General features: G+C 31.6%; 2 protein-coding genes, 1 long non-coding RNA gene and 1 pseudogene across 3 annotated transcripts; 2 read left to right on the forward strand and 2 right to left on the reverse strand.

Annotated features, from left to right (window-relative positions):
* Positions 1-13,039: 13,039 nt before the first annotated feature.
* LOC127703791 (tubulin alpha chain-like) lies at positions 13,040-13,800 on the reverse strand (annotated as a pseudogene).
* Positions 13,801-21,111: 7,311 nt separating this feature from the next.
* Positions 21,112-27,407, forward strand: LOC127703786 (uncharacterized). The gene is made up of 4 exons (XR_007983043.1): positions 21,112-21,215; positions 25,366-25,500; positions 25,637-25,712; positions 27,278-27,407. It is a non-coding gene; the product is annotated as an uncharacterized LOC127703786 (long non-coding RNA).
* Positions 27,408-28,502: 1,095 nt separating this feature from the next.
* LOC127703758 (sperm-specific protein PHI-2B-like) lies at positions 28,503-29,111 on the reverse strand. Its single transcript, XM_052207839.1, has one exon. It carries the CDS (start codon positions 29,109-29,111, stop codon positions 28,503-28,505), a length of 609 nt encoding a protein of 202 aa, XP_052063799.1.
* A 17,097-nt stretch (positions 29,112-46,208) lies between these two features.
* Positions 46,209-63,287, forward strand: LOC127703783 (uncharacterized). Its single transcript, XM_052207867.1, has 5 exons — positions 46,209-46,291; positions 47,024-47,111; positions 52,219-52,359; positions 53,999-54,040; positions 63,214-63,287. Exons 1-5 carry the CDS (start codon positions 46,241-46,243, stop codon positions 63,252-63,254), a joined length of 363 nt encoding a protein of 120 aa, XP_052063827.1. The 5' UTR covers positions 46,209-46,240; the 3' UTR covers positions 63,255-63,287.
* Positions 63,288-106,350: the final 43,063 nt, after the last annotated feature.

Consider the following 106,350-nt stretch of genomic DNA (forward strand, 5'->3'; position numbering starts at 1 on the left):
GCAGGTAATTTTACCTTGTACTTCATATATTTTATTCTTGTCTGAAATAACCATAAACCTAGAAGTAGGTCTAGATTAATCCTTCCATAAACACAAAAAGATAAGCCATTCAACAAACTAACGTACAATTTCTTTAAGTGTGGTTTTATGCACCTGTCCTTAGTCAGGAGCCTGTTGTTCAGTGGTTGACGTTTGTTGGTGTGGTTCATAAGGGTTTCTCGTTTTTTTTATATAGATTAGACCGTTGCTTTTCATGTTTGAATTGTTTTACACTAGTCTTTTTGGGGCCCTTTATAGCTTGCTGTTCGGTGTGAGCCAAGGCTCCGTGTTGAAGACCACACTTTGATCTTTAATTGTTTATCTCTTACACATTGTGACTTGGATGGATAAATGTCTCATTGGCACTCATACCACATCTTCTTATCTATATTAAATTGTATAGTTTTAAATGATAATTGTTTCATGTTACAAACCGATGTTGCATCTTTTTCATCTTTATCCCCCTGCTTGTGTATGTATGGATGATCCGTAAGTTATTACGAGATATATAATCGAATGCGACACTTATCATTGACTTTACCATGAGCAACACGTCTGGCGAGGCAAAAGATACCAAATTAAAAGGGACATTTAAACTCATAAGTCAAAATAAACTGACAGCGCCATGGCTAAAAAGAAAAAGACAAACAGACAAACAACAGTACACAAAAAAAACATGTAGAAAATGAAGACTGACCAACACAAACGTTATTAGGGGGGGGGGGGGGGGGGGGTGATCTCAGGTGTTCCGGAAGGGTAGCAGATCATGCTCCACATGTGGCACGCGTAGTGTTTCTCATGTAAGTACAAACTAGGTGATAAGTCTAATTCGATAGGGTACTTGCAGTTACTGAGATAGTTCAATGGCAATTTAACGATACACCATGTTTTCTCAATACAAGACTTAAATATCTATATGTAATCATCCAACTGATTTAGTTTTAAAAAATTCAATAAACATTCTGATAAAAGCATGCCTTTTTGAAATGAAACATATACGTATCAACATTATCATAACCTTTAAGAATACATTTATTCAAAGGAACAATAAACTCATCAAATATTCAAGGCTTGCAATAAGATTTCTAGCTGGTCGAGACAAACTTCCAATTCAAAACTATTTATTTATGAAATAATCAAGTAAAAGATTAAAGTAATTGGTGGTAACGAAATCCCTGACTTAATGATTTAACTATTATACCTCGATAACGTTCATTGAAATCTAAAACGTTACTAAAACACTGGCATAGCAAACATGTTTCGAAATATAAAGAGCGTTACACGGAGGCAAAAGATCATCATCGTTCAAAAAAAGTAATTTAACAATAGGGAACGAACAATTGTTTCTTTTTAAAAAAAAATAAAGAGTTCCTGTCGGAAACAGAAATATCAAATCAAGAAAACAACAATATTGCTTTATGTTTTAAATTTATATGAAGTCAGATCCCTTGTGTAAATTTCCGCAGTAAAATGTGAATACGGACAATTTTATTACATCTTTTTTCTATAAAATGGAATTAAGACGAATGTTATTCCATATAATGTGTTCCATAACAATACCGGGAGACATCCCCTATTAAAGGTATACAATCGGGGAAGACCCGCAAGCTGTCCATACACTATATTGCCGAAACGTACATATCGATATTACTCCATGGCTTTGTTCTTCAGTTAATAGTTGGGGCGTTATCGTCAGTTTGCATAGAATTCCACTCAAACCGCTGCTAGGGGTCGTCTTAAACGCGCATCTTACATATATCTCGATGTACCCCGTGTTGTCTAAATGTTTTATTCGTTTTTTGCACGCTTCAGTGTGATTGTCGCGCTAAATTATGACAGTAAGTGTTTGATTTATTTGCCAGATTTATTCTATAGATGTTATTCCGAGGCCTAGTTCTTCAATTCACAGTTGTTGAGTGATCGTCAGTTTGCAAAGAATACCGTTTAAACCAGTGTCTAGGGCCAACTTAAACTTGCAGTGAGGTGAGAGTTTTTGCTTCGTGTTGAAGGCCTAATTGGGACTTTGAGATTAAGAACAGCAATAAAAGTTCTGTTCCTTTGCTTTTTGTGTTTTTGGTGTGCATGTAATGATTTTGTGTCTTTGAGGAATACCCCCATATCATTTCTTTTCTATAATGAATGTTGTCCAGGAGAAACAAAACAGCTTAATCTTATCATAGTTTCAGTAAATTTATATTGCATTTTCCCCTTTTTTTTATAAAAGAAGAAGCAAAAAAAATTTAAAAAGTCATTTGAAGACCATTTGATTATATTAGAAAACTTCGGTTTAATACAATTGTGCGAAAGGGTAATGTAGATAATAGAAAAATAATGGATCTTGGCCGAATTGCAATAGCTGACATGAGCAACACGACGGGTACCACATGTGGAGCAGGATCTGCATACCATTCCGGGGCACCTGAGATCACTCCAGTTTTTTGTGGGGTTCGTATTGCTCATTCTTTGGTTTTCTATGTTGTGTTTTGTGTATTATTGTTTGTCTGTTGGTCTTTTTCTTTTTTAGCCATGGCGTTGTCAGGTTATTTTCGACTTATGAGTTTTGAATGTCCCTTTTGGTACCTTTCGCCTCTCTTTCATTAAAAGTACGTAATTCATCTAAAACATAAAAGGGGTGTTTTAACTCAAAGTTTAATTCATTCCATCATTATCGTAGCAAAAAATGAAAACGACGAAATGACAAACAGCAGTACACAAAACAGAACATCGAAAACTTTAGACTGAGCAACACGAACCCCATCAAAAACCGAGGGTTGATCTCAGGTGCCCCGAAAGTGTAAGCAGATCCTGCTCCCCATGTGATACTCCTATAAAATATATTGATTAGCTATATCAAGTGACAATGCATCACGCAATAGCGGACTGACTCTTATCTAACCCTAAGACATCACCAAATTCATAAACCATAGATAATGTAAATTATCTAACCCTAAAATTTGACTGGATGTGAAAGTTTTTCATGATAAACGATAGACAATATAAAAATAAGGAGATGTGATATGATTGACAATGGGACAATGATCCATCTAAAATTCAAATGAAGTAGATGTAAGCAATTAAAGGCAATCGTACGGCCTTTAACAATGACAAAAACTTTTACCGTATAGTTGGCTAAAAAATGCCCCAACATGAAAATATGAAACAATTCATTTGAGAAAAGACTGTTACCGGTATAAACATCACAGACATCCAAACATAAAAAGCACAAAGAACAACACTAAAAACTTACGTAACAGCAACACGAACCCCTTTTAAACAAAACTAGCAGATTCTGCTCTATATGTTGTACCGGTTGTATTGCTCATGTAAGTACACACCCGGTGATAAGTCTAATTTGAGGGGCCATAATCGTGGACAATTGGAACATATCCGTCGTCATCAGTGAAACAAATATTCCATTTTATTATACTTCACGTTAAAATGCCAGATTTTAATTGGCTACTACAAGGGATATAATTTACTTTATCCCATGGCTCAGCGGGAGACAATTGTTTGATTGACACCCTCTCATGCAGACCAATCAATAATCGATTATCTAAAGGACAATGAATTGAATTTACATCAATAATTCAAAAGACAATACTCAATTTCTACATTGTGGCCTCAGAACTTGTTCATAGACTGCCAAAATAAAAAATACATCTTGCGTCACTTTTGTTGTTTTTGTAATAACTGTGACGTTGTTATATACATGACGTCATAGAAAAGTACTTTCAACTCAAAATTTAAAAGACAATAATGACATAACATTCAGTATAATAAATTAAATAACACATAGCCGAGAGGGTGGTAGAGCAGATTGTCACTCCTTGAACAAAAATTGTCAACTTTGGCTTCGCCTCGGTTGACAAGATTTTCTCGGGGTAACAATCTCCTCTATTACCCTCTCAGTTATGTGTTATTTATATAATGGCCAACCAATTTGTGATAACGTCCGTAAAATCATTGAAAGGATGATTTCAAATTCACTACTCGAAACTCTTTCTTTTAAGTAGCAATCCTCTATCAAGGAAATCATGATAGAAAATGCAAGCTCTGGAATGTCGTACCAACTGGGAAATAAATACTCCATAGGCAGGCGCTACCGGAATGTTGCTAAATAAAAATGGAAAGTTCACAATTAGGAAGCTTAAATCATCTCTCAATCTCGTCGGAAAGTTTTGTTCTCACCCGACCCTCATGTCAATTTCTAGATGTAAGTCAAGATATGAGGCAGACTTTACTGTATCTGTTGTATCCTTTATTTCAAGTTCGATGAGACAGATACGTTCATCATAGTCACCAACTTTGAATTATTTAGTGAGAGGACATCATCCCTATAACGGAACATTAAGCTGAAGGATAATGCTAGCTTCTTTTCATTCTTCATAAGAAGCTCCTGTATAAAGTCAGACTCATATGAAAGGAACAAGTCGACAAGAAAAGGAGCACAGTTGGTTCCATGGGAATGACGATCGTTTGTTTAAAAGCACGTCCTCCAAACGTAACAAATATGTTAAGCTTCTTGATAATGTCAGTTTCAGAGAATTTTTGTTTGAATCAGAGTGATTTTTACAAAGTACGATTTATCCCTCCCTAAGAGAATTTTATCTTGATTTGGGAGTAAAACTTGCAGCTACTTTTTATTAATAAAGCCTGTTTAAAAAAAATTAAACTCCTTACTATCAGAAACTTAACCAATGCATTGTGTAATTTTATAATTACATTCTTACCTGAATGTCATGTTTGATCTCTGTGGCGATAAACGGAGTAAAAGAAGAACATACTCTTATTTCGGAGCTTTTTTTCTATTGTTTTTATATTAGTTGTGTTAGAGTTTCGTACCGATCTTTTGAGTTAAGCCAATTGCAATTGATTTTCAGTTTGTTCTGAAGTTGTTCTGGTACACCACTGTCCAAGGTAAAGGGGAGGTTTGAGCGCCCACAAACATTCTTTATATGCATGTCCCAAGTCAGGAGCATGTTGTTCAGTGGTTGTCGTTGGTTCATGTCTGTCATATTTATTTTTCATAAATTGTTCTGTTATAATTTAGGCTGTTGGTTTTCTTGTTTGAATTGATACACATGTTTCATGTCGGGTCCTTTTATAGCCGACTATGCATTGGCATACATACCACATCTTCTTTTTTATATGTAGTGTGGGTTTTTCTCATGGCTGAAAGCCGGACGGTTGCCTATAATTGCTTACATCACCTTCATTTGAACTCTGGTGGAAAGTTGTCCAATTACCTCTCATACCACATCTCCTTATTTTTATATTAACATTTATTTCATTTAATTTGATTTTATTATAAAATATCTACTATAGGGTTGGTGCGAATCGGACGTAAATACTTAAAAAACAAAAGATACGTTTTAGTAATTACATATAAGGTTCTTTCCACTTGTAGTAGTTCAAAACTGTAAACTTGTCATGCGTTATATAAGCATATTTCTTTCTATGTATTAATAATAATAAGGGCTTGTATTGTCATTGTAAGGTGCAATAAAACTATTAATATGATATTATCTTAATTTGACATTTATGTGCACCAAAACTTTAATTGTGCTCAAACACGATTCAGATTCTCGAGAATTTTATTTTTTACTATTTTTGACAGTTTTTTCCTTCAATTTTAACATACGTGGTTGTTTTATAGTTTAATCCAATTCTGTAATATGTCTTTATAATTGATGCATATGAAAATTTACACATCAGTCTGAAAATCTATTTTAATTTTATAATGTCAGCAGTATCAACTTTCAAAGTTACATAACACAATTTCAAGATAAAGTCAATTCAGATGATCGTCGTAGTTTTAATGTTTACCGCTGTGTGCGTTACAGGTAAGTTCAATATTGTACACACATTTCCTATATTCATTTTGCCTCCATGTTTGCATAGCAAAAATTTTTGTAGATGAGCAATATTGTAATATAATTTTGGGTAGTAATTTTGCTCCATTTATTGTTTATTTTTTTTGGTTTTCTATTTTAAATTCCTTTTATAACTTGCAGATGAAGAATAAGAAAATATATATTGCAAGGTTTCCACCAAAACGCCAAATTTTTAATGCTGTGTCTGAGAGCTTTTGTTTTTATATTAACATTATCGTATATCATCATGATTTATAGGATAAGGTTTCATAATTGCAGGAATATTCCAAAATATTAGGCATAAATAAGCATTTGCTCCTTTAGGCAATAAATACATATCGAAAGCATAACATTTGTCTCGTTTCACTGTTATTCACCTAAAACAATTACTTACTTCTTCAGGCTACGGTTTATGAAGACAGATGTTCCAAGAGGACACCTTGAAATGAAGTCGATTAAAAACTATGATTTCAAATAAAATATTTCAGAAATAATAAATCGTCCGAGTATATGATATAAATATCGACATATTAGAATACAGCATAGATTTAGTTTAAAGATAAGCAATATTTTGCATTCGTTATTGGTTCCACAAGACATTCGCATCGCGCACAACAAACTTTGCATGCTTAACTACCACTGTCAGTTAACAAAATCACAGCGTCGGGAAAAAGTTACCGGAATGTTTATTCAAGTCACTCAATACGAATAAATAAGGAGATCAGAAACCCACGATACAACAAAAAACCCCAAAATATAAGACGGCAACATATTTATGCAACAACAGACAGGTTTCTGTACGATATGTACAGCTTAAGGTAAATAAAATTTTTGATAAACGTTAAAAGAGGCGGAAAATACCTAAGGGTCAATCAAAATTTATCTGTCGAAGAGAAACCTTGAGATCTATTGAAAAAACGAAAAACGACGAAAAGACAAACAACCGTCTACAAAACACACCATAGTATTTAAAGACTGATCAACACGAATCCTATCAAAAACCGGGGTAATCTCAGGTGTTCAAAAGGGTAAACAGATCCAACCAAAACATGTGTCATGGTAAGATAAAAAATCTGTGATAATTCTCATTCGATGATGACAGAATCGTGGAGAAGAAGACGGCATTGTGGCAGCGACAATTCGGTCACAATCGTGGTCATCTGGGGTACAGATGTTCCACACAGTCAACCATATCAGGATGTTGTTACAGAGACTATGAACGATCATCCATCTATACAAAAATATAAAAAAAAACAAAAACAAAAAACAAAAAAACGATTAAATATATCTGCTGACGAGGATCCTGACTTTGGGCACTCACTGGAGTAGTAGATAGGGTTCAACTAGTTTTTGAGATCCATAACCTTCTTTATTTAAATTCGGGTAATCAAAGTGTAATTTCATGGAGTCAACTTTGAGGATCAAGTACCCCTTTAATGTTAAAATGCTAAACATGTAGATACTTTATAGAAAATCACCACCAGGTATTGAAAAACAGAGAATTACTGCATGCAATACTAGCAAAGATTTTCAAAAACAAGCTTTGAAATATAGATATTCAAGTAGACCTTTAGGATGTGCACAACTTAAAGGGCTATCAGCTGTCAAATGTATGTTCATCGATTTGACTAACATTCTCATAGTTAATTTATAACATACTTAAACAAATATCCATATTACAAAAATCCAAAAGAAGCTATTAACAATGAATAGACTGGTTATTCAATTGTCGTAACGACAATCATGTTTTTTCCCCCTCGAAAATGACATCACCGAATGAGATTTATCACCGAATTTTTACTCATATCAATAACACGACGGGTGCCATATGTAGAACCATATCTACTTACCATTCCAGAGCACTTGAGACACTACCGGTGTTTGCTGGGGTTCGTTTTGCTCATTATTAACTCTTCTATGTTGTCAGTTTTTTTTCTTTTTTTTCCATGTACTTGTAAATTTAATTTTTTTTCTACTTATGAGTTTATACTTCTTTACGTGCTACTTATAGTGTTTCAATGTTTGGAAGGAGCATTCCGTATTTGATGCGAACTAGTTCAGAAACATTGTTGTGCACACAAAACTCGAAGCCATAGGATCATTTTAGACTTATACCTCGAATTTGACATAAACGGTCATCTCAGTACCAAAATCTTTGAGAAACTAGACGATTTTAATTTTTAAATTATAAATTTCACCCACCTTAGCAGCAATATACCAACTTCACCTGCATATGGCATATACATTTCCCAACTCATTCGGTATTCAAGAGCTTGCAGCTGCTACTCAGACTTTATAAAACGTCACCAGTGTCTGAGCAGAAAGTTGATGAGCCAAGGTTACGTCAAAGAACGTCGCGTCCTTTTTCTAAAAAAGGTTCATTGGAAGATACCAAGACCTTGTTGATAAATATTCCGTATCAACTTCACAAATAATACATGATAGTCTTGAAGTACAGATTTTAGGTACTGACGTTGTTTATCATCTTAAATATGTATTATAGTGTTCTTTTTATGTGTCATTGTACATTTATAACCTTTACTGTTAAGTCCATTTTTAATATACTTTTGGCGTGGCTCTGTACTTATACATCCCGCCATTGTTTTATTGTGCTATGGTAATGTTTGTATTCTTGTATTTCATGCTGTACCCCAATTTTTGACATGCCTGTACCAAGTCAGGAATATGACCGTTTTTTCCATTCGTTTGATGTGTTTGAGCTTTTGATTATGCGATTTCATACAAGACTTTCCGTTTTGAATTTCCCTTGGAGTTCGGTATTTTTGTTATTTTACTTTTTTCTATAGCTGCCACGATACATTACCTTATTTGGTTGAATAAACGATTTTTGAGTATCTATGATGATTTTACTTATAGTAAATTTTCAGGAAACTTCAAAAGTCAAATTGACATTTCATGAATGAAAGGAGATATGGTGTATACGTCAATGAAACAGCAACCGTACAACAAAATCAACCAAAAGACATATAAATATATATATACAGTCTTCAACATTTGACAGGTGTCTTGTAAGATATGTTGAGTTTTAAATCGTCCAGATTGTATAAAAGTTGTAATAAAATTTAATACAAAATATCAAAGATCTTGAATGACCACCAAATTCTCCAAATAACAAATAAACATTATAATAGCTTACTATACGATGATGGTTTCGCTCATTGATGAAGACTGTACAGTTGTTTATATCCTCATATTTTGGTCTCTTGTCGACAGTTTTCTCATTGACAATCATACCGTATTCCATTAATATAACATATGTCACCACATAGGTTCAAATTGGTTTTGAAAACATCATCACCCTTATTTGAAAATATCGTTTTGGGGACTAACAAAACGTATACACCGGAACAATCAATAAAAATAAACCTGCTTTTAGAATCCTCTGCTTGTCGAGACGAAAATATAACTAGCATGGGATCCTGGCTCACTGCTCGACAGGACAGCCAAGAGTAATACAACGCCATGTATTAGTTTATTGGATGGTAAAATAATGCATCATGTGATAGCATTATTTCTTGACACATGACGGAAATATTTATAACGCCACGAATATATTGAACATTATTTTTGAATACATAAAAAATGCAAATTACTGAAAAATATACTAATGATAATCTTAACATTATTGATTTACATCGTGAATCAGCCGTTAATGAACGATCCGTTCGATACATTCATTGTTTATATAAAACGCACTTGCGCAGAAATGCAGTCCTGTTCAGCGCTAAAAATTGGTCAATTGGATTGTAATACACATGGCCGTCATTTCGCGAAGAGGAGTTTTGGCTAGGATGCTAGGCTAAACCTTCTCATGTTCTAATTATAAGCACACGCGAATGTGAAGTGATAACATGTTTTACACTCTTAAATAAAAATGAGGCAGACGCATCAAGGAGATAATCAAAATTCATAAGTCTAAGAATAGCACACCATGACCAATAGGAAAAACTACGAAAAGACAAACAACAGTTATCGAAAGAAACCAAAAAAATTAAATTTAAAGCCTAAGAAACCCGAACTCTATCAACAACAGGAGGATTCAGGTGCTGCAGAGAATGTGGAGATCCTCCTCCATTAGTGACAAGTTAAATTTGAGATGTAAGTGATAATTCGCATTCGATGAAGCCACAATCGAAGTTAATAGGACGGTATGAGTCCACGACCATTGGAGCAAATCGTTATTATCTGCGAAACAGATATTGCATTATGGTCATATAAATTATGATGGCGTCCAAAAAAAAAATAAAACGGATGAGTTCAACTTTACTATTAGTTTCAATAGCATCCTTGTAAGAAACAAATCTCTCTGAAGAAATCATGATATATAGGACACGCAAGCTCAAGAGTGTCTATTGGTATAATTTCAGAAGTTTATTTTAACAAATTGTCACTTCAATTCTAATCCATATTTTTCATCATTGGAACAGTAAAATTATTATACATTTATCATAATTTTCACCTTGTACTTTTTTCTATTTATCAGATGCATTCGACCTTTGTAGTGAAAGCATGCTGTAAAATAAATGAATTCTTATTAAACATTTAATTGAGTGATAAATAACACACTCTGCATGCGTAACCCAAAGAATATATTTACGTGAACAGTTGAATACTACATCATTTTAATTTTCTAACAAAGTTTTGTTTTTAACAACGTCTACGCTTGTGTTTACCGTGTGCAATTATTACTAAACTGCTATTTTCGAGGTAATTCTATTGATTTTACATTGCAAGCATAGAATGATAAAGTTATAGCTTGTGTAACTTCGTCAGCATCGTAAAAGTATTAATTGAATTTAGAAAAAAAGCAATGACTACGCATTATTTTGATTTTTTAGAAGTTAATAAGACCAAGCACCCTAAACTGTACATTTTCGATTTTAGAGTTAGTTGTGGTGACATATTTCGAAGGCTCTGATCCTCTTAATCTCCATGTTCAGTTCGGTCAGCACTTTATTTTTTTTCTTATTTAATTTTACTATTGAAAAATGTGTGGTACGTTAAATAAATCATAGTGTGCACGTCTCCTAATCTTGACCTCTGCTCCTGATGTTTTATATCGTGAATAGTGAAAACCAAATAACGATGTGTTTGATTATTTTATTATTCACATGACTTCTGTAATTTTTCATTGTAGTGTTTGTGAACAGCTGACTTTTCGTAGTTTTCCGTTTTACCATGGTGTTGTATTTTTTTTTTTGACTTATGGGGTTTGATTGCCCTTGACATGTTCTAACTTTTTTAATATGTGTATGCTACAAATTTTGCTGAATATTCTGTGTTCTTATTTCATTTATTGATTGATTTATTAAATTATATACCGTTGAGTTCCTTTTCATTTCATGTGTTACTTATTTGATTATTTTATTCAATATATATTTACCACCATTGTATGTATCATTAGATTTTATTATGCTAATGGTATCCCCATGTACACTATAAAGTTAAAGAGGTCAATAATAAAAAAGTTTGCACTTTTAGTTAAGACCCTAATAATGTCATGTCAGAACAATATGCTATTGTGTTTAAAATATTTTTATGATTAGACAGTTTAGAAACGATGATTATCTTATACTTTCGTATGTGAATTTCGATATGTTAAAAAAAGCAATGTATTCACACTCAGGAAACAAAAAAGGGCACAAGCAAAAGGCGTAAGTTGGAGAAAATAATAAAGAGTAAACCATAGTACTATAATATAAGCCTTCGTATGTCCTTATCGTATGATTTTATCTACTATCAATGCTGAATCACGTTCAGCGTTGATAGTAAAAACAAATATCCGATAAAAAAGGTTGAAAGCAAATAATATGGACCTATGAGTGCTTATATTATAGGTCTAAGAACGACGAAAAGACAACTACAATCTACATATAAAAACTTCGTAGAAAACTAAAGACTGAGCAACACAAATTCCACCAAGAAAAGATTGATGTTTGGTCTATATTTTAATTATGACCTCGTTCAGCTTTGATAGTAAAAACTAATATCCGATAAAAAATGTTGGAAGCAACCAATATGGACCTATGAAGGCTCATATTGTAGGACTAGGTAAACACTCAAACTTTGAACGACGAAGAGACAACAACTGTCTACATATAAATCCTTCATAGAAAACTAAAAATTGTGCAACACAAATTCCACCAAGATTAGATTGATCTTTTGTCTACATTTTAATCATGCCCTATGACATTGCTTTCAGAAATATTTGAGTAACATCAAGACATTGGCAAAAAAAGACATATTATAATTTAATAACGTTTTTGAAAATGAATTATTACACAGATTATTCACAGATGTCGTATAATTAGCTGTTTAATTTGTATGATTCAAATATAGACACAAATATAAATTTTACATTTCCCCTTCAAAATCACACGATCAAACACATACACAATGTCACACAAAAAAGAACTGGATTTATAAAGTAATACATGTAGTATAATATATTCCAAAAGTTGAGTTAATACATAGGTACATTGTATGATTATAAGAAAGTCATTAATTGCTGGTAAGACAATTACCAATTAGAGATCACTAGGGAAGTATTCATATGATGTTGGTTTGGTGTGCAATATATCTTAATTTACCACATTTCCTCCTAACTTCTCCTTATTCAGTTACTCCATCAAAAGTTTTCCCACTAAATGTGTTCATGTTAAAACAGTTTATGTACAATTGACTTGTAAATCGTTTTGACATTTATTTTCTTCAGTTCATATTTTAAGGTGTCCTTAAATAATATTAACTGTTGTTTAAACTAAAATTACTTTTAACCCTTGCTGAAATATTATCTTGACACCAGACTGATGGAAGATTGAATACTTTCCCTATGAAATAAAGTTATTACAAAATATCAATTTCAAGAAAGTTGCTAATTATTTTAACAAAACTGAAAATATTCACATGATTTAAATGTCCTAAGTATTGCTACATTATCCTCTTAATTTTAACGAATGTACAAATATATAAATATATATATCATTTATGTAAAAACCTTGATTAATGTTGATTCAATATAATAACAACTAATTTGGCCTATTGAGTACTAATCTGACTTCAATTTCATGTATGCATGCACTATAAATTGAAAGCACAAATTCTGTTCATTGTATGCCACATAAAACACCCTCCTCTTCTCCTTCTTGATCAGCAGAATCAACACCAACTACTAGTACTTCATAATCTTTCTCTAGAGCTGCCAAGTCTTCCTTATCCTCTGAAAACTCTCCTTCGTCATGCCCTCACCTACATACCAGTGTACAAAAGCTCTTTTGGCATACATCAAGTCAAATGTGTAATCAAGCTAAGCCCAAGCCTCAACAATTGCAGAGGTGTTGCTCAACATACAGACAGCTCGCTGTACTTTAGCCAAATCACCTCCTGGGACAACAGTTGGTTGTTGATAAATGATTCCCACCTTGAAGCCAGTTGGACACCAGTCAACAAACTAGATAGTTCTCTTGGTCTTTATTGTTGCAATGGCAGCATTGACATCCTTGGGGACTACATCTCCTCTGTACAACATACAGCAAGCCTTATACTTGACATGGCGTTGGTCACATTTTACCACTTGATTGGCTGGTTCAAAGCAAGAATTGGTAAGCATGATAAGGTTTTTCTGCAGATATGACTGGAGCATATGTAGCTAAAGGAAAATGAATGCGTGGATATGGTACCAAGTTGGTCTGACAATCTGACCAATCAGTCTGTTCAAATTTGTGTAAGACGGTCTCTCTATATCTAATATATCTAAATTACGTCTGCATATGTCATAGATAGCCTCATTATCAACCATAAAGGCACAGTCAGAGTGTTCAAGGGTTGTGTGAGTGGTCAAGATGGAGTTGTATGGCTCAACAACAGCAGTTTAAATTTGAGGAGCTGTCAAAAAAGAATAAACGAAGCATTTTCGTTGTATTTAAGAACACTTACCTTGAATTTCGAGAGCAGATATTAAAATGAACCAAAAAACATATCTTAGACATCAGACATACAGATATTTTGCGATTGTGTGAAGTATTTCATTGTATCATTTATAATGCTTTCTAATTTTGAAAAATAATGTGCCGAAACATTTGCTTATTTCCTATTTCTCCTTTTTAAGATTGATAAACAAGAAATTAATTTGCTAAAAGACATGCTTGATTTAAGGATCCATCACTAACATGTGTTTATACGTAAATGTGAATATTTAAGATATGTAGATATGTAACATTAATGGTAAGAAAGGATATTGTGTACAAATGCATGATACAATCACGCTTCCGTTTCAATCTCACAATTAATACATGATGGTCTTGAAGTATAGATTCTAGGTACTGACGTTATATTTTAACCTTTACTACTTAGTCCATTTTTTGTAATATACTTTTGGTGTGGCTCGGTATTTATACATCCCGCCATTGTGTTATTGTTGTATGGTAATTTTTGTATTCTTGTCTTTCATTTTTGCCTAGTATGTTCTTTATCTATGAAGTTTCTATATGCCATTTTATTTTTCTTTGTTAAATAGTTATTTGTTTTTATTGTGATCAAGATTATAACACAATGTTTACTGCTGTATCCCATGTTTTGACATTTTTCCCTATTATATCTGTTTGTTTTGCTCACACATTGTTGTCAATATAATGGAATTCTATATGACTGTCATACAAGTGAGAGGTTAAGCTAGCTAAAAAACCAGGTTTAATCCACCATTTCCTACATAAGGAAATGCCTGTACCAAGTCAGGAATATGACAGTTGTTTTCCATTCGTTTGCGCTTTTGATTTCGCCATTTGATAAAGATCTTTCCGTTTTAAATTTCCTTGCAATTCGCTTATTTTTGTTATTTTAATTTTCACGCACTTGACAAACACAAAAGCAAAGCCACTGCTTTTATATTGCTGTCCTTCATTTTAAAGTCACTGTCAACATTGAGTTATGATAGCTCCCTATTCAATGCAAGTCCGACACGGCTTGTAAAATAGGTTAGTGTGGAATTCGTTTATTTCATTACTGAAACTATAAATGTATTTACATTTTTGGTATTTAGATGAATTTTGTCTCTAAATGACCCTAGATCTGTCTCGAAATAACCTTCTGACGTCAATCATAAATCATTTTTTAGTTATGACGTCAATTTTTTTTCAAAATTGTGATGCAATATTTTGCGGGTACTTGTTTAATTGTAAGTAATGGATTACATCAGATACATTATTATCATGAATGTCACCTTTTAAAATTTTGATTCGAAGCAGACTGATATAGGTAATTTATAGTTAATTTGATCAACTGAAGAAAAAAAAAAGATAGTTCGTTATCACAAGTTTCATTCCGTTTATCCAGAAAAATGATCATAAATGAATAAGTAACTTTGGTCCAGTATTGCGTTTGGATAGTGAAGATCTTGTACCGGATCATAAATGCAATTAATCTTCAAAGTATGTGTAAAAAATCCGTTTTATATATAATCAAAAAGGCTGAAAAAATAAAAAAATGACTCTCAAAATCGTTAAACATTTTGCATTCAACATCTGAGAAAAACGCAATGTTTAAAAGTAACCGTTTTTACAAACTACAAGAGACAAAAAAAATGCTCATCAACATTTCAATGACATAAAAAAAAAAGAGGTCAACAAACATGAACAATTTCCTGATATAAATGACTTAACAACTATTTGCAGGATGGCTGTGACAAATGGCTCTAAAATCATTGTTCAGCAGCTTCATCACAAAGCTTGGAAAAATTGGAAACTATATATAATTTTGATATTTCTGATCTTGAAAGATCGATACTGCTGTTTGATGATAGTGAAAGAGATAGTGAAAGATCAGATGCTGCTTATTCATATTTGCAAAAAATCCTTTCAAATCATTCTGTAATTATATGCTAATTTATAATAGCAATTGGTATTGCTGAAGACTGGACTTGAATAACATACTTTTTTAACGGAATAGAGCTATGATTGTTCAATGTCATTGGAGCTAGTTCTTTACTTAAACGAGGCCGACTAGTCGGTGGTGCCGTATTGTAATCACTGTCTGTCTGTCCGTCCGTCGGCACTTTTATAACGTATGATAGTTCAAAAATGCCTCACCTTATTTCAATCATTAATATGCTATAAAAGTATGGTCCATATCTAAATATATTGTTAAAATTGTAAAAAAAACCTGTGGTAAAAACGAACTTTTTCGGTAAAAAAACTTACAAAATTGAAAAAAAATGTATTTGTTTATTACTTCGATGAAAAATTTAAATTGAGCATTAAATGATATATCAAATTGAATCGGATGGAATTAATGTGCTTGGATTTCAATAGAAAAAAATATATTTAATAGGTACAATATGGAATTCTAAATTGATTCTAAATTTTAATTTTCTGTTAAAATAGATTTTGAAAAAAAACCCTTCTATTCGCGGATGAAACAGAAATAGGTATAATGTGATATTCTATATTGATAAGCAGTGTCCAATTTAGAAGGACATTATTCAATTATGATCTCAAATTTGATGGAGAGTGACCGGTGAATCTACATATGTGTATAACAATAATATTTAGTCTCATCTTAATTTACCGTTTACAAAATCAATATTTATACCGATAAAAACAATAATCAAGGATATAATTACAGTGATGAATTGGTAACCTTTTAGAATAATTTTATTCAATGGATCAATAGGTTTACATGGATCATATCTAAATTTACATTTTCGGTAAACAACATCACCGTAAAAATTAGGATGTGCTATTCCATTAGTAATTAGTTTTCTACAGGTACAGACAAACTTGCAAACCAAATCTTTGTATCTATGGGAGAATTAAGTAAATTTTTTTTAAAAATTAATTTGTGGTAACGAAATCCTTGACTCAATAATATACCAATAACATATAAGTTACGTTCATTGAAATCCAAAACGTCACTACAGTCACGAGCATAGCAAAAGTGTTTGGATATATAAACACCGTAAGATGGTGCAAAAGGAACATCACCGTCCAAAAAAAGGAAAGTTAACATTAGGGAACGAAAAGTTGTCCGTTTTGTTGTAAACTTTTGGGTAGAGTATTTTGATTCCTTTTTTCAAAAAGGTTTTAACCTCTCGGTCTTGAACTATGTTGAGGTCCCACGTGATAACATGGCCATAGGGATCATATCTAAAATTCGTCGATTCACAGTCTCAAGTTGAAGGAGTGTTATTTTCTACTCTTGCGTCCGATGTATACGAAATAATTGGTGGTTCTGTGTTATCATAATAAGGAGGTGCAAAGTTTCGAATGGTAGAGACATTAGATATTCTAGATATACATATTGCCATTTAGACCAAGAGGATATGCATTCTGCAGTCGTTTAGTCCAAGACAGTTCAATAATTTTAAGGGAATCTTCAAATTGTTTATGATATTGCCCTTGTTGTTTCTAGATAGCTTCGAGTGGTTGAAATTTTTGAAATTTGATATAGTGATTACGTTTTCCTAAATGTTGGTAAATCACACTTTTGAATTTCTTTGACTTTCAAGAGTGGTATAGATGTTCCTGTGTTCGCCTGAAAAATTCCTGTCCTGTTTGTCATACAAATTGTATACCACACTTTGGCATGGTTCAAGTAACCAGATAAATGAGGCTTTGAGTTTTCAAGTAATATCACAAGAAATGGATATCGAAAATGCTCTATCGTTCACTGTTGACCTAAGATTATTATTAGAAGATAATCTACAGCAGATTAGTAATTTTCCATCAATGCACGGGAATACTTGTGGATATACACGTGAAATCGGGGACATATTCTACTGCATCATAATATAAGTATATATGTTACAATAAATTTGTATAATCAGGGAAAATGATTAAAAGCTAAATGATTTATTCTATAAAATCATATTAAAACAACCTTATAAACATAAATTGTAAAATGTGAAGCACAATCTATTAAAATGTTAAGCACAATATATTAAAATGATAACCTTAATTTATTAAAATTTTAGGAACGATATTTCAAAATGTTAATCTCAATATATTAAAATGTGAGGCACAATATATCAAAATGTTAACCACAATATATTAAAATAATTATATGATTTACATCTGTTTTTGTCTTGTCATAACTTCCACATTTCAAAAAACATTGTCCTTCACATATCGAATCACATTTTATGACAGGTCAAAGAGAAAAAAAAGTTTTCAGTACAAACATCTGAATATGTAAAAAAAAAAAGGGAATTTGCAGCCTCGAACTGATTCCTTGTGTAAGATCTGAATAGAAATCCATGTTTTATTGCCAGGCTATATCCCTTTTTAGTCTTTTCGTGAACGATGGTCATTATGTTTTTTTTCGGATGGTATGAGAACATTCGACCTCCTTCAAAATTTGGTTCGATCCGTCAATCATTCGTTCTGCCTATTTTTCTATACATTAAAGTGCGTTTGTTCTCTTAGTTTGAATTTCTTTTTCTGTTGAACACCAAAAATGCAAAACAGATGTTCCATAACCTTCTTCACCATTTGTTTTACAACAAATGACATGCATTATGCATTTACACTTAGAACATTTATGTACATTTGATACTGGTTTTTGACAAACAATACATGTAAAGTTATCGCAATCAATGGGAATGTTGATTTTATTGATTTTATTGTCTTCTACGTTATTTCGAAATCCTGTGTTGGTTATATCTTCAATATTATCCCTTGTGTTTAAAAGCGAAATTATTTCATCTGTTCCTGACATTTATGCAATTTTGTTTTTCAATCAAAATGGGGGAGGGGGTTTCCCCCTCAATGCCCCCAACCCGACTGACTTGTTATCAAGCAATAGTATACTAATAAGACGCAAATCGTTGAAATGTGCATATGATAAATGGTACTTTTGTTTCTAGTTTTTACAATTTTTGCTTTTAACAAAAAAAATTTTCGTCAGATATTTTTTTAATTCTTCGTGAAATCATTTTTTTTTTCATTTTACAAAAGCGTTTTTTTTTTTATTTTTAGATCAATGCCAACCAGCCCTCCCCCTATGTTAATGAACAATGCTGTAAAGAGTGTAACATGTATGACATATAAGGGATGGTAGGAGTCTTAAAACTATTTGAACACTTACTTTGTCAGCAGATAATAATAAGTAGGAGTTTTGTCTTCTTTCCTTGGTTCTTTTGTCATCAAAGTAACAATGTCATTGTATTTGTTCCTTGTCCATATCTTGCCTTTTTTGCCTTGCAATTTACGATAACTTTTGATCATACATTTGCTCCAGCCCAAGAAACAGCTGGGCCTGTGCCATATTTATTTGTTTGTGAAATAATGTGGGTCAACAGTTAGATAAAATATCACTGGAAAAACTATTCACTTAAGATTTACCTAGTAGATCAGGAATGAAAACTGTTATTAACCTATATTTTGAAGGAATAAGAAAAACAAATGATAATTTGTATATATCTAATTTTTTTTATCAAATATCAAACAAAGGATCTATGAATTATTGATAATCCATGAAGTCATATTAGGGAATTTGTAAAATAATTATTAAAATGTTCAGTGATTATATAAAATCACTGGTCATTTTTAGTGATTATATATAATCACTAGCGATTTTACTGATTATGTATAATACCTGAAAAATCAAGGATTCTTCATAATCCCTGATTATATAAATTCACTGTAACATATACATGTATATGAGTAAAAGAATTATTCTAAACTCCTGATCATTCAGTCTGGTGACTTTCACGATCATTATAATACGTTTCCTGATCTTTCACGATTAACTTGATTAAAAATAAATATCATATGATTAAAAAATAATCTGAACCTTTTCATGGAAAAATACATAACCTTTTTAACTGATCTATCTGACACACTTAATACAGCGTGACCATTAAAGATTTAAAAGTGGGCTTTTTTTCGTTGATAATTCGCATCGAATTATGTGTCGCCTTCTGTGTTTTAAGAAAAAAAACTTCATTTTTTCTTTACCTAAATTAACCTTCTTTACCTTCTCATATATTTTTAATAAACATATTTTTTCTGATTTTTTTCCACCTTTTGTTAATACTGTGATTGTTTTCACAGATTTATTTGCATTGCATTTAATTGCATTCATGATCCAATAAAAGACATGTCTACGATCCGACAGAAATACATGACTACTATTACTTATTTCTTTCACGATCATTCGGATGCCAGCCGTGAATATATGAACATAATGAAGAAGCATCATACACTTAGACAGACAACTTTTATAAGCCCATATTAGAAAGGACGTATTATGGTATATCGTTCCTCCGTCCTTTGTCCGTGCATATGTCAACACCGTACATGGGGTATATATCTCACACTTAATACACTATATAGCGTATGTTTCATATATGGATAAAGGTGTGCTGCTGGTTAAGTTGAATTTCTCTTAAAGAGTATAAAGGACTCGATCATGAATTGGTTAATAGTTATGAAATATCTGTTTAATAGATGACCATCATTGAAGTGTTCAAATTGTAGTATCCAATCTCCCCATCCTCTTTTCTTCTTCAACTTCGTATTTGATTTGCAATCCCCCCCCCCCCCACTTTTCTGATGAGTCTCATGTAGACCAGTCTGGCGTACCAAATTATCAGCCCAGTATCTGTGATGAGTTTATGACTTAACGAATAGTAACTTTCAATTAATTTTTCTCTCCAAGATCAGTTTCGTATTATGTTTTTTTTGTATATTCCACTTAGTATCTTCTGCCTATTCTGTATTTATAAATTTTGTTCTGGGATAGATAAATCCTGAATCTTTCATGTTTTGTTACCACTGGTAAGGGTTCTAAAGAAAATTGATAACTTATGTGAAATGAAACTAAAACAACTAGTGATAACAATGTGTCGTTATAATGTCCTAAAAACTGTAAACATGTCATACGTTTTAACAAGCATATTTTTTTCTATGTAATACTAATGATAATGGCTTGTATTGCTAATGTAGTGTAAAATAATACCTTTAATATTCTGTTATCTTGATTTGATATTTATATGCATCAAAACTTAAATTGTGTTCAAACACGATTTATATTCTCAACAATTTGATTTTTTTCAAGTTTCAAGAGCTTTGCCCTTCAATTTTCACATATTGCGTGGCTGTTTAATCCAATTTTTTATATATGTCTTTTTAATTCATGCATATAATGAGTGACACATCTGTCTAAAAATCTATTTTCCTTTTATATTTAAAGCAGCATCAACATTCAATGATACGCTATAAACTTTCAAGATGAAGTCAATCCAGATGATCGTCGCAATTTTAGTTTTTACCGCTGTGTGCGTTACAGGTAAGTTCAATATTGTAAACAAATTTCCTTTTTCATTTTGCATCCATGTTGCATGGCAAATCGTTTTGTAGATGAACAAAATTTAATTTTGACGTTTGGTTTGGGTCTATTATTTTGACCCTGCAAAATTTTTTTATTTTGTTACATGTTTATTTAGTTGTTTTGGATTACTATTTTAACATTTATTTATATCTTGCCGATGAAGAAAAACTTAAAATATATTGGATACAGGTGATTACAAAGAAAAAGCCAAATTTAAAATGCAGTGCTTCTGTGTTTATATTAATATTATGGTACATCATCTTGGTCCATCTAATAAGATTTTATAACTTCGAGAATATTCAAAAATGTTAAGGCATAAAAAAGCGATTTCTGAATGTATATAATATCAGTTTCTAGCTTTCTTGATTATGTCTCTTTTGACTTTCAGAGAGTAGCATATCAGTTGGGTTACTATGTAGCGGCAACACTTAAACATTATCTATTTTTAAGATTCTTAACATAACATGAGTTAATTCCTGCAGTTTAAGATTCCCTAGATAGAAATTAAAGGTTTCACTTAATACGAAAGATTGTAGAATGTTGTGGTAAAATAAAGCTACTTCAATTAAATTTTTTTAATCACAAATCTTGTCCCGCAATGGTTTAGTCTGAGCAAATACAGTAATGATTTGGTAATCACAAGTAGCTAATAACCTTAATGGTACCAATTATAAAGCATCAGATGTGTATTTCGAAAAATAAATGTCCCCTTAGTGATACTCGATGCCAAAATATTTGAAAATGCAAAAATTATTCATACCAAAAAAAAGACAAAAAGTGTAGCCAAAGCTGGACAAGGTAACAGATCTTTGCATGATGAGATATAGTTCTTTATTTATAATAATTTCTTAGTTTTGTAACAGCAAAATTTGATAACACAATATTCATATTTTCATGCCAGTATCAAAGTAATAGCTATTGAGCTGATCATACACTCTGGGACTAACAGTCCACAAACATAGGTATAGACCTAGTGGTAGTTAACGGTACAAACTTGACTGCACCATAGCTACGTATCTTTGATTATTTTTTACAGTATGAATGTTACAAAAAGAGAAAAGTTATCAGTTATCATCCGTATATAATCCAATATTAAATCTTGTTATTATCACTATTCAAGGCAACTTGTCTCCACTCACCACTTTCAAAATTTATTTGCTTAATATTTTGTTTCCAAATCATTGTTAGTTTTCTAACACGAGCTTGCAAGAATTTACAAAAAGTAAAAACCGATCAAACAAGTTGAATCATTTTGGCGGTATCCAAACGCTGGTGTGAGTTCTAGATATTGCGTCTAGAATATTTCAAGTAAAAGTTAATATACATTTTTATCAGTTTATAATCATGATAATGTAAAGAGTTGAAGAGTCTTTCTATATATATGTATATTTATTATCCATTTTGTTGAAGCAGGCGGTAAATTGCGATTGCCTATCTGTCTTTTTTTCGTCCGTCAAACCGCTCGTCACTAGCCCGATGTGTATTTGCACACACATAATGAACGACATAACATGATTTTATGAAACTTGAACATAATCTATCTCAGTTGATGTACTTTTGCAACATTTTTCAGCTTTTCGAATAGTTTTGACCTTCCCTTAGCTAATCATGAGTTTTGTCATTGAGATTTCCTTAATTTTGAAGGTTATCATGTTGATTTCACATTGCCTCCTAAATCCCGTATTATCCTTAATTGAAACTCTCTAGGAAAAAATGATGATGATCCCGTAGCATCAAGTACAGTCATGAGAATAGATTTCAATAAGTAACGATTGCATTTTTCTAGTGACTATTTACAGAATATCACACACTTATTTACTGTCTATGAGGACAATAAACTTGATAGTGTCCTCATAACCAGTAAATAAATGATTTATCATATAGAAAGAAACTGGTTGTTTCTGAATGTTTATCGTACAGTATTTCCTCTAAGTCTCCCTCTGAAATAGATTCAATTCGACCTTCTCCCGCTGTGCAGCTGTGTCCATTTCTCGTCTGATAAACAACCCTTCTGGAGTCTCCTGGGACGAGTCAAATTAAACGATAACATTATAGCATTCCGAAAAATCATTTAACGTTAATCATCGATTGAGAACGCAATCTGTATAAAAATGCAGGAAAATGTATGCTGCCAGTAAATACTTGTAAATAGATGTTAAAAGGATCAACCGGTATATAGTATTTTTCAGACAATTTTGTAAAAATGTTTAACATATTCGTACATAATTTTATAAACCAAAATTCTTACTGAGGTATAATAATACAGTGTATTCGTATAGAAAGAAAATCTGAGAAAGTTTGGGGATTGCTTATTGTTCCAACTGAGTAAACAAAATATAAATTCAAATATAAAAATATCAAAAATATCAACCAGCATATTTCCATGAATTTAAATCATTTAACAACCAAAAATAACACTTAGACATGAAAGACACGAAAGACATTAAGCACTATAATTCTACGTCACATTGAAAGTCTCATTTTATTTAAATTTTGGCTGTTCAAATATGGGAGTCGTAATGGTGTGAAACTTATAAAGCATAAAAAAGCACACATGCAAAAAATTCCCATGTAGCGTTTGAAAAATGTAACACTTGGAAATATTTTTTTCTTTACAAGTACTAAAATGTAACGCAGTATCTACCAATGATTCATCTTCATTTGATCATCTTCGGAATTAGTTTGATTTTATAAATTTATCAAAAGGAGTAGTCATATTTTTCTCGTGAACTTTAACATATCCCTTGTGCGTTGATAAATAACATTTCATTTGTTTAATGTTACTATTATGATTTACAGTCAATGTGATTTACATAACGGATAAAAGGATGAAATATGCTGAATTGTTTTGGACGAAGTAATATTATTCTCCTTTCGTTTTCTGCCGAGCAGAAACTTTCTGTCTTTCCAAATCTACTTCATTTTTATGTCACGATTTCAGCCCGTGATGTGTAGGTTATGTTCAATATTCAGCTATATATCTATTTAAGATAGGCATTTCTGTATTACTGAAAAGTTATTACACCAAGGTTTTCGATATAACAAACTTGTCAAAACATTTACTAAATTTTACCATCGGTGCAAGGACATCATTCGTAAATATAAATCAACGTGCAGACATCTTATACGTTCAGGTATTTCACATTCTATCTTTTGTGGTAATATTCTATACAAAGCACAAACATGTCGTCATTCAACTCAAAAGCTAACCAAACCGTTAAACAGACTTATTCAGAAGGGATATAGTTACGATACTGTTGTCAAGTCATTAAAGATGACATTTTTTGAAATTAATATTGATTCGCTCATAGGGTCTTTGCATCGGAAATAAACACATTTATTCTAAGACCAGTTGTTGGCATGACACGGGTTATGTTCTTCTCGTATATTTTATAATGGTATGATACTAAACCCCTAACGGGTGGAAAAAAAGTGAAAAAACTGAGCTCCGAGGAAAATTCAGATCGGATAGTCCGTTTATCAAATGGCAAAATCAAAAGCTCCAACACATCAAACGAATGGAAAACAATGGGATTGTGCTTGATTGTCATATGATTAAGACATAATCTTTCAATCAGTTTAATTGAGATCTGGAGCTGGCATGTCAGTAACTGCTAGTAGTCCTTTGATAAAAGAGAGGCGAAGGATACCAAAGGGACATTCAAACTCATAAGTCGAAAATAAACTGACAACGCCATGGCTGAAAAAGAAAATAATAAACAGACAAACAACAGTACACAAAACAACACAGAAGACCAAAGACTGAGCAACACAAACTCCACTCAAAACTGGGTGTGATCTCATGTGCTCCGGAAGGGTAAGCAGATTCTGCTCCACATGTAGCACCCGTCGTGTTGCTCATGTTAGTACACAACCGGTGATATGTATAATTTGGTAGACCCATTGGAGCTGTTTTCTGCTCGTCGGTTGGGTTGTTGTCTCTTTGCCGCATTCCCCGTTTCCATTCTCAATTTTTTTTTGCTTGACAATTGGCCGTTTTTACTGTGGACATAATGATAAGTATCCGTCTTTTTTTCAATACTTTATTACCTGTTTCCTATATTTATTTTTTTTACCAACAAAATGACAACCTTATTCTATCTTACAGGTTATTACCAAAACCTGATGCCAATATGCTACAATAAAGACGGATATTGCGAAATCGGCCCTGCATGTCGCAAAGGATTCACTTGTGACGTAAATATGCCATATGGATGCAGAGGGGCAAAATGTTGTATTCGTGGTAAGTATTAATATTAAACGTTTGTAAAATCATAATACATCACACAACTTATGTCTTTAAAAGTCGTGTTTTGTAACTACTTCAAAAGAACAATTTGAATTTGGATTTAGATTTAATTTTGATTTTCATCTTGTAGATCAAGTAACATACGAGACGTACGCAGCACCAGTATATAACTCCCGTAGACACTGGAAGAAATAATAAACCACAAGGTAATGAATACAATAGTAGAACTAAATTAAATGTTGAAGTACTTTACGTAACGGATATCTTTAGTCACATATCCCTGGTACACTGGACATGCTTTATAATGTTCCATTTTACGTTGAAGGCGCCGCACTGTTTAAAAGTCTTCTGCTTAAGTTTTCTGGAGAACAATCCAATGTTTTTTAAATTAACTTTGAATGCATTGACAGTGAGTGAATAGACTTTCTAAACTTACAGTTATCTTCATTAACTTAGAAAAAAAACTAAACGAATACACATAGGCATCTTTCTAAACGAATACTAGTATATGCATACATATAGGCATCTTTATAAACGAATACTAGTATATGCATACATATAGGCATCTTTTAAACCTACAGCTGTCTTCATTTACCGTGATAAAAATCTAAACGCAGAAAAAGATAAAATCACAAAAATACTGAACTCCGAGGAAAATTCAAAAAAGGAAAGTCCCCAATCAAATGGCAAAATAAAAAAAAACCAAACACATCAAACGAATGGATAACAACTGTCATATTCCTGACTTGGTACAGGCATTTTCTTATGTAGAAAATGGTGGATTGAACCTGGTTTTATAGCTAGCTAAACATCTCACTTGTATGACAGTCGCATCAAATTCCATTATACATCTTGGGCTCTGACTTGCGATGTTACACGACGGTTGCCACATGTGGAGCAGGATCTGCTTACCTTTTTGCAGCACACCTGAGATCACCCCATGTTTTTGGTGGGGTTCGTGTTGCTCAGTCTTTAGTTTTCTATGTTGTGTTTTGTGTACTATTGTTTGTCTGATGGTATTTTTTTAGCCATAGCGTTGTCAGTTTATTTTCGCCATATGAGTTTGAATGTGCCTTTGGTATCTTTCGTCTCTCTTATATTCCGAACCGCGACGGTCACGATGAAGTACGATGCTTGCATTGTGATGTTAACTTGTTGCTAGCTACGCTGAAATGCAATGAATGACTATATTTTTAATGTTATTCATTTTCTCGTGTCGACGTAGAAATTGAATTGTTTGTTAGACGCAGCTTTTCATGTTTTTAAGTAAACCACCAAGAGTATAACCAGTTTGAATAAAAAATCGTCAGTACATTTTCAGTCATTACTGAAACGGTGATGTTTACTTCGTAAATGTGGCTTATTTAAAAACTGAATCTTGCAGCTTTCACTCCGCAAATTTGACCTTCGGTGAATTTTCAACTCAATGGGACATTATTCACATTGTTGGTGTGAGGCACGATACAGTACGTGATAAATTTTAATAAAGTATCTTATAATCTATAGCATATCTGTATTAAAGATCATAGTTTATGTAAAAGAGTAGCTAAAAGGGAAATCGATAGAATATTGTGATGTCAAATAAAAAAATCTTACTCGTATGAGTCCACAATATTTGTTTTCCATGATAAAATGTAACGCTAATGCCTAGATGAAGAATAATTGTAATCTAATTTCACTTTTTTTAATTCAAGCAAGAAACACATATCGAAAGCATAAACTTTGACCCGTTTTACTGTTATTTACTAAAAACAATTGATTCATTTTTCAGGCTACGGTTATTGAAGACAGGTGTTCTAAGAGGAAACATCAAAAATGAAGTCAATTACAAACTTTGATTTCAAATAAAAGATTTTAGAAATAAAAAATCGTCCGAGTTTATGATGTATATTAAATGTGGCATATAAAACTGCAGAATATATTTTGCTTTCTTTATTGGTTCTACCAAGACACTTGAATCGCGCACAACACTACCACCATGTTTCACTACCACTATCAGTTAACACAATAACAGTTGTAAATGCGTTAGGAAAAGTACCGTAAAGTTAAATCTATTCACTCAATAATTAATGGAGATCAATAACTTACAAAACATAAAACAGCAACAAAAACAAGAAGAGATATGCAGTCACCATACTTCTCCAGCAACTAGTTTTCTGAGATCTCAACCCTACTCTCTTATACACGACCATACTTTTATTAACTTCCGATATATTGATACACCCATCGCTTTCCAAACTTTCGATAATGACTTTTTTTAATGAAACACGTCATGTACTTTAACAGGTTCTTTTAAAAAAATTCATATGTACGCCCGGGCGTTTTGAAGTAAACATATAGTCATGCGCCTGCTTTATATGACATATGCTTTTTTTCTTTAAATATGAGAGTTAAAACCAATATTAATTAAGACCGTTTTTGAAATAATTGAATATCCCTGAAAATGTTTTACGAATTTTAGTAGATTTTTAGTAGTAGCTGTTGAATGAATATAGAGATATAGAGATGCGCGTACTTCAATGAAATAACCAGCGAACGATACAACTATCCCAATCTAGATAGTGGTGGTAAACCTAGAAGAAAGATTGATACTAATTTCGTGATTCGTCAAAATATCATTATCGTGATTCGTCGGAGGTCTCAAATAATTATTTGGAAAGAATTTAACGTGATTCGTCAAAATCAGTCGAATTTTTTTATCGTCATAGAGAAAATGTACATTTTATAGTCATGCACCAAAAATGACCGTTAACGTCATTTTAGAAGATTTTTTTGCCGTTATTGGTGATGAAGGTACTCCAATTATGACCCTCATATACAATATCTTATACACTTGTATGCAAATTTGTCCGCCATTACTTAAAATCACAAAAGTTCCCGAAAAATTTGACATTACAATTTAAAATATTTGACGTCATAATTAAAAAGTGATTGTTGCTTAACATCAGATGGTTATACGGTGACAGATCTAATGTCGTTCGGAGCGAAAAATTCAGCTAAATACAAAAAGTGTAAATACGTTTACTTAAGGGAAAAGGACACAGCTTTGCTGGTTTTTTGGCAGCCTTCTTTTTCTTCGGAGACTTTGGCTTTTTGGCTTTAGACTTCGATGACTTTTTAATTACAGCTTTCGTCTTTCGGGGTGACTTCTTAGCCTTGTCATTGTTTGATGCATTGTTTGATTTCTTCTTTGGTGACTTGGTTTTCTTTGCCTTTTTCTTGGGAGAAGCAAGTGCTTTTCCAACTCGGAAGCTACCAGTTGCACCAGAAGCACAAGAAGCACCAGCGGAAGTTTTGGTCCTGACTAAAACACCACATTTCAATCCATTTGCAAAAGCCAACTTCATTGCAGATCCAAGGTAAGATGTGTTGATTCTTTTGTTGTTAGCCAGGATGTATTTCCTAATGGCTTGGATTGACGACCCTTTTGTGTTCTTCATTGCTTGGATGACAGCAACAATTATGGATAAAGTAGATGGTTTCTTGGCTCGACCCTTTGCTCTTGGTTTCTTTGGAGTCTTTCTTGCCTTCTTTGCTAGACTTCTCTTTGGAGATTTGCTCCTGCTTCTGGACCTAGATCGGGAACGTCTATTTGGGCTTGGCATATTGGTTACTTGCTATTACTACGTCAAAAAACAGTAATGACAACGTCAGCTACAGGTGCTTCATTTATCTTTACAACGCGGACGTGATAGAGAAAACCCATGAAAATTGGATCTGAAAACTGGGGAATATGGCGGACATGAAAATTTGTGCTTTCTCGTTCATTTCAATTGCAGAAAATCGACTGGAAAATGTGTGAAAACGGCAATTTTAAATGTAGAAATAATTGGTAAGATCTATTCTTCAAATTACATTACAAATAACGTGCATTATAAAACATTGTCATCATGAAAGCATACGCCGAACTTGTAGTTGTTGGTTTCTACAATGTTGGCTCAGTCAGAGTGACACTAAAAGGGGAAGAAAACTAGCGTAACAGGGTATGGAATTGGTTTTACATGGCCAATTAATGATGTGTGTACAAAACCTTATTATTTTTAGTGTAACTTATGAATGCAATGTTAAAATATTTAAAGAACCAAAATAGGTTTCCAGATACATCAACACATATCCGCCATTTTTCTTTGGCAATGCATATTTTCAAAAACAAAAATTCCATTCACCATGCTCTCCTGTTTTGCTTCTTCAAATATTTGAACATTGCATTTATTAGCTTTACTAAAAATATTTATATTGTAAATAAAATATCTTCTCTTTTTTTTTTTTATTCTATGAAATGACAATTTCCAAAGATGTCATGAAAGCTAAAAAAGTGCCGAATTTTCAGTACAACCAAGGACTTATATCTAGTAAGACTTTCTATACAAATCCTTGGTACACCTATGCTAAAAAGTGTATTTTTAATAAAAAATGCAGTTGTAAGTTTTTAAATGAAAGTTTGTAGGATTTATCTGTATAATAAAAACGATTTTGATTAATTTTGATGAGATTGAAATATATTTATGCCAGCTTTTGTGTAAAGTGTCAGGGTGGCAAACTCCAAATGATTTGTTCACTTCTGTCTGATTGCCTTGAAAACTGCAAAATGAACTACTTTGAAATGTTTATGTTTATGATAACTCATACGGAAAATTAGAGTTTCTTATATCTTTGTAATATTTTTTCTACAAACTAAATTCAATCAGCCTACGTGAAATGCATGTACATTGTAAAATCTCAAATAAAGGGAAAAGCTAACCAGACTCCCTCGAAGAACAAAAGCTATCATGTTCTCTATAAAGTATTTAGGCATATGATTTATTTAAAGCATTGATCTTGGAAAGAAAACCCTTGGGTAATTTATATTGTTTCATGTCTTTAAAAACTTTGATTCCCCTTTTAGCCCAGAATTCAAATCATAAGTTCTCTGAAATCACTTTTTAACAAATTACATCAGCGCATTATAGATCAAAACCTATAAGTGCAAAATTCTTAACTTTTTGATTCTGAAAAGTTATGATTTACTTTATATCACTTACTGGGAAATCTATAATAGCAAAAATAAGAGTTAGCAGTCATAACGGCGAGATAAAATAACATTGCTAGAAATCAAAAGTATGTATGGAAACCAAAATTGAAGACGAACACCACTGCGTGTGACACTGTCAATACTAAACAGGGAAAGAGAATCCCTTGAGACAAAATATCTAAAATTTATTTAACTTCAAAACTATTAATAATGACAATGCTAAATCTAAATCAATAATGAACCGTCGGTCTTTACATATACTAAAGACGTCTTCTTCTGATATTTCTGAATTGTCTAAAGTTAGAAATGATGTATTAAAAAAATGATTATAACATAACATGCATATAACTTGTATACAACCTGTATATATTATAGCTGCCAATCATATGTTTTATGTATTATTATACAAAGTACTTTAACTTTGTATTGATTCTTTACCAATTGTTCGTGCTAATATTTTATGTTGTTTAGGGAGCAACCATCTAACTTCAAAAATAGGGGGGGAGGGGGTTATGGTTTTTAGTCTGAAAGAGAAAATTGTTTACATTTTTTTTAGTTTTTCGACGCTACCAATCAAATTGATTTTTCAAAATATAACACTATAAGGTATGGAGAAAATCTGGATTCAGAATATTTTTTTTTGTCATCTGCTTGACTACAATATTTTGTTTCATCAAATTGGGGATCAGAATATTTTTGTCAGGAAAAAAACATTGATCAGTGTATACCGGGTGCCTTTTAGAGTGTGACATTGCTAGGCATATGGATGCATTGGATTAATGCATTTCCATGTGTAGAAATGCTTTTGGGTGTGGTATTGATCGGTGTTAAGATTCTTTTGGTTGTGGCATTTATTTGTGTATGGATGCTTTTGATGTGTAGTATCGCTCGGTATATGGATGTCTTTGCTCATTCAGAGAAAGGTATATACCTACGCATTACACAAACAATTCTTCCCAATTAAAATTCATATGTCTACACTGTAATGTGCCAGTTCTAACAAAAATGTGCACGTTTTTAAGACATTTAGAAAAAGATATTTTCATAATTTATATCATGTTACAATTTACGTTGCAATTCAAAATATTGCAAAAAATCAACCTAATATGGTATATTTCAATTCTATTGTATGACATCGCTAATTTATTTATTGTGTGTCTTGCTTGCAAATGTATAATTATGTAATTGTTAATGTAAATTGTTATCCTCTTGTAGCACCATACTTGTGCCTAAGTTGTAATAAATTGTCTTGTCTTGTCTTGTCTTGTCTTGTCTCAATGTATGGATATTGTGGGATGTGACATTGCTCGATATATAGCTGTTTTGCTAAAGATTCTAAATTTATGAAAAATGAAATTTTCATTAAATCGAATTCAAAGCCAGGGATCTACTTCATCCCGTTTATTCCGTCAATGACAAACTTCAATGAAAACACTTTATTAAGAAGGGATCTGTTTGAAATCACCAAGAAATCACTTGTTATTTCATAAAGTTCTGACTTGTAAATTTTAATAATGACTTTGTAAATCTGATGAACCAGTGGGAATGTAAAAAAAAACCGTGTCTGACATAACTATTTTTAACTTCGTACATTAAGAAACTAGTAAGTAATTTTTCACGTTGTTTTGTTTTCTTTTGTATGCTACACATTTAGACCTTATAGTGCCTGAAGTATGTCACTATATATAGAAACACATGTAAGGTGAAGTAAAGTGTGTGTTTAATAAGAACCAAGAATTGAAATATTAACACCAACAACAACAAGCATAAACAAAAATACCTTTCGCTGATGAAAGATCGATTTATCTTAAAGGTTCGAATCTAAAACCCTTGAGTAATTAGAAAAATGAAGAGCAGCAATACACGCGGTATTTGAACATTTTACAGTATAGTTTCATATCGGGCGCATTGCATTTGCGCCAATTTAAAAAAAAAAATGCAATTTTTCATTTGCGACACAATATTCTATTTCATTTGCATCAAAAAACAAATACTGCTTTTGCGCTATTTAACATGTAACATATTACAAAAAATATTAAACACATTGTATCCTGAATACGAGGCTCGTATAAGAAATACTCTTGTATTTATATTTATTAGTTACGCCTGTATTTTTGGCGCAAATGATGTTTTGCCCAAAAAGATATTTCATACACCATGTCCACATTTCAAGATTTTTGAAAAAGATAATTAGTACCAAATATCTTTTAGTGAAAGTGTTTGACTCATATCAAATTAGGAATGTCAAGATTATTAAGTGAGGCTATTTTAGCAGTTTCTGTGTGAAAAGCTTTACGTGTATATAGCTTATATGATATAGCTCCATGGAAATATGCAAGACAGAATTTAAAAATAAATATACCGCTATGACTGACTTATGTCATAACATGTGAAGCCGGACGTTATTTGATAAACTCTTATTATTAATATTATTATTTTTAATTAATAAGACCAAAGAAGTGGCCTTACCATGCAAACTCTCATCTTCCCTTAATTCGTTCGCAGAGATTGCTAAAAACGATAAATATATTTATTCGATGGAGTTGAACATCATTTATCACCTGTAATTTATTATTTATTATAGATAAGTCACTCTTTTGTAGGCGTGCCATATGGTAAAAGACCGATATTTGAAATTTGTTAGTTTAACATTTTCGTTCGGAAATCACGTTCATGGTACGTTATGTATCTAATCCCTTTATGTTCGGAATCTGTATTACACAGGAATGAAAAAATATTATTAGTCGCTACGTACTTATTTTGCTCATATATGATATATTTATTCATTGAACATCAGCCGCTATTGGATGGGGACAGCGGGTCGAGGTTTATATAATACTGTGTATTGATACAAGTGTAGACACAGATCAGTGTGATATTATGTTTGAATGTTTGACAGTGTTGTCTGACGAAAAGAGTTCTTTTATGTTTAACTGTGTCGCACAGTACAGCCAACCTGTACCAAACACTCAAAATTAGCTTTGTCGTTTATTCAATATTTAGTTTTAATGTTCAAGAATGTCATGGAGGAGACACTAATTGCATGGATTACCAAATGATTCTGATAAAATATGTTCCACAACTTTGATTTTGGATAGCAGCAAAAACTCAAAATTATGACAATTACACATTAGATGCATTTCTGCCTGATGGGATTTTAATATACGAGAAGGTATCTGAGAACCTGCATGCATGTACTATTTGTATTGTTCTATTTATGTTCCTTTGTGGTGGTCTTCTTTATTTACAAAGTAAATTCTTTTGTTCTAATATACTGCAGTGATGTCTAAATATCTTAATGTGTCAGGGTATAGCACCAACGGCTTCTTGCAGGAGTGGTTTCTTGACTTTTAGAGAGTTACTGTTCCATTTTTACAACAACAAAAAAAAAAAAAAAAAGGTTCCTGTAATGATATCGATTGGGTTTATATTTAAACAATATGTGGTTGATTTACAAATCACTATTTAATAACGTTAGACAAAATTGAGCGTTCATGAAAGGGAGGCGTTTTGGCTTCATTTGGAACGTCTGAGAGATTGGCCAGGTTTGGGCATTCATAAAAAGGACACGTTTTGGTGTCGACGTCTGACATATGGACAAGTTTGGGGGTGGACATGTTTCCAAGTGTTACATTCATATTACTCCTTACTTGGGAGCACTCAATGTGCACTTTAAAAGTACATGTAGTTTATAAATATTAAATTACGAAGGGAAAAAGCAATACAAAAATTATATGCAACCATATATATGTATTTTAAACAATATATATTCACTGCATGTTTTTCCCAAAGTATTTAAGTATGTAACAGGTTTGTTAAGACCATATTTTCAAGGTGTTGCTTCATGCAGACTTCTAGCTAAATATGGATGATGATGATGTATTGAAAAATTTGCATAGAGTATTAGGGTGCAATGGGCTATTCCAGAAATAGTTGACCCCCTACTTAATAGTTGCTGCTAGAATTCCAGATAGGTTTTATAATCTCAAACTATATAGAAGATGCTGGATTTCCAGGTTTTTTTTCATCTCAGAGACAGAAAATTTGTTAGACAAATATGTGAAAATCCAGGAATTTTGGGAAAATCTGTAAAATAATTCCCAAAATTTGGAATGGTATGAAATGTTCCCACACTTGTTCTGTCTTTGGGTGCTGGTTTGTTTACAAATAATAATGTCACGTGATTATTCAATGATGTCAGATTCTATATTGTTCTAGAACATCGTCTGCCATTTTCTTGCATACAAAATTCCTCATCATAAGCCATTTATCTTGTATAAACTTGAACAAAAACCATGACATGCAAAAAAATATGTGCACGGTTACACATTAAATTCAAAGATATTGTTATTTATACGTCTTTGATGTCAGTGACCCATATCGTCAAGGTTCACATTTTTGTCAATTGTTTACATTTTCTAAGAAATGGAATTGTTATTTACTGTCAGGGAGGTCGACGGAACCCAAATACAATACAAATTAATTATAAAAAAAGCTCACCGAAATTATTAAAAACAAAACGTTTATATTCTCAATCGAAGTAAAAAAAGATCATGAACATGTCATGGATTTTTTTTATGGTGCGATAGATCCTTACTCACTATTGCTTTACATAACAATATTGTACAGAATTTCAGCGTTAATAAATATAAACATACATAAGCATGGCAGAATTTTTATATATACATCTTTGTCAAGGTTTTCTTTGACAAGATTAATAAATTAGTTTCATCAACGGTGTACTTCTCTTAGGATTTGCATTTGAGCGGAGGAAACTTTTTTTGTGAATCTATGTGAATCTTTCAGTTGAACGGCAAACGATTTAATGGCGTCTAAGTTCAAGACATTGGTCACGTGATAAAAGGTCAGAGTTTACCGTTTTCTTGTGAACGTGTACACCTCTTGGTTTTTTACCTCGTATCGTCTAATTGTAACTCGTACATAAATAAAACTTGTAGGGTCCAAATCTTGAGTGAATAAGCTTCATTATTATGTATACTTATTTATGGAAGGTGTTAAAAAAGTATTCTAAAACAACGATGGAAGTTGAAATTTTTTTTGGAAAATTTGCGTAGGTCTACGGAAAATCCCAAATCATTTCTTAAATGGGTTTGGTAACGTATGGAGGGGTATAAAATATGAAGTAAAACCATTTTCTGGATCTTATATATTAATTATAGATCATAAATTCCCCGGATACGCAATTGTGTCAGCTTATTCGTGGCGAAGCGGAGATCAACGGGAGATAACTCCGTACACGCGTCGTAGGAAACTGCAAGTTCACAACAGTAAATTCGAGTAAAATTAATGATTGTAGTTATATTTCGACACTTTTTTGAATAACCATTCAATATTTAATGTTCCTCTACTCTTGTAACATTAAAATAGTCATGGAATGTTTGAATATGGCATTTTTTCAAGTACCCTAAAACAGGTTTTTGAAAACTTCCAAAGAAGAAAATTATAGATAACTGACTTTTCTCTGAAACTTGGACTTATTTGTATATTCTCAAACACCCTTTTGGTAGATGGAATGATACAAGTCTTTGTTTTACTTTCTTTGTATCAATATTCTTAGAAAGGATATGAAAATAAATTCAGTGTTTGTACATGTTGGTTGTTTAGAACAGTTTGTTTAAATATATTAAAATTTCACTCTAAAATTAGACTTGAATTTTTATATTTAAATAAGTATCTAACATAGAAAGTTGTTAATCTGGTGCACTGAAAATGTTCCATCAGAAATGAGATTTAACAAAGTTATTTAGACTGAAGAACTTGTCACTTTTTATGCTGATCATATGGGGAAAAAAGAGTGATATTATAAATTCTAACACAGCATCAATTGTGAAACAATAGTTCTTTCCTACGGACATTTTATTTTTCAAGATGCGAGGCTTGCCGATCAATTTACATATTTAAGATTTCACTGTTAAGAGTGGAAAAATAACTTATTGACAGAGATTCTGTATGGGAATGTTTCTCTTGATATTTTTAAATACATTTATCTTACCAACTACATTGTATCTTTGTTTTTCTACTATGATCTGCAAAGAGATGGGTTCTTTATGTGTGACCTCAATGATCGTCAAGCATGATTATTGGTAGCCTTTATTCCTGATGTAACAATGGAAAATTCTCAGAAAAGCAAGAACTTTTAAGCAGATCCAGGTCTTTTATAAAGAGAGGGTGGATTATTCCTAATTTCCATATACAGAAAAAACATATTTCATTTCATGCCAAATAATTACATACAAGAGGGGTTTATCAGCCATTTGTCAGCAGAACTTGTGTTGTAATAGAATTTAACATTGCATTACATTAAAATACAATATGGAAAAAAAGAAAATGTAGACAATACATGCCCCCCTCCTCTTTGAAAATTGGCTTGATCCACCCCCGAGATAAGAAACTATATAAGATGTACAAGTTCCGTTGCTCGCTCTTACTCAAGAGAAAAAATCTGAACATCCAAAAAGCCAGAAAGGGATTTAAAACCATATAATCAACACAAAGAAAACTGAACAAAAAGCTGTAATACAATCTGATATCATGCAGTTCTCATAATTCCTATTACATGTATTACTTCAAGTTTTGATTTTTTTTCCTTATATTTGAATTCATAAGTCCTACAAACAACTGTTGAGATCCTTTAATTAAATTATTGATTGATAATGAATGATTAGCTAAGCTGGGCTGTAAATAAAGTCTGAAAATGCTTTGTTTAAATAAAAGAGTGTTATTATGTCATAAAATATACAGAATCAACTTCAAATTTAATCCAAATTCATATTTAACTGCTCTAAAATGCATAGTCAATTGAACTACAAAACAAAAACCTGAGACTACTATAACAATTAACATAGAGATTGGTCACTTCTTATGCTATAGTAGTCTCAGACAAAAACAAAGCTGACTTAAATACATGTACAGTATGTTCAGAAATTTTTTGAAGAATGGACAACAATGAGATATTTATTTTTCTGATATCAGAAAAAATCTCATAGTATCAAATCAGAATGAGAGTTCTTTTTATTGAGATAATCAATTTAATCGCATTATTTACTTTAATAAAAACCTCATGATAATATCTGAATTTACAGTCATGACTTAGCTTGTCAACCTCTACACTTAAAAATTTAAGGTTCCTAGGCCTAAATGTGGTTGAAATACAGACAATTTTGGTAACTTTTACAAAAAATCTCTTTTTTATGACATACCTTACAATTTCAGAATAAGCTGCATTAAGTTATATATGTATCACATATAAGAATGCTAGTTTGTATTTTAATATCATGATTATCATGATTATTGCAATAAGTTGTTATTATTCAATTAATTAAAAAAAACATCAATTATTTTTGAATTGATAGATCTGGAACTAGTACATACATTTGTTTTTTCAAACATCTATATACTATTCATTAGGGAACCTATTCAAATATTTTTTGTACAAGACAGTCATGGCAGTTCACAATTACAGTGGTCATCATAAACATAATGACACAATTTATACAACCAAATTTTACTGTTGATATATGTAAACTGAAATCATTGCAGAATTTTTCTTTCAAATGATTTAATGTTTGTTAGTCACTTACTTTAAATACTTAACCTGTACTAAAATAAAGAGATGTGGTATGATTGCCAATGAGATAACAGTATAGAAACTATCCACCAGAGTCCAAATGTCTGTTAGCAGTTAAATTATAAGTCACTTTACAGACATCAACAATGAATACATTTCATTGTTATCAGGCAGATGAGGAAAAAGAGTAATGATAGCTTTTTAGCTTACTACATGTACAAGAGAATATAAGAAATATAATAATATAAATAAGGAAACAATAGAGACAAAAAAGACAGGACTTAGCCACTGGACTATATGTAAAGTGTTCCCTTACTATCCTTAAAGGAGCTGCTGTATACTTAGAAAAAAGGATGTTGAGGACTTGGCCACATCAATCAGCATTTTTAGACACTACATTATGGTCAATTGTAATCTGCCCTATTTGCTCCAACCTCTAATGAGTATTAACATTAATGCCTAGGGTGGGAATTAAACCCATGTATGTTCATTTACTCTATTGTTCTCTATGTACATACATGTACATGTATATGAAATATATCAAATGCAAAAAAATGCTGGAATGCAAATATGGTAATTTACATCATGTACATTATTACAGCCTCTTTTTTAAAGGACCTAGTAAAGGAGGTTCCTGGACCTAGCTAGACATATTTCTTAGGCAAGGTGTATTATATAACTCTTGAAAGTAGTAAATGCAATTGTAAATTTAATTTTATCTGCTGTTAAACAATAATAACACGATAATGGTTATTTCTAAGTATTTAGTAACAACAGCGTGCAATTTAGGTAAACAAACATCAATAATCTACCACGTGTTTGTCTGCTGTGCTTGAATATTCAAAACGACCCATCGGGTTTATTTACACGAATTTTTGCTAAAGCAGACAGTTAAACATGTCTGTTTACCTAATAAGTTCTATAAAAAATGCATTTGCTGTTATGACTTGTGTATGCATGGAAATATAATGAACATAACATTGATTATTTACCGTAAATATTGAATACACATCATTCCTGAGCTATACACACAAAACACATGGCACTTTTGTAACGATGGATGGTAACGTATAGCCACTTTATAACAGTAAATCCCATTGGATAAGCTACCCTACACAGTACATAATATGCAAATTAATGATTGGATACGAATTTGTGTCAACTCTCAAATCGATGGAAAAATGTAAACATTGGAATCCGCCATTTTGACATAGGAAACAAACTAATTTTGAATCTTGGATTAAAGGACATTGCGCACATTGCCAGCGTATCATGCATAACCAGTCATGTGCAAATATATCTTTTAATTAGTTTTATACACTTACTTTTCTATGTTTTACTTAATTTAATGTTTTAATTTACTACAGAACGGAACATCGTTCTCAAAGACGCCGTAGAAAAAATTATAGGTGGCGCTGTTTGTGGGCGTAAACATTTTACATACGGGTACTTTTTTTGTCGACAAATTGACCTCTGTCTGTCAGATTCAGGCGTTTGCCGTTCAACTGTTTGACAGTAGTTCAACCAATCAGCAGAATTTTAAAATCTATTTTTGAAGCAGATTTTGCATATTTTTGCATACTAAAATGGAAATTATATAAAAAATGCTTTTGGGAGATATAATGCAGGTATAGATGAACTCTTTTAGTAAAAGAAGGATTGGATCGGGGTTCTGTGTATTCGCATGATTTGTATTTCTCTCCCGACTCTTGATTTTTTTTCGTGGTATTTTTCCCGACCCAAATTGTTCACCAACACATTTATATTATCATATAGTATAGTAAAAAGAAAGAGATGTGGTATGATTGCCAATTATAAAAATAAGGAGATGTGTTAAGCTTGCCAATGAGACAACTATCCAAGAAAGTTCAAATGAAGTGGATGTAAGCAATTATAAGCAACCGTACAGTCTTCAAAAATGAGAAAAACCCATACCGTATAGTCGCCCGTAAAAGGCCCCGACATGTTTATATTGCAATACAATATACAACGATAATGTCTATTCAAAAAACCTTTCAAGACATCATAAATATTTGCATTTGTTCCGTTGATTGAGTGTTTTTATGGACTGGAATGAGATCAAATATATATAGTTCTGTTCAACAGTTTTACGGTTGATCAGTTGTAGTTGGTTGTTTGAAGTTTGAAGTATGTTGCATATTTAACTTGGTACATTTATTTCAGGTCTGCAACCTATATAAAAATAAGGAGATGTGGTATGATTGCCAATGAGATAACTTTCCACCAAAGTTTAAATGAAGTGGATGTAAGCAATTATAGGCAACCGTACGGCCTTCAAAAATGAGAAAAATCCATACCGTATAGTCGACTTCAAAAGGCTAAAAAAAAAACTAAACTATGATGGTATATGGAATCGTCCGAAACAGGTTCTCCTAAGATCGATAAAGGTGAAATACGTAGATTCAGAATTTTGCACAAAGAAATAAGATCAGAGATAAAGCCCTATATAAAGTAGAAACCAAAAAAACACCTGAATTTAATCATTGGTTATTAAATTTGCAAGCATAAGAGCCTTGAAGTTGAAACTACGAACAATTATGTGTATCCTGCCAACCCCTGAAAAAAATAATACTATTTACTTCCGCGCGCCATGGACTGAATTTTTGATATATTGTTATAGAGTATGTTAATTATTCCAACTAAGTAACACCGCTTTTCTCAGACTGTTTATGACGTCTTTACACTAAATCAGCTGGAAATGGACTGATTGATACGGAACATATTTTTGTTTATAAGTTGTTATTGATTTTGAAGTATCTATCAGTTACTGCGACTACTCTTCTATCGGTACGGTCGTGTCTTTTGTCTATATGTTATGTGGGGTTTTACTGTGATTTGGACCAGTCTGATGATCAAGTCATTTCAAATTGATTTTTACAGTATGTTGTTTAGAGTGTCTATATGCCATATTGCTTTTCTTTGTTGACATATTTGTTTGTTTTATAGTGATTATGACTATAACACAATGTTGACTGCTGTACCCTAATATTGGACATTTTTACCTATTATGTCTGTACATTTTGCTTACACTTTGTTGTCAATATAATGGAATTCTATGCTACTGTCATACAAATGAGAGATTTGGCTAGCTATAAAACCAGGTTTAATTCACCATTTCTACATAAGGAAATGCCTGTACTAAGTCAGGAATATGACAGTTGTTTTCCATCCGTTTGATGTGTTGGAGCTTTTGATTTTGACATTTGATATGGGACTTTCCGTTTTAAATTTACCTTGGAGTTCGGTATTTTTGTTATTTAACTTTTAAACTGTTAAGCCAATGTCATAGGTAAGAAAAAAAACTGATCACCCACAAATATGTTTAACCGCGCCCTATTCTTTATGTGCCTGTCCTTAGTTAGGTGTCATTGGTCGTCGTTGGTTGCTTTATGTTATAGTTGCTTTTCGTTCATTGTTTTTGTCAAAATTAGACTTGGTTTTTCTCGTTCGAATTGTTTCACATTTTGCCATCTCAGCGTCTTTTATAGCTGACTATATAGTATGGGGTTATAGCGACCTATACTTGCTTAAAACAGTCCCATTTGAAAGTTGTAGTTTTGGCAATACTACCACAATTCCTTATTTCATACAAAATTTAATCGAGAAATCATTTTGTGTTTGAACAAGCTGAAAACTCAATTTAGCATATTGTTATTATTTACGTAAGTACGTTATCGACATGCTTAAAAAGAGACAACAGATATCAAGGGGAACATAAAGATTAGGAAGAAAAAAACATACTACACCATGCAAAGAACGAAAAAAGATGACAAGACAAGCAGTCTACAAAACACTACACGGAACATTTAACACTGTTAATACGGACACCGACAATAATCGGTTATCTAAGGTGGTACAGAAGGTTAAGCAGATCCTGCTCCACTTGAGGCAACGCACGTGTTGTTCATAACAAGTAAACATGCGGTATTATTCAATAGTGACACATATATTCCATAAGGTCTTCCAAACCATGATAGTGTCCGTCAAACTTTCGAAAGAATGACGCGTATTTATAAATTGAAACCCTATTAAAAGACTCTTTTGGTAATTCAATATTTTTACGTGTACCACAGACGGAAAGATTAAAGATCAACTGATGTGAATGTTTCCTTTATTAGGAGAACTGGAGTTAAAACAGATTAAAAACTGTTGGAAAGCGAATGGTATTTGTAAGCCTCATATCTCATCTACTTTAACAGTTGATTTTTAAAATAAAATAAAATTAGAAATCGCAAAAGTACTATTTCAGAACTATCAAATATAAATTCAAACAGTTTTCGATTTAAGGCATTTTTCGCTATACATGTATATAACATATAAAAAAACGTATTGAAATTAGAAAAAAATATTGTATATAAATGAACCGCAGTACAAAGAGATCTAGAGATAGACAAAATAAATTGCGTTATTTTCAGAAATTTCTTTTTTAATTGTTTTTTTTTATTCAGTGCATATATCAATAAGTTCAATCACGTGTGGCCTCGGTTAATTAAACTTAATAAAAATAACATTGATTTAATCTTATGGTATTCTGTGAAAAAATGATAACAAGTTTACCGACCACTCAGGTTAATTCAAAAAGGAGGAAGTAAATACATACTGACGAAATCGAACGTTAGACTTTATCAACCGAGGGACCAAATGGAAAACAACTGTCATATTCCTTACTTAGTACAGGCATTTTCCGAAAGTTGGATTAAACCAGGTTTATAGCTAGCAAAACATCCCACTTGTATGAAAGTTGTTTATGTTTTTTTTATATATTGACAACATTGGGTGAGCAACCCAAACAGATATAATAGGTTAATCATATTTATGTGACAAATGGGATCCAGCAGCCAAAACTGTGTAAACTTACATCACCGACATACAACACAACTGACTAAAGAAATCAAACAAACTATACATTGAAGTCTTTCACTCTTCTTACATACCCATAACATGCGATAAAGTATTACATGCTAACATATGACACTGAATATCCCCATTTCTCAAAAGTTTAGACTGTGTGTATACCAGCAAAAAGATTAGGATAAACTGATTTATTCACAAATATTTTAAAAATGCATCAATTATGTCATATCGCTTATTATATTAAGTCTATGGTGTATTCTTATCACTCCTAGTCTGTTTTTTTTCAAATGAAACCTTTTATCGTAAATGACTGGAATTCTATGCGACTGTCATACAAGTGAGAGGTTTAGCTAGCTATAAAACCATGTTAAATCTACCATTATCTACATAAGAAAATGCCTGTATCTAGTCAGGAATATGACAGTTGTTTTCCATCCGTTTGATGTGTTTGAGTTTTTGATTTTGCTTTTTAATAAAGGACTTTCCGTTTTGAATTTTACCTGGAGTTTGGTATTTTTGTTATTTTTTTTTTTTTTTATCTATTTCCCAATTTAGCCACATATTAGGGTCAATTGTTTTCAAATACTGTTTGGAATTTTGTTTTTGGTAATTTCCTATTTCCTTCTGGAAAAGCAAATTTCAAAGATTAATTGATACCTGCAAAGCCCTGAATTCACAATATTTGTGTTTTTACGAATTTGTGATTCCCACTGTATAGAACAAAGCCTTATAGTCTATTTTTTTTATTCTTCTTTATTTCAGTCAATGTATTGGCATAAAAAGTTATGTAGCTCCGTAAAATGAGTAGAATTTGTTTGATTTTCCGTTGTTTTACTGTTATCTGATGCAAATGTAGTTTACAAAACAATTTGACCACCAAACAAACTGTTCTTAATGGGAGAAGACTGAAATTGAATCCCAATTAAATTTTAGGCCAGATATTGTTAGATAAAATCCGTGGTGTACGGGAGGTAACTATTGATATTTATCTCATTGGAAAAAAATCAGTTTGAAAGAATGAAGCCATCGGAAAGTAACGAATAAATGAAAAATAATAAGAAAATCTCCATGTAATTACACCATTTTCCCTAAATATTTAAACTATGTTTAAGCAGATAACAGTGTGTGTAGAAAAATCTACATTTTTATGTCTTAAGTAAATGAATGTCAACTTGAAAGATGAATTTTAAATGCAAAGCTTAAAACGGTAATATGTATCAATACAGTATCATTTATTTTTAACGTTGCCCATTTTTACAATTAGTCCTTGTCACAACTAAATTTCTGTTCTCAAAGGCATTCAATTTGATAAATCAATTAATGCTGAGAATTCATGACAAATCGGATTTTGTCCGTTAATGATATCAACAAATTCTTAAATATGATTATTTCCACTTTGCCATCAAGCGATAACTATAACGGCCATAGAACTTGTAAAATACGCATCGGTTTACGTATGGTTGGATCGACTTAACATGATAAACGACAATATAAGTGATAAACTAATGTAAACGGTATTTGCCTTTGGTCTCAGAAATTGGATCGATCCAAACATTTATACATATACTGGTGTCAAGGCTTTGAAGTAGACTTACGTGATGTAAACAGTCTTTACCCGAATTCAAACATGTTGGACCGACCAAAACATGCGTATACCGGTTTGGATTTCTTACACTAATTCTAGTTTCTAAGCCTAGTCGAACTGAAATGGAACATTTCCGTAATGATAATTTTGTGTAATTGGAATGATTTATCACATTACCATGATAAATTGTACACATGTTTTAAATGGCATGACTTGGGTGGAATATTATAGAATATCGGTCATAATGCGATTTACTTAAAATACTTGTATCGATTTTGTAATATTATCTTTCAAAGGTTGAAGATCATGCCACCTGTGTTTTTTATGTTTAATAAAACTGGTGTTAATCAGTTAATAGCTAACCTTTTTTTCCATAAATGCAACGTTTTAATGTAAATAACAAAAACATATAAAAATAGCGTAGTCCTTTTATTTCTACAAAGAAAGAACGTTAGCTTTTATTATTAGAAGAAAAATGTCGGATAAGGAAGTTAAAATTGAATAACATACAGAAAACTGAAGGTATACAGGTAGAACATTTTTTGTACTTCTTTTATGCAAGAACAATGATTTTCATGGGTAAAACACAAATATAGAAAAATAAAATATTGAGATATATATCTCCCTCCTTTTCGAGTCCCTCGTTTTTTATGTATATTGATCTCCTTTTAATCGATTTACTAGACTTGAACATCGTTGAACTACTGACGCTTTAAATTGTTCAAAAAGAGAAGATAAGCATTCAGAAAAATAAGAAAAAAGTAAAATATCAAAACTACTGAACTCCAAGGAAAATTCAAAACGGAAAGTCCTTAATTTATAAGATGACAAAACCAAAAGTTCAAACACATCAAACGAACGGAAGAAAACTGTCATATTCCTGACTTGTTACAGGAATTTCGATATGTAGAAAACGGTGGATTAAACCTGGTTTTATAGCTAACTAAACCTCTAACTTGTATGACAGTCGCAAAGAGTTCCATAACTTTGACAACAATCTTTGAGAAAATTGTTATTATGAACATAGCGTGAAATGAATGAATTTATTGTCCTATGATGCAATGATAGTTAGATTTAGGAAGAATGAGTGGCTTTAAGATTGGAAATATCTAGAAGGAAGCAAACAACCATACATGAAAATTTTGAAGTTGAAAAAGACAAGCCCTATGGTTATGCTAAAGACAAAAGAAAATAATAATGGTATACAAATGTATGTAGGTATCCATAGCATACTGTAGTTACCAGCAAAGATGACGTAAAATATAAAATGTTTACCAATATTGCCATCTGCACTTCTGTGGTCCCCTAAAAGTACTCAATCTGATGGGAGATTCGTCTGTTGTCTCTTGGCTGCTGTTTCTTACACTAAATTCCTATCAATTTGAGGACAGAAATTCAATACAATTGCATTTTTAGCCCGGGAGAACCCGTCCATTTGCACGTTAAACTTCTTGTGGTAAGGCAAACTGTTAATCTTTATCTTAAATACCCCAGTCCGTCCTATGGGTTAGAAATTTCCACCAGTTTCCCGACTGAGGTGTGCAACCACCTTAACCCTCTAATCATTATTGGGCATCGAATTTTGCATATAATGGCATAACTAAATGTAATTTTTATTGAATAATTTTATTTTCTCAGGTGCAAAGACATCAGAGAATCAAACACTTTTAAATTGATGGAGGCTGGTTCGGAAACATCACCTGCATACTATCTGACAAAAAACAAAGTAAAGACACCAGGCTTATAGTTTTATATGTAAAACCTGGTTAATAATTAAATATGACACTTCATAAAATTCTTGCGTCTGAAGCGCTTTAAAATTTCTAGATTTATCTTAACTTACATTGATTAAAATATAATTAAATTCCTCTCCACACGTCATGTAAGATGTATGTGCCAATGCTCTACGTTGCTCTAGATTAAGTTTTGTTTAATCTTTTTACATATGGTGCTCATACATAGAAATCCATGTTCAGAATAATCAAATTATATATTTGTTCATGTCTAGATTTGCTTTCATTTAGTTATTACTTTGTACCACAAGTAAACGTGATTCAAAAGTGTTTTAAAACATTATTAATGCATATTTTGATATTATATTTGCATGAATAGTGAAACTGTGCATTTCTTTTACGTGTTTAACACGCAGATTTAGTCCAAGGCATACACATATTTCTTGAATTGTTAATGTATTGTGAAAATAAACATTAATATAATATTATCCATTACAAAATGTGTATGCTTCAGGTCTTAAATTGTGTTCTAACGCGATTAATGAAATCCACAATTCATTTTTCAATTTAAAGGGAATTTGGTACTTAACTTTTCACGTGTCTGAGAGGTCGTTTTTTGTTTAATCCAATTCTAAAACATGGCATGATAAGCGTTGCATACAATTTGCGACACATCTGTCTGAAAAATCTATTTGACGTTCATATTTATTTCTTACTTATAACAGCATCAGCATCCAAGTTTACACAACTGCAAGATGAAGTCAATCCAGATGATATACGCAGTCTTAGTGATCGCCGTCTTGTGTAATACGGGTAAGGTATATAACTTACACATATCCTATATTTATTAAATATTCACTTGCTTCAGTTGTTTTTGATTGAATAGGAAGTTATATATATCCAATAATAGTCGGTAAGTAGAACCTTGTATAGAGTCCTGAATTAAAATTCCCACAATTATTAAACACATATAAAAATTCAGTTTGTGATTTTTTTTCTTGCAACAATTCAATAATTTTCATGCTTTCATTTTCTATTCAGTAATTGTTTTTATTCTAATTTTGAGACTGAGTATAAAGTTAAAAAAATTAGAAATGAATCATACAGGGTAAACATTTTGGGCATAAAAAATCCAGATTTCTAATGTTTGATATGAAAGTAATAAAGAAAGGTTTCAAATCTAAAGCAAAAGTCTTGAATAGGAACTCTGTGATAGAATACTCGCCATATGCATTTCAAACTTCCCTATCTCCGTCTAGAGACCCTTCCTCTCTCTCTCTTTCTATATATCTCAATCGATTGATTGATTTATAGATCATCTGAATCTTTTTGAACATGCAGGTGAGTAACGCACACGTTTGATAGCACTTATAATTGTTTCTTATCTAAATACACTTAGCTGAACATTAACTGTGGTTGATAGTTGTCTCATTGGCAATCATACCACATCTCCTTATTTTTATATATATAGAAAAGTATTGTCTCGAAATATGAAATGTATTTGTACGAAACTAAGAAATAGGTAGAATGTCTAACTTATCTTGGGTCGTATTTGTTTACACCATCCTTGTCATTTGATCTTTCGTGGAAAGCGGTCTTATTGCACCATTTAGTTACACCAGAACCATTGACCTAAAATAGTTAACTATAAACAAGCTTTTAAAGATCTGGATTTAGAAGAATACTTCAAAAACCCTCAGACATGTGACTGTCCCGACTCTTCATATATTTACAAGCCCTCGGGTAATGTATTTACTGGTGATCTAACCATAATTAAACTTGAATATCTTCGAAAGGTGAATTCTCATGGTCCCAAATTAGGAGAGCCACAACACAGCAATTGAAACCATAACTTTATAAAACAACTATGATTTCCGTTGAAGATAACGCCAGAGCATGGTTAAAACGAAAAGAGTGTTAAGTAGAGACTTTGTCAGTTTGGGTTAAAGCGATTAGGTCGTTGATACAGCGTAGTATCAACAATTTGAAAAGCTATGTTAATGGTTAACCTCAGTCCATATTCAGAGACAAATAAGCTGTAAAATGTCTAAAGTCTCTTCAAATATGTTGTTGTTCTTGTGGGCAAAGCTTTAAACAATATAGTGTTTGTCTGTATATCCTTATGCTACGAGTATCGTATCAACTAATATAAATGAACACATAGGTAATTCCACGTACAAAGAAGTTACTTTCGATAAGGTTGAGATATTGGCAGGCCAAAGTCCTTCATGAACTCATTGAATATCTTAATGAGCAACAAATATGAGGAATTTCCTTGGTTGTGTTGGATATATAACATTCACAAAGCTCTGTTCAAACAACAGTACATTTTCAGCTCATCTGCATGTTCTACCAATGAATTGTCCGTTATTTTGTTCGCAGTGAAAAAAATACTGTGACACTGTTTAAAAGCGTTTTTAGCATTAACCATGGGTGGATTCTTAAAAACTCGAATGAACTTCTGACAAAATTAACATCTCGGCCATTCTTTGGAAAAATTCTGTCAAAACCTTCAACTTACCACACGTTACACCACCATACCACACGAAGATTTGAAAACCCGTCATACAGAAATAGCACATAATGCATTCCTCCATACAAATGGTACCCTACACAATAATTTTATCGTTTTGCATATTTTCTGAAAAATTAGTCAAAAATAAAACATGCTACACCGAAAAAAAACAAACCCACGCGATCAGTATGCTAGAGTGTCTCATGGATAACATGTTTGTCGAACATGGAGGTAGAATCTTCCAGCAGGTTGTTGGCATTATTATGCAAACAAACGTTGACCTCTCCTGATCGACCTTTTTCTTATTTTCATATGAGTCGGAAAAATAACAAACGAAGATCAAAGAATCAAGATAATTTAATTTCACATACAAATATACTGATGATGTTCTTTCCATTACCAATCCATACTCTTGTGATTTGGTCCAATTAATCTATTATGAACTAGAGATTAAAGAAACCAAAGATACAGCTTTCTCTGCGGTCATCTTAGTAGCAGAATCAATGACAAATGAGACAATCTTAAATTTGAAATTATAAATTTTCCTCACCTTAGCAGCAATTTACAAACTTCAATTGAGTAACGAATATATATTTTTCAAATCTTACGATATTCAAGACATTGCAGCTGCTACTCAGACTTCGTACAACGTCATCATTGTCTGCGCAAAAGATCGAGGGATGTGTCAAAGAGCGTCTCATCCCCTTTCTCAAAAAGTTCATCGGAAAGTACCAAGACCTAATAAATAAACATTCAGTGTTTACTTCACAAAGAATGCAAAATGGTCTCGAGCTTTAGATTCTAAGTACTGAAGTCGTGTATCTTTTTATTAACCTTCTATTTTCCCTTTGATTATTCCTGTGCTTTTAAGACATTAACCGTATGACTCTTGACGTGATTCGGTATTTATGCAGCCAGCAATCGGGTGCAGGTGTGACTAGAGATGCAAAGCGGACGCAAGAAGTGTTTACAGTGTTGTTTTCATTTTGTTTGACCGTTATCTGTATATCTTACTTAATTTATAGTTTATCGAGAAAGTATATACCATATACTAAAATTGAGAATGGAAACGGAGAATGTGTCAAAGAGACAACAACACGACCAAAGAGCACCAAGGCCCAAGGCCACCAATGGGTCTTCAACACAGCGATAAAATCCTGCACTCGGAGGCAGGGTTCAGCTTGTACTTAAATAAAAATGTGTACTAGTTCAGAGAAAATGGACGTCACACTAAACTCCAAAACAAATAGATGAACCAAAATTAAAAAAAAAAAAACAAAAACATGTAAGACTAACAAAGACAAGAGGTTCCTGACTTGGAACAGGCGCAAAAATGCGGCTGGGTTACACATGTTTTATGAGATCACAACCCTGCTCCTATACCTCTAGCTAATGTATAACAAACAAACACATAGCAATACGCACAGTAAAACTCAGTTTAAAGGAAGTCTGAGTCCGATGTTAGAATAGGTAACAGGAAAAATAAGCAAAATAACAATGATAAATTAACAAGATATAGATATCAAGATCGAGGAAAGGGCAGTGTTCATTGTTAGTATTAGCTTTATTTAAAACAGAGGGACGGCAGATACCAGAGGGACAGTCAAACTCACAGATCGAAAACAAACTGACAACGCCATGGCCAAAAATAAAAAGACAAACAGACAAATAATAGTACAGATGACACAACATAGAAAACTAAAGACTAAGCAACACGAACCAAACCGAAAACTGGGATGATCTCAGGTGCTCCGGAAGGGTAAGCAGATCCCGCTCCACATGTGGCACCCATCGTGTTGCCTATGTTATTACAAATCCGGTAAATAGTCTAATTCGGTAGGTCACATTCGTGAAAAGGGAAGGGTATTGTAGTTACGACATAAGGAACATATCCGATATCATCTGTGAAACGGTTATTCCATTACGGTCAACCAACTCGTGATGGCGTCCGTAAATTTTACAAAGGGATGATTTCAACTTCACCATGTGGAACTCTTGGTTTAATAGCTTCCTTGTGAGCAGCAATCCTCTATCAAGGAAATCATGATAGGAAATACAAGCCCGGGAATATCGTATCATTTGGGAGATATATTCTCCGTTAAAGTCAGTTCAGCAGGATAAATCTCTTTAGTGTACTTACTGAAGTCGTCATTATTGAGAGCCAATATATCATCCAAATATCTAAAAGTGTTATTAAATTTTTGTATCAGATGTTGTTTCGATGGGTCTATGTTGATTTAATTCATAAATTGTAACAATACAGAAACAGATCCGCAATAAGTGGTGCACAGTTAGTACTATCAACTGCAGAAACTTTTTTATTAGCGTCTTTGTCAAATACTATCAATTACAAGAACTTTTTATGGGCGTCTTTGTTAGATATTTTGTATGTTTGTTTGAATTCTTTAGCCAGTTGTGTTGTATATCTGTTTATATGTTTACACAGGTTTGGCTACTGTATCCCAATTATTGTCACATTAACCTACTATGTCTGTTTTGGTTGCGCACCCAACTTTTCAATATAACGGAACTATAAACAACTGCTTACATCCACTTTTTTTTAATCTTTGGTGGATAGTTGTCTCATTGGCAATATATCTCATCTCCTTATTTTATATTTTCATACAAGTGGGATGTTCAGAAAGCTATCAAATCAGGTTAAACCCACCATTTTTATCGATAATTTTTATACCAAGTCAGGAATATGACAATTGTTTTCAATTCGTTCCGTTGGTTGATAAAGTCTCACGTTCGATTTTGTCAGTTTTTATGGATTTTATCTTTTTGAATTAACCTTGGGGTTCGGTATTTTTGTTAATATATATTTAACATAACGATAAACAACGGTTTAATTCCTGTTTGATAGACGTCTCAATGGCAATCATACCTCATTTACTCATTTTTCAATTGGAAAAAATAGCTTTTTGCTCAATGTGCAAAATTAAGATCACAAGTACTTATGTTTAGACATTATATTTCGAGGTTCAAATTAAGGACCAAATATATACCTAACCCTTTGCTTCTCGCAATCACTAAAGTGTTTACACAACATATATTAGTTAAGCATATTCTAAGGTGTGAACTGAACGAAGTAATATGTCTTTCTTTCTTTCGTAAGTTTCTTGTTCTTTCTTTCTTTTCTTTCTTTCTTTAGTAAATGTGCAGTCAAAAACATTTGTCTTACCTGCTGACGCTTCTCATTTCTTCTATTTTTTAAGTGCGGATTGCAGTGCACAATTTTCAGCTTACTGAGATTTTAAATAGACTGTTTCTGTTGTTCGATCTGTTTTTATCTTAGATACAGTGCTGTTGTTCTTTTGTCTATTTGGAATTTGTATTCAAGCTTAATTGCTTCTCTTTTTGCTAGACAAACATAATGTTTTTTTATTTATCCGATCTGTAAAGGTCATTCTTGGGATGCCGAGCTGAAATGTTATGCAGATGGAGGATATTGCGATAGTTACCCATGTCGGGAAGGTTACACTTGTAACAAAAAGTTTTTGTATGGCTGCTCACAAAACGAAAACTGCTGTCTTCCTGCTCCTGGTAAGCATTGATATTAGATATTTTCAAATTGTTCATTTAGAGTACTTATTACACAACTGATAGCTATTTAAAAATTAATGTGTGATTGGTAGTAAAAAGCAATTTCATTGTAGCTGCCTTGTCATAAATATCTGTCTTGCTTCTTATATAAGCATTAAATCAAACAATAAGATAATTTATATGAAAATTATATAAATCTCAGTGATCCTAAAGAGGTTTCAGAAATTTTCAACATTTTTTTTTCATAAATGTAGCTAAAGATATAGGAGACATAATATTATAACAGACAGAAATCATCCAAGTATAATGAAAATTTGAAAAAAATTAACTAACTGTAGTGAATTGATTGTTAAGCCTGTAACATGAGAGTTTGTGGGTAAATGAATACATAGATTGAATATAAAAAGAGTTACAGGATATGACACTATATCATTGAAAAATATGAAAATGGCACAACCAGTAATATTATATCCTATAAGAATTCTTAGTTTGTAAATCAATTGAAAGTTCAATTTATCCAGATAATCTAATAACTGATTAGGTGTCCCCAGTGTTCAAAAAAGAATTACTCTGTAGATAAAGGAAATCATAGGCCCATATGCGTGTTTCTTTGTATTTCAAAAATGTTTGAAAGAGCATAATATCATCAATTGATGGTATTTTTAAATAAGTATTTTAATTCGGCATTAAGGTCTGGTTTTAGTTGCCAAACAACACGTTTAATATAATTGAAGGTTGGAAGAAAGATCTGGACGAAGGCAAATTTTGATGGATATATCTAGGCATTTGATTGTTTACTGTACGATTTACTTTTACTAAAATGGGAAACATATAGTCTGTCAAATAATTCTTTAAATTTATTACCAAGTTATTTAGAAACCGAAATTTTGGAAATTTTTACAGTGAAAGAAACCAAATACTTAAAAGTCTATCACAGGGGTCATTTCTTGGTCCAGTTCTTATCAATGTCTTCATAAATGACACATTTCGTTTTGTACAAAAAAGCATCATTATAATGTGCTGATGATAATAATGTATTCTATAGTGATTATGATGTAGATAAGGTTGTTGATATTTTTGAAACTGATAGTTTAAATCTAATAAACTGGTTTTCAATAAATTTAAGGAAAACTAATCCTGCCAAATTTCAGGCTATAGCCATTGGAAAAAAAATATTTAACTCAAACGGAAACAAAATTTCTTACGAAAACAATGTTAAACTTAATGGAGTAACTTGAGAGTCGGACTCAAACTTTAACAGTTATGAATCTGAATTATTTAAAAAAGCACCAAGACAATTAAATATTCCAAAAAGAATGTAGAATATTTAAGCAGGCTAGGAAGATAAACAGCATACTATTCATTCCTTCTATAAATTTTTAACTAACGTCCAGTAATTTGACACTATTATAGCGAACATAAATCTTAGAAATGAATAAAATTCAAGAAAAATATATTAGATTCATCTATAAAGAATATCATAGTTAATACGAAAAACTGCTATAAAAATCATAATAGCTTTCATTAAAAATAAGGAGAATAAAAACTAATCAAACAGAATCATTTGAAATATTTAATAAAAAATGTCCAAGTTATCTACATGATTTAATTGATATAAAATTCAGAACTATAATTTTAGTTCAAAAGAAACAGCAATACCATCAGAAGCCAGTAATACCAGGTATGGTTTGAAATCGTTTCGCTATAATGCTGCACAAATCGGGACTGAGCTGCCTGACCATTGTCGCATGGAGACATTTTTGGACCAATAAATAAAACTGGTACAAACATGTGATCCAAATTACAGCTCATACAAGTACATTGCATGCATATATATTCAAAGGCTTATGCTTTTTATTTTTTATTTTGTTAGACTGCTTGATTTGTATTGCTTTTTTGTTACTATAATAAACTGTACTTGATATTCTAACTTATGTACTTTATTTTACATAAAGAAAGAAGAAGATATGTTATGATTTCCAATGAGACAACCCCCCACCAGACACTAGATGACATAGAAGTTTACAACTATAGGTCACCGTACGTCCATTAACAATGAGTAAAACCCATACCACATTGTCATCTATAAAAAGGTCCCAAAATGACAAATGTAAAACAATTCAAACAAGACGAAACACTAAGTACAGATCTAAGAGTACTTGCAGTTACTGACACTTATTCCAAAACAAAAAACAACTAATAAAATAAATCATGCATCTAAGACTAAATTATCAATCAGTACACAGTCCATATCTAATGGATTTGGTGGAAAAACGTCATTCATAGAAAAACATGACATTGTGCTATGTCAATAAACAGGAATCGACATATTGTAGATCCAAGAATATGCATATTTTAATGATAACAAAAAATACTTATACAAATAAAAACAATATTCGAAGATCTAATTACAGTGTTTAATTGGTAACCTTTTAAAATGAGTTTATTTAAGATATCGATAAATTAACACGGATGGTATCTTAATGTCCGAGCTCGGTAAACAACATCTCTATAAGAATTAGGATGTGCCATCCCATTTGAAATACGTTTTCTACAGGTAAAGCCGAATTTCCAAACCAAATCTTTGTATCTATGGAACAATTTAGTAAAGGGTTAAAGATATTTGTCGTAACGAAATCTCTAACTTGACAATTTACCGGAAATACATAGGCTATGTTCCAGGCATGGGGCGAATTACATTGCAATGTAATGCATTATATTACAATTACTTTGACAAAACCATGCATTAAATTACAATTACAATTACATGCATTTATAAAAGTAATGCATTATATTACAATTACTTTTGCAAAGTAATGCATTGAATTACACATTACATTTGTAAATTTTATTATCAAGTGAAAAGAAAAAGCAAACATTTTGAAAAACAACATGAAGTCACAAAAGATTCTAGCATATGCAGTAACTGTTTCATGTATTGAATTTAAGTATACATGTAAAAAGTCTATTCAATACGACTATTATATTTTAACATCATAAGGGTTTCGAAGGTTTCATGATGAATAATATTTCTGACTACCCGACTGTTTCACAAAAACTATCAAAGTAGATCGCTCTTCTATCATTGGTTTTAATGTTTAAAGGTATACATATCTGTGTTTTCTCAAAAAAGAAATTACAGAGATGAAATTTAATAATTCTTTTAACTTAATGTAAATTTAACTTTACTTTTATAAATATGCATTTTTTTTATTTCAATCAAAATATTTACTGAGAATTTCTTTCCTGATTATATAATAAACATAGAGCTTAATTTAATACCAAGTGTCATAATGGTGAAAAGATTGATTGTTAAACAAACAAATTAGTGTTTTATGACAATGTTCAATTATCTGATATTTAATCATGTGATCTTTTGACAACAATGGAACACTTTTACAGTAATGCTTTTCAAATATCAATCTTTTTATGTAGGAAAATGTATAAAATAAAATGTAATAATTAAAAAAAAACTCTATCTGATACACAGTGTTGTGTTATTCATTTAGAATTGTAATTTGGTCATTCTGGTATTTATATCACTTTATTTTTTTCTTTTCAAGTTCTACCTGGGGCAAGGCTTAATCTCCGAATTCCCTCTAGTGATTTATGTAAAGTGTGAAAAATAAATAAAATAGAAAATCAATATTCAAATGATTGTGTTCTTAGTTAATCAAAAAATCTTAAATTCTGCTTTCGTTTAATCTCCAACAATCTGTTAAAGATATATAGTATGTGAAAAAAGTAATGCTATGTAATGCATGAAATTACACAACTTTCTGATAAAGCAATGCATTAAATTACAATTACATGTAATGCAAAAATTGCTGCATTACACATAACATGCAATTACTTGGAAAAATGTAATGCATTACCATGCATTACAATTACAAATTTGCATTACCCCATGCCTGTTATGTTCATTGACACAGCAGATTCGGGCATAGCGAACGAGTTGCGATATATAAAAACCGTACGACGGTGTCAAAGTAACATCATCGTCCAATAAAGGAAAATAAACAATATGGAACGAAAAATCATCTCTTTTGTCATAAATTTTGTTGTAGAGTATCCCATGTAAAACTAAAATATCTATATCTAGGAAAGGACAGTTTTACCATTTATATTTAAAATACAGTAAGTTACTTTGAATAAATTTCGGAAGTATATTTAGAAAATTCTGGATTATCTTACAAAAATATCATCAAAATAACGGTAATTGTTGTTGAATTTATCATTTAAATTTATCAATTAAATGCAATGAAGACGGGTCTTTTCTGAGTTTCGTCCTATACTATCTTCATAACAGTACAAGAACAAGTCCGCTGTTAAAAGGGCGCAATTGGTCATAAAATTTTAATGTCGAACGTTCCATAAATGTTATCAAGGAGAAAATTAACAGCTTCATAATATTTCGAAAAATATGACTAAAAATGTGCTGTTAACTTTCCTTTGTCATCAATATTATCTTACCATGCACTGTATGTTTAATATTGTGTTTTTTTCGTGACTTTTGTATGTGTTTATTTATTTTGTTATTCAGTCGATTTGGAAATCTTTTTATAGCTTGTGTTTATGTAGTTTACTGAATATCGACTATAGATCAAGATTGAATTGAATTGATTAATCGTACAACCGTCACGAAAATCGTACAAAGACGAATCAAGCAATCAGAAATGATAAATACAAAATAGGATACTGCAATGATGGTTGTCAACAAGGATACTATTATTATGATAACAGAGGATCTTCAGCATATATAAATTATTTCATTAGTTTAACGATATTTTTTTGGACTGTTGCAATTTTTTGTTATCAAACCAAGGCAAAGTTAGTAACTGAATTACTCGAGTTCGTGTTAATAAAAAAAAAAAAATGAACGCCACCAAAAATCCAAAATTTTCATTTATTTGCAATAAATCCTTCATGTCAAAAGTTTAAAAATTCTAAATAACTGAATGCATGGAACTTATATCCTTGATAGAAGAATTTTTCTGGGTCATGTAATTATTATGGATGTGTTATTTTTTAAAAGATGTGAATGAACAGCAGATAATTCTCTAAGTGACGTTTAGTATTTAACTTTCATAATTTAAAAGTGTTTAAAGAGGAAAGGCTTGAAACATAAAATGATTGTACGACATAAAACTGATTGTCTTCACAAATCAAACAGCAGTATGAACTAACCAAATAACATTAGTCAGATGTTGAATTTTGTCTTACATACTGGCATTATTGCTTCACTCTCCTTATTCAAGAGGTCAAACAATATCTCTGATCATATGTTTTCTTTAACAAAATAATAATCCATGTATTAGATCTAAACAAATGAAAATGTTCTAATTTAGAATTCCGTAGAAAGATCCCAAATTGATTTAATAAACATATGTGACACATTTTCTATTTATTTGAAGCGGGTGAGTAATATATCCAACATGACATTTGTATTCGTATCATCGACAAAACCTTACCGATTTAATTTATATATATTTATGGACCATTTGTTCAAAATCAGGAATTCAGTCAACGAAAATTGATATTCAGTAATGTTTAAGATAGAAGCAACATAATGTCTTATTGTTGTTAACGAAAATATTCAATATATATATAGATATAAACATGAATAAATGTAAATATATATACTCACCTTGGAACTTAAAGGGATATCGATATTAAATAACGATTTAAAATTTTATTAATAAAGTTTTAGTTCATTTGAGTGCAAACTATTTTTCCTTGCCATCATATTAAGTTTAAGAATGGTTAAAGATTTTTTATATTCGTTTCCAGTTAATTTTATTAGGAAATGTGCGGCATTCGCAAAACTTTCCGTTGTTGTTTACTACCATAATTGGTTTACACAAAAAGTATTTGGGAATCTAAAACAGGCTAGGCATATCAACGCCGTACTTTTCATTCATTCTCTAAAAGTTTAACTATTGTCCCGTAATTTGGCACTAATAATAATAGCGAACAAAATTCAAGAAAAATCTCATAGACTCGTCTATAAACATTATTATAGTTCATACGAAAAACTTCTATCAAAATCAAAATAGCCTTCTTTAAAAATATGGATAATAAAAAGTATTTTAACAGAAACATTTGAAATAACTCATGAAAAATCTCCAATGTCTACATGATCCAATTGATATTAAAATTCAGAACTATAATTTCTGCTAAAAAGAAACAGCAGTACTACCGAAAGTCAGCAATACCAGGTATGGTGTGAAATCGTTTCGCTGTAATATTGCAAAAGTCTGGACTGAGCTGCTTGACCATTGTCGCATGGACAAATGTTTGGACCAATTGATAAAACTGGTACAAACATGTGATCCAATAACAGCTCATGCCAGTACATTGCATGCATATATACTTAAATGCTTATGATTTTTATTTATTTTTTGTTTGACTGATTGAGTTGTATTGCTTTTTTTGTAACTATTATCTGCTGTACTTGATATTCTACCGTATATAACATTTTAAGATATACTTTATTCTACATCAAAATAAGAAGATATGGTATGATTTCCAATGAGACAACTCTCCACCAGAGATCAAACGAAATAGAAGTTTACAACCATAAGTCACCGTACGGCCTTCAACAATAAACAAAAACCATTACCGCATAGACACTCATAAAACGGCACCGAAATGACAAATGTAAAACAATTGAAACAAGAAAACTAACGGCCTCATGTATGTACAAAACCAGTATGATATACTGCAACAAACGACAACCACTGAACCACAGGATCCTGACTTTGGACAGTCACTTACAGAATGTGGCGGGGTTAAACAATTTTGAAGGCATCAACCCTCCTCTAACATGGGACAGTGGTGTAACAGGACAACATTAGATTAAACACTAAAAATCAGTTGAAAAGGGTTTCACTCATCCTATCGATAAAAGCAGAAAAAACATTTAACAAAACACAAACCGGACGTGGCAGGGTATTTATACATCCCCACAACAAAAGAGACACTAAATACAGATCTGAGAGTACTCGCAGTTGCTTAAAGCTAGTTCAAAACCAATAACAACTAATAAAAAATCATGCATCTAAGACTAAGTAATCAATCAGTACACATCCAACCTCCAATGGATTTAGTGTAAAGACGTCGTTAACAGTCAACATGACCTAAAGCTATGCCAAGATACAGGTATCGACAGATTTTAGATCCATGAATGTGCTTATGTGTATAACGTAAAAACAAAAAAAGACAATAAGTACAGATCTGAGAGTACTTGCAGTTACTAACAGCTTTTTTAAAACCAATAACAACTAATAAAAAGTCATGCATCTCAGACTAAAATATCCAACAGTTCACATCAAACATCCAAAGTATTTGGTGTAAAAACGTCATTAACAGTCAGAGAAAAACATGTCCTTGAGCAATGCAATGATGCAGGTATCGATAAATTGTAGATCCATGCGCATATGTGTATATGAATATAATATTTAGTTTGATTTTAATTCACTGATAACAAAATCAATATTCATATAAATAAGAATATCCATCCAAGTCACAATATGTAAAAAGTAAACAATTATAGGTCAAAGTACGGCTTTCAACACGGAGCCTTGGCTTCCAACGAACAGCAAGCTATAGAGGGCCCCAAAATGACTAGTGTAAAACAATTCAAACAGGAACCACACGAACAAATGACAACTACTGAACAACAGGCTCCTAACTTAGGACAGGTGCATAAAAATGCAGCAGGTTTCAACGTTTAATTAGGCGCCAACCTTCACCCTAACCTGAAACAGTGGTGTAACATTACAATATAAAAAAACACAAAATAAAATATCAATTGAAATGACTTAACTCGATCATAAAGACATACACAAAAACAAGTAGATATACACTGAACGAATAAGTTTTCTATGACACAATATAAATAAAAAAAGATGTATCAATGTCAAAAAGACAACTTTAACCTAGGACAACATGGCGTTAAATAAAGTAAAGTACAAAGGTAAAATTAAAAAATAATAATTTTGTTGTTAGGAGTACAGGAACATTTTTTACAAAATAAATTTGTTGTTCATAGGACGAGTACAGAAGTGAAAATTTAACGTCATACTAAAAGGTGGTACATATTAAAAATAGTAAGACGAGATATAACACAACATAAGTAAACATTGAATAACAGAAATGTATTACAAATTGTGTCAACAGGTCAAATTAACACGAACGTGAGATTTGAGAGTACTCGCAGTTACTGAAAGCTAGCTAAAAGCCAAAAACAATTAATGATAAAAATAATGCATCAGAGACTAAAATCAATTAAAACATATCCCATGCAGGGATTTAGTGTTGTAACGCCATGGACAGTCAAAGAAGAAATGACTAATGCAATGCCAAAATAAAAGTAACGACAGGCAGTAGGATAGTTAAAATTTAACCTTATAATAAATATGTATGATGCTATATATAGATAAAACAATTTCTAAATAGAAAATAAACGTGGATGTGTATATATACATTCCAAAAAAAAAACAATCGAAAAGAATACACATTTAGTTATGTTTTAATTTGTTGATGACAAAGTCGATGTTATACCAATAAAAACAATATTCAAAGATCTAATTTCGGCGTTGAATTGGTAACCTTTTAGAAAAATTATATCTAAAGTTTACTAGGATCATATCTACATTCCCGGGCTCAGTAAACAACATATTTGTAAACATAAGAAAAAGGTTTTTCAACAGGTACAGCTAAATTTCAGAACCAAATCTTTGTATCTATGGAAGAATTTAATAAAGGTTTTAAGTCTCAGACTTAATAACTTACCAGTTATACATACATGTATATTAAGTTCATTGAAATCTAAAACGTCACAATAAACACGGGCATAGTGAACCAGCTGTGATATATAAACACCATAAAAGGGTGCCAAAGGAACATCACCGTCCAAAAAAAGAAAAAGTAACAATAGGGAACGAAAAATCGTCTCTTTTGTCGAAAAGTTTTGTGTAGAGTTTTCCGTCTTAAAATGAAATATCTAAATCTTGGAAAGGACAGTTATTACCGTTTATATTTGATTTGTTTAAGTACGTTCCTTTTTGTTAATTTCGGCAATACATTTAGAAAATTACTGACTATTTAACAAAACATATCATCAAGATAACAGTAAGTGTTGTTTAAGTTATCGGTTAAATCCAATTTAGACGGGTCTTTACTGAGTTTGGTCATAAAGTGTGATTCATAACAGTACAAGAAAAAGTCTGCTATGAAAGGGGTGCAATTAGTGCCCATAAGAATACCTACAACCTGTAGATGAACTTTATTGCCGAAACGTACATAAATGTTATCGAGGAGAAAATTAACAGCTTCAAAAATGTTCGACAAATATGACTGAAACTGTGCTTTTAACTATCATTTGTCATCAGTATTATCTTACCATGCACTGTCTTTTAATATTGGGTTTGTTTTCATGACATTTGTATATGTGGGTTTATGTTGTAGTTTACTGAATATCGACTTTAGATAAAACTTGAATTGAATTGATGAATCGTACAATCGTCACGCAAAATCGTACGAAGATGAATCGAGCAATCAGAAAAATAGGATATTGCAATGATGGTTGTCAATAAGGGTACTATCATAATGATAACAGAGAATCTTCAGTGATATATAAAATGTTTAACCATATTTTTTGGACTGTAGCATGTTTTTGTTATCAAAATAAGGCAAAGTTAGAAACTGAAAACTCGAATTCGTGTCAATAAACCAGAAAATCAACGCCAACAAAATTCCAAGATGTTCATTTGTTTGGAATAAATCCTTCATGTCAAAAGTTTGAAAATTCTGAATATTTGAATGCATGGAATTTATATCCTTGATAGAAGAAGTTTTCTGGTGTCATGCGCTTATAACAAATGTGTTATACTTAAAATGTGAATGAATTGCAGATAATTCTCTCAGTGAGTTGTAGTATTTTACTTTCATAAGTTAAAATGTTTAAAAAGGAGAAAGACTTGAAACAGAAAATGAATGTGCGACATTAAACTTTGAAATACACTGAACAAAAGAGAATATATGATGAAGCCACATTCTGGGCATTTAAATTAAAAAATCAAACAGCATTATGAATCGTCAGATGTTGAATTTGTCTTACACACTGGCATTATGGCTTTACTCTTCTTATATTTAGTGCCAACAAAACTTCCAAATTAACCTAATTTGAGACCTTGTCAATGAGCAAAAACTTTACCCAAGAAAGATAATTTACTTCCAAATGTTTTTTTACATAAATGTTAATGTGTTTAAAATATATTTTAAGGGGTAAAACTGCTGCTCTTGCATATCCTAAACATAAACTATGCGTGAAATAGCCATTGAACGTCAAAAACGATAATTCGACATGTTTAGGATGTCATAGTGACTTCACGTGTGACAATCCTGCACAAAAGTATCTAGAATGTATTAACCTGTTCATTTTTGCAATTCAAGAGGTCAAACAATATCTCTGATCATATTTTCTTCTTGAACAAAATAATATTCCATGTATAAGATCTAACAAAATGAGAATGTTCTAATTGAGTATTCCGTAGAAAGAACCCCATTCGATTTAAAACACATATGTGACACACTTGTAATGTATTTGAATCGAGTGAGTAATATTTCCAACATTTCATTTGCATTCGTATCACCGAAAAAACCTTACCAATTTACCTTACTTATGTTTATGAACCTTCTCTGGTAAGTCAGGAATTCAGTCAACGAAAATCAACAGTCGGTTATATTTAAGATAGAAGCGACATAATGTCTTATTGTTGTTAACGAAAATGTTCAATATAGATATATAAATACATGTTAATATATATGGATTTTGTTTTCCATTTTCAGCTTACTCGCCTTGGAACTTAAAGGGATATCGATCATATTGAACAAAGATTTCAAATTAAAGAAAATGAAGTTTTCGTTCATTTGAGTGCAGACTATTTTTCATCGTCAGCATATTAAGCTTAAGAATGGATAAAGCTTAAGCTACGCTTTATATTCGTTTCCGGTTAATTTTATCAGGAAATGTGCAGCATATGCAAACCTTTTCGTTGTTGTTTACTACCATAATCGGTTTACAAAAACCTAGTTGTAAATCCTACAACATAAGTTTAGTGAGAGTTTAAGCCAATATCTTAATCGGGATTAAATTGGACGTGGAGTATATGTCAATGAAAAAAAGGCTATAACGACATAAAAAAGCACAAAACACCTAGAACATTAGTATTTAACAATGAATAGGTTTCTGAACAACATGTCAAGTTTTAAGATAATTTGTAAATGAATTTAACCGAATTTTATAATCTGCAATACTAGTAACACCAAAATGACAAAATCATAAAGATATAACAGACACAAAAACATATGGTGGGGTCGAAGAACGACTGACAACGCCATGGCAAAAAAACACGAACGAGTTCTTAAGACATTAAGTAAAAAAACAATAGACTGAGCAACATGAAACCCACCAAAAACCGGGAGCAAATTCAAGTACTCCGGGAGGGTTAGCAGCTCCTTCTTCACATGTGGTCCCCGTCATGTCGTTGTGCAAGTAAAAATTCGTTTCATTTAGTGATGTAACAATCAAAGTAAAGAGGACGGAATTGTGGTTACGGTAATTTGAAAAGATACATAGTCATCTGTGATACAGATACTCCATAAAAGTCAACCGATTCGTGATGGTGGAACCTTTTGTTCAATAGCGTCCATGTGAGCAGCAATCCTCTATGTAGGAAATCATGATATGATACACATTTTTATAAAACAAAAGAGATGTTGTTTGAGTGCCAATGCGACAACTGTTCACCAGAGACAAAAAAACGAGGATGTTAACATCATAAGGTGACCGTATTTGAAAAACCCAAACCAGAAAAAAAAATTTAAAGACCCGTTAAATCTGAATAAATTAAAAAAATGAAACCGAAGAGATAGTCAATGCAAAAACAATAATCGAGAAACAAACATAGCAACGACCGCTAAAACAAGTATCCAAACTTGGGATACGGTTGTGGATGTGGCAACTCAGACATGTTTCTGCGGGCCCAATTCCTCCCCTAATTTGGGACAATGGAGTAATGCACAATATAAAAACAACAAGTATACTTCAGTTGAAAAGTGCTTGGTTCATCAGATCTGCAAGAAACGCTTAAAAATCTCACAAAAAGAGCAGAACCACAAACAATAGAGATCATTCAAGTTCAGTCGTTTGGTTAGTTTTCAGACTAAACCATGGCCACTAGTGTAAATTCAGTACTGTTCAGACATTTCGCTAGCAGCTAATTCAGTACTGCTTAGAAGCTTTTCAGACAACTCACTATGATACTGATGTGTTCAGGTAAATGGCTACTACAGAACAGTCTGAACATAGACTGAACAGATCTTAATTGATTGCTAGCGTATTGTCTCAACAGTATTGCATTTACCACAGACAATTAGTCTGAAAATTGACAGAGAGACTGGAAATGACCTAATAGTTTATGGTGTAGTCTTTTCAAAGCTGTTCATTTATTAATTATATAAACAAAAACAATATATAAATTGTCTTTCAACTAGCTGGAGTTTTCCTATAGAAATTGAAATGTCTTCAAAATGAGATGTACGAAATCAACAGTATTCATAATTTTATTCGAATAACGGTCTAGAGATTTTTTATCAGATTTTTCACGTTTACACCAATTTTTACAGTATGCAGACATAGCGTTTTTAATGACCTGATCATGTCCAATCTATAATAGATGGAGGACGATATTTAGGTCCTTTCTGAAGAAAAGTTTTGACCTCACGGTCCTTTTGACACTCCTGTAATGACATGACCATAGAGAACATATCTAAAACTAGATTTTCACAGTCTCCAGTGGAAGGAGCATTATTTTCTATATTGACGTCTGATGTTACAGACGTATAATTAAAAATCAAACTTCTGCTGTTTTTTTGTACGAATACGAAATAATAGGCGGTTCTGTATTATCAAAATATGGAGGTATTTGCTATGGATGGTAGTGTTACTGAATGTACTAGATAAGTTTATAAAATCGTATACATTATATGTATAGCAAAAGATATCTAATTATGTTTCACAAATGTTTGTTATTTGCGGTAACGAAATCCTTGACTTTGTAATAATTTACCACTTATACATTGTACATAGATAACGGTCATTTAAGTCATAAACAACATCCAGCGAGTTAGGAAGTAAAGTTACCGTGAGATGTGAGCATAGGAATATCTTCGTCCAACAAAAAACCCCAAAAAACAAGACTAACAATAACGTACAAAATATTGTCTATTTGGTCGTAAATTTTTGTATTGGGTTTTCCGTGTCAGACTTTAACCTATGGTGGAGAGCTGTGTCCTTAGCAATCGTACAACATTTTCTTATCTTTATATAGGTGTTGTCAAGAAGAAAAATTAACAGCTTAATTACTCATCACGGTTTCATTAAGTGTATCTAACATATTTACCCTTATCATTAAAGAATCGTGTTCCTTTCAGTGTCATCATTCTTGTAAATACTAAGGGACCATGACCTTTAATTTACCTTCAGTATGATCATATGTAGAAGAGTCCAATGGTGAGCACACTGGATACGTATGGCTTATACTTTTATAGCTATAACAACTTAAGATATTCCTGTACCCTTTTTGGGTTGTAGCTTTTTCTTCAAAGTATAGTGAAGTTTCCTTTTTATTATTTTTTAAAATTTTTTAGCCACTTTTGATAATCTCTTTTAAAAACACAATACGCTACATCTTTAAAGTGATCTTCAAATCAAGTATCCGGCAGACATAAGATAATATAATACAGAAAAAATATCTGGAATCGACAATGGCAGACTAAACTTTCCTTATGATGTTATCACCACAAAATTTAAAAATGTTTTTGGAAAAACACTTAAACCAAAGATAATTGTTAATTTCTGTGTCATTTGGTCTCTTGTGGAGAGTTGTCTCATTTGCAATCATACCACATCTTCTTTTTTATATATAGAAGTGGAAGGATGAAAACATGTTCCTTGCTTAATGGAGGTATTCCTCAGATTTGATTAAACCGATTTAGTGAATCCTTAGAGGAGATTTTTCTGCTGTAATCGAGGCCGTATATCATCAAAACTTAAAAAAGAAAAACATAAGTCAACATGTTGCAATAAAAAGTTGAAAGACTATTGTAACGTTTACCTTTGATCTTTAAGATCGTAACAAAATCATATGTTAAAGAGTCCATAGATGAATAAATTATGTCTCTTTGAATAATATAAATACGTTGATTTAATTTTGATGTCTTAAAGACTCGGTTAACACAGGCAATCTCCTGTAAGAATTTCGTCAAACCATTCAGATGTGTGTAAGGAAGTATCGTCATTAAAGGTGCATTAGCTGTCATATTCATGTTCACCGATTCGACTCAAAGTCTCATGTTTAATTTATAAGATATCAAAACGTCTATCCAAAGTAAAAAAAAAGTCATAAAAAACAAATTACAATGAATGGGCTCGTTAGAATGCATCAACCTTTTGTGTGTATTCTAGAATAGACGCCATCAAATTAATTCCGTAGATCATATGACCTGATGTAAACATAGGAGCAGTAGTTCGATCAGCGGTTGTCGTTGGTTGACGTCTGTCATATTTGTTTTTCGTAAATTCTTTTCTTATAAAGTAGGCCGTAAGTTTTCTCAATTGAATTGTTTCATATTTTTCATGTCGGGGCCTTTTATAGCCGACTTAACGGTATGGGCTTTTCTCATTGTTGAAGGCCGTACGGTTGCCTATAATTGCTTAGATCCACTTTATTTGAACTTTGGTGGATAGTTGTCTCGTTGGAAATCACACCAATCTCCTTTTTTTTATATAGATATAAATATAAGTAGACAGGCAAGCCGTGCAATCGTATAATGAGAATGTTTTTCTAGGTCTGTTTGATTTCATGTCATTGATTGAGAAAATCTTTCAATCATTGTTTTACAACGTATTTGAATGAATTTTTGTGGGTAGATAATGTCAACGAAAGGAACTTGCCGATGGGTGCCTTGTTTCACTTTTCAATTTCTAATAGCGAATCATTATTTAATAATTCCACTTTTATAGTTTTTTGAAACAAAGCAAAATTGTATTTTTATTTTTTTTGTCAACTTCGTAGCTAATGCCCCTTTAAGGCCAGAAACATTCGCTTTTTCAATTCCTGGTATGGTTTATTTAACCAAAAACAGCGTTTGCGACTTTCGAGCAGATAACTTAATGAACAAAACTAATTCTGTCTGCAAAGGTTGATGCCAGATATTTTATGTCTGCCAGATACTTGCTAGTGAAGATCATTACGAAATGTAGCGTACTTTTGTCTTGAAGAATTTTCAAAAGTGGCGAAAAATTATGAAAGCAAAAACCAGTACACCTTTAAATTTATCGTAGTTGATATGAAAATGAAGATTAATATGGTCTCTTTCGGTTTACTTGAAATAACTTCTGGTGTCATATCATTGTTTATTGATTCCAAAAATATATGGTGTCTGTGCATCGTCACTTCTATTGTGAAAAGTTAATTATAGGAAGGCATCAATCATAATCTGATTTAAACATGTTAAACTAAAGTTTCTCTGAGTCTGACATTGTGAAGATTCTTGACTATTGATTTATAAAATATTTGTTACATTTGGAGGACGTGATTAAAACGACAACAACAATCGACTTCCCTATGGACCAACTATGCTCCTCCATTTGCCGAACTGTAACCTTATTAATACGAGGCGTTTATATTAACGAATGAGAAAAGCTTGTTTTATCCTTTTACAAACAATTACGTTATAAAGATGGTGTTATATCCCATCTTTCTTAAAATATAGGATACCAGAGGTACAGTTTAGTCGGCCTCATATCTTGACTTACACGAGGAGTTGTCAATGAACGTCGGTTGAGAACAATACTTTAAGACAAAAGGGGCTACGTTTTCAGCTTTCCAAAAGTTAACTTTCCATGTCTATGTAGAAAAATTCTAGTAGCGCCAGCATATGAAATATATATCTCCAAGCTGATGCAATATTCCACAGCTTTCGTATCCGATCAAAATTTTTAAGCTGTTCAACTACGGGTTCTAAGTAGTAAAGTTGTAGTCATGCCTTTGAAAGCAACATGGATGCCATTACGAGTCGGCTGACCGTAAGTGGATATGTGCACCACAGATGGCAACGGGTATATTTCAATTTTCATAACAACAATCATGTCCTATTTCCTCGATTATTACCTACCGAATAAGACTTGTCACTTGGTTTTACTAAAATGATAGTTTGACTTTGAATATCCTTTTGTCATTTTTGTTTTCTCTTTTGATGTAAATTTGAGACTACATTTACTTAAAATTACTTTCTTTTGATTTTAATTAATATGATTGAATGAGTAAATAACACAAAATGCGTTGTTTTAAACGATAATTTATTTTAATTACCTATTTAATTATTAAATGAAATTTAAGAAATCCATTCAACAAAAAAAAAAAAAAAAAAAAAAATACCTGAATTCGCAAAGAAACTTTTATCATAACAAAGAAAATGTCACACATCAAAGCAGATGTTATTTTATTATGAATGGAAAAAAATATTTTATTTGCGTAATCAAATATAACCTCTTTTGAAAAAAAAAATGTATTATGTGAATTTAAAGATCTTAAATCAACGACATTAGATTATCGTAAATGTTCAGCTACCTTCTAACTGAAACCTAGATGGACTATCGGTAAGATTATAAATCAAATTCCTACATGAATACCATGTTTGATCTCTGTCTCTTCATTTTGACAGTTTATACATTAAACTGATATGCAGAATTTTGGAGTCAAAAAAGATTTTTTCAAGACGAGTCATGTCTTGATATAGAAGAGAGGCAAAAGCTACTAAATGGATATCAAACTCATAAGTCTAAAACAAACTGACAATGCCATTGCAAGAAAAGAAAAAACATCAAAAGTATACAGTATACAAAACACAACATAGAAAAACTTAATTAACTGGTTACAGCCACTTTATTTTAACTTTGGTGGATAGTTGTCTCGTTGGCAACCATACCACATCTCCTTATTCTTATATTAAGACTGAGCAACACGAAACCAACACAAATCCAGGATATCTCATTTGCTCTGTAATTGAATATCCTGCTCCATATGTGGAACCGGCGTGTTGATCCTGTGAGTATAAACCCGATAATAAGTCTTATTAGGTAGGTCACATTCGAGGAGAAGAGGGTGGGATTATGATTATGACAATTGAACATATCGGCAGTCCTCTATAAATCAGATAATCTATAAAGGTCAGGTAACTCGGGATGGCGTCAGTAAAATTTTCGACAGAAAGATTTCAACTTCATCACTTGGAACTTTTGTTTTATAGTTAGGGTAAGTATTTTGCAGATTGTGATTTTAATCAATTCGTTAACAGTTGTTAAAACAATGAAATGGCATATCTTATAATCTTATTTTCATCAATCTGAAACCGTACAGTTATCATTTAAGATACGTGTTATATGCAGATTTCGTTTGTTTGTCACAATAAGAATTTCTTCCATTACTAAGTATTATAGGCTCATGGTTTCTTTTTCAAAAATCAACGCTTGTCCATTGTGTCTCTAACTTAAACTATTGTATTGATGTTTTTTTTCAAAATTAAAGCCTTTTCTTAATTAGAAGGTATTGTAAGTGAGTTTAAAATACCATGTTATCATGTTCAATGATGCATCAATAAATCAAAGTTCACAGTTAATTGGTTAGAGAAAAACAAATATAACATAACACGTCTGTCTTTATATTATGATACATCTGAATATTATCCGTTATTTATTAAATGAGATATATTAGAACTTATTTCTAAGTATATATATCATAAGTATGTTACCGACATTTCTAGCAAGAAAGCTCATTCTAGGCACATCACGATTACTCGCAAAGGGATATGCAAATAAATATTTTAAAAGATATGTAGTGAAACAGATGAAATCATACTGTATTTATAAAACAAAAATGGACAAATTGAATGTATTCATTTTCTTTTCAAATACGTAAAATACCCAATAATAATCCAAAAACAAACGAGAAAATCCGCTATTATTACAAAAATAACCACAATATCATACAAAATAAGAAAAACAGAATAAACAAAAAATAGGCACAACAAAGAGAAAACAGGGATTCGAACCTAAACCAACTAATCTCTACTTCTACCTTGACTCTATAACTCATTGATCTTAACCTCGCGGCTACCAACTTATACTATACAATTGTCTATTATGTATATATAAACAGTAAAAGCCCAGTTTGTCCGTTGTACCGATGTGTATCATATGTTCATTTATATGTATAAAATAGACATCTAAATTGCAAACCATTGGTAGCCGAGAAGTTTCGTCGATGTGTTGATGTCAGTCACAAATAAACAGATTTCAAGGAGGGGTTCGATTCCCAATGCATGTAAGCACATAAAAATTACAAAAGTTACAGATAATATAATAAATTTCATTAGTGAACAGAAATCTGTAAATAAGCCAATTCAAACTTAATAAAATTAGGCACATAAAGGAAACAATTGAACATAATTTGGTGAGACCATTTCAGCGAGATAATTTGGAAGCGTTGATTCTATTAAAAGAAACCACGGTAAATGAATGGCAATGGTTTAATGTATTGTGAAATTGTACCATTAGTTTAATATAATCTCATTTCATAACGTGCATGCATCAAATCGTAAATTGTGTTCAAACGTGATTAATATACCCAGCAAGTTGTTTTCATTTCAGGTATTTTAATATTTAAATCTTACCACTGCGTGGTTGTTGAATAGTTTAATCCAATTTTCAAGCACGTCTTGACAATTTTTGCGTATAATTAGTGCCACATCTGTCTTTAAAATATATTTTGTTTTCATATATAAGGTCTCATTAACGTCCAAGTGTACAAAATTACAAGATGAAGTCAATCCAGCTGATACTTGCAGTTCTGGTGATCGCTGCTGTGTGCGGATCAGGTAAGTTCTATGTTTTACTCTTTCCCCTTTTCTTTTATACCTCCACGTTACACAAGAATATATTTTGTTACTTTAGAATAATGCAAATGAATTTTGAGTCTGCGTAAGGGTCCTTTTCCGACCCGACAAATCTCTCTCTCTCTCTCTCTCTCTCTCTCTCTCTCTCTCTCTCATTTATGTTGTGACTTTACTTTGACACCGCTTATCTAACGTAACTATCTCCTTAATATCATGGTCATAGTTTAATGATCGCATCGTGTATTTCGAATGGTAAAAATGTGAAGTTAAACTTAGCTATACAGTTTTGAGAATTATTTTGTTGTTGTTGTGATATACAGCTACGTGAATTAAAAAAAACCGAATTGTATATAGCAATAACAGTAGGACAATCGGAGGTGCCTTTTTGGCCAAAATGAGATTCCGCGGTACTCAGTAGTCCTACGCACACATTTGGACTATTTTACGTCGGCCGACGTCAACTGAAAAATGGCGCGCTTTTGTTATTTTTTTTTCATTCGTTCACGGCAAAGTACTGACGGTAAATACTGTTGATTGCAAGCACATCTACATGAGAAAATATATGAGTTTATATATTATTTTCATTTTCGAACATTAAAATAACAGGAAATCTTATTTTTTTATATCTGAACATAGATTTCCGGATTTTGATTTTCCGCACTGTAAAATTAAATGGCGATATTAAAAATGGGTACAAAAAAATACCTATCCTTTGATTTTCTAAACATTTGTAAATCCTATTCTCGCTAGTATTTGGCATCAAAATTTGTAAAGAACAGGGGTGTTCAAGCCAGGGCAGAAATTTGTACCCATTTTAAAGTAGGGTCTCATTTTTTATTTATTTTTCTTTGCATGGGATTTAGATTTAGAAATTGTTAGAGTTTCTATTTTTAAAGTAAATATTCATTCAAATGCCATGAAAAGGTGAATCCTTATTAGATATTTAACCCCTTCATAGATAACAATATGTGTCAATTAATTGTAAAGTTATAGATTCTTTTGTCGAAAATTTTCGTCTATATTTGTATTACGTCTATTGGTCTTCTATAATTATTAGTTGTTTCTAAAAAATCACCGCCTCGATTTTTTTTATACTTTCATATAATAATCGTTGGAACATAATGTATATGTTATGAAAAAATAAGGCAATTCTATCGATGGAAAACGGTCATCTTCATTTTGTGTGTCCCCACTACGGGGGCGTGGTCCTCCCACAACCTTGTTTCTGAAGTACACGATCGCTATTCATCTCTCGAAAATAATTATCCTGTAAAAATCATAAAAACATAACAAATACATTTTAAGCCATGAATAAGTGTTAACTGCTAGTGACATTTTGAAGCAGAATTGCCGGAATCTACCTCAACCGAAGTTGTATCAGAATACAGATCAACGTTGCCAATTTCCGGCGCCGAAAATGTCGACGTAAAATGTCATTAAAAGTTGGATCCTTTTCTTCTTTTTAGCAATTTCTTTTTATCTAGAAGTCATGCGATATGTTGAATCCATATCAACGTTTTAAATAAACAGGCCGAGCTTGGTAAAATAACAGCTATAGGTACACTGGAATTGATTTGTTGATAAATCAAACATCTTTGACATCGTACTTCGTGAATCCATATTTATTTCGTGAATTGTTACTGGCCGATGTGCTTTTAATAAACATCTACTTTGAATATGTCATAGAAAATCTTTCGGTTTTTTTTCTAATTTTCCTTTTGTTTTTTGTTATCGTTATGGTTGTGTGTGTGTGTGTTTTCTTTCAAGTGGGAAAGGGAGTAATGTCTTTTAAAATTTAATATAAGCCAAAGGTGTGTGTCATTTTTAAGGGCTCATGATTCTTAATTTCTGGTTTGTAGTGTAGATTCAAACTGTCTATGAAATTTGTTTTTAAATTCAATTTGCAGTATCTTAGGGCATATAATGGCTATTATAATTATGCTTAGGGAGGCAATCATTTGATATTCTAGGTGGTGGGAGGGAAATCCGGGTTAGTTCGCCCTGTGTCCTTTTGCCCTCATACCCATTCGCCATTTTTTTTATTGTCTTGTTAAAAATGTAAATTATTTGAATAAAGTATGTAAAAGTTTATAAAAAATTTCCAGAATAAACCTGATTACTTGGGAAGGGGCAGTAGGATTTTTTTTCTGGATTGACTATTTATTTGCATCTATTGGTACGCATGCTTTTTTTCTAAATATATTTTCACTTTTGCATACAGATGCAGAATAATCATTTTCAGCCTGTCTTGTGTCATGTTATTTAGGGGCCTTTTATTGCTTACTATGCTGTATTTGTTTTTGCAAATTGGTGAAGGCCTTCGGAGACCTAAACTTATTAACCTCTACGTTATTTGGTATCTGCTGGAGGGTTGTCTCATTGGCAATCATACCCCAACATCTTATTTTGATATTAGAACTGTAACGAATTTAAGCAGGCAAACTAAAAGGAACTATAGTACCTTTAAAAAATAACTACTTAAAAAAAAACCAATCATATATAAAAAAAATAAATGAAATTTTTCAAAGGATACAATGTAGCTAGCCATATGAAATTTGTTTTGTATGTTGTGCACCTATATTCTCTTTTCGGTGGCAGGGGTTATGTTGTATGGTTGGATGTATCATAGCTTGTGATAAGATATAGTTATGCAGTGTTGAATGCAGGTCCCGAGGGGACATAGACCCCCCACCCCCAAATTGATAGGAATAAAGTAATTAAATTCTTTCACTCAATCTCAACAGCGCAAAAGTGAAGGAAATCAATCCAAGCATACTAGATTATATAAATATGTGATATGTGATAAATACTCAATTCTGTATGTAAATAAGTACCATAATTTTGAAAAGACAAAAGTGAGCTTATTTGATCAAATCTAGCCTTGTGATACAATTTCTTGAAAAAGTATCAAAGCAAAGTTGAGTTCTTGTACAACATTTGGGTAAATGTCTTATTTTCCATAAATAAAGTCCAATAATTCTGGAATGACAAAACTTGAATTCATCAAAAGCAAAAGGGAGTTTTCTTTCGTTATTCCTAATCTTGTGTTAAAATTTCAGGATAATATGCTTTGCATTTAGAGTTTTGTATGAAGTGTTGACCTATTGACAATGGATGGACAGACTATTGTATATCATAAAAATTGTGCAGGATCGACCAAACTCGCAAATATTCAAGGAAAAAATGTACACTCATGCAAAATAAAAGTGAAACACTTGATTCAAAAACACTCCATTTTGACTCGGTTGTTTAAAGTATAAAATAAAACATATGGAATCTTGTTTATTATATAACAGTGATATTGGTTTGGTAAAAAAGTTCATGAAAATCTGAATTTATTACAAAATTTGTAACATTTCACTTATGCACATTTTAATGTTGATGAGTCTCAAATATTTAAAATTCCTCTTTTTACAACACCTTGGAGCCCATAGTTTCATTTATTAAATGCTGCATTAGTTCAACAAAAATGTCTGCTAATAATCACTCGAACCACCTGGGTTATCTGGTGGGGTTACCACATTGGAAGCAATTCTGTACTTGACTATATCTCTCTTAACAAATTTCATATAAATTGCTGATCCTATGTATTAAAATTTTATTCCAGTAAAATTTTTCTTCTGACAGGATCTGTTGTTTTCTGAAAATAAGAAAATACTTTGTTATTAGATTAAGTTTGTTAATTCAATCAAAAGTTATAAAGAATAATAATTATGATATATATTGTGTTTTATTGTTATGGCCATCTTTGACTCCAATATGCTCAAGTCATTCTCTTATCTGAAAAAAAAAATTGCTCACAATGAACAAATTTTCTTAAATTTTGGTGAAGGAGGATAGCAAAAAAATTTAAAAGAAAAGCTTTCAGAAACCTTCGTTCTTGAAATTATGTTTTAAATTTGAAGGAAACAATATTGACAGTTATAGAGCATAGATAATAGAATAAAATCTTTAAACTATGAAAAGTATACCATCGAATTTGGGCCTTAAAGTCTGTGTAGGATTCCTTGGCCTATATATTATGTTCTAAATTCCAGTCCCAATTTATTCCATTGGGAACTTTCATGTCTGACTGTTAAATACGGAATATGTTCAGTCTGTTTCCTTAAATAAAAAGAGTTTGAAAACGTGTATATTATGTTTGTTTCATATTTAGGGGATTGAAATCATAGTACATTGTAATTAACCCACTTTTGTAATCCTAAACAGACATTTTTTGGTTACTTGCCCCTAATATATTGAAGTCATATTGTTTTCTACTAACAAAAATAATTTTGCTTCCAATCACCCCAATAAAATTTTTTGTTGCAATCACATAGACATTCTATTTCCATTTTCTTGTTACATATATATCATACATGTACAAGTTTTTTAGTTTACATATAAAACTCCTCTGTTTTAATCCATAGTGAACATCTTTCTTGGTCTTGTAAATACAAAGTAAATGCACATACAATTACTTAATGTATATAACTAAATTCTTCAAGGCAAAATTATATTTGCATTGTTATCATCAACCAGACCAACAGAAGAATACAAAATTGCCAAATAAATTACCAACAAAAGACATGTACATGTACATGTATTACAAATAACCACAACCATATTTTTTTTTAAATCCTTGAACCACCACTGTCATGACTGTATTGACACTAAATTGACATCTTGAACTTGATAATATTAATGAAGTTTGAGAAAGTAATATTGTCAATGGATTTTCATTTTTAATTAGATTGTTGGAAGAATATAACATTTCAGATATAATGAAATTATACAGGCATTATTTTTTCAGTTTCTTGGGATACATGTCATGCATGTATAAGCTTTCAAATGGGTGGGTGATTGGTTAATTTCAATGTGTAAATTTCTTTAATAATTTCAGATATGAATTGAGAGGATGGCTTTTTAATTAGTTTTTTTTAGGGGGGGGGGGGGGGGGGGGGGGGGAGGAGTCTTAGGATGATGAATATTCTGGTCTGGTACATGTAATCATGGTAAAAACTGAAAATAAAATAAACATTATTCAAGAATGCTGACACAGGATGAAAATGAATTTTCTGTCCAATAAAATGTAGGAAATAATTGTGTACAGATTGATAATAAATGTTCACATGGAAAGGCATACTTAATTAACAAGCCATAATAGCAAAAAAAGAAAATGAATATTCTGTCATCTTAAATTCATCCTGCCCAGAGCCTACCCTCATAAAAATTAAATGGTCATCCCCTTAGATATCTTTTTAGATTTGTATTTTATATTAAGTTTAATGTTTAATTAAACTTTCTACTGCCTTTATAGACGTTTTATAATTTTGGTGTATATGAACTGGGACAAATATATTTATATTAGACCAGGTATAAAGTAGTCAACAGTTAAAGTGACAATGTCTTACATTCCAATAAGTTGGTACATGGACTTTTGAGTTTAACCTGAAAAACTTTTATGGGAAAAAAATTAACCCCCTTTTAAGAGAACTTACAGTCGGCATGAAACGTGATCACCCGTGCATTCAATTTTGATTCATTTTGGTCAGTATTTGCTGTCAGAGGCTTACAATGTACGAAGTGATAGCGTTAATATTTTCTAGGGAGATTGTGAAGAACATTTTGAACAGTTTGAAAACGGATGTTTACAACTTGTGTTGGTATAATATATCCGGAGACAAGGGCGAATACCTAAGACCTAAATCCGAATCTAATTCACCAGTGTTGGGTGTAAATAGTGGATTCAATATATGAATGGGAAATTATGAAAAATGGGATTTCATGTTTCATATAATTTTACACTGTCTTTATTTTTTGCCTTTCAAATCATTTCTTGTGTTCACACTTATTTGAAAATAATTAGCTGAATATCTGAAATAAGCCTTTGGCTTTATCTTTTATGTTGTGTGGCATAAAGTTAAAGCATCCCAGAATGTCATAAATGCAACTTTACAGCGTGGAATGCCAAAACCAACGTCAAACAATTGCCGCCATTACGTATTGACAGCGTCGCCTAGTGAACCGTATCATCACTGAGCACCGAAATCCTTACTCAGACTCTTCCGGTTGTCCTACTGTAAGATGCCTTCGAGATATGCAAATCATACATTAACGGTTTTTTAAACATCACAATTATGAAATATATTTGCACTTAGAATAAAGCTGGCATTGTTTATTTTTAATAGCAGGAAAATTTCAATGTCTCGCGATAGGCTACCGTAAATTTCGTTATATTGCTATGCAGTTAAACTTGTTTCTACAATACATTATTAAGTCGTAATGGCGCAACATATTGTATTCAAATCATGTGCTAATTTTCTTTCGTGAATTGAAAGCCATTTACAGTCATTAAAAATCAATCAAACAAAATGATTTCTAAACAAAGCATACATCTTACTTCAATCATGCTTGTTTGAATAAACCGAACAGTGCTGAAATATATATGAAATGTGTCAAAATATATACGATACAAAAATTGGAAGATTTTTTTTGCTTTGTTGTTATTGATTAAATGTTGGTAAATTATATATCAATAAGTAACGATTTAATTTTATGATATATAATATCAACTTCGATGGACAATTTGTAGTTTATATTCTAATGTATATTCCGTATAAAAAAATATGAAAATATGGATTTCTTTTATTGAATGTTTCCACTCGTTTAAACACCTAAAAGAATAAAATCTTAATTTGATAAAAAAAGAAAAAAGACAAAAAAACATTCATCAATTGAAATTATTTACAAGCAAACATATATAAACTGGAAGCGATAAATTACTCTATAAGAGAGCCGAAAGATACCAAAGGGACAATCAAACTCATAAGTCTAAAATAAACTAGCAACGTCATGACTTTAAAAGAAACACACAAACAGACAAACAACTATTAATATTGAATATTTTTATTTCAGTTTGCTTACTTTTGTTGTTTTAATTCAAGAGATACAACAGTGTGACTTTTGTCAAACTTATAAATCATATATAATCACACTTTCAAACACATGTAGCGATACATCAATGTAACTCTTGTTTTGCATATTTATTTTAAACCAATTAATAAGAAATCGCACATCCATTCACCAATGACTTGTCCCTTATTTAATATTCGAAGTCAACTGAAATTCGGAACATACTATCGTCCCTTTCCATATATAATTTGATTACATGTACAGACATTAGACGATAGATATTTATCCTTTAACGGTTTGGGTTCGAAGAAATAACAATTGCATATTATTAAAGTTATTGTGGTACAGTGTAATCAAGAACTTTAAGTAATTTTCAAATTTATTTCCTTTAGATATATAATAATGAGTTGATACTAAGTACGTTTTTATGATAACAGGTCCAATTTAACAGCCCCATTAAGTCAGTTAAAATAGAATTGCAGTTTCTTAACGAAGTAAACTCATTTGAGTTGTTGCTTTTGATGGCGGCACATGTAATTTCAAATGGGTTTGATACAACATCATGGGGAGTGAAAAAAAACTATCCTGTGCTTTGCCTGACTTAAATTTGTATGCTTAATTTTAAATACATACAAGAAAGTAATTCAAACATAACAGTCGTGTTACATACTGTAAATTCACTTTTTGATATCAACCCAAAAATGAAAAGTATGATGATTTCACAACAAGATATTACTTATTTGAATAATCTTGACCTACCAGAGCTACTCGTTTAAAATCCGGCTTTACATAATAAAGCTTACAATATACAAGCTTTATTTTTCTATGTACCTAAATAGACTTGGGTTTATCGTAATGTCTTTTTTCGTTTTTACACAACATTTTTTCCCTTTTTTAAGTGTGTGTTTAGTGCCTCTTTGCTGTATTCCTATGTTTCCTTGACAAACATAAGCTTTCCCATGTTTTATCTTATAGATTCCTCTGATTATTATGAAAAAAAGCCGGATTATTATGCAACAAAGACAGATTATTATGACACGAAGCCAGAGTGCTACAAAAAAGAAGGATATTGCGAACATTACAGTTGTCGCAAAGGATACGTTTGTGACCTGAATAACTCATATGGCTGTCCAAGAGACGGAAAATGTTGTCTCCTAGGTAAAAATTGATTTAATAAGTTTGCAAATGTTCTAATTAGTGGAGGTATAGCTATTTTGTGAATTTTTCCTTTGATCTTTTTTTGTGATAATTTTTTATATCATTTTCCTCGCTTGAGATAGAAAATTATCGTCAGAAACTAAGGGTGCACGTGACGTTGTCAATGTAAACGTCAATGATCGACGTCATAGGCAAAACAGCGATAAACAGATTATCAACACCTTATCGTTTGAAAATCCATCGATCATTTATTTAAGGAATGACTGTAATATATTTTCTGTCTATGAAGAAATAACATCAAAAATATGGTGCACACTGAATAACCCGCGTAGCGGGTTATTTTAAAGTGTGCACCACATTTTTTATGTTATTTCGAATAGACAGAAAAAATATTACAGTCATTTCCTATAATTTAATTCTAAATTCCATTTTAAACCGGAGTAAACCATGAAAAAACGTTGATGACGTCACGGTCACATGACAAAATTATGTCTATGAGCTGATTAACAAAACAACGTCAGCCAATCAGAAGACGCGTTACATCCAAAATTAAATTATAAGTATATAATCTACTCATACTGTCAAAAACCATTTCTTCTTAAGAACATTAAATTTGTCTGTTTTTTTTTTTTTAACTTTTATTCTCTTTTGTAGATGAATCGTACAACCATTACGAAAAATCTTACAAAAATAACGTAGACGATCATTACAGCATTTACAATCAAGGTATTGTATACAATATATATAAAAATATGAAAGTGCTACAGTTACCCGACTTTTTTTACAAACAACTGTTGTATCTTGATATACACGGAACATGCTTCAAAGTATACCTTTCCACTATTTGGTCTGATAAATCAAGAATGTTCTACGAAAGCTTTCTGAATAAAGAAATCAAATTACTAATAACGTTTTACATGAATGTATATTACACCTGTAGAACGTTAAGGAGAGGCGAAAGATACCAAAGGGATATTCTAACTCATCAACAGAAAACAATAGTCATTTCAAATATTACAGTAGTCTTTATTTTACAGAAAAAGTCTAACCAAATAAATATTGAACGTAAATCGTGTGAAATAGCCGCTAAAAGTGATATCGATAATAGATTATGATTTTAAAATTAAGGATTTTAAAATTTGTAGTTCGTTTTATTGCATAGCATTTTTAAACTTTCAATATATAAACCTGCTACATGTATAAAAAATAAAGACTTGTTTTAATTGATTTTTATTACTTGCATCAAGATATATTCATTGAACGCAGCAAATTTATCAAACGTAACCATTGCCTAATATAAATATTTTATTTTATTTTTTCAGACCCGGAATCATATTGAAAGCAATTTGTTTTAAAGATCAGCTGCAAGTGAAGTCAATAGAGATATTGATTTTGAATAAAAGTTTTCAAATATATTGATTTGTCCGAGTTCATAATGTATTTAAGATATCAGCATATAAAGCTACAGCAAGGTTTCAGTTTAATGATATTCTTTTTTTGCGCTCATTATTGATTCAGCCAAGAAAGAAATGCACTAAACAAACCGAACTTCTCACTTATACTTTCAATTAACAAACAACTCTTTAAGTTTCTAATCAGTCAGGAAAAGTTTACAGTCAAGCATAAGCTTTTTTAGTACAAATAAATAGAGCTGTGGGAATATGCAAATGAGACGGCAGTGTACGATACAAATACAATAAAAAATAACTACGTGTTTACGAACATTTTGAATAATAGACAGGTCTATGTACAATGCATAAAATTTTTAGTGTATAAAACCTTTTAATGAATAAAACCTATATCAAAGATCTACTATCAGCACATAATTCTCCAAATTAACAGAAAAAAGGATTAGACACGTTTTTTTAAATTTAATTTCAACGTTCTCGGGGGGGGGGGGGGGGGGGGGGGGCAATGAGAAGACGCTGTATGATTGCCAATGTGACCATTATTCAAAAGAGATCAATGACATAGATGCATATGTAAGCAACTATTGGTCAGCGTATGGTCTTCGACAATAGGCAAAACCCGTACCGTATAGAAGGCTATAAACCCCGACATGAAAATCTATGAAACGATTCAACAGCCTAAATGTGTAAAAGCAATAAACGAAAAACAAACATGACTGACAGCGACCAACGACGACCACTCAATTACATGATCCTGACTTGGAACCTGCCTTAAAAATGTTTACAAGTGCTCAACCCTGCCCTAACCTTTCAAAGTAGTGTAAAAGCACAACACAATAACAAACTTTGAGTCATATTTAATGCAGCAACATTTGTATTTTTATTTTGTTTGATCTTTTACCGTTCAATAATACCTCATACCAGTCTTAATGGCTCAAAATACTTCATCGAAATACACAAATATTGCTACTTGACAAATATGATTTCTTTGAAATTTGACAAAACAAAATGTTATTCATTAACGTCAAACAGGAATATACTCTTTAATTCTTTAAACAGTATTTCTGTGTATACATACACTCTTTTAATAAATGAAATACGCAAGGAGATTTCAATTTGTGTTTTGACAGAGTGACAAAGCGTTTAAATAATTTGTCGTTAATGATGTCAGTTCTACATCGATATTCTCAATATTTGTTCATTCATATTACTTGTAAGGAAAAAAAATCCGAAGATGAGCAATTAAAAACACCTAAACTTAAAGCTAAGGAATCTGGTGTTTGCTTGATTCTATTTATCTTCGGTTTGAAGATTAGATATATTGCCAATTCAGTGGATTGTCAGAAACTGTGCCTCTCTTATCACATATTGTTCCCAATCAAAGTATATGGCTATGAATCTAAGGGGACTATCAAAACCTAACGGATTACATTATGTTTGTTAAAAAATGTTAACAAATGTAGGTGTAAGAGGACATATCCTCTTTGTATAATTCTAGTTTTCAAAACTATCAGTAAAGAAAGAAAATGTATGGAGCTGTTTTCACTCAAATTAAATATTACGGTATACTGCTGTATTTCTCATTAAATTTTTATTTTTATTTGCGTAGTTTTACACTGATTCAGAATTTAAGAATGAATTGTTACAAGTTGCTTACTTTTCAATTATTAATTTTCCTTTTCGTCATTGTGGTATCTTGTTAAATGTTATTTTTCTAATTTGAATAAAATGAAAATTCATATTTATCTTTACTCGTTTACAAAGAATTTTTTCGTCGAAGCTACAATTTGCATAGCGAAATCACAGAGGTAAACTTCATTAAATTGGTATCCAATCTTCACTGACATTATCAGAGCAACATATCTAAGATAAGAATGGAAACGGGAAACGTGTCAAATAGACAACAACCCGACCAAAGAGCAGAAAATAGCCTAAGGCCATCGATGGGTCTTCAAAACAGCGAGAAAATCTTGCACCCGGAGGCGGACCTGGTTTCCATACGACATTGAACGATAGCTAGTGTCATCAGAATATTTGTGATGCCTGCCTTTTAAATCAAAAATATACATACATATTCGCGTCTGGTAATTGTAGTTACGATTAAACGTAAATAAATTCTGCCTATTTTACGCATAAATAAATAAAAATTAATTGCATTTCCATTAAAGAGAGGCGACGAAAAAGTCGTATTCGTTTCAGTGACTTCACACTTGTAAATACAAAGGGGTCACATATGATAGAAATACAAAGGATATAGGATATGGGGTATCCATCCATTACACAAAATCAGTCCATGCACTGCAAAAAACACATAAAAAGCAAAGGAACACAGCTTTTATTGATGTTCTTCATCTCAAAGTCACAGTGAGTCCGTCAACACGGAACAAAAAAAACTTTCATCTCACTGCAAGTTTAAACCGCCCCTAGCACCGGTTTGAGCGGAATTCTTTGCAAAAATAATTCGGATAAAATTTGTAGGATGCAATACCACCAAATCGGGCTCGGTCAAAAAAGAACATAGGGGAAAGTTGTACATTTTTGAAACAAAATAAATTCTACGCACAGGTGTAAATATCAAACTTATAAGAATCTATTCAAGTAATTAAAGTATCAAATGAAAGGTGAAGAACTTGTGATCCTTGTGGAACATATATTGACTGATAATATTGAATAATACAAAAATGTATGAATCAATTCTAAAGGTGAGGGCATATATTGCCTGTTTATCATATAAGAAGTACCTGGTTTGGTGTATCAAAAGTTACGGTAACCAGTACGGTCTGATATATAAACAACGGTATATTAATCCCGCCCCAATAAAATGTTTGGAAGTGAAAAATTTAACGTGAATAGGAATGAGGGCCAAGAATAGGTGGTGTGCGTCTTATTAGAATTTTAGTACACTAACTGGCCTAACATTAAGAGAATGATGTGGCACACATAAGAGAAGTTGTCTCTAGAATAAATACACCATAACTTTAAAAATACAGAAGAGCATACATATCCGTTATTTGACCGAACACAGCTGATAAATTTGCAAATAGTTTTGGATTAGAGGATTTACTGAGAAATATGGGTTATACGATAATGCGGTAGAAACCTAACGAGACATAAAACCAGAGAACAAGAGAGGTCGACATACGATCTTCAAAAATACACATCCGGCTATTCAATATGTCGCACTCTAAATAGCTATAAGTCTACATAATACTTGTTTGTTTTGAAATTTCAGCCATAACTTGAATCTTTAATCAGTGCTTTCAAAAAGATTTAACAAAAACAAGGAAAACAGCAAAAACAAAAACATGCAATAACATTCAGTATAGGACGAGTACCTAATTTTATGATTGTACAGGTATAACAAATAAAAACACGGTAACAAAAAAAACCCAAATAAAACAAAATTAAACAACCAAAGAATGCTCGCAGTTACTCAAACTTACCTAAATACACCTTGATGCCATCAACCACTCTTATATCGGTAAATGGACTTCATTGTATTTCTTAATAAGTCATAAAAATAATTAGAATTGAAAACTGATGTGTGTGTTTTTTTAAAAGGCCGAAGTAGACCAGTTGAAGTATTTGAAGATGATTAATTAACAAGAAATACCCGACATTATTGAATTCGTTTGCCGATTTCATTAAACGACAACAAAGGTCTTACATCAAGAAAACCCATGTTAAATTGAATGAGAAAAATAAAAAAAACCCGGCATAATCAGATATTCTTTTTCCTGGAAAAATTGTTATTTTCTCAGTTCAAAAAATATCATATGTTCAAAACTTGTAGAAAGTAACACTACAAAGCAAGTCTTAAATGAGCACCTTCTGTACTCGACCTTTCCAATTTGTTCGAATTTTACTCGATACTACTCGGTATTCCAACTATACTTAACAATCTGAACTTGTACTTGACCCTTAACTTGACCATACTGAAAAGTCTGAACTCATACCCGACCAGGCTCAACCTATTAACGACTTGAACTCGACCAGTACTTATCCCGTTCTCGACCTGTTTTTAATTTCTTGACAATACTTAAGGTCTTACTTTATCACATCTACTTTATCAATTTTGAATGTATCACTATAAATTATTCAACAATACGGCACTTATTTTACACTGATTTTTCTATCTGACAAATCACTGTCTTATATAGTACCTCTTGGTCAAATATTTCTTGCCAAGGTAAAACAAAAATAAGAGAGATAGATTAAAAATAGGACGAAGGTTATCAAGAACTCGTCAAGTATGGTTCAGATTTGGATCGAGTATAAAGTAAAATAACAAAAATACCAAACTCCAAGGAAAATTCAAAACGGAAAGTCCTTTATCAAATGGCAAAATCATAAGTTCAAACAATCCAAAGATTGGAAAACAACTGTCATATTCCGGACTTGGTACAGACAATTCTTTATGTAGAACATGATGGATTAAACCTGGTTTTATAGCTAGCCAAACCTCTCACTTGTATGACAGTCATATAGAATTCCATTATATTGACAACAATGTGTGAGCAGAACAAATAGACATAATAGATAAAAATTAAAAATGTAACAAAATTGAGTACAGCAGTCAACATTGTGTTATAATATTAATCACTATAAAACAAATAACTATTTCAACAAAAAAAAATAAAATGAAATGGCACATAGACATTCTATAGACAAAGTACATAAGCAAAAATGAAAGACAAGAATACAAAAATGACCATAGCACAATAAATCAATGGCGGGATGTATAAAAACCTATCTTGCCAAAAGTATATAAACAAAAAAGGACTAAACAGTAAAGGTACAGAATAAACAAAGACAAATTAAAAGAATATTATAACACGTAGTTAGGATGATAAACAACTTCAGTACCTTAAATCTATATTTCAAGACCATCATGTATTATTTATGAAGTTGATACGGAATATTTATCAACAAGGTCTTGGTATATTCCGATGAACTTTTTTAGAAGAAGGACGAGACGTTCTTTGACATAACACTGGTTCGTCAACTTTCTGCTCAGACACTGGTGACGTTTTATAAAGTCTGAGTAGCAGCTGCAAGCTCTTGAACACCGAATAAAATGGGAAATGTGTATCACATATGCAGGTGAAGTTCGTATATTGCTGCTAAGGTTGGAGAAATTTATAATTTCAAAATTAAAATCGTCTCGTTTGTCATAGATTCTAGTTCTGAGATAAACACTTATGTCAAATTCGAGGTTTAAGTCTAAAAATGAGGCAAAGGAAGCCTTGTCTGTTGATTCTTTAATTTCTAGTTCTGGAGGATATAATAATGAACCCATTCAGAAAAGTTTGGATTGTTATTGGAAAGAACATCATCAATATATCTGAATGTGAAATTAAATGATCTGGCTTCTTTAATTTTTTTTTTATTTTGATAAGTGTCTGAAAGAACTCCGACTCAAAGAAATTAAGAAGAGGGTGACAAGGAGAGGCGCACAATTCGTTTCCATAGGAATGCCAACAGTTTGTTGAAAAAGTCTACCTCCAAATTCAACAAATATGTTGTCATTAAGAAACTCAAGCATACTGATCACTTGTTCTTCTGTGTAGCATGTTTTACCTTTTTGTTCACTATTTACAAAATATACCGTAGTGTATCTCAAAGCAATAGATTTATAGCGTATGCTACAATTTTTATATTGAAAAGCATTGTGGATTATTTTTGGTTTTTTTTTTTTTCAATTTCACATATGGAATGGTGGTATACAGGATTGAAAAATTAATAGTTTTGATATAATTAATTTCCAAGAAAGATCGAGATTTTAATTATCAAGAAGTTTAGAGGTTTTTAGAATCAACATATGGTTAATACCACTACGTGAGTAAACATTTCAACAGTATTCCTTTTTTACTACGGACAGAATTTTTGTCAATCTGATGGACAATTTCTTTGTAGAACATGCAGATGAGCCGGTAATGTACCGCTGATTGTACGGATTTTTGTGAAGCTTAGGTATCCAATACAAAGGATACGAAGGTAAGGAAAGATTTGCTGTTCGATATAATGTTCATTGAAGCCATAAAGGACTTATGATTAGCAAAAATCTTATCCTTGTCAAATAATATGTTTTTGTATGTGGGATTACCTGAGTGCTCATTTATTCCTAATTCTTGTACAAGAGACTCATAGTAGTACGTAAATATAAGGCAAGTGGGAACAGTCACATGTGAGAGAGTGTTTTAGGTATTCTTTTAAGTCAAGGGCATGCAATGCTTGCTATAGTTAAATAGATGCAATGCTTTTGGTGTAACTGTAGGATACAATAGAAACAGACTGATTTTCAAAATAAAGTGGAATTTTAAATGTTACCTCTTTGCGGTGAAGAACGTTGCTATGGTGAAAGCACCAATTCCTTTATGGAAAAACTAAAATGGAAGGAATTTCCTCTCTTCATCATGTAATGGTTCTGATCTTACTGTTTTAAAAGACGGAAATGAGCTACATCACAAATTATACTGACCAGTATTTATTTTGGAGAAAATGTATTTATGCATCCTTTGTCAAGTACATAAGAGGATGTCGAAGATGTAAAAGAAGGTCATCAACGCTCCCAGACGGCGATATAGATTTGGAAGACTTTTTTGCATTGGGCCGATGATAAAGTTTTGCCTATGACTACGCTGGGGTTTTAAGGAAACATTACGTAAGCTCATTACATTTACATCACTGCAGGATTGACTTGACAAATGTCCTACTCCTTTGATGTTATCATTGCAACTATACAGCATTGCAGTACCTAGTTCCCTTATCCAGAAATCTTCTCTATCTTTTCGTAAAGGAGTACTTAGTATAGGGTTATTGGTGTGGTGATAAATTTTCTCGGTGATGCATACTTTCATAGATAAAGAAGGATCATGGTCCGGTTGATTACAATGGTTATAGAAAATCCTGAATTGCGGATCTTTATTTTCAGACTGATATTGATTCATCCATTTGCGCAACGTTTGTCGAGCTTCACCAACATAAAGTAGCCCGAACAAAGAACATTCAATTCCGTAAACCACATTGTCCGTGGAACAGTCCAGAGACTCAAACGATTTTGTATAATAAGTTTTTTCTGTTAAGTTATTAGTGAAATCAGAGTCTTATATGATTCAGAGTCTTTACAATGATTAAGAACCAGTCGAGTACTGGTCGAGTACAAGTTCATATTGTTTAGTATGGTTCAGAGTACAGTCGAGCACTATTGAGTAAAATTCAGACAAATTCAGAATCGTTTAGAAAAATCAGTACAGTCGAGTACAAATACTGCCCATTCAGACTTTTACTGGTATGTAATGTAAAATACCGAATTTTATGGTATGTTCAAAACGGGGAAGTCCGAAAAGCTAAATCAAACGTTCGACTATATCAACAAACTGGTTTCAAAACTATAATATTCTTGACTTGGTAGCGGAAGTTTTTGAAAACAAAAACGGTGGATTAAACTTGGTTATACAGCTAGCTAATCCTCCCACTTGTATGACAATTGACTAAGATTATTATGTGTTCAAAATAATGCAACCTGGTTTGGTACATATTCTTCTGCCTATTGTCTGAAACCCCGAAAATGCATTGATTATACTTTTATTAGATTCCTACCTGAATGTAATGATTCATATCTGTCCAGATAAGTTGATACACAAACTGTAATATTCTTCGCTTTACAGTTGTTTAAACATTAACTGGCTGTGCAGATACTAAGAAATAAATTTTGTTCAGGTTTAGAAATGCTTTGATTTTGTTATGGCTTTGTACAACACATAAGGGTTCAACAGAATGTGACTTAAATCACTTTTTCATCTGTTATGTTTAGAAATGAATATAGTATATTTTGTAATCATATTCTCATATGTTTTACACGAAACTGCACCCAATTTCATAATGATAATTGCTTCTTTTGTTAATGTGTTTTGAAATAAAACTAATCATCATATTTTGATAATTTCATACATCAAAACTTGAATTATGTTCCGATACGATTAATATACTCAATAGTAATTTTTTTTATTTCAGGATTTTCGTGTTTGAATTACATGGCTGTGTGGTTATATGAAACATCTGTTCACAACACTGACTTTTATTTCATACTTAAAGCAGCATCAACATGCAAGATTACTCAATTGCAATATGACTTCAATTCAGATGTTACTTGCAGTCTTTGTGATCGCCGCTCTGTGTGGAACAGGTATTAGCTATGTATTAATCATTTTTTTCTGTGATGCCTACAGTGATTCAAGTTTACATCGGTAATGTACCCAAAAGATGTATAATAATAGATTTTAAAAATTTAGCATTTGGTTAGAGCCAATAGTTTCAGTGAACAAAATTCTAAAACAATGCTTCCGAAGTGATTTCTGTCTCATTTTAAATTTCTAGGTTTTGATTTCATGTTTCACTGATTGTTTTATAAATATAATAACACTTTGTTATTTAAGCGTTCTTCTGGATTTACCTTCAAACTCTAAATTTGAAAGCAAATGAAACAAAAATAAGATGGACGTTAAAAGCTATATGTCCATATGGACCCACAACAAATATTCATATTCATTGAATTACATTATTTGTAGGTCCATTTTGCTCATATGTCTTTTAGTGTTTCAATGTATTTAAACAGTACTGTCTTTCAAATGTTGAGGTTTATCATGCTTGTGTTGTTTATCTTGAATCACAGTAATACGAATGAAATATATCATCTTCAATCTTATTCATTTACCAATCGATATATATATGTATAAAAAGGGTTGAACATTATTTTTTTCTGATTGCTATATTGGTTTTGCTCATTGTTGAAGGCGTACAGTGACCTATAGTTGTTAACTTCCATGTCATTTGGTCTTTGATGGAGAGTTTTCTCATTGGCAATTATACCATATCTTCTTATTTTATATATATAACGAAGAAATGGACTTCAGAAAATATTTATAAAACATCGCTACCCTATTGAATACATCACGTCTATAATCAATGGGATTTAGATTTCATTTGTATTTAAATTTACAATAACACCTCATTTTATGTTAGAAAACTAACAATAAAAACGGAGCGTCTGTAGTAAACTGTTTTATTCAGTATTTCTAGAAACTGTGGTTGCATGAAAATCTACCCGGTAATTATGCTGAATATTACTTATTATCGAATTTTCTAACCAGAGAAAATTTTAAATTTTGAATGAATAATTAGATGCGATATACTATACTTATATTCAGTGTTCGGTTTAATGATCCTATGATATTACGAACTCCACTTAATATGAATATCTGGATCGACATTCAAGTTCTCATACAGATTAGGTAATAGTCCACAGAATATTCCACTTAACCTGTTCAAAATATAATCTGTCGGGAATCAAGCCAGTCTATCGGGTTATTGTGGAGCTTCCAACAGAAAGCACAATGTGAATCAGATGGGGTTCTCACAAATAACAATAATTTGTGAGAGTGCAATCAATCAATATCCCTTTTCCCATTCATGCAACGGTAATAAACTTTGACTTCTCCTCCCTTTGCACAAGTATGCCTCATTGTTAACAAACACTAAAGATCTATTAATACAGTTTCCCCTTAAAGAAAACAAGAGATGAACTCCGATGCTCCGAAATTGAGAGTAGTTCCGGCTCACTAGTTGTATCCTCTAAAAAGACATAAGATTTAAATGTGTAACTATCAGCGTTCAATCTTGAAGTAGATGTTGTATGATTGGCAATGAGACAAATATCTAACAGGGTTCATTCAACGTGTAAACTTCTAAGTTCTACTTCTTGGGTTTTTAAGCTAAGTTGTATTTTTACAATCAGATTATTTTTACACAATGGATATATGGAAAAGATATGCTAAGGATTATTATTTTATAATATGATATCAATCCCAATTTCAAACAAATGTGAGTGTAACATGACATTGATTGAGAAAATGTATGTTATTGCGTTTAATGGAAGTAGTGCATATATTATTTGTTTATGAATATTTCCACTTCTTTTTAAACTTTTCAAGCATATGTGGCTTATCTTTTTGTAAATACGTTTGTTTTTTGTTTAAATAGTATTTACAATCATCAGTCTTCTTTATATCTTAAAAGACTGTTTTTAGGTTTGTATTGCTTCTTTGCGCTATTGATACTTTTTTCATCAACGTAATCTTTTCTAATTTTATCTTTTTCAAAGGTTACTCTGGCAATTACCAGCCAAAATGCTACAAAATGGGAGGATATTGCGAGAATAAAAATTGTCGCAAAGGGTTCAAATGTGCCATGAGGTACTTATACGGGTGTCCAAGCGGCACAAAATGTTGTCTTCGTGGTAAGTAGTTATATCAAAATTTAGCGTTTTGTACAATCATCGTTGTTGTTTCATTAGAGATGTGCATTGTGTTTGCTATTAAGATACAATTTACTTTTGAAATATTTTCTTATTTACATTTGTCAAAACTATCATTTTGTAGATATATCTTACAACAATCACCAGGGACATCGTGATAACAGAGGTAGAGGATATTGCACTAATAGTGGATGTCGATCAGGATATAATTATTATGACAACAAAGGGTATTGCAAATATGGAAATAGGTCTTACAAGTATAATTGCCACTCTTATGCAGGATGCTGTCTCCCACGTGAGTATTAATTACATTATATATCAAGTTTTTACCGAATTCAAAAAACCATTCTAGATACTGTTGAAATGCTTGTATTCTAGAACTTCTTCAACGTGAAGTAGATTTATTTGTATAATAAGATTTATTCTTTGTTGACAATCCCTGTGTTAACAAATATTCGGAAATTTTTATTTGCAATGCTCTTAAACTTCATGGTTAATTGGCCCTTCCACTTTTTTATTTTGGCGCCACTGATGAGTCTCGTGTACACAACACAAATTATAAGTATGGTATCTGATAAATTAATAAATACACGAGTCCGAAAACATAATAGGATACACAAAAAATATTTGCTCAAGTTAATTCATGAACATTAGCAAAACTTTATCATTCTACAAATGAAAGTTACATTCCTGAGAAAATGAAATATCACGAACAACGTTAAAATATTACCGGGAAAAATCAACCAACTTTGAAAAAGACTTTTGAAAAGATTTAAGTATTAATTTTCTACATCTTTAAGGTGCAATTTTTTGGTTATGAACGTTCCTGATGGAGTTAGCTCATGAAAAGCACTTCGGGCCCATCAAAATTTATAAAGTGTTATTTTCATTTTCTTACACTAGGTCGATACCATTGCTGATGGACTGCTAGTCCCCAAGGATATAACCAATTCAGTAGTCTCCACTTAGGTAGTACTGAAATGATTTAAAGAATACTATTCTTAAATTCACCGTTGATAAATGAACATGTTATTAAAAAATAAGGTTTAAGCTCAATCCGGTAAATTTAAGCTTAAGTTGACTTGGATATTCTGCATAATGTTATTATCTCTTTTAATCGGACTTATGATTTCAAATGTCCATCTGGTATCTTCACTTTCTTTTTATCAAAATTTTATGAAATCAGTAATACTTAAAACAAAACATAAAAACCCTATAGATGTTTTTATACAGTTATATTCAACTGACTTGAATCCTCACATTCAACTTTATCTAATATCTTAAAAAAGTGATAACAAAGCATTCTTTTATAAGTGTACAGTTAGGTTAACAGCCTAACTACATCATAATTGTAATAGAAGTGGACCAAATTCAAGTGAGTGAAAATTACATGTATACTTTAAAACGTCTCTTGAAAGCGGACATGAGAACTACACACATAAGGCACAATACAATTTACATCAAAGTGCATAATAATACCCCAAAGTAGATGGAAAAGCTAGCTTAAATCCAATGCAGAAAGAGAGATATAATAGCGAATTTGTTTTATGTATTGTGACCATATAAGGTAAAATGTTAAAATGTTGATTTTATTCATCCACCAAAAATATCTAATCATTCATATTTGGTTTGTATTGAACATCTTAGTAATGATATTATTATTTTTCCTGATTCTAAAGAGTATTCATTTTCATGTTTTCTTTTTGTTTTCTTTTGGCGTTAAGGTAACCCATACAGTAAATTCCATTACTACTGTACCAACAATTACGGATGTCCAAAAAATTACTATTTTTATAACAACTATGGCTGTTATTATTATAATAGCAAGGACTACTACAATTGTCGTTTCTACAATGGATGTTGTATTCGAGGCAAGTAGTTTTATTTTTATTAGTCCATTTTCTCTGATAACTTTACTAGCATTTGTCACAGACACTAAAATATATGTATGTATAACAATTTATATAAGACCAAAAAGGTGAAAAAGTATATTTTAACAAAACACATTTGACTAACAGGTCGAACAACAAATGTTCTTAAACCCTGCTGACTGCCATTGGCGATTGCCAAATAAACGGATCATAGATGTAATAAATGGATCTTAATTAAAAATTTAATACTAAACAGAAAACAATAAACTTGCGGAAAAGATGGTATACCGCAAACAAAAGGTGCAGAAGTTTTTGTACACCATATCCGGATTTCGACAATTAATGTCTCTTCAGTGATGTTAGGAATCGAAACGGTATTTGGAAAGCCATACAATTTACCTCAATTTAGGATAGACTCTTGAATTTTGAGAAGTCAAAATAGGATGAACAGATCATATAAACCCGAAGGCAAATATAATACAAGCTCAAACGAAAAAATATAAATAAGTCTAAATTGAAAACAACGTTCAAACCTATGATTGCGTTTGATAAAAACTGCAATTTTTATACGTGTGCATGCAAAACAAATTTCTTGTTAGAGGGGTCTAAATACAGCACAAATAACATTTTCCAAAAGACCAAAAAGGTGAAAAAGTATATTTTAACAAAACGCATTCGACTATGATCCGTTCATCCTATTTTGACTTTTCAAAATTCAAGAGTCTATCCTAAATTGAGGTAAATTGTATGGCTTTCCAAATACCGTTTCGATTCCTAACATCACTGTAGAGACATTAATTGTCGAAATCCGGATATGGTGTACAAAATCTTTGCACCTTTTGTTTGCGGTATACCATCTTTTCCGCAAGTTTATTGTTTTCTGTTTAGTATTAAATTTATAATTGTTGTGTGTATGTTCTGAAAAACAGATGCCTTTTAAATAGCAGATGTGATAACATAATTGAAAACAATATATATATTATTGTTCGGTCTTGAAATCTGTGAAATAAATAAATACTAGTATTTGATAACATATAATTGTTCAATGCACAAATTGACGTGGCGAAATCGTCTTAAAATCAAGGTATCATTGTCAACTTGTTAATATGTTCTGTGTTATCTTAACTTTATAATTATTTATCGATTTTGCAATGAGATTATTGGGAAACACATGTAAACATTTTTCATATCATTAGAATGTAAGATTTCTTCCTGATTTGTTGATATTACCCCGAAAATTTTTTATTTTCCATAGATTGAGCGTTTTCAACATCTAGCAAAAGATCTCGCTCAAACGGTTGCAGCGACCGTCTTAAACCTGTCGTGGGGTTTTGATATTCCCTTCATAATGAAGGCCTCACTGTGATATCAGATGAAGAAGAGATATAAAAGCGCTGTTCCTTTGGTATTGGTTAATTTGTGTGCGTGAAGAGAATTTGTGTTAAAAAATACACCATGTGTTTTTTTTCGTCACTTACAATTATATAAAAGGAAAATGTTTTTAAACAATTTTTTTCTTTTTCTTATCTTTACTATTAAGTGCTTATTCAACAAGTGAGGTGATTGATACAAACAATAATGCATTTTAGAATCTGTTTTTAATGACCATTTATAAACAAAAACGGAATTTAGAACTAATGTACAATTGAATCATATTATATAAAACACTCTTGTCGTTTGGCATTTGTTTTAATAATGTTGATTATTTTGGACCATTCATTTAAACAACAAAACTTAAGACAATGCTAGATAAAGTCAATTTCAATTGAACAAGCTTTATCGTAAGGAAAAACCAAAATCTACTGATAGGTCTTAAACTTCAAAAACTTGATTATATTTCCGCTAAAAGTGACATGGTTGATAAACAATATTCAGTACATTATGTTATAGTTTCCTAATGTTTTTTTTGTTATTTAGGTTACACAAGGTCGAAGCATTATTGAAACAGTTCGTCGATGAGAACATCTAACTGTGCAGTCGATAATTGATAATGATTTCAAATAAATGTTTTAAGACATGTTGATTAGTCTTGGTGCACACTATTTTCAAATACCAGCAGATAAACAACTTTGCTTTTTGTGTTTTTTCCTGCTCACACACTGATTTTGTGTCGTGAATGGAACCCCTATATCCTGTCTTTTTCTATTGCAACATGAATACATGATTTTGCTTTCGTAATTAATTTGATAAATAAATATTTATCGAAAGCACTAAGTTTTGCATGTTTCGATCATCTCTGATACCACTTTAGGTTTACAAAAACTAAAATTTACCATACAAATGAATTATTCTATGAAATCCAATAGGAAGAAACGTCGTGGATACGTAGTCAATTATACAATAGCAAACCTAACAAAGAATACAAATAAAAAACAAGCGGGCAATATGTCGTCATTAGACCGATATATGTACAATATGTTAAGTGTTTGTCAATATAAAAGAATAGATTTAAAAGAGACCATCAAAATTAAGTCATCATCACCAAATTTGCATAATGGCAACATTTTTAGGGCAAAAAGACAACCACTGTTTAGTTGCCTCACTTTAATTAGACACGTGATCATGCGACGGGGTCAGACTAGTACGTTACAGATCATCATCTTCTTATTTGAAACCTTTTTAAAGTTTTGCTATAATGTTGTTCACATCAGTTTATGAATGTTCGATATGTTTTTAAAAGAAAAGTCAAAATGATATTAAAGATAAGATAGATAATCACCAAGGAATTATGATGTAGCGTTCAAATGCACATGACAACCACCTTCCGAGCTTTTTAAAAACTTCGTCATTTATTCCTGATTGCTCGCCTCTGTTGTGGTTCCAATTACAATTCTAAAAAAATACAATTTAGGTTTATGATCTTCTCAATATAGCTGGAGTTGAATTTGGGTAATAGATAACCTGTAATAAATAAATAAATTATCACAAACTGAAACCAAATGACGGGCATATCAAAAACTCATCAAAGATACCAGGATTGGCAATCAATTAAGACATTAGTTTTTTTTTAATTTGGTTCAATAAATGCCCTTATGCATATTTGTCAGTTTGTTTGGGGTGATTTATTCATTCTTACATAATTTCAAAAACAGACGCAGATTGTTCCTGATATAACTGTTCCGGACCCTTTGAGTATTTGGACCATATGCGTATTTACTCGTATGGTCCGGAAAAAAATAATACGATGAACTTTGAAAAGACTCTTATACTGTAAATTGCATTAGGTACGAAATTAGACGTTTTTCAAAATATTTTTTTTACTTATTCAATTATATGGTAATCATTGTTACATGATTACAAGAAAAAAAAAAAAACAAAAAAACAAAAAAACAAAAAAACCCCAGAATTTTAGTTACTAGTTAAAACGAGCATTAAAAATTGCATGATCGATTTTTCCTTTCTTAACATAATATGTCGGCTTTAGAAAATAACTTCAAAAAGTCTAAATAAACTATAAAACAAAAAAGGTAAATTATTTTTGATAACAGGCACTTGGGGCATTGAATACTCTTTTTTTTCCCTGTTTTTTTGCTTAAATTTATTTTTGCTAAATTCAATACTCAGTCAAATTAGTTTTAGTTATTAAATGTGCTGTTGTTTATATTCAAACGACCTTACATTTATTTAACCGTAGTTTATATATGCTGTCTCTCTAGTTGTATGTGCAAAAATAAGTTAACATTAGAAAACTATTTTTTTTTCAAACTAAGGTAAACATAAAAAATGGCTATGCCCCAAATACTGGTTGTTTCACATATTCAACAGGATAAAGACGCTTTAAATTGAATGTATAGCGAAGGCAAGATGACCGATGCACTAAAATTCAGACAATATGTAAAAGATAAGGAATTCAGTCAGTTAACTTCTGCTAATTTGGGCTCGGAGAACGAGTAGTGTGTTCCTGAGAAGGAAATTAGAATTTATTTGAAAAAAAACATATTTGGTCTTAATACTCATATGATCTGTACATACACATATTGTCTGACCATTAACGTATAGTCCAAATACTTATATGGTCCGGAACATAACCACAAATAAAATACCTTACTCTGTGGCAGCATCATTTCCCAATATGATTTAACGTTGTCTTGCTGGTAGGCCCCTTTTTTCACATCCTGGATACGCATTCACAGCTAGATGTTTTATTAACGTTTTGCAAACAATAAAAAAAAAGGTATTTTTCTTATTTGGGTACAATAAATGTCGATGTCCATATACCCATTGTCAGTTTTTTGGACGATTTCGTCATTCTTAAACAATTTTAAAAACAGACCCAGCTTGTTCCTAATATAACTACCAAAAAAATACACAGACCCCCCCCAACAAAAAATGGAAAAGAAAATTCAAAAGAAACGAACAAACACATAACTAAAGAATTTGTACGGGAGACTTTATGTTATCTCATAAAACCTATTCACCATACCAAAAAAAAAATGATGAATATTTCAAAATACGATTTAAGATCATTTAATGCTGAGCTTAAAATAATCTGTGATATAAATTTTCTTCCGGGTTTAAAAACATTCTTTTTTTAGACTTTAACGCGGTCGAATAAGTGAGCACCCCTTTTTCTTTGTTAGATTACGTTAATACGTTAACAGTTACGAACAAAGGTACAAGAAGAGATTTTCTTTAGTGTAATATATAGCCATACTACACTAACTTTATTGTGTATTCAGTATATGTATACATCAAACAAAACCTCGTCTTTGTACCTTCGGTTACGAAAACCTTTGACTTGTGAAACACTCGCAGTTGAAATCTTACGTTGCAAGGTGATGTTTTCATAGTTTATTCGTAAACGTAAATTGTACGAATTGTCTTAGACTCTTACAAGAATAAAATGATAAAGAGTCAAGGGACAGATTTAGGTTTTCTAAGAATTATCATAGCTTACAATTTAATTCTGATATGTGCAGACAATGACTTACGGTTACTCGGGATGAGAAGAAAGTAGCAGAAAACCACTGGTTAAGTTACTTAGCCAGCGGCTAACTTACCATACAATTTTGGTTCTGAGCAATGGAAAAATTGCCAATGGATAGTATACCACTGGATAGTATAATTATCCGTCGGATAAGCTAACCAGCGGCTAAATTAAAACATAGTTTTGAGCAACCAAGTCCAAGCTTGTAATAAGTACTTCTTCAAAGATAAGACTGGGAAAATAGTTATATGTATATTTATTCATGACGATGCATGTCGAATGACCACTCTGATCTGTTTTACTTTCTTAATGTCAATTTTGAGTTAATGATCCTGACAATTGCAGTCCTGCAGTACATGTACTAGAGTCAAAATTATTTTTTGTTGTAAAATCACTCACACATAACATGGCAAAAAATGTAACAATAGATAAATATTGATAATAAAGATTTTTAAGTTGATGTACAAATACTAGGGGAGCATCTGCTATCTGTCGTAGGAATGCTAAAGTTATTGGTGCCGTGAAGTCTTTCTGTAGGTTTGTTCTATGTAAATCCTTATGCATTTTAGATATGACAAAGTTCTTTGTAGTATCCTGTGGTTAAGGATGTACTTAGGTGAAATAAAAAAAAATAGAATTTAAAATTGATACTATAAGTCAGAAGAGCATTAGTTAAGGAACAAAATAAGCTAAAAAAAATAATAGTTTACGGAGTTCCTTTTCGAGGTATTTAATTTTTTAAAAATGGCGGAAAATGCTGACTCGGATTTTTACCTTATATTTGCATTGATATTATTTGGGTCTCAAAAAGAAAGAAAAGAAATCTAGAATCTGCTTAAATTTTGGTAAATGACCTTTTATGAGCCATTGAAGTCTTATAAATTATGGGGCAAAATATTTTACCCTGTATCGTACGAAAAAAATCAAGGAGTCCGAACATCTGACAAAAATTCCTAAACCTGACCTAAGTTTATCCTTAAGTGCATTGTGAGAAAAAGTTATGCCACTTACATAGGATCGAACTGAAGCTACATATAGATGCATGAAAGATAAATAAGCTATGAATTGTACTAACTGCTCCACATGAATTGACAATACTTTCTCCTGTGTTTAATCAAATGGGAATGAAGCAAGAACAGATCTAGCTCTTGGATAGTTTTTCTGTTTTTTTTTAAAATAAAGAATCGGAAAAAAGTCGAGCAGATTTCACTTTTATATATTCCATACTTGTTTTGAAATTGGAGTTTGTTTCATAACTGCATTTGATCGCTGAAGCTGTCATGTAAGACCAAAAGCTAATCCACTTCGGCTGTGAAAAAGAATGTAGCCGAGGGGCATGCGAATGCTTAAACGCAACACCTGAATGCACATCATTATGCAACTGTTCACGGGAATGTGAGAGATAAACTTGATGAGACTGTGCTTAATGTTGCTTAAACTGCATTTGAATATTATTCTAATTTTTAAACTAATTTGAATATGTTTTATAACAATTGTTATGCTAAATAGTTACTTTTGAGGTGCCCTTTTTATATTTGTCTTCTTATTGAAAAAGTAATACTTGTGTTGTATCATAAAAGGATTTTACACCTAGTTTTTTCATTGCAAGTAAATTGAAAGATTTCTAAAGTCAAGTAAACATTACGTTAACTGTGGAAATGTCCACCTTATCATAGGCGCCATATAAAAATCATTATGTGGCACCACATCAATAATGTATATGCACAAATAGTCAGATTTTGACATTTTTGACTGCGCCATTTTGAGTTTTACAGCCATTTTGAAATTAATATATGTCCCATAGTATTGTTAATACAATGAAGGCCTGTGGACAGATCAAATACTATGTTTCACGAATTGGTTAACTCTCTAAACCATATTGAAGGTGTATATATACAAATACTGTCAAACTTTGACATTATTTTGCGGCGCCATTTTGAATGTTGGCACCGTTTGATGATTGTCTCTTATTATAAGGTTGATGATATATTTTTGTGATATCTACTACACTCTTACATATTGTTAGACTTAATCAAGGGTAGATATGGTGTTGAAGTCCCAATACCTTATATCAGCCATCTTTTATTTGGTGACCTTATTGGATTGTTTTTGTGGCACCATATCTGCAACTTGTCTATATCCCTTATTCTTTCACTATGCCAAGTGTCATGCTTTTACCATAAAGTGGTCAATTGCTCTGATATCCGCTGGACTATAATTCATTTAAGGTATAAGTAATGATTTTGATTTAGGTGCGATTGTGAACTGTAATATTTCTCAATTTTTTTCTATTGATTTATTATGTTTCATAGATAACCTATGCAGTAAATTAAGTTATTACTGCACCAGCGATTACAAATTTCCATTTACTATTTCTATAACAACAAAGGCTACTATTAATATAATAAGAAGAACTACTAAAATTGTCATTTTTACAAGGGACGTTGTTTTCGTGGTAAGTAGTAATATAAGACAAGGAGATGCGGCGAGTCAACTATCCACCAGAGTCCAAACAACGTCGATATGAGCATCTATAGAGAATCTTACGACAGTCGACCATGAGCAAAACCTATATCACAGTCAGCAAATAACATGAAAAATGTGAAACAATTCAAACAAGATAACTGACGGCCTAATTTATAACAAAACAATTTACGAAAACCAAATATTACGGACATACACCAACCATAACAACTGAACTGCAGGTTTTTTATTTTGGACGGTAACATATCGAATGTGGCGTAGTTAACCATTTTTGTGCAATTGGATAAACTCAATAGATCGGTACGAAGCACGAAAAACAACTAACATAAAAACAATCGACACAAAGAACCGATATAAGAATACTTGCAGTTACTAGAAGCTATTTCAAACCAAATTACAACTAATAGATATATAATGTTCTCCCAAACTAAAGTATCAATCAGTATACATCCAAAAGGGTTTAGTGTAAAGACATCATAAGCAGTCTGAAACGCATGACCTTGTACAATGATAAATGTTAGTAAACAGTATCTACATGATATAGGATAAGATGTTGGATGACAATGGACAAACACAAATATGACCAACAGCGACCAACGAAATCACTGCATTACATGATCTTGACTTGGAACAGGTATATTTTGAATTTGGTGGGGTTAACAATGTTTGTAAGTGCTCAACCCTGCCCTTATCTTTGACAATGATGTAATGGCACAACACAAGATCAAACTCTGATTCATATTTGATGCTGAAATTGATGGTAATTTTTACTTTGCTTGAATTTTTACAATTCAAGAATATTTTATACGAGCAGTCTTATTTAACACCTCATATAAATACACAAATATTGCGTCTTGACATATATAATTTGTTAAAAATTGTCAACAATGTTATTAATTAGATTAAAAAAAGAATAAATTCTATAATTTTTAAAACAGTATTTTTGTGTATACAATACACCCATTTTATGAATGAAATACGAACTGAGAAATCGTTCTTGGTTGTACAGGATGACAAAACATAAAATTAATTTGTCGTTACTGAGGTCAGTACTGCATCGATATGCTTAAAATGTGTTTATTCACATTAATTCTCTAAAGAAAAAAAAACGCAGATGAGCACTAACAAACAACTGAATTTTTAATTTTCCTTTTTGTCATAGTGTTATTTCGTTATATCAAAGGTTCCAATTTGAATAAAATTCAGATCTATCTTTACTCGTTTACTTGTCAAAGCATATTCTCGTCATCGTTACAATTTGCATAGCGAACTCTTAGAGGTAAGTTTCATTAGATTTGTGATTAATCATCACTGAAAACAACAGAGCAACAGATAAAAGGTAAAAAGACCGTAACATGTATTCCTTATTTTCCATAAAAACAATAAACTATAGCTTGTGTTTTAAGATAATATAACGCAATCATAGGTTTGAATGTTGTTTTCAATTTCGACTTGTTTATATTTTTTCGTTTGGGCTTGTCTTATATTTGCCTTCGGGTTTATATGATCCGTTCATTCTATTTTGACTCTTCAAAATTCAAGAGTCAATCCCAAATTGAGGTAAATTATATGGCCTTACAACTACCGTTTCGATTCCTAACATCACTGAAAAGACATTAATTGTCGAAATCCGGATATGGTGTACAAATTTTTGCACCTCATGTTTGCGATATACCATCTTTTCCGAACGTTTATTGTTTTATGTTTGGTATTAAATCAATAATTAAGATTCATTTTTACATCTGGTGATCCTTTTATTTGGCAATCGCCATGGCAGTCAGCAGGGTTTAAGAACATCCGTTGTTCGACCTGCTAGTCAAATGCGTTTTGTTAAAATATACTTTTTCACTTTTTTGGTCTTTTGGAAAATGTTGTTTGTACTGTATTTAGACCACTCTACCATGAAATTTGTTTTGCATGCACACGTATAAAAATTGCGGTTTTTATCCAACGCAATCATAGGTTTGAACGTTGTTTTCAATTTAGACTTGTATATAATACGTCTAAATAACAGCCCAAAAATGTAAGATCTGTAAATTACGGAAGTAAATTTTTTTTTCTTCCCTGGCCGGGATTCGAACTCATATTACTGATATATCGTGGCACCAAATCGCCTTGCACAATGCCCGACGCGCTAGACCACTCGACAATCTAGGCTCGACAAAAATCAAGCTTTCGGGGCCGGGTGTTACCTTTCCACGTCAGTTTTTATCTAGCGTCGTTACACAGTACATGATATATAAGGCATGAAGATGGAATATTACAGATCAGCTGAATTATCTATCGTAGAGGATCTTACAAATTAATGTAGGATGCAGTCACAGAAATAATTATAATATGAGTAAGTCTGAACCAGTGACAAATTTACGACAGATTTTATCCATCGAATCACCAGTGATGGTGATACAAGGCTGAAAACACATTCTGTATACATAATTCGTCTAAATAACAGCCCAACAATGTTAGATCTTTAATGTCTAAATTAAAAACAACATTCAAACCTTTGATTGCGTTGGATAAAAACCATATTTTTTATACGTGTGCATGCAAAACAAATTTCTTGGTAGAGGGGTCTAAATACAGCACAGACAACATTTTCCAAAAGACCAAAAAAATGAAAAAGTATATTATTACAAAACGCATTTGACTAACAGGTCGAACAACGGATGTTCTTAAACCGTGCTGACTGCCATGCCGATTGCCAAATAAACGGATCACTAGACGTAACAAAATTGATCATAATTATCAATTTGATACTAATCAGAAAACAATAAACTTGCGGAAAAGATGGTATACCGCAAACATGAGTATATATATATTCACGACTGGTAATTAAAGGTAAGTATGTTTGTAAAACAGTGCTTGTTTTATTCATGAATGAAAAATTCAAGACAAAACAAGTCTTATGATGATGAAGAAAAAGAAACTTTTAAGACTAAAATTATTTTTATAAAAAGAGATGTACATAACTAGGAAAGCGAATAGATAAGTTACAAATAGTAACGAATACAAGTATAGAAAATTGAATTATATATACTTATCCATCAATAACTACCATACGTGTACCGCCTAAATAAATCTTATCTTTTCTTGAGGTATGATACAGTCTTGCTTATAACATATTAACTGCTATACTTAAATCGTCGTGAATAATTACAAAATGGAAATATACTTCTACATAATTATGGTATTGCATTAAATAAGGAACACATATTTAATAAATGTATCCAATAAAGTCAAATAAATTATTTGAAATCATTTGAATTTTTTTTGTATCAGGTGTACTTTCAATTTGGTACTTTTTCAAACTTTATATTAACTTAACCAAATGCCTTTCTCATTTTGATTTCGATTGTAAAAATATACAACCGGAATCGTGTTGTAATTTGAATAAATAAAAATGATTCCGGAATCATGTTGTCTTTTGGATAAATGAAAATTAAATGCATTTCCATTTAATAGTGGTCATGCGACGAAAGAGTTGATTTCGTTTTACTGACTTCTCCTTTGTAAATACAAAGGCGCCATCTATCCCTAATTTTTACCGAAATCAGATGACCAATTTGCAGAGAGTATTGCATTAGGGGATGAAATGGGGTATACAGGTTATACGACAATGAAGTAGAAACTAAACGAGACATAAACCCAAAGGACACGAGAGGTCGACATACGATCTTCAAAAATACACTTCTGTCTTTAAATCGCCGAAAGTCTTCAAATTTTTTTTTTAATTTCAACCATACCAATTAAATCTTTTATCACTGTAAGCGAAAAACAAAGACATGAAATGACAATTAGTAAATATTGATTTCGACACAGGCATAACTAACAAAAAACCGCATATTATACCAAAAAAAAAAACAATCAAAGAATGCTCGAAGTTACTGAAAGTTTACCTATTTATATATTTGATGCTGTCGAATATCTAATATCGGTGACTGCACGCCATTGTAATAAATTCATACACAAGATTGCATACAGCAACGGCATAAACACAACAAGAAAACACAAACATAATTGATGCCAAAAATGACATTTTGTATAGATATTCAATGCAAAAAAAAAAAAAAAAAATAAATTTATACTTCATGTGTCTTCCAAACTATAGATAAGCGAATTTATGTTCAGCCCCAAACACACAAGTGTATTGATTGTATAACAACGGTCTGGTTACAATCTGATCAAGAAAGGATCAAATAGAAAAATTTTAAAGACAATTCCTAACATTATTAGCTTTATTAATACATATTAAGGTAAAAAAAAATGTTGAGTGTAAGATACCAGTTTTGTTTTGTGTGATCGTCTTTTTTCCTTTTGATATGGTGTTGAATAACTTTCTTCGACTATTGGTATCTTTCTAGCGTTTTAAACTTCAAATTTATTTCCCTTCTAACCAATTTAGTTTAGCGCAAATCATATCTTGAAATTCCAGCTGTCCCTGTATGTGTTTTTTTTTACCCGTTTGAATAAAGAAATAATAAATTTTATCTCTCACACAGAATTAAAATTCCCTCAGACTGAGAAAAATACTAGAAAAATATTAAAAAAGAGGTTCTCCTATTGAGAATTGGCTTTAAAAAAAATCTGGATTAAATTCCATTCTTCCATCTAAGATAAGTGGAAAGAATGCCTTGTCACAAAAATTAAGTGCAAAACATTAAAAAGTTGCGTTATTTAAAAAAATGTACTGTCACTTACATACCGGAATGCCCAATTCATAAAGAAGATATAATCCGATCCATTATTTTATCTTTAAAATCATAAATCTTGAATGCTAGATTTTTTTCATATAAAAGTGTTAAATTGTTTCCAATTAAGTGAGAGAAAAAAAAATGCGTACTGTAGATTCATTATTTTTCGAGGGACACACAATTTTTGTTGATTTTGTGATTCTAGGTTAACCAGTAATTTATACGTCCAGCAATATACAAATTTCCAGTCTTGTATACAGATTTAAGCAAAACCACGCTATCAAATATCCATGAAAATACAAATTTTCATCATTCCAGTACCCACGAAAATACATGAATATATCAGAACAGGTTCCACGACTTGTTAATACTTACTTACCTCTTACATATACAAATACTGCTGATTTCAACAAAAACTTAGTTTTTATTTTTTGACATTGACATCCAAAGTATACCAATTGAAATATACGAAGATAATTCATCAACAACAAATACCTGACAATAACTGAATTCGCTTGCAGATTTGATAATAACAACGAAAAATGATCTATATATATATATATCGCTAGCATTAAATAAACCTATGTAAGATTGAATGAGAAAAATCCAAATAAAACATAATGAAATATTCCTATGTTAAAAGATTGATGTTTTTGCAGTTAAGAAAATATCAAGTTCAAAAATCGTATTAACAAAAATACCGAATTCCAAGGTTAATCAAAACTGGGAAGTCAGTTAAAACTGACAAAATCAAAACGCTCGACAATATAAAAAACTGAGCTAAAAATGTCATATTCATAACTTCGAAGAAAATGGGGGTTAAACTTATTATTAAAAATATTCTTCTGCCTACTGTCTGAAACATAGAAAATGCATTGATTTTACATTAATTTATTAGATTCCTACCTGATTGTTATGATTAATCTATGTCCCGATGAAATAAGTTGTTTCAGAATGTGTAGTATTCTTCTTGTTTACTATTGTTTATACGTGAACTGGTTGTGTAGATACCTAGAGTAGTAAATTTTGCTCAGGCCTAGAAATGCTTTGATTTATTCATGGCTTTGTACTACAGGTTAAGGGTTCATCAGTTATGTTTAAAAATAAATATGGCATATTTTGTAATAATATTCTAATAAATTTTGAAACTGCAGATTAATTGTATGTTTTGCATGCACATTGCACGCAATTTCATAATGATAATTGCTTCTTTTGTTAA

Source organism: Mytilus californianus, unplaced genomic scaffold, assembly GCF_021869535.1.
Source record: "Mytilus californianus isolate M0D057914Y unplaced genomic scaffold, xbMytCali1.0.p SCAF_50, whole genome shotgun sequence".
Lineage (NCBI taxonomy): Eukaryota > Metazoa > Mollusca > Bivalvia > Mytilida > Mytilidae > Mytilus > Mytilus californianus.

Coding starts and splice junctions, on each gene's coding strand:
- LOC127703758 (XM_052207839.1), bottom strand. CDS start 29,111: ATGCCAAGCCCAAATAGACGTTCCCGATCTAGGTCCAGAAGCAGGAGC.
- LOC127703783 (XM_052207867.1), top strand. CDS start 46,241: ATGGAGGCTGGTTCGGAAACATCACCTGCATACTATCTGACAAAAAAC. Junction 52,360..53,998: donor CTGCTGTCTTCCTGCTCCTG/GTAAGCATTGAT, acceptor CTATAATTTTAG/TTCAAAAGAAACAGCAATAC. Junction 54,041..63,213: donor TCAGAAGCCAGTAATACCAG/GTATGGTTTGAA, acceptor TTCCATTTTCAG/CTTACTCGCCTTGGAACTTA.